This window comes from Phlebotomus argentipes, unplaced genomic scaffold (genome assembly GCF_947086385.1).
Source record: "Phlebotomus argentipes unplaced genomic scaffold, Phlebotomus argentipes genome assembly contig_5, whole genome shotgun sequence".
In the NCBI taxonomy this organism is placed as follows: Eukaryota; Metazoa; Arthropoda; class Insecta; order Diptera; family Psychodidae; genus Phlebotomus; species Phlebotomus argentipes.
The window spans coordinates 4,396,371-4,526,781 of NW_026776165.1; the positions used below are offsets into that span (position 1 = coordinate 4,396,371).

At 44.3% G+C, this 130,411-nt stretch overlaps 25 protein-coding genes, 1 long non-coding RNA gene and 1 other non-coding gene across 33 annotated transcripts in view; 16 read left to right on the forward strand and 11 right to left on the reverse strand.

Moving 5' to 3' along the window:
* Nucleotides 1-1,895: 1,895 nt before the first annotated feature.
* On the reverse strand, nt 1,896-2,967 carry LOC132255368 (uncharacterized). Its single transcript, XM_059751367.1, has 2 exons — nt 2,653-2,967; nt 1,896-2,439 (listed from the first exon to the last, which is right to left on the reverse strand). Exons 1-2 carry the CDS (start codon nt 2,906-2,908, stop codon nt 2,258-2,260), a joined length of 438 nt encoding a protein of 145 aa, XP_059607350.1. The 5' UTR covers nt 2,909-2,967; the 3' UTR covers nt 1,896-2,257.
* Nucleotides 2,968-4,281: 1,314 nt separating this feature from the next.
* Nucleotides 4,282-8,486, forward strand: LOC132266044 (neuroglobin-like). The gene is made up of 3 exons (XM_059766873.1): nt 4,282-5,310; nt 6,977-7,208; nt 7,278-8,486. The coding sequence occupies exons 1-3, from the start codon at nt 5,117-5,119 to the stop codon at nt 7,464-7,466; spliced, it is 615 nt and encodes a 204-aa protein (XP_059622856.1). The 5' UTR covers nt 4,282-5,116; the 3' UTR covers nt 7,467-8,486.
* Nucleotides 8,487-9,951: 1,465 nt separating this feature from the next.
* On the forward strand, nt 9,952-10,623 carry LOC132255848 (uncharacterized). The gene is made up of 2 exons (XM_059752018.1): nt 9,952-10,279; nt 10,361-10,623. The coding sequence occupies exons 1-2, from the start codon at nt 9,952-9,954 to the stop codon at nt 10,621-10,623; spliced, it is 591 nt and encodes a 196-aa protein (XP_059608001.1).
* A 4,324-nt stretch (nt 10,624-14,947) lies between these two features.
* LOC132255849 (serine protease 33-like) lies at nt 14,948-16,224 on the forward strand. Its single transcript, XM_059752019.1, has 4 exons — nt 14,948-14,972; nt 15,046-15,476; nt 15,549-15,828; nt 15,887-16,224. The coding sequence occupies exons 1-4, from the start codon at nt 14,948-14,950 to the stop codon at nt 16,222-16,224; spliced, it is 1,074 nt and encodes a 357-aa protein (XP_059608002.1).
* A 1,141-nt stretch (nt 16,225-17,365) lies between these two features.
* Nucleotides 17,366-19,094, forward strand: LOC132255373 (uncharacterized). Its single transcript, XM_059751374.1, has 3 exons — nt 17,366-18,183; nt 18,235-18,794; nt 18,862-19,094. The coding sequence occupies exons 1-3, from the start codon at nt 17,633-17,635 to the stop codon at nt 19,092-19,094; spliced, it is 1,344 nt and encodes a 447-aa protein (XP_059607357.1). The 5' UTR covers nt 17,366-17,632.
* LOC132255375 (protein aveugle) lies at nt 19,076-19,666 on the reverse strand. Its single transcript, XM_059751375.1, has 3 exons — nt 19,534-19,666; nt 19,370-19,474; nt 19,076-19,307 (listed from the first exon to the last, which is right to left on the reverse strand). The coding sequence occupies exons 1-3, from the start codon at nt 19,576-19,578 to the stop codon at nt 19,140-19,142; spliced, it is 318 nt and encodes a 105-aa protein (XP_059607358.1). The 5' UTR covers nt 19,579-19,666; the 3' UTR covers nt 19,076-19,139.
* Nucleotides 19,667-19,669: 3 nt separating this feature from the next.
* LOC132255372 (protein transport protein Sec31A) lies at nt 19,670-25,164 on the forward strand. Of its 3 annotated transcripts, XM_059751371.1 has the most exons (10): nt 19,670-19,766; nt 20,057-20,282; nt 20,342-20,869; nt 21,008-21,452; nt 21,516-21,863; nt 21,987-22,034; nt 22,145-23,527; nt 24,319-24,714; nt 24,780-24,851; nt 24,912-25,164. In XM_059751371.1, exons 2-10 carry the CDS (start codon nt 20,080-20,082, stop codon nt 25,098-25,100), a joined length of 3,612 nt encoding a protein of 1,203 aa, XP_059607354.1. In that variant the 5' UTR covers nt 19,670-19,766; nt 20,057-20,079; the 3' UTR covers nt 25,101-25,164. The 3 variants fall into 3 exon arrangements, with proteins under 3 accessions (XP_059607354.1, XP_059607355.1, XP_059607356.1); XM_059751372.1 differs by lacking the exon at nt 21,987-22,034; XM_059751373.1 differs by lacking the exons at nt 24,319-24,714; nt 24,780-24,851; nt 24,912-25,164 and adding an exon at nt 23,905-24,131.
* A 96-nt stretch (nt 25,165-25,260) lies between these two features.
* LOC132265967 (zinc finger protein 771) lies at nt 25,261-28,084 on the reverse strand. The gene is made up of 4 exons (XM_059766771.1): nt 27,785-28,084; nt 26,745-27,723; nt 25,604-25,994; nt 25,261-25,539 (listed from the first exon to the last, which is right to left on the reverse strand). Exons 1-4 carry the CDS (start codon nt 27,789-27,791, stop codon nt 25,462-25,464), a joined length of 1,455 nt encoding a protein of 484 aa, XP_059622754.1. The 5' UTR covers nt 27,792-28,084; the 3' UTR covers nt 25,261-25,461.
* LOC132256623 (U6atac minor spliceosomal RNA) lies at nt 26,033-26,132 on the reverse strand. The gene has a single exon (XR_009468227.1). It is a non-coding gene; the product is annotated as a U6atac minor spliceosomal RNA (small nuclear RNA).
* A 2,262-nt stretch (nt 28,085-30,346) lies between the features above and the next one.
* LOC132255850 (protein piwi-like) lies at nt 30,347-31,082 on the reverse strand. The gene is made up of 2 exons (XM_059752020.1): nt 31,072-31,082; nt 30,347-30,950 (listed from the first exon to the last, which is right to left on the reverse strand). Exons 1-2 carry the CDS (start codon nt 31,080-31,082, stop codon nt 30,347-30,349), a joined length of 615 nt encoding a protein of 204 aa, XP_059608003.1.
* A 152-nt stretch (nt 31,083-31,234) lies between these two features.
* Nucleotides 31,235-33,365, reverse strand: LOC132265968 (USP6 N-terminal-like protein). Its single transcript, XM_059766772.1, has 4 exons — nt 33,250-33,365; nt 31,857-33,180; nt 31,593-31,761; nt 31,235-31,514 (listed from the first exon to the last, which is right to left on the reverse strand). The coding sequence occupies exons 2-3, from the start codon at nt 33,145-33,147 to the stop codon at nt 31,637-31,639; spliced, it is 1,416 nt and encodes a 471-aa protein (XP_059622755.1). The 5' UTR covers nt 33,148-33,180; nt 33,250-33,365; the 3' UTR covers nt 31,235-31,514; nt 31,593-31,636.
* Nucleotides 33,366-33,488: 123 nt separating this feature from the next.
* On the forward strand, nt 33,489-34,659 carry LOC132265969 (hydroxyacylglutathione hydrolase, mitochondrial). Its single transcript, XM_059766773.1, has 3 exons — nt 33,489-33,611; nt 33,669-33,887; nt 33,950-34,659. The coding sequence occupies exons 1-3, from the start codon at nt 33,542-33,544 to the stop codon at nt 34,567-34,569; spliced, it is 909 nt and encodes a 302-aa protein (XP_059622756.1). The 5' UTR covers nt 33,489-33,541; the 3' UTR covers nt 34,570-34,659.
* Nucleotides 34,660-34,757: 98 nt separating this feature from the next.
* LOC132265970 (signal peptidase complex subunit 2) lies at nt 34,758-35,780 on the reverse strand. Its single transcript, XM_059766774.1, has 3 exons — nt 35,492-35,780; nt 35,164-35,360; nt 34,758-35,108 (listed from the first exon to the last, which is right to left on the reverse strand). Exons 1-3 carry the CDS (start codon nt 35,537-35,539, stop codon nt 34,775-34,777), a joined length of 579 nt encoding a protein of 192 aa, XP_059622757.1. The 5' UTR covers nt 35,540-35,780; the 3' UTR covers nt 34,758-34,774.
* Nucleotides 35,781-35,911: 131 nt separating this feature from the next.
* Nucleotides 35,912-50,273, forward strand: LOC132255468 (serine/threonine-protein kinase 10). 5 transcript variants are annotated; one of them, XM_059751522.1, is made up of 11 exons: nt 35,912-36,506; nt 40,894-42,119; nt 42,199-42,240; nt 42,382-42,457; nt 42,875-43,896; nt 43,964-45,057; nt 45,209-45,377; nt 45,745-45,851; nt 45,933-46,065; nt 46,842-47,447; nt 48,919-50,273. In XM_059751522.1, the coding sequence occupies exons 2-11, from the start codon at nt 41,142-41,144 to the stop codon at nt 49,063-49,065; spliced, it is 4,374 nt and encodes a 1,457-aa protein (XP_059607505.1). In that variant the 5' UTR covers nt 35,912-36,506; nt 40,894-41,141; the 3' UTR covers nt 49,066-50,273. The 5 variants fall into 5 exon arrangements, with proteins under 5 accessions (XP_059607505.1, XP_059607508.1, XP_059607507.1 ...); XM_059751523.1 differs by lacking the exon at nt 35,912-36,506 and adding an exon at nt 38,146-38,164; XM_059751525.1 differs by lacking the exon at nt 46,842-47,447.
* Nucleotides 50,274-50,843: 570 nt separating this feature from the next.
* Nucleotides 50,844-52,380, forward strand: LOC132265734 (GTP-binding protein 128up). The gene is made up of 4 exons (XM_059766502.1): nt 50,844-51,014; nt 51,080-51,376; nt 51,437-52,098; nt 52,253-52,380. Exons 1-4 carry the CDS (start codon nt 50,973-50,975, stop codon nt 52,353-52,355), a joined length of 1,104 nt encoding a protein of 367 aa, XP_059622485.1. The 5' UTR covers nt 50,844-50,972; the 3' UTR covers nt 52,356-52,380.
* Nucleotides 52,381-52,693: 313 nt separating this feature from the next.
* LOC132255377 (uncharacterized) lies at nt 52,694-54,412 on the forward strand. Its single transcript, XM_059751377.1, has 2 exons — nt 52,694-53,532; nt 53,616-54,412. The coding sequence occupies exons 1-2, from the start codon at nt 52,702-52,704 to the stop codon at nt 54,309-54,311; spliced, it is 1,527 nt and encodes a 508-aa protein (XP_059607360.1). The 5' UTR covers nt 52,694-52,701; the 3' UTR covers nt 54,312-54,412.
* Nucleotides 54,413-56,419: 2,007 nt separating this feature from the next.
* On the forward strand, nt 56,420-60,105 carry LOC132255472 (neuroendocrine convertase 1-like). The gene is made up of 5 exons (XM_059751530.1): nt 56,420-56,635; nt 57,611-57,874; nt 58,530-59,326; nt 59,388-59,892; nt 59,959-60,105. The coding sequence occupies exons 1-5, from the start codon at nt 56,474-56,476 to the stop codon at nt 60,085-60,087; spliced, it is 1,857 nt and encodes a 618-aa protein (XP_059607513.1). The 5' UTR covers nt 56,420-56,473; the 3' UTR covers nt 60,088-60,105.
* LOC132255473 (probable H/ACA ribonucleoprotein complex subunit 1) lies at nt 60,092-61,081 on the reverse strand. The gene is made up of 3 exons (XM_059751531.1): nt 60,882-61,081; nt 60,417-60,821; nt 60,092-60,359 (listed from the first exon to the last, which is right to left on the reverse strand). Exons 1-3 carry the CDS (start codon nt 60,910-60,912, stop codon nt 60,178-60,180), a joined length of 618 nt encoding a protein of 205 aa, XP_059607514.1. The 5' UTR covers nt 60,913-61,081; the 3' UTR covers nt 60,092-60,177.
* A 64-nt stretch (nt 61,082-61,145) lies between these two features.
* LOC132265890 (uncharacterized) lies at nt 61,146-62,176 on the forward strand. Its single transcript, XM_059766677.1, has 4 exons — nt 61,146-61,235; nt 61,296-61,603; nt 61,663-61,744; nt 61,807-62,176. The coding sequence occupies exons 1-4, from the start codon at nt 61,181-61,183 to the stop codon at nt 62,085-62,087; spliced, it is 726 nt and encodes a 241-aa protein (XP_059622660.1). The 5' UTR covers nt 61,146-61,180; the 3' UTR covers nt 62,088-62,176.
* Nucleotides 62,177-62,231: 55 nt separating this feature from the next.
* On the reverse strand, nt 62,232-64,389 carry LOC132265891 (uncharacterized). The gene is made up of 2 exons (XM_059766678.1): nt 63,985-64,389; nt 62,232-63,089 (listed from the first exon to the last, which is right to left on the reverse strand). The coding sequence occupies exons 1-2, from the start codon at nt 64,307-64,309 to the stop codon at nt 62,773-62,775; spliced, it is 642 nt and encodes a 213-aa protein (XP_059622661.1). The 5' UTR covers nt 64,310-64,389; the 3' UTR covers nt 62,232-62,772.
* A 786-nt stretch (nt 64,390-65,175) lies between these two features.
* LOC132266173 (uncharacterized) lies at nt 65,176-66,840 on the forward strand. The gene is made up of 2 exons (XM_059767025.1): nt 65,176-65,764; nt 65,966-66,840. The coding sequence occupies exons 1-2, from the start codon at nt 65,309-65,311 to the stop codon at nt 66,359-66,361; spliced, it is 852 nt and encodes a 283-aa protein (XP_059623008.1). The 5' UTR covers nt 65,176-65,308; the 3' UTR covers nt 66,362-66,840.
* A 7,948-nt stretch (nt 66,841-74,788) lies between these two features.
* Nucleotides 74,789-75,264, forward strand: LOC132255474 (uncharacterized). The gene is made up of 3 exons (XR_009468184.1): nt 74,789-74,902; nt 74,979-74,999; nt 75,068-75,264. It is a non-coding gene; the product is annotated as an uncharacterized LOC132255474 (long non-coding RNA).
* Nucleotides 75,265-91,166: 15,902 nt separating this feature from the next.
* LOC132255470 (calcium-activated chloride channel regulator 1-like) lies at nt 91,167-107,827 on the forward strand. The gene is made up of 4 exons (XM_059751527.1): nt 91,167-91,904; nt 103,992-105,135; nt 105,201-106,246; nt 106,314-107,827. The coding sequence occupies exons 1-4, from the start codon at nt 91,749-91,751 to the stop codon at nt 107,676-107,678; spliced, it is 3,711 nt and encodes a 1,236-aa protein (XP_059607510.1). The 5' UTR covers nt 91,167-91,748; the 3' UTR covers nt 107,679-107,827.
* Nucleotides 107,828-108,312: 485 nt separating this feature from the next.
* On the forward strand, nt 108,313-120,290 carry LOC132266024 (protein unzipped). Its single transcript, XM_059766850.1, has 6 exons — nt 108,313-108,399; nt 109,267-109,445; nt 115,598-116,077; nt 116,336-116,806; nt 116,878-117,030; nt 117,358-120,290. Exons 3-6 carry the CDS (start codon nt 115,622-115,624, stop codon nt 117,736-117,738), a joined length of 1,461 nt encoding a protein of 486 aa, XP_059622833.1. The 5' UTR covers nt 108,313-108,399; nt 109,267-109,445; nt 115,598-115,621; the 3' UTR covers nt 117,739-120,290.
* A 985-nt stretch (nt 120,291-121,275) lies between these two features.
* On the forward strand, nt 121,276-122,484 carry LOC132255851 (odorant receptor 85b-like). The gene is made up of 4 exons (XM_059752022.1): nt 121,276-121,571; nt 121,632-121,837; nt 121,896-122,371; nt 122,434-122,484. The coding sequence occupies exons 1-4, from the start codon at nt 121,276-121,278 to the stop codon at nt 122,482-122,484; spliced, it is 1,029 nt and encodes a 342-aa protein (XP_059608005.1).
* A 3,714-nt stretch (nt 122,485-126,198) lies between these two features.
* Nucleotides 126,199-129,105, reverse strand: LOC132265790 (pre-mRNA-splicing factor syf1 homolog). Its single transcript, XM_059766564.1, has 3 exons — nt 128,980-129,105; nt 127,313-128,894; nt 126,199-127,218 (listed from the first exon to the last, which is right to left on the reverse strand). The coding sequence occupies exons 1-3, from the start codon at nt 129,016-129,018 to the stop codon at nt 126,263-126,265; spliced, it is 2,577 nt and encodes an 858-aa protein (XP_059622547.1). The 5' UTR covers nt 129,019-129,105; the 3' UTR covers nt 126,199-126,262.
* A 135-nt stretch (nt 129,106-129,240) lies between these two features.
* The window catches only part of LOC132265861 (protein crooked neck), a 2,341-nt gene continuing 1,170 nt past the window's right edge, over nt 129,241-130,411 (reverse strand). The window contains exons 2-3 of the mRNA XM_059766647.1: nt 130,332-130,411; nt 129,241-130,253 (exon numbers count right to left, since the gene is read on the reverse strand). The exon at nt 130,332-130,411 is cut by the window's right edge and continues 910 nt beyond it. Of these exons, the coding sequence (XP_059622630.1) occupies nt 129,291-130,253; nt 130,332-130,411 (1,043 nt within the window). The 3' untranslated portion in view covers nt 129,241-129,290. The remainder of the gene's footprint in view (nt 130,254-130,331) is intronic.

The following is a 130,411-nucleotide window of genomic DNA, read 5'->3' on the forward strand; positions in this document are numbered from 1 at the left end:
GGGTGAGTGAGTGTGTGTGTGTGCTCGTGAGTGTGTGGCGGTGAGAAAGAGCCCAAAGAAGAAATCGTGTCATACACCACTGCCTCTTGGAACGTTCGATCTTATAAAACTCCACCTCAACCACATTTGTGCTCTCTTCATCATCGCGCTTAGCCAGTGAAAAAAAGCAACAATATTGTAGTGAAAATTATTAGATAGAGAAGGCAATAGCCGCGCGAGTTTCTTTTCTCAGGAGTCAGCACTCTGTTTTTTCGGACTTAATGCCCCATTGTTTGCACGGGGGAACTTTTGACTTCTCCCCCAACTTTTTTTTTCTGTCCTACTGGGTTCCCGCTATAAATATTTACACACACACACACACACAACATTAATTATTAATTTCTCTCTCTCTTTCCCTCTGTTGAGTGAAGAAAAAAAAACCTTGCCAAAGAGATATTAAATCATTCAAATCTTCAGTGGGCTTTCCACTGACAAAAAGAAACACCCAGGCAGAGATATAATTAGTTTTTGGGAAGAGAAAATTGCCTTCAAAACGCAATCTCTCAAGATGATGGGTCTTAGCGGATTCCAATAGATTCAGAAATACACCAGAAAAGATGTATGCACGGCATAAATGCTGGCAAAACATAGATAATTGGCGGAATTATCTCCCTTTCATCCCCATTTTGGGGCCAATTTTTTTAATCTCTGACCGAAAAAATGGTCTGTCTCAAGGGGAAACCAGTGCGAGTGTGTGGTGTACATAAGAATCATGCACTGTGACGAATGTTAATTATAAATTACTAGTATATGTTTAATTGTCGGTGGGCTTTTTTTAATTATTCAGAGTAGAAATACAACATGTAGCGAAATGTTTGATGTATTGCTATATTTAAGTGAGAAAAGTGATTGTTAAAATGCCTCTGAAGCTTAGAAAATTTAGTTTAACACTTCCAAGTGGGGAAAATACATGAATCCGAAATGATATTGTCCAGGACGTTTTAAATATTATCACTTTATAATGTATTTATAATGGGAAAGAAGATTTTCATCAAACACACACATTTAATAACATTTCAAGCGACTTCAGTGAGTTTTTTCTTATCGCTAAACCACCTCGCAATGAAACAAGTACACCACATTCCGGCACTGTCTCTCCCTTTGTGCTGTTCTGCACGGAATCGCGCTGGCGAATTGTGGAACCCTGACAAGAGAGCGCTGCTCTCTCCCTCACCAGGAAGTGGATTTGAATAAATTCTCAGTGTGTTGCACTCGCGATAAACGGCGAAAAATTGAAAGAACCAACAAGTGTTATGTACATGGGTTTGTGGTCTCGGCGAGACTCCAGCGATGCTCACTTTTGTCGAAATGGGGCTGTATCACTAAATCTCTCATTCACGCTTCACGCGGGGATGGACAGTCGCTGTCCAACGGGTGAAGTTTTGGGGGTGAGAGATGTGTAGGGGTGCAAATGGGATCACTGGCTAATCCACAGGTGTGTGAGCTGGCCACATAAATTCCACGATATACGCAACTCGACTGGCACGGCGTTTGCTCTCAACTAAGCGCACAGATCAACAATTGAGCATAAAAGAGCTGGAAGAATTCACACACACACGCCGTGGTTTCACCTTTCACGGGTGAAAATGTATGCGGAGACCATCGGCAAGACGGCAATTTCCAGTTATACATGGCTGATGGCGCTTGGGAATGCTCACACGGCGAGATGTCTTAGGGAAGGGTCCCGCAAGTGACCGTAAGATGAGCCCCAAAGGCCGATCTGCACTGTCCATTGAGTCGCTTTGCACCTCCGCCAAGAGTGCTAATAAATTTCCTTAATGAGCGCTAATCATCGGGCAAACATCGCTCATAACCGCCAAATCTTTTTGCTCTCTCGCTCGCCACGCTTTATGTACTGCCCAGAGATCGACCATGAACCGTGGGGGAAGAGACGGCGAGTAGTACTCAAGAAAACCTGTTTCAGACACCTTTAAATTACATACACAGTATCTTTTATGCCTCGTAGAGCACGCTCACACATGTGTAAATATTGACGCTCAATGAAATAATACACCTTGCATTGATCATTCGGGAATATATTCCTCCATCCGTCTGCACAATCGTCCATCACTCGCTCACGCCGCGGAGTTGTGATGAAAAAGTTCACGCCAGCGAAGTTGGGGAGAATCGCGAGAAATATTTGGATAGACGGCAATGATGATGAGTAATCCAAACAGCAACAGGTCCGGGCGGTGAAAGTGCGCGCAGCAGCAGTTTATCAGTGAGAATAGTCGTCTTCATAGATCCAGCCGTGGTTCCAGCTGTATTCCCAGCCATGGTTCCAGCCAGCATTCTCATCCATTCCGAACATGCGCATGCAGAAGAAGCTGTTGGTCCTGCAGCAACTCCGACCAGGCTTGTTCTTCTCCTTGCAGCAGAAGAAGCAGGCGCCGTACTTGTCTTGAATGAGAGAAAACAACCACAAATTAGCGGCTTGTGCATTAAATACAATTCCCTAAGGTGGTTAATGGATAATGATGAATTCAGGGAAATTTCACATTTCATTGTGAAGCAATTGAGTGGAATTCGACGACTTGAAGGAAGTCTCCGGACTTCCACGCTCAGCAGATTGATTCTGATACACTCAGTTGCTAAGATTGTCGCCAAACTTACTTAACGAGAACTCGCACAATGCAGGCTTTGACTCAGATCCAGGAGGATTTGGAGAATCTGTGGTGCTTATCAGTGGCGTAGAGGTGATTTCCAAGGTGGTTTCATCTGAAGGAGTTGCAGTGGAAGTGCAATTGTTGTAAACCAAACAATCTATTTCCTCATGATTTTGAATCGTATCGCCATTTGCACGAATTTCCACCGCCAGAAGTGCAAAAACTACCAAAAACACACCCAAGAATTTCATTTCGCCCGGCATCGCTGAGCAATGCAAATTCTTTACGCAACACAAAGTCTTAAACTGAATTTGCCCTCTGATTTGTGTGTCAATTTATAGACACTTTATCTGCTCAACATTTCCCAGAATCACTCAAAGTCGCAAATTTGATAAGCCATTAATCACAATGAAGACTATCCGCTGGAATTGTGTACGAATTTCTTGAAAAAATGAAGAGAATGCAAAAACATACAGTTCAAGACGTGACTTTATTTGAAATAGACTCAGAATTTATGTTGACAACACCAAAATTACTAATCGCATTCGAGATATTTGGTAGTAAATTTTTGTAGATGATTTTACAAGAAGATTTAATGGAAAATCCTTTCGCTATTATTATAAACGTTTAATCATCACTTTCTGGCCATCAGCCAGGGCAATAAATTTGTCAGAAATTGACAGCCAGCTGGAGCTGATAAGATAAAAAGTGTGAAATCACAACACGAGAGAAGAAAGTTCAACGTACTTATCGCAAATTAGAGTAATTATAATGACTGAATTATTCAAGACTCTTATTTTTGCATAATAAAATTGTTAAAACAATCATTTCCCAATTTAACAGTAAATTATAAATTGAATGTGAAATTAAACCATATTTTCGCTTCTCCTTATATGTAAATTGCATGAATTTCCTCTCTTCGTCATACTTCTAAATGCCATTTGCTTTTCCCAAAAGAGCTTTCATTAAGTATTTTGTCGTTACAATTAGTTTTTTTTTTGTGGGTGTATTTCAACCCTTATCAAACCACGCCTTTGCAAACGAGGCCTAATCCACAAATGTGTATGACAGGCATAATTTCAGCAGGACGTTTGCATAACAATGCTGTCCTGACTCAGTGGAAAAACCCAGAGAAAGGCATGAAAATCAATCAATTGCCCTGCAATGTATTTTCCTGGGAAATCTCTAAATAATTGGCAATTTTGCTGCACATTCTGCAACCTAATTCTATTTGTGCCAATTAGCATTTCCCCGGGCAGCTCACGTTTGATTAACATCGATAACAGAGCGATAGTGCAAATTGTGGAAATCAATTGTGCTCATGAATATCAATCAGAATGGAGGGAAATTGTTGGTTTTCCTCTGTGCAGTTCGTCCTGGGGAAACGGATCCCGGACTGTCTTGAGAGCTCCTCTTGGCCTGATTCCGCCGAGGACTCTTGCGTCGCGTGGATTGATGGGAGGCGCGACGTGCCGTTGTGCGCCGCGCTTGTACACCCCTGGGCTGCAGGTTGTAAATGGTGGGAGCGCGTGTGGGAAATTCTGGAAGGCTGAATTAATTGCTGAAATGGTGGGAACACGCGGCAAATTGTTCTATTCATCCCAAATGGCGCTCTCTCACTGGCAGCTCGTACGCCCAGAAATTCTCAGCGCATCGCATTGCGAAATTGTGGGTGAGCCAATGTTGAGCGCGAAGTAAAAACTTTATTAATATTCCATCTGGCTATTTTTACAAGAAAAATAATATCTTTCACTCTCGTGTGTCCTGTGTATAGTGTGTGGAGAAAGAGCGCGTGTGACATCTCATGTGATTGTCCGATTGTCGCGCATATCGATGTGGGCACGAGTCCCACGAAGGTGATAAACTTATCCAGAACCCCAGGAAATATTAACAAGTATATATAATTCGGGGCTACTTTGTATGTTGAACTTGCCAGTATGTTGTGAGTCGTCGCAGTCGCTGGCAGTGGCTGTACGGGCACTTTCTGCGCATAGTGAAAAATGTTTGCTGTCGGAAGGATGTTCCTTGCTGTTTTCGCGTGAATTCACCCCCTGGCAGCGTCGTGAGTGCGGCTCCCGTGGCCCAGGAGTGCGCCACCTGCAGCCACAAGTCCCCCCGCCAGCCCACCAGTGCAGCGCCTGGAGCCAGGCTCAGTGTGTGTGTGCGTGCGAGCAGTGCAGCCTCAGCTCCCGGATAGTTGCGAAGGGGTGGAGAAAAATCCCCGCCAAGGACTCGCGAGTCGCGCTGCAAGTGAATTGATAAGGGAAGTGAGTGCGATAAGAGCTCCGCCGTGAGATGCTGCGATTTCAATAAGTCGCTGCGTTCGGTGGAAAGCACACATCAGTGCGCGAATTGCGGGAAAGCCCGTGAGAGTTGATTGAGTGGCAGAGGCTCTCGTGATAAGGACACCCCCTTCAAAATATTGATCAATTCATCACAGCTCTATTTAGAGAGAGTCCTCGAGAGGCACAATGGGCTGTCAGCTCGGAAAGCTGTCCGGGGTGTCGAAGGGCGACGACGGCCAGGCTTTTGCCCCCAATGAGGCGCCCAAGCAGGCCACGGACTCGCGCCTGCCGCTCACCGCCAAGCAGAAGTACACGATGCTGGCGTCCTGGAAGGGCATCAGTCGCGCCATGGAGCAAACGGGAGTCTGCATGTTTATCAAGTAAGTTTCGTAAGCTGCCTTTCGCGCCATTCGCGCCGTAAAAATAGCCCAGCGCGGGAGAGAGAAAAAAACATTTCCCACGCTTTTATTCATTTCTCAAATTGATTGCGCCTCTAACATGATGCACCATCAAATTGATTCGCCAAATCGCACCAATTTCTGCAGTAGCGATTAATGCAGCACAGCGGAAATCACCGCCGAAGGATCTCTCAGCTGAGCATCTGTCTGACACACCGCGCCCGCTTCTGGGGGATTAAAGCATTAAAGCGATTTAGGGGCTTCACACCGCCACGTTTTGATAATAGCTCCACTCAGCGAGATGATAAATAAATAATGAAGGTGTTTGGATATGTTTCAGGGCCCCGATGAACACATTTAACTAATTGTTACGGAGGAGGGTGGAAACTAATTAAAACTTGTGGGTCTCTTTAACGAAAAAAAGAGAGAGAGAGAGAAACATTGTGTAACCAGCCAAACACGAGATGCCCGTGATGTTGCAGAACTCATAAGAATTCCCAGCGCGTCAAATTTTTGTGAGAAAAATCGAAATGAGATGTTTGAGAAGAAAAAAATACATACTGCGGCATTCGGAAAATAGTGTAGGTTTGGCAGATTGTAAAATTGCTCGCTTCGCCGTGCCATTTTCCGCCTCCTACGCAAATTAATTCATTTTCCGGGACTTATAGCGGTTTAATTGAGATTAATTGTATATGGTATTGAATGTGAATGAAGCTTGAAGCAAGAGAAGGAATAATTGATATGATAGATTTGTTAGATTTTATAATAAATCCCTCTCACGAGCCATTTGATTACAGACTAATAATAGTCAGTGTTATTAGTCAAATATCTATATAGAATAGAAACATGCAATTATGAGGATAATGGAACGAAAACAACAGCTCCGATAGATCCGATAAGATACTCTCAGGACGACATTTAAAGAACGGAATCTGCTTTTTTGGAACAAGGAGTGCTCGAATTAAAGCTGAACACAGTACAGAAACATTCCTTCTTCTGGCATTTCCCAGTGCTTTTTTCTGAACGCAACAGTACATTTCACATTACATTCTTAGAAGATGATAAAACAAAAATTTCGTTATACACTCGGTGTTTTATATCAGGCGGATTTTATCATTGAATTTTTCACATTTTTCAAGAGTGAATAGCGAATTCTTAGAAGTTTCTCCCTTATTCGCAATTAAAGCCAAGATTAAAGCCCGTATTTGTGAGCACATAAGACCGTAAATGTCCTGCAGCAGCGGTAACTCATGGCGCTGTCTCTGCAGCACCTGTGGCAAATCCTTTGGTTGCCTGGCAAAAAAGGATTCAACACTGCGTGAAAAGAGATATTAATTTCAAGGGGAAAATTCACTTGAGACTCACTCAGCACGTATTCACACAAGTCCATTCCGCCCAAAGCCTCTTTGTATGAGTTCTTGGAATTCTGCTCGTGCCTTGGCGATGTGGAAGTCTCTGTTGATGAAGTGTCTGTTGTTGTGGTGAAGAAGAACTCATTGCAATCGGGTGGAACGTCTTGATGTCTCCCCACACTGAACAGGGCGGTGATCAATATGAGAACACTTAACAACTGCATTGCGAGTCAACTTTCTGAGCAGCAAACGCAATGTGATTTGTGTGACATTTACGCGAGTCTGACTCATTGCAGATTGTTCGAAGAGCACGCGGATCTACTCAACATGTTCACCAAATTCAAGGAGATGAAGACGAAGGAGCAGCAAGCCAAGTCGGAGGAGCTGCAGGAGCACGCGAACAAGGTGATGGAGACCCTGGACGAGGGCATCCGCAGTCTTGACGACCTGGACGCGTTCTTCCAGTATCTCCACCAAGTAGGTGCTTCCCATAGGCGAATTCCCAACTTCAAGGCGGACTACTTTTGGGTGAGTTCACCCCAGATTGGCGCTCTAGATTGCGCTAGATTTCACTGTCTTTTGTCCGCCTTCTTGCAGAAAATAGAGCGGCCCTTCCTGGCGGCGGTGGAGACCACTTTAGGGGATCGGTACACACCAAATGTAGAGGGAATTTATAAGCTAACAATTAAATTTATCATAGAGACGCTAATAACAGGGTTCAATAAAAGTGCCAATTCAGCAGCACCGGTGAACAATGACAGTGTAAATGTTAACACAAAATCCTGAACAACCCCACAAGATGAGTATGAAAATAGCAAAGGTGTACTATACGTTCACTGTGTCATAATTTATATAACAAGTATATAAATGTTTATAACATCACAAGTCATTTACATTGAGCGGAGGCGTGAAATTATATTAAAAAGAAAAGATAAACAAATGAGAAAACAATTGTGAAAAATTTGTCATATTGAAGGAATAGAAAGGGAGAAAACATAAATAAATAAATCTCGCATTGAGAGTAAAAAAGTATAAATGATGTGGTGTCAACTTCTTTGTGAATCACCGTTTTTCAATTACATGATGTTAGAGATATTGTATAAAAAGAAATTGAGAAAATAAAATTCTATATATATATACAAGAAGGATTAGTTAATGAAATGTGGAACCTAAGGATATTATTTATATTAGGCAAGAGAATATATATTAAAAAAAACAACCATAGTTGTATATTCAGAGTGGATATTTATATTGACGTGACTTTTGTGCACTGGGAAAGCACATTTTTACCAAAAGAATAAAAAGAGAAAAACAACTAAATCCACAGAGGCGCCAATCACACCACATCTCGTGTAGTGGCGCCTCAACCCCTTCTCATGGGCCCAGCAAAAATATAAGAAAAAAAAAACATTTGTACAAATGAGAAAGCGCGCATAGAAACACCTTTTTGGGCAATAACTCTTTCACCAAAACACCTCACAATTGGCCATTTTCCATCGCAAGAACATTCATTGAGCAACATCAACACTGTGCCTTTTGAGATTGTGAAGTTGACAAGAATTCAATTTTCCACCCCAAGTGTGAATTTGCTGGACAATTTCATGACTCTCTCTCTTCCACCCTTAAGCAAAAGCTTCCCATCCATGAGGCACAGTGTCTTCCAATTACTCACGGGACACTGTTGTATGTAAATAGCGGAAAGACAAATACATTTGCTGGCGTGACACATCAAGAAAGCGAGAGACGTCCAATAAATTTCGGCACAGTGTATTTGTTTTTCCCGATGGCTAGAGGAAAAAAAAAGAATGGAAAAAGAACCCTAACTAGAAGTAACAAGCAGTAAAATAGTGTGTGGCAATTGTAACTCTATATAAACGGTATAATGTCACAATATTTCCATATTTTGTATTAGACATTATGACAGAGAAGATGAGATGAAAAAAAAACCTCCCCATAAATAATCTAATATGGAAAAAAAACAAAGTGTATCTGGAAATGTGAATGGAACATCAAATAGAGTTGTAGTAAAAGGAATAAAATCTGTTTTTATCTTCAAACACGGCGTTTCAGTGTACCAGAGGCGCGACAGAATTTAATTATTTTCCCACTGATGGAGGTCAAATGTGAACAAGAGCGAAGGATTTCACGATTGTCTCTCCTGCAGCGCGAGTGTGGCATCGGTGGCATCGCAACAGTTGTGCCATTTGAAAATGGCGGTGAGCGCCGCAAAGCAGGCAGAGCATCGCGGGCGGTTTGAGTTCAAAAGCGTGTGCGGGTGGGGAATTGCAAATACTCTGGACCGGAGAACTCTTTGATGGCGTGACAACAAAGAGACACCACTTTCAATTGAGCACAACTGCTCTATTGTTCTTTGATCAATGCCTGAAATTGTTCAGTGAGCCTGAGCGGAAGAGCGAGAATTATGCAAGCTTTTCTGGTGCTCGAGACGAGTTATTAATTAAAAGTTGGATGGAAATCTATTAAAGCACTCTCAAGAGGTGTTCTACACCATCTACAACTATTGTGGCGGAATTAATGTCAAGTATTCTTACTAACTTATTCAATATGGAAAGTCGCAGAACAGATTATGCCATCGATCTGAATTTTAAATTAAAATTGCAGGTATAATCAATATGTATTCATACGTGTCATGAGAAAATGAGCACACATTTAAGAAGTTTTGCAATTTGCTTCAGCACTGTTTTCAGTTCTACGGCAATCGTCAAACATTACGGAAGGATATTCACTTGAGATCGCAAAATGAAAGTTTCCAAGCAATTGGAGAAGTTCAACTGTGAAAAATCAGTGTTTGATTTCCAAATCTCTGCTTTGACGATCAACATCTTTTCCGGACCGTGGAAAAATCGTCTCTTGATTGTGATTTTTCTGTTATCCTGTTGCCTTGCATTTATCTTCACCGGGACTCATGTATTTTATTCTCTATCAATGGAATTGAACTTTAATATGATTACGACAATTATGTTTCTTATCGCGTATTTGCAAATTGCTTCGAAGTTCATTCTTGGCTTTCTTGAACGTCAGCATTTTCTTGATCTTCGCAAATGGATTGAGTCTCTCTACAACGAACAAGAAACTGATCCTGATCTTCAAGTTCTTTTGGAGAAGCATTTGATTCGATCGCTGGAGATTTGGAAATTTCTGACCAAGTGAGAAATTTCATATGAAATTTTACTTTTTCCATACGTTTGAAATTTATTTCAGATGGGGAACTCGGTTCTTCTTATTAACTAGTCTAACAGTTACAATAGTAATGACGCCGAACAGCAATATGGGATTGTTCATACAAATTCCTGTATTGGACTCAGTTTCTGACAAAGTAACTTATGCTGTTCAGATTATAACTAATACAATAAGCGCAATTTATATTATCACGATTGATTTGGGAGTTATTTTCATTGGCATTGAAATTATGGCAGTTCTAAACATTCTCAACGATTACATGAAATTGATCGACAAGAAAGCTAAGGAAATTCCTAATTATCTTAAACTTATCATAATTCGTCACAATGATATGATTGACAAAGTGAATTTGTTCAACGGTGCCATTCAGAAGACAGGATTTGTTCAGGTCACGACTAGTACTTTGCTTTTGATTTTTACATTTACATTATTACTCAAGGAAAACGATCAAATTGCAGTATATTTGTTATGTTCTGCAGGAATTTTTCAAATTTTACTTCTGTGTTTGTTCGGTGAGCTTATCAAGATGAAAACCGAGCGACTTTCGGAGACTCTTTACCTCACAAATTGGTACGAATTGAGCGTGAAGGATCAGAAGATGTTTCTTCTCGTCCTCGCGATGGCGCAGAAGGATTTCGGACTTAAAGCAGCCGGAATGTACGACGTGAACTTGAATGCTTTCGTTCAGATCATGAAATTGGCGATTTCTTATTGCGCAGCTTTGCATGCTTTGAGCAAGTGAATTTTTCGTTGAAATGATAATCGAAGAAATATTTTTTTCTATATAAATGAATTATATTTGCACAATGTGATATTTTACTTTGAATTGATCTTAATCACCCAAAGAAATCACTCTTAAATCAAAGTTCAGATGTTAATGATTTAACTGACTTTCTTAGATGTTCAGAGACACATTTGTCATACTTTAATACTATGTACTTACAGTTAATGTAATAAAAATGTGATTTCATATCTGAACTCTTTGCTTTAATTTCTACAATGCAGACAACTCAGAAATATACCCTAATTAACGTTTCACTGGAAATGCATCATGGAAAACTTTTAAATGATGATGCATTTCCATCACAGCGAGAGTTTATTTGGTAAAATAAAGGGAAAATTCTTGGAATTTCTCTCTCACAATTGCAGCATCATCGATTTCTGTCGAGATTTTTCCACGCGTACAGACAAGAAGACATCCGAGGAAAGCTGAAGAGGCATGAAAGCTCTTCAAACTTCTGCAAGTTTGCCATCGGTTTATTTCACTCTTCGCCTTTTTTGTTCCTCTTCCAAGGCATCTGAGGAACTTTCTGATTCACCGTCTGGTACGGAATGGAATTACGGCCTTTTTTCTGATTCTTCTTCTTGCGCCTCACCCTTGAACGGCGAATTTCTGGGCGGCTGCAAAAAAGCACTCTTCTTTCTATTCCCGTTCAATCTCAAATGTGCGGTTTTCGGGAATCCACCCACAGCTTGGCTCTCGCTTGATGGCAGAACAATGATGTTCTGTGGCCCATTTTTCCAATCCATCCCAATATCTTGTCATGCCGACAAAAGAAAACCATCCAATTGATTCGACAATTGTAAATTAATGTATGTGGGTTAGAATTTCTTTGCCAATTCTGTATACTGAGCATCTTTTCATGATGAGAAATGAGGACAGAATAATATGTTTGAAGAAATTCTAAACCACTAATGAGATGCAGAAAAGTTTCTGAATATTCTACATGTCGTGACCCAATTTTACCATTTGTCATGAATTAATCACAACTGTTTGGCGCTGAGTGGCAAAAACGCTTGAAAATTTCATCAGAAACACACTCACACACAGCGTAGTCGAGAGTTTTCCCTCCAAATAGGCCTGGCTTTCGACGACAGAGACGGAAAGTGCGTATGCCGAAAAAAAGAGTGAAAAACTGTCGTTTTCATTGAATGAAAGTGAGAATATTATCTTCCGCCAGACACCCGCTTTGCCTTGATTTCGATATCTCACTTTTTGCGCCTCTTTTTATTTATATTTCTCACCTCAATCTGTGCCTAGTACACAAAAAATAAAACTGCGCCGCAAAAACAACAAACACACACATGAAGTGTTGTTAAAAATATGTAATAAAAAGTGTATCGGCAATATATATATACATCTTCACACGCCCACTCTTTCAAGCTCTCTTTTTCTGTGTCGCCAATGTGTTTATTTCCAAAAAAAGGGAATTTTGACTATAAGCATTGCTAAAATGAACTACAATATTAGGCGACGGAGCGATGTGATTTATTGCCCCTATTGCTATTGGGAAATTTATGCATTTTCCAACCGATATATCCCCCTGAAAATCTCCTTACATAATCCCCATCATCCGAGTTTTCACCTTCAAGCTCTTCAGCCACTGACGAAATCGATCAACCTTCATGTGGAGAAATTGCAACAACTTTTTTAATTTCACATACAAACTCTCCTCGCTCGTGCTGAAGGGAAGTTTGATGAGAGTTCCTTGAATTTCCAGTCTATATGATAAAAAGCCATTTTTCATATTTTAGTTTCACCACCACTTTTTAGCAATAATGCAACATTCTGTCGCCTCGAGCTTTGAGCTTTCATTGCACATATCAGGCTAATTTTGCAGGTTTTCAACCAGCAAACACAAAAGGGATGAACTTTCAGTATTTCACAACATTTTATTTATTATTTACAATTCCGCAAAACCCTTGAGTTTGAATACATTAAAGGTGTGCTATTGATTCGCCTGTTGAAGCTCAAGATTAGATTATATTTCAAGTAATCTGATACTCAATTTCACACGTATTTCATTTGAATTGAGGAGAATTGAGTAGTCAATCGACATTTTAGTGCAATTCAGAGGCTATTTTCACACTTTTCACAGTAAATATGATTGATTTTCCACACATAAATTTGCCATTCCTCAATTTCCAATCGTAAACATTTATTTCAAATGTACTTTTCCATTTACATTGCAACTGCAATGGGCGATATGATGGTACAAGAGTGTCCCATATTGTAATTAATTCAATTCATGTTACATAAAGAAGTGGATGTGGTTTAGGAGGTCATTGGCAAAATGCATCGGAGCAAAGCTCGTGATTGTTGCATCAACAGTGACACTGAGTCACACACTCGTCTGATAATGCGATAATCGCGCCAGGACAATGAAGAGATTCCTCGTCAGAAATGTGACACAAGAAGCATCAGTCATTGCGAAAGTATGCGCAGGGCGAGTGTGATTAATACGCGAAAGAATGATTAACGGATCATACACGCTTCTTTGGATGATCTCTTTGACACCTTCTCTTCCCTGGGATGTGCGCGCGGGACGCACAAGAGCGCCCATTTCTCTTCGCGCCATTGTTGTGGCTTAGGAGGAAAAGAATTTCGCGCGCGCGAGCAAAAAATCGAGCAACAATTGGCAAAAGAAAACATCACCGCAAAGATTACAATTACCATTTAAAATGAAAGTAAAAACGGAAACGCCCAATGAGGTGCAAAATGCCTCGGCTTTCTTGGCTGCCCAGCAATCCCATCAGGCCCCGAAAACTTCCTCGCGCCGATCACTTCGCGGCGTGTCAACGTTTTGGGCCACAAACACTCCCACCATCCACCTTCTTGTGATTGCACATTTCGCATGTGACAAGAGCCCAGCGACAGATCAATGAGAGGTGGTTGGGCGCGAAAAAAAAGAGCTCTCAGCCGAGAGAGACGAGCAACATATTATTTGAGTCGCCGAAAAAAAATGCAGGTAAGTTGCTCGGGTGATTCAATAAAAATCCGCTCCATCGTCGAAAATGTTTCAGTTTTTTACCAACTCAAGAGACAGTAACATCGCAATTTCCTCTCAATTGTCGCATTTCCCCCATAAGCTCACCGGGAAGTTCCTTGTGCAGGAAATTGAAATTCACATCGTATACAAATCGTTTCGTCAACACTCAGAGCATTTCTTGGGATTTATCTTCACTCTGCAGAGGCGCATCGCAAGAGGAGCTTTTTCTCTGGCATAAAGGTAATATCCTCAAGTCAGGAGATCAGAGGCACAAACACACTGGCAATTAAACCGCGAATTTAACACTGTGGCGCACAATCGAAAGTGAAATGAAATTCTTCAGCGATGGGGAGAAATATTCGGCACAACGGTTTCTCAAGTGCACTCAAATCACATCACAACTCAATGCTTTTATCTTCGACGCGGTTTTTTTTCCTCCTCTCCTCTTTATTTAATCAAGACAGAGAGACTTGTGAGATAAAACGTGAACCACATTTTTGAGGGCTTCCCGGGCACTGAAGGAGAAATTTGTTGATTTGACAAGCATTTTCGATGCGAAGGAGATACGAGAATTTGTCAGTTAAAAGTGATGTGGCATATTTTTACCAGAAACATAATAAGGAAAGTGAGTTCAAGACTCGGTTCAAGAGTGAAATGAAAGATTAAAGAGAAAAAAATCCAGTCTCGGATTTGTTTTTGAATTGTGTTGTGTCTGGCTTACAAGTTTTTTTTTGGGTTTTCAACCCTTAAGATTGTGAATGGAAAATTGGGCAAATTCTGTCTAAGAGAAAAGGATAAGACTAGATTTATCCTTTGACTCTCTTTCGTCCCAGTAAAAAACAGAAAACATAAAGTGAAAACTCGATTTTTTTGCTTAAAAATCATGTTTATTTAAACATAAATTTACGTATAAATAGAACATTCGTTCCATTCAGTTTCGGATTTACAAATAAATAAATTTATTGGAAATAAATGCCAAAAATCAGGGACGAATGAATTGAATCCTGATTTCCATTGACATCGCATTATAAATTAAGCTAGAAAAATAGCCTATTGAAAACACACTCAATAATTCCACAAACATTGACTCTCAGTGCCCGGAGTAATGATGCCTGAAAGCACCCAAATCGTTTTGATAAAATCATCCTTATCAAGACAGAAAAAAATGTTCCCAATCATTTCAGTGAATATTCACCCTCAATCTAGGCGCCGAACAGCTTATCAAATCCCCCACGCTCTCACCCTAATCACATTATCAATTCTTCCCCTCCCACGAGTAAATTCACTCACCAAATTATGGCCCTCGAGAGTGAATCTTTCGGTACCTGGGCAATAAAATAGATCTCATCGCTGCCTTGGGGCTCTTAACTGAAAAATCAATCTCCCCGCCACAGGAGGCCAGGGTCATCCGGGCAGACACGCTCTCGTGGAGATGCAGATGGGCATCGCAATCTGGTGGCTGCTGCTCGTGTTCATGCGCTGCGGCGGCCTCGTGGCGGCATCGAAGAGCGGCCGAGTGGCCCGAAGTGGCGGCTTCCCCAAGTTCCCGCTAGATGCCACGCGGCGCCCCTTTGTCCTGCTCCCGGACACGCACCCGCGTGGACCCTGGACGCCCGAGAAGCCCTTCGAGTGCGGCACGCGCTTCGTGCGCTTCCAGCCGCAACGCAAGGGGCGGATCATTGGCGGCACGGTGCCGCCGTACGGCGCGTATCCCTGGCAAGTGGAGATCCAGACCTTCCACTACGACCGCACCAACTTCGAGCACCACTGCGGCGGGGCGGTGATCGGCGAGAGGCTGGTCCTCACGGCGGCGCACTGTCTGCAGGTAATTTCGCTCTGGCGCTACGCTTCGGCTGAGTAGCACCGCTATGTATTGATGCTAAGACCTTGAGTGCAGGTGCCGCAGCTGGAGTACCTCCGGGTCGTGATTGGGGATCACAGCCTGAAGGAGAGGGACCTGCACGAGCACAGCTTCCGCGTTGAGCGCATTCTCGTGCATCCGCACTTCAGGAAGAGCGGCCCGTACAGCAACGACATCGGGATCATCAAGGTGCGCGCGTCCAGCATATCGGGGATCGGCTTCAACACGCACGTCCGGCCAATCTGCGTGCCCGGCGCTGGAGAGACTCCGCCTCCGGGCTCCTGGTGCTCCGTCACCGGCTGGGGAGCCCACAAAGGTGAGTTTTGCAAATCAGACGATGAGCGCGCAAGTGTTTGAATGTGGCCACTTTGCAGCCGAGGACGTGCGCAGCGTGGCCGCGACGCTGCGAGTGGCCGCGGTGCCGCTCATGGATCTGGACACGTGTCGCAAGAGCTCCATCAACGGCGGCCGGCAGCAGCCCATCCTGGAGTCGATGCTGTGCGCCGGCTTCCTGCAGGGCGGCGTGGACTCGTGCTCGGGAGACAGCGGCGGCCCGCTGGCCTGCGAGCACAACGGCCGCTTCATGCTGGCCGGCCTGGTCTCCTGGGGCGACGGCTGCGCCAAGAAGAACCGACCCGGCGTGTACACGCGCGTGGAGTCCTTCCAGCAGTGGATCAGCGAGTCCATGGAGGCTCTTGAGAGGGACGACTAGCCGCTCTCCGGCCCACCAAGTCCTCATTGTCTTCGCGTGCCAAGTAAATCATTACCGCTGTGCTTCTGCGTCCTGTCGCGCTCCTGCGCACACGGCAAAGCCGTCGAGGGGAGTTATTGTCCTGCGCACGCATTTGCTGCAGGAATCGGAGGCCGCAGGACTTTGCTGCACGCTGCAGAGGACGCTCCTTTGTCCGCAGTCGAGGCCGAGCCGAAGGACTCTTCGCGCTCGGCTCATCTCATTCTCATTCCCATAGGAAAAATCATCAGAGCCATAATAAATTGAGTAAGGGGTGTGTTATCGAGGAGGCGAGTGACAATACTTTTCTGTCTAAGAAAATGTTGCTGACTTTTTCCGTATTCTTAAGCGAGTTTACAAAAAGTACAACCATAGTTAAATGATAATTAAGCTAGATTTATGTTTAGGCTAATGAATAGATTCTATAAGAAATTGTATTCATGTGATTTGTAGCAAATTTTATCACACATTCTTGTAAAAATTTTGTCAATTTGAAGAATTTTAAAATTATTCCAACAGAGTATTACATTTTCGTGTAGTTCTAATTAAAAATAAATAACAGAAGGCATTTGCGTTACCACTTTGTATATCTGGCAAATCTGATGTTCTTAAGCGCGTCGTTAAGTTCTTCCCACTTATTGATGTTCGTCCATACAAATTGTGTGCAATTTCCTTTTTTTAACCTTTCGTCTAAGGATTAATTAATCCATATCAGTCCTAGTTGACGTCATTTGGACAATTTCTCTCAAATTAATTGCACAAAAATGAACAAAAGAGGATTTCAAAAAATATCTTTCATGTACAATTTTGGCGGGGAAGGGAATCCCTCATTGACGAGCCCCTTTGGCGTGCTTCAGACACGAAATCGTGGTGCTAAACTTTTTCTGAACCTAAGTATAGCGCTGCAGCTTCGGCGATGGCAAGTGGTGTAAGTCCTCTTCACCCTCTCGCAAAGAGCAGGGCGCGAGTGGAAGCGAGACGAACCCTCGCTTTGCGCAGGTTTGCTGAACAATAACAATCTCGGCACTCAGAGGGGTTGAGACTTGGGTTGAGAGTAGTCAGTCGGCTGAACCTCTTCGCGCAGTGAACGTGCTTCGAGTGAGCGGCCGCCTTTGGTGTATCCAAGTCACTGTTCAGCTCTTAGCGCCAAAATCCGCCCAACCGCCGCCGCACTGGGGCCACGAGAGTGCTGAATCTGGAGATTCCGGAAAGCCGCAGCGGCGATTCTTGACCCAGAGCGAATGCGACGGATTATTGATTTCCTGTGACGTCATAAGCCTTGCACAAGAGCGCGAGTGAGCGTGCGCAAAGCTAAGGAAGGCGGAGAGCAACCCTTAAGTGAGCTCGTGCTCGCTGCGACCTGCGCGTGTCATCTCCTCTGCCCAGCGCGATGCCCAACTTCCGTCCGAAGCGCAAGAGCGAGATGTGGATGTCACACAACAGAGTGCTGATCGGCGGCAACAAGAAGAGTCACGCCAGGAATCCCAACTTCGAGACGGAGGAGACGAAGCTACTGATCTCTCTGTGGGGCGACCCGAAAGTGCAGAAGACGCTCATCACAACCCACAAGAAACATCCCGTGATTGCCAAACTGGCCGAGAGTATGCGCACGTACGGCTACTACCGCTCTCCCACGGAGATCAACACGCGCCTGAAGAACCTCAAGTGCTTCTACAACCGCATCAAGAAGGACATGGAGATGGGCGTGATCAATCAGCCCACGTGGAAGCACTACGACGCCATGGACGAGATCCTGAACAGGCCCATCTTCGGCAGCCGCCTCACGATGCAGCAGCAGCAGCGCCAGCACCAGATCCTGCACGAGGAGGCGACGAAGAACCTGCGCAGCGAGGATGTGCCGCACGTGGAGCAAGAGGAGCTCATCGTGCCCAAGGAGGAGCCGCTAGACATCGACGATTCGGACGTGAACGAGCTGGATTTGTGAGTATTCCCAACTCCTGCCCTTCCAATCTCACGAACCTTTTATTCCAGGGAAGACAGCGCTGACAGCTTTCCCAGCCAGTTGGCGGCTTATCTGCGAGTGCAGCCCAAGAATAGCAACGCACACACGTCCGACAGCCAGGATTCGGGATCCGGAGAGCCCCTGATCGCGCCGGAGGACATCAAGAAGTCTCCTCCGCCGTCTCCGCCGCCCAAGCAAGTGTCAACGAGCGCCGGTCCGAGGATAATCGCACCAAAACCCGCCAGCACGCCCACCAGCAAGATCTCCCTGGTGCCCACGAACATCCTGCTGAAGCCACAGGCGCAGAAGGTCGCCCTGAAGCCCGCGCACACGATCTACATGAAGAATCCCACCACGGGCGCGGTGTCAGCGATCCCCTCAGTGGCCAGCTCCACGTCCGGGATGCCCATGAAGGTGTTGCTGGTCAACACGATGCCCAAGTCCACGGTATCGACGCCCACAATCATATCAAAGGCCACGCCGACGATCTGCCACACACCCGCGATGACCGCCAGCCAGGAGTGTCGCCCGGCGCCCATCAACTACCGCCGGATGTCAGCCACCAGGCCGCCCAAGCCCTCCACAATCGGTGAGAAGCATGATAAGAGAGTCTCCCGCCCTCCGGATTGTCCACTAACCCGCTGTCTATCTTCCAGGCTTCCGGACGCTCCTCAGTCAGGTAATCCAGCAGCAGACGCTGAGCCTTGAAGTGGCCAGAGAGCGTCTGGCGGTGGAGAAGGAGCGCCTAGCCTTCGAGAGGGCCACAGGGGAGAAACTCCTGGAAGTCCTGCCCCTGCTACAGAGCATGGCAGACCACTTGACCGGACGCAGGACTTCGCAGAGGCTGAGGAAGCCAGCAAACTCCATCTCTCACGACAGTGACGAGTAATGTAATGACATTCCACAGAATTTGAGAATTACAGAGGTTTTCACTTCACACCACTTCCATGCGCTCCAAGTCTCTAATCTCCATTATGTCCGCCTTCAGTTTCTGCTTCAGAATCTCCCGCCAGATCGCCTCGCGATCCTTGTTGTCTTCGATGCCCATCCGGAGTAGCGCGTGATCAGTCATCCGGAGGAGAGTCAATCCCGTGATGTCATGCTGAAAACAGCCAGAAACACCTCGATTATTCAATGCAAATCGCACCATTGTACGTCAATCACCTTCTGGAATAGATCGGCATACTTGGGATTGTTACCACACCGCCGATACCACTTCTGGACGTCGGAATTTGTCCAGGAGTGCACAGGAGTTGGGCGTTTCCTGGACTGCAAGGAGAAAAATCGAGTGACACTTAAGGATTTCCATTGCAGGAGGCGAAACTCACCGTAGCCTTGGATTTCGTGGCATTTGTGGCCGCTTCTGTGACCATGGTGAGCAGGAAATGCCAGGAAAAGTCCAGGCAGAAAATCCTTGAAATTTTCGTAAACAAACCCTCCAACTGTCACTGGCGTCGGTAAAGCAGTGCGTTAGTGACGTTGTGACGTTGACGTGGCCTGGGAAGAAAAATCTCGCTTTTTCCTCATTTTCTCCCATTATTTCCCAATTATTTAGTTTTCGGTAAGTGAAAAGTGTGCCCAGGCACTCTGTGCCAGGCGAAGGTAGTGAAGATTCGATGGAAATCTGTATGATAATGGCTTAAAATCCGATGAGATTCTGACCCATGAAGTTCCCGGGAATGATTCAATCGAACTCCCAGGATTTCAAGGAGAAATTCATGAAATTCCCGGCTAGAAAGTGACAAGTGGAGTCTTAAAGGGGCTTTTAACTACTTTGTAGTGATTGCAAGAGAGAATTCTGTTGGGAAATCAACTTCCGGCCGGTTTCTGATGTCTTGCTTTGCTTCGCAGGAATTCGTGATCATCAGGACAAGATGAAGGTCAAGGAACTCCAGAAGACTGTCAACGTGGCATGGTCGCCTCTGCAGCAGAATCCCATCATGCTGGCGGCCGGAACGGCTGCCCAGCAGCTGGACACATCCTTCGGGAACACCTCAACGCTGGAGATCTACTCCGTCAATCTGTCGGATCCCGGCTATGACATGGAGTTGAAAGCCAGCCTCGCGAGTCCCTACAAGTGAGCCACAGAGTCCAGCGACCTTTAGGCTGGCGTCTAATCTCGCTTGTCTTCCGCAGATTTCACAAGCTCGTCTGGACGCCGCTGGGCTTCGGCGGCGCGCATCCAAGCGGCGTTCTCGTGGGTGGCTGCGAGGGTGGTCATCTGCAAGTGTACAGCGCCGCGAAGCTCCTGGCCGGCGAGGAGGCGCTGCTGGCGCACCAGGACAAGCACAGCGGCGCCGTGCGCACGCTGGACTTCAACCCATTCCAGACTAATCTCCTGGCGTCGGCGTCCAGCGAGTCGGAGATCCTGATTTGGGACCTGAACAACACAGCGTCGCCCATGACGCCCGGCACGAAGACGCAGCCGCCGGAGGATGTGCAGTGTGTGGCGTGGAATCGCCAGGTGCAGCACATCATGGCGTCCGTCTTCTCCTCGCGCTGCATTGTGTGGGATTTGCGCAAGAACGAGCCCATTATCAAGTTGTCGGACTCACAGTCGCGCGTCCGCTGGCGCCAGATGCAGTGGCACCCGGAGATCGCCACGCAGCTCTGGCTCGCGTCCGAGGAGGATCAGGCGCCCGTGGTGCAACTCTGGGATCTGAGGTGAGTCCAATGTGAAGAATATGCTCTGCTTCGTACCATTTTATCACTTCTATGCGCAGTTTAGAAGCGTTTTGAACCTTATCAAGGGTCAAGAGAGGGCGCAGTATCTCAATTTCCTGCCTCTTCCTCTGCTTGCAGATACGCCACGGCGCCCACGAAGTCGCTGCAGATCCACCAGAGGGGCGTTTTGGGGCTCACATGGTGTCCCAGGGACTCGGATTTGATGGTGTCGTGCGGCAAGGACAACAAGATTCTCTGCTGGAACCCCAATGCCACGCAAGCGGAGGGTGAGATCCTGTCGGAGCTCGCGTCCACGCTGCAGTGGTACTCAGATGTGCAGTGGTGCCCCAGGAATCCGGCCATCGTGGCCGCGGCGAGTCTGGATGGGAATGTGACGGTGTACTCGCTGTTTGGCGGCAGTCAGCAGCAGGTGCACACGACCAGCAAGATCGCCGACTCGTTTCCTGGCATGGAGGCGATGACGGCGCAGATGCCGACGCCACAGCCGGCCACGATGACGACGTACAGTGACCTGAAGAGGCCGCCGAAGTGGCTGCGAAGGCCGGCGGGAGCGTCCTTTGGGGTGAGGACGAAGAGAGTGAGAAGAAGAATGGCTGTGATTGGCTGACGGTTGACTATTTTGCAGTTTGGCGGGAAATTGGTGACCTTCCAGAGCTCAAATCCTCGCCAGGTGGTGATCAAGCAAGTGATCACAGAGCCTGAACTCGTGGAGAGGTCAAATCGCCTCGAGGCTGTGCTGCAGCAGGGCGATTTTGGCGAATACTGCCGACAGAAGGCTGACCAGACATCGGATCAGTTCTCGAGATATCTTTGGTATTTCCTGCGCGCGAACTTCGATGCCAATCCGCAGTCGGAGATGCTGAATCTGCTGGGATATCATCAGGAGGATGTGTCGGCGAAGTTCTTGAAGATTCTGCAATCGAAGCAGGATCCTGTGGAGCAGGTGACGGATCAGATGGCGGAACTGAGTCGGGTGAGTCGCTGAGATGCCGGGCAGATGATTCACGTGCACTTCATATATGCTTCTTTCTCTTGTGCTAATCCACGCGTCCTTTTGTTCCTATTTGATTAACCACTCACACACGCACATGATTAGAATGAATCCACTGAAACTGAGACAACTGACGAAAGTACTGATCTCTCGGTAAGAAGACTCCTCTGGCTAATCACCCATGAATCCATGATCATGTCACAGTCGCTGTGGTCTCTTTGTGTGGCTCTTCTCACACGGCGCTTCTTCCGCCTCTCTTTCAGGGCGTGGACGGGAATGCGATGTTCGACGCCATTGTGGCGGGCCAGAAGATGATCGCGGAGAATGGGCTGAAGTCTCCGCCGGGTGGATTTGTCATCAAGACGGGCGAGGATACGGAGGGATTGATCTGTCAGGCGCTGCTCACCGGCAACCTGGAGGCGGCCGTGGAGCTGTGCATGGAATCCGGGCGCACGACTGAGGGCATCATCGTGGCGATGACGGGTGGCAGTGAGTTACTGGCCAGCACGCAGTATCGCTACCTCAGGCGTCGCGACACCAGTCTCAGTCACATCATCTCGGCGTTGATCACGCAGGAGTGGACGGGCGTGGTGAACCAGTGTGCCGTGGAGAGCTGGAAGGAGGCTCTGGTGGCCATTCTCACCCACAATCGTCACCACACGGCGCCTCTGTGCGCCGCTCTGGGTGAGAGGCTGCTCCAGGAGGCGCGCACTGCTGGCAACAGTGACACGGCGCAGAATGCCATCCTCTGCTACCTGTGCGCCGGCAGTGTGGAACACCTGGTGGAGGCGTGGCAGGAGCAGAAGGTCAGCGGCGACATTCAGGATCTCGTGGAGGTTGTCATGCTGCTGCAGAAGGCGATGGAGACTCAGGGACGCGCCGTGGAGGTGAAAGGGAAGCTGGCCACTCTACTCTCGCGCTACGCGAAGATGCTGGTGGGTCAGGGTGCTCTGGATTCGGCGCTGAGCTACTTGGGAGCGACGACAGATGAGGATTTGGCTGATCTCAAGGACAGACTGTACTTTGCGCTGGGCTACAAGCAACTGCCGCGACCGGCGGCCACGCAGCGTACCAGCAGCAACACACAGTTCCAGACCATGAGAATGACGCCATCCAGAGCTTCCCTGCCCAGTCAGCCGGCGCCGCCGCAGCCAGCGTCGCTCTTCACGCCCGCCGTGCCGCAGATGCCCACAGTGCCCGCCGTGGCGCAGCAATTCCCCTTCCAGCCACCGGCGCCGGCGCCCGTGGAGGCTCTGGCGCAGCCGCCACGACCCGCGAGCGGCGGAGGACCGCAATCGGCGGTGTCCAGCGGCGGAGGACTGCTGAGTCGCAGCAAGTATCTCCTGGATCCATCAGTGCAGTCCGGAATGCCCAGCTATGGACAGAGCTACGCCACGCCGCAGACCACTTCGCCGCCGGGCGCGCAGTTCGGGCAATTCAACCAGCCGCAGCCGATGCAGCAGCCCTTCCAGCAGTCACAATTCCCGTCGTTTGTCCCCACGCCGGCACAGCAGCCGCAGATGTTCACGCCCGAGGCGCCGCCAGCGCCTCAAGTCGCCCCACCGCCCATGGCAATGGCGAAACCCGCCACCTCAGCGCCCGGCTGGAACGATCCGCCGGCGCTCAAGTCGAATAGGCCGCCGCAGGTGAGTTTCCAAAAAGTTTTGCCGGCTTCAAGGACTCTCCTTGACGTCTAGGGGAGATTTAACGAAAGAAAAGTCCAAGATTTGAACCGAAAATGCTGTGGAAATCTCTAAATTCACAGATTTATCTGTTTTTAATCAGTTTCATACTTTTCTTCAAGGAAAATGGCTAAAAAAAAAGTTAAAGCCGTGTGAAACTTCAGTATTTGATGATCACGGGTTCAAATCCTGAGAATATTTTCCTTTTTAACGATCTGAATCTAACTAAAACAGCATTTTTACGGCTCATATCTTGTGAATAGTGCAGAATATTGTCTCATGGTCTTTCTTTCTATCTTCCTGGGGCGCTCTCGTGCACTTTCTTCCCTTGCGCGATGTAGTTTCTCTGTCAAATGTCGGCTCAGCACGCTGGCACGCGGCAGTGGTGCAAAATAATAGAGTCACACAAGAGGGAAACTTGTTCAAAGGTTTGCGCGTGTTATTGTTTATGTTTTGCCTCTTTCATTTATTCTTACTCGTTAATTTTTTTTCATCTTAGAACAGAGAGAAAATGTTAACTTTTTCATCAATTTACCTCTTGTTTCTCTAGACTTAGCAAAGTGATTTAAAGAGACAAAAACAGAAAAAAACAGGGAAGCGACCCTTAATTTTGAGTGCTGAAGTTTGTGGAATGTGCGCTCCTTTAGGCTTCTTTGTTATTATTGAGATTTTCTTGCATTCTTCTGGCTCTTCTTCTCGAGACACACTTTGATGAATTGCTGTGGAAGATTGATTGGGTGTGATTTTGCTTACAGGCTCCGCCGCCGGCCACTTCAGCGTACAATCCTATCATGCATCCTCTGTTCCCGGCGGATCAGAGTGCGGCCGCGCAGCCGCCGAACGGTTATCAGCAGCCGGATGGGAGCTTCTTGGGGCAGAGCGCGGGAATGGTGCCTCAGATGGCACAGCAGAGCTTCAACTATGGCGCTGGCGGACAGTTTGCGCCGCCTCAGCAGCAATTCACCGGCCAGATGGGTTTCCAGCAGGTGCCGGCGCCGACTCCGGGCCTCCAGCCGGCCGCCACGCCGCCCCAGAAGGCGCCCACGCCTGAGCCGCCGAAGCCCAAGGCGCCGATTCCCGAGGAGCACATCTACATGCAGACAGTATTGAATGAGCTGCGCAATCAGTGCGTGAATGCGGCGGCGAATCCGGTGAGTTTGTAGTGAAATCTCTCGAGGGATTCTTATCACTCACGCCACTGTTTTCTCTTGTGCAGCAAGTGAAGCGGAAGCTGGAGGACGTCGCGCGTCGTCTCGAGAGTCTCTATGATCTGCTGAGGGAATACAGAGTAAGTTTTTGTGTGTAATTTCACCGGCTGACGAGCCCTAATTCTCTCGCTGTCTCACAGCTCGGCGCAAACACTCTGGCGGCGCTGAATCAACTCGTGCAATTTGTGCAGATCGGCGACTACGCCAGCGGCCTGGCGCTGCACACGCAGATGTGCTCAGGCGCGGACTTCGCGCAGATCGCCGTGTTTATGCCGGGCATCAAGGTGCTGCTGCAGACGGCTATGCAGCTGCAGGTGTACTTGCGATGAGCCGCAATGTCGTTTTATTACGTCTCGCAAGAGGATGTTTACATTATAGAGCATTTAAAATACACTCGATTGTCTTTTGGAGTCATTTGAGAGGCAGAAAAAACCTCCGTTTTTTTTTCTTTAAAGGAGTGAATTCATTCATTTTGCCATCTGTTAAACCTTTCCAAGCCCTGGTGAGGGTTAAAAGTTTCACTTTCGGCTCTCATGAGTTCAAATCTCACGCAAGTTTGTGATTTTCTTTAGCGCTGAAAATTCACAATTGAATGCTCAAAAGCGAAGAATTGGAACATAACACATATCTTTTTATTGCCCATTACGAGGGAAGCTACAGAATGTCTCAATGGAAATATACAAATTAAAGTCAGTCGATCCACTCGGCTTCGGCCACGAGCACCTCGTCGTCCGCCTCAGACCCCAGTGCGATGCTCGTCGCGACGATCTGCAAGAGGGAAAGAGAGTGCATTTGAGCTGAGGCTATGAGTGCGCGTGGCATTTGAGCTCACCTTGGCGTCCTCGAGCGTCTCCACGGCCAGCTCGGCGGCACGATCGATCTCGGTGAAGAGCTCTGTCTCCTCCATGAGCGGATCATCGCCGTGCGCCTCCTTGATGTGGTCCTTCACGGAGGAGTTGCGCGCGTACGTGGCGCCGCAGATGTCACACTTGTAGCGCAGTCCGTTGGCTGGCTTGCGGTGCATCTCCATGTGCGCCCGCACGGAGTACAGCGACGCGAAGGGCCGATTGCACTCCGTGCAGCTGAAGGGCTTCGTGTGGCTGTTCTTGTGCCCGGACAGCTGAACGGCCGTCTTGAAGGCCTTGGGACAGAATGGGCACTTATAGTTGCGCTCATCGCCGTGCGTCTTCATGTGATGGTTGTACACGGCGTGTGCCTTGAAGCTGCAAGAGAGCGAGAGCGCATCAGTGGGTGGGTGAGGAAAAAAATGGGTGCCCGGAGACTCTGGTGCCACCTCCGGGTCGTGTGTATTTCCATCCTTGTCTAGGGGAGTGCTAACTGGCTCTCCTTTCAAATGACAAATACACAAGAAAGCATGTTTCAGTCCAGCGCCTTTGCGCTGGATTGCGCGAAAAACATCCCAGCCGAAGCATAGACCAGTGAAATGGGAAGGTCAGAACCATCTGTCGTTCAGCGCTTTCACTAATATTCAGAATTAAAAGGATTTAACGACAAATAAATAAGTTGAATTGATCTAAATTAAACCTCATTCAATTGGAATTGTTGACTGCAAATTGTCGAATTTTGTTTTGCAAAAGGATATTGGAAAGCAATTTTTCTTTCCATGCGATTTATCGGTTTTAAACGATTTTGAAGCTTGCAAAAGGCTTTAGAGATTCGTGAAGTATTAAAAAAACTAGAAAACTAATGAGTATTAGTAGATAATAATGAGCTTTTTTTAGCCAGATTCTGCTTATGTCCTTGCTTAAATCTCTCTTTAAAGTGGCCTTTTTCGATCATCAATATGAAAGAATGTGGAAAGGTGCAAGCTTGCTTGGATCTTATTTGCGTCTGTGAGAAGAGACGCGAACACCCCGAAAGTGGGAATGAATGGCTAAGACAACGTCCTTTCGACTCTCCTTCCGCTCGGCAAAGTCAGAGGAGGTCGCGAGGGCGTTGGAAGGCAGACTCACCGGCGGCCGCAGAGCGAGCAGACGTAGGGCCGCACCATGGTGTGCGTGCGCATGTGGAGCGTGAGGCAGTAGGCCACGCGGAACGTCTTGCCGCACACTTCGCACGCGTGAGGCTTCTCGCCAGTGTGGATGCGCTCGTGCTTCACCTTCTCGTGCGGCCGGATGAAGGCCTTGTCGCAGTATTGGCATGCGTAGGGGCGCGGCGCGTCCTTCCTGCGGCTCTCCTTGGCGTACGTGGCGCGCTCCTGGTGCACGTTAGAGTGCATCCTGAAGCTCTCCTCCGACTCGAACTTCTTGTTGCAGATCGTGCAGTGGAAGCTGGGCTCGTCGCTGTGCATGCGCATGTGCATCTCCATAAACGCCTCGTCGTAGTCCTTGCCACACTTGTCGCAGTGGAAGGTGTTCTTCTGCTCGGGGCGCCCCCGCACGCCGCGCATGTCGCTCTGGATGGCCTCCTCGATGGTGCGCTGGTGGATCGGCTTGTGCATCTTCACGTGAAGGCGCAGCGACTTGTTGTTGGGGAACACCGTGCCGCACTCGCCGCACTTGTACACGTCTAGCGGATCGGGATCATCTGGTAGATGCCGCCGGCTGGGCCGCGGCGACGGCTCGCGCTCTGTGGGCAGCGGCGCTGGCGCTTCCCAGAATCGCTCCACCTTCACGTGGCGACTCTTCATCGGCATATCCACCTTCTCGGGCCGCCGCGGCTCCGCCTCATCCTCCCGCTCCACCTTCATCACCTCCGTCGGCTCATCCGTGATGTACTCGATCGTGTACTCCTGGTCCTCCTCCTCCGCCACTGCCTCGGGCTCCTCCAGCGCCTCCTCGGCCACTTCGCGTGGCTCCTCGTCCATCTCCAGCACCACATTCTGGCCGCCGTGGTAGCGCCGGACGTGATCCATCACGTCCGGGAAGTACATTTGGCAGCTGCTGCACTCGTACATCTCCTTCGCCTCCTCCTGCGCCTCCTCCTCTAGCCCTGCAACACGCCCAGAACTCAGCACCCCGCAAAACTCTCCTCCTGTTCACTGCTCGCTCACCTGACATGCTCCCGGATGACTTTTCAAACGATGCGCTGCTAAATTCACCCAAATTTGCCCACCACTCAAAATGTCACGCCACGAACTTCACACCAAAGTCGCGACAAACTCGCACTTTCTCTCCGGCACTGCTAAGCACTGCCAGCCAAAAGTCCCCTCTTTCAGGATTGCACAGCAGTGTGCACGTATTTAAGGGAGATTAGCAGAGAAAATAGGAAGGAAAAGTGATGAAAAGTGCCACTTTTCTGTCTGTTTGTGCCAGATAAATGGGAAATATCATCAGGCAACCCGCGCAACCCAGCAGACGGATGCAGTGCTGAAGAAGCCGAAACAAGCCGACGAAACAAGCATTTGCTGCATGTTTCGAAACATTACGCAATTTTGAATAAAACAACGGTTATTTTTAGAATTATTCATCGCTTCTTTTCTCTAAATTGGCGTATGGCGTAAAGCCCGTGCTATAGTAAATCATTCATTTATTCTTTTCTCTAAGTGTCATATTCCACTATAGCTTTAAAGTTATCGACAATGAATTTTCAGCAAGTTGGAACGCAATTTTATGCGAAAAATTGTTAAAATCGACAAATAAATGACTAATTAATCCACATCAATTCTATTTTGCCTCTAAAATTGAGTCTGTTCATGTCGTACTGTCATAACTTCCTTACAAATAAATTTTGAGGTATTCAAGTAAAATTGATTGCAGTACAAAAAAATTACGCAAAAATTTGTTGCTCAACAATTTTTTTATTATGCAATTTTACATTTTGATAGCAATTTCACAAAAATTGTATTTTTGGAGGCTTTGGAAGTCATTCACATTGGCATGGACTTAGAATTTCAGGCAAGAAAGCGCGAATTCTCTGTGGATCTTGAAGAACGGAAAGAATTTCAAGTATTGCATTCAGAAGAAGTTTAGTAGTTTGACCCAGGTCTGAGGTTACAACAACACCAACATTTCCAAGATTAGCTAGAACTTGATTGAGAGCAGTTATCGTAGAGGTTATAACAGTGTCTGGACTCGGGAATTTCCCGGGTAGCAATTGACGATGTCATGAAAGAAGAACAGAAAATAGAAGAAAAGCAATTAATTGAGTTTTCGGGACAATCTAGACAATTGTAAATTCGATGAAATACTTTGAAATGAACTTGGAAATAAAGAAATGAATCCCTAATTATAAACTAATCTCTTATTATTTATAACGTATCTCACTTATATTTTCTTCTGAAGATAGAGGTCCTGTGTCAACACCGTTTATTGCAGATTGAAGTGCTTTTAATATAGGCCCTAAAGTCCCAGCTAAAATTCCTGAGAAGCAAAAGTAGACAATACTGTAAGTTGAAAAACAACAGAGAAAAGAGACAAAAATTGACAAAATTTGATTAGGAAAAAATCGACGGTTTCACAGTTTTTATGACGCCAATCGAAATAGAAATGCTAAGAGAAAAAAATAATTCAGAACTTATTTTGCTTAGCTTAACTGAAAGAGCTGATCCCACGCAGATTTGGAGGCATTCTTACCTTCAAAATTTTCAACACTAGCAGAAATTGGATTAATCACGTCCGCAAGGGAATCCAAGATTTGAGCTTCAGCAGAACAAACGCAGAAAAGACAGAAGATAATGTGAATATTCAAAGTAAAACTCCAAAATGCTAAAGATGGGAAAAAAGGAATTAGATTTCTTCTCACCTTCTGACTCCTTCACCAGCACAAAGAGCACGGCAACGGCCAAAGTCACGAGGAAGAAACGCATGTTGATTGATTGATTCACATCAACACTTTACTGAAGTCTTCCGAGACGCGCAGCTCAATTTATATCATCCCGAGAAGATGGTTTCATTGTCTTCTCTTCAAGTCACATGATGACGAAGAAGCGCGTTAAACATTTCGCATCTGTCGCAAAAACAATGTTTGAAAATTAGAGCGAAACCCTTCATCTGTAATTAAAAATTCCACCGTGAAAATTTACTCTTATTTGATCAGATGATTGAAATATTAGAATGTAATTAGAGAATATTTGCGTTTGATACGCGTTTCTAAACTCTGTTGAATTTATGTGGCCTCTAATTAAGAATCGATTGTTTTACCTTTGCCTTGCTTTTCCGGTTCTATCTCGACTTCATGTGTATATATCCGAATACAGGGTTCTTTTGAAGTCTTAACAGAGCCTTAACGTGACTAAAAATTAGTAATGAAATATATCTAGAATATTTTGTTACGCTTCGAATGTTAAAGTCGATTTTTCCAGTCAATTGCAACTGAACAATCAATTCTTAATTAGAAGCCAGACAAATTCAACAGAGTTTAGAAACGCGTGGAAAATGCCAACAATCTCTAATTACATTAATATTTCGCTCATCTGATCAAATAAGAGCAAATATTCGCGGTTGTTGGTAATTGGTACAATAACCCGCAATTTGTACAATAACTGAAAAAAGTTATTTATTAGCAAACACCTTCTGCATCTGTCGGATTATATTACAAAAGTGAATGAGAGTATTAAAATGCATTGAATGTGTGCAGTGGTAAGTTGAGAGTGGCGAGGAAGTCAGCTGGGCACTCAGAGGAAGTAAAGTTGTGTCTCCAGGAGATTACTCGGATCCTGATGAATGTACTGCCCGACGAGCAGCGCCAGCTTCTGAGCGTACTGGCAAACGGCCGGAACCTTGACATTCCCGCTCCAGTTGTAGTACAGATGCGTCATCTTGTACGTCCATATCTGGATCCTATCTGGAGACAGACCTGACTCGTCGAAGATCACGTTGTAGCTGGCTGGAGAAATGGTTCCTGAGCGGGTGCTCTGGGATACCAAGAAGAAGTCGTAGCGCTCCGGCAGCGTGATCATGTCGTCCACAACGGTTCCGCTCGGTGGATTCTGGACGCCACTTCTGGGGTTCTTCCTGAAGAAGCGCGTATTGATTTGCTTAGAGACGACGATGAAGGTCAGCTTCGGCGGTTTCGGGCCGTACATCCTCTTGAGATCGGATGCAAGCTTCTTCACTTCGAAATCCATCACATGCGAGATGTCACCGTCGCCAACGCCGTCGCGGTAGAAGAAGATGAAGTAAGGTGGAAAATCTCTCGGTCTGCAGCGCTCTGTTGTCCATCTCGGGTTGAGCTGCGCGGGCGTCGGGTCGGCAGATGTGCTTCTCTTGGATGTGTACCTGATGACCGGCAAGGCCTCCCGGTTAATCGAGCTGTTTCGGCGACTCTTACACTCTCTCCGCTTATCTATTTAGTTAAAAGTGCATGTGTGTCCTTTTTCGAAGACATAATTTCTCTTACATGGTGGACATGTTGTTTGATGTTTTCTAAAAGTTGCCTCCATAAATACAGATTCCGTTGAACTTGCAAATTCTGTCGAAAAACTCCTCTAAAATAAATATAAAGATTTTTTAGGACCTTTAGACTTTTCGTTGAGATTCCACTGAAATTTCGTGCATTTCTTCACGTTCCTTTATTTATCATATAAATTCAGTGTTTTGTGAAAAATCTAATATATGCGATTCGAGAGTACAAAAGATAAGAATGTGTGTGGATACAATTCCTTATGGTCTACGGACACTTGGCGCGCCTGTCCTCCTCTTCGGGGATGCTCGCGTTGAGGCTGCACGAGTCGTCCATGGGATTGCTGCAGCTGCCCGAGAAGAGGCTCAGGTCCGCCGTGGACGAGAAGGACGCCTCGAAGGACACTTCGCGCGCCGATCGCCTGGACAGATCTAGATCATCTGCAATAGACACGACCAATAAATCACCAGAAATCACCACAAGATCCGCTGATGGAGAGAAAGAAGTGCAAAATTTACCTTTAGCAAAACAAAAAAAGAACTGAAACTGAGTATTGCTGCGCCTACAACTTCGTCACGCAATCCGTCGAGCTGGCCAGCGAACTGTTGCTCGAGGCCACGGACGTACAGAGGCTGTTCACGCTCCTGTACGACACGATTGCCGACGAGTTTGCGCCCAGGCCAGGATCTGAACCAAAAGAACAGAAATCATAAGAAATAAAACCGCAGCGTAACGAGGGCAAAACCAAGAGGAAAACCAAGAATCTGGGATAAGAGACTCACCGAAGAACTCATCGGGAAGGTCATCAGAGATGTGGGATTGCGACAGATCCACGGATTCCAGCTGCTCGCGTCGACTAATCACCACATTGTGCACATTGAGCTCCGTTTCCGTGAACACCGAGCGCCGGCGGCCGATCTTCTTCTCCAGCGGCGCCTCTACGAGCTCACCAAAGGCGCACTTGGGGCGCTCGTTGGCCGGCGGCGGCGGCGGAAGGTCCATCTTGACGCGCCTGAGATCCGACATGATCTGGCCGAGTGTGCGAATGACGAAGTCATCGTCGAAGCCAAACTCCGCGTGCAGCTTCACTTGCAGGAACTCGATGATCAGATCCATGTCGCGCAGCCGCATCAGCCGATTCTTGTGCATCTTGAGAATCGTGTACGCCATGGCGGTCATCACGCGCTCGCCCTCGAGCAGATAGACGTCCCAGACGCGCAGCGCCAGACTGAAGGGCACGCGCTCCACGAACACAACGAAGAACCACTTGAGCGAGTACAGCACCGAGTCCACGTGGTGCTTGTCCAGGTGCCGTTTGAGGCGCGGCATGAAGCGCTCCAGCAGGCGATCGTGGTGGCTGAGGAAGCGCGTGAGCTTCGGGAAGCCCTCGATGAAGAGCCCGTGCATGGCGTACTTGTCGTCCGTGAAGAGCACATTGAGCGCCCAGAACGCCTCCTCCTCGTCCATGTACATCAGCAGCAGCCCGGCCACGCTAGACATGCCCTGGCAATAGCCCACCTCCGAATTGTACATGCTGTACGCGGCCAGCACGTTGAACAGACTCTGCTGCTTCACGCTGTAGCGCTCGCGGTAGTGCAGGTGCTCGCGAAACTGCCTGTTCACGTCCGAATCGATCTGGCGCACCTCCGTGGACAGCAATCTCGCCCTCCGCAGCATCTCGCGATACACTGTGGGCCAACTCTTCATCACCTCCTCCACGTTGAGCAGTCGCAGCCACGCCTGCGGACGCAGCTTGTTGGGGATGCCCTTGAAGATCCTCCCGCGCAGCTTCTCCTGCGTGTCCTTGCGCTGCCATCGTTTCAGCATCTTCAGCCACTTCTTCTCGCGCTCCAATTCCACCTCCCTGCGTCGCGTCGTGCTCGCGTCCAGCCGCGCCGGCAGCGTGTGCTTGTGTATGAAGCCATAGCGGTCGGTGTGTTTGTACAGGGAGAAGTCGGGGTCTTCCCAGGGATCAATTTCAGCGCCGTCTTCCCTTCCACGCTCGTACTTCTGGAAGATCTTCTCGCGCTCCACCTGCGCGCGCTGCAGCAGAGCCTCCTCTTCATCCTCCATGTCGACTGGTCACGGTGATTATCTGGGCAGCATCTGTGGGGGGCGAAAAGAGGCCACGAAAGTGTAATTTATCCATCAAAATACGCCCTTTAACTGCCTAACCTCACTTCGGCCCACCGTAAATTCGTCAATAGATCGCGGGAAATCGCTAAAATCACTGGTTCACAGTCTTGTAGTTTCTAGGAATGATGACAGGAGGGATCTTCAGGGGATCTAAGCACTAGAAAGTTGGGAAAAGGGCATTTTATAGCTTCAAAAGCAAGTAAAAAAACATCCCAGAACAGCTGAGATTTCCTGACACAGCACACTTGCAGTTCCCAGTCACCAGAGGCGCTGCAGTGAGCGAAACAAAACAAGGCAAGCAACATCGAAATATTCATCGGGCGGATCATAAATGTCTTCTTATTTACTGAAACACCTGCCTAACAGAGTTACTCAGGGCCTAATCCAGTCCTACTTCACAGGTGAGGATCCTGGTTGCTGACAGTGTGCACATAATGAGCTGTCTTGCGGTATTTCAGTCCAAACTTGGCGATCTGTCGGCTTCCGGGGAACTCACAGCTCTGCAGACTTTGCCAGGCTCAAAACCATGGATGTGAAGATTCTGCCCGCTCTCCAGGACAACTACATGTACCTGATAGTGGACAAGGCCACCAGGGATGCGGCTATTGTGGATCCGGTGGATCCGGGCGCGGTGATATCGGCTGTTGAGGAGGAGAAGGTCAACTTGGTGAAAGTGTGTAAGTGTGGAATGAGATAAGAAGCCCCTCCAGAACGCCAGTAAATCACGCCTTATCTGCAGTGACAACGCACCATCACTGGGATCACGCTGGCGGGAATGAGAAGCTGGTGAAGGACTTCAAGAAGAGCGCACTGGAAGTGCTCGGCGGCGATGATCGCATCGGCGCCCTGACCAGGAAGGTTTCCGACGGTGACACCTTCAAGATTGGCAATCTGAACGTTCGCTGCCTCTTCACGCCCTGCCACACCACTGGCCACATCTGCTACTACGTCCAGGCGGAGGACGAGGGCGCGGTCTTCACGGGAGACACACTCTTCAGCGCTGGCTGTGGGAGATTTTTCGAAGGCACGCCCGAGCAGATGTTCACGGCGCTGGTGGAGAAGCTCTCGGCCCTGCCGGATGACACGAAGGTCTTCTGTGGGCACGAGTACACGGCGGCGAACCTCAAGTACGCCCTGCACGTGGAGCCGGACAATCCGGCGGTGCAGCAGAGAATCCAGTGGACGAAAGAGCGACGCGATGCGAAGCTTCCCTCAGTTCCCTCCTCAATTGGCGAGGAGAAGACCTTCAATCCCTTCATGCGGGTCAACGAGAAGAGCGTGCAGGAGCACGCCAAGGCGTCCGATGGCGTCGCCACGATGGGCTTTTTGAGGCGCGAGAAGGATTCATTCAAGGCCTGAATTCAACAGTGGTGAGGGTGTTTTTGCCATTTTCGATCCTTGTTTGACAGAGAATACCCAAATCATGAATAAATTAAGGGGATATTTTTATGTGTGACGTATATCGGCCGGAGGGAAAGAGTCCAGGTGCTTTTCACTCAAGAGACGCTTTATTTGTCTCTGCGCGGATCGAAAAGGGGAGAAAGAGATGCTGGACACAGTGACTCTATTTGTCTTTCTTCTCGGCGTTCAGGGAGTTGTACAGCCGGCCCAGTTCATTGGCCACGAGATCATTGAGAACTACGCCGTTGGTGTCGATGTAGTTGGCGCAGGACTTCACGATGGACGCCTCGCGGACGCCGCGGGAGTCCTTTACTGTGAGACTCAGGTGATACTTGTCATCATATTTCTTCATCTCCGAGCTCGCCTGCCACACCTTTGTGCTCTTGCCGTCCTTCTGCACCGCCACGGCGAAGATGCCCTTCTCATAGAAAGTCGTGTAGAGAGTCAGGATGCCCATTAGGACGAAGTACGACGCCACACAGACGATCAGCACGGGCCTGCAAAGGAGCAGAGATCAATAGGAGTCGCCAAGGAGTGTCTGGGACGTCCTACTTTGATTGTGGGAAGGGGTATTGGTGATCCCAGGCCAGAGCCACCAAGGCAATGATAACAGCTAAACTGCAGATGAACAGCCGTCCGTCCACCAGTCCGAAGTGCTCATCGCAGTTCTTCTCTAGCAGAGCGGTCTTCACAGAGTCATCGATGGCATGCTTCACGGCTGAACCGTCCCATTTGTTGATTTTAACAACCTGCAAGGGCGGCAAAGACCCAAAAATTCAAAGCACACAATAAATGAAAACAATGGCGTGTGCAATGACGTGTCCCTAAAACACACACTTTTCGCAGTCTTCCCTTTAGCCAACTGATCTGCTGAACTCACCTCATCTTCCTTCGATGCCTTATCACTCTTTTTAGCGCTTTTTGACATGATTTTCTGTAGAATTTATAGAGAAATATGCTTCGGAATGATGCTCCGTATATAATCACATATGCACCGCAAAAACAATTCCCGGAACAATGGCGCTGCGAGCGCTGTCAAAGCAATTGAGACCGCGCCAGGTAAGAAATATCGCCGAGAATTACATGTAATTTTCCGCGAATCAAAATACAAAATTTCACAAATAAATTGAATTTATGAGGAGATTTCCCAATTCAATCAATTGGTCGATTGCGAAAAATCTTATTCGCGAAAATTGGCAACGTCGCTTCCATGGAAAGCGGCCGATTGCACCGGTAGAGGGCCGAACATCGCACCGACGATTGCCGACCGCGCGCGCGCCCTCTGTGGAAAGTGTGTGGGATGTGTGTCAGCCAACATCGCGATTTGGGAGTGCTGCAATTTCAATCACTAAAAACTATCTTTTCCACGTTATTTCGCCACGCAAGTGCGTGCATCGTGATCACGAGACTGTGAGCATTCGCGTGCGTGCTGGAAATTGAGTGAGTGAGTGCGTGAAATGTGGAAAAACATCTTGGAAAGCTGAATTTGTTGCCCACGGCAAACTGTGAGTTTTGGTGTGAAAAATAAAAATGGCTCTGTTATTTTGACATCGAGTTTAAAGTGGAGTATTTTCTTCGTTGCTGTGCATTTTCCATGCTTTGGGGCGACTTTGGGGCCTTGCAGAGTGACTCTGAGTGAGTCACAGTGCCAAACGAGAGAGTGAAAATAGCATTATTCTTTTCGAGTTGTGTGGAATATTCATGTGCCTTTTGCCCCATATTCGACTGTCGTCGTTAAGTGGATAGATTTTGCACAGAATTGGCTGTTTAGCGGGTGATTTTGGGGTGTGCCAGTGCTGCTGAAGTGCCCACGAAGCTGTCCGCGGTGTCATTGGGTCGGCAATCCCGGAAAATCGGCAGGAAATCGGAGAAAAATGCCGATTACGTAAAGCCAAGTAAGTGCCTGCGAAGCTCTCGACACAGAAAACTATGTCCATTTGCCAATGCTGCGGAATTTCTCACTCTTAACATATTCTGCTTATCACATCAATAAATGGTGTGCAAGAAGGCACACTTGTGAAATTTGCTAAATTAAATGTGCGTGACGAATGGGTGGACTTTTTGATGGACTTGCTTGGGGAATGAGCTGCAAAAATTTCATTATAAATATTAAAGTCACCCACTAAAAGGGGCCGAATAAGGTGGTAAACAACCCAAACAATCCCTTGAGGAGCGCCTGCGGGTCGCCACATAACCCCAAAAGCCGAGAGAGTTGAGCAAGTGCTTGGAAAACAAGTGAATTCTTACGCAGACAAACAGGTTTTCCTGCCAAGAATTTGACCAATCATTCGGTCGCACCCAGTTAACTACCAGCAGCACATAGTCGGGCTTTACCACGCCATGGGGGCTCCTCCGGGGGCGCCGCAGGCGCAGGAGAAGTCCTGAAGAACGCCCAGTGCGTCTGGAGGGTGTTCCTGGGCGGAAGTGTCCGCTTGATGGCACATTTATTGCACTTATTTAACGCTCTTGTGCTACTTGATGAATGGAAGACGACGAGGGCTTAGGTGGAAGGCAGTTGCACTCGGTGGGAGGCTCGCAGGTGGCTTAACTGAAAGCATAGTGATTTATTAGTTATGGAATTCTGCCAAACATGCCTACTAAATCAAGTGAGACACGAAAGGTTGTGCTTGCTTCGCATTACCACGTTAATATTTCAATAGACCTACACTACATAGATAATGTTTGACCTTCAGCTTAAGCACCACCCATTAATAATGAAGGATCACGCCTCTTCCTAATGATAAATTCACTTTTTCATATGATGACCAACTTTCCCTGCTTTTTGAGTCTGGCTGAGGCCACGAAAATGAATCTACTTAATTAGCAATAGTAAGCAAAGAGGCTACTGGGCGGGGCTTTTGTGTGGGCGGGGCACCTGAGAATTTTCCTACTTAAGAGCTAAACTATTGGGTTTTTGTATAAAGATTAAAATCAATTACAACTATTAATATTTCATTTGACAACTCTTCCTTATCCGATATTGATTTCCATTTTGCGATAGTTGCTGGATTAATGATAAGTGCCAAAACTTAGTGCTCTTCAGGTCAGGGTTAATCTTATTGGCAAAGGAGATTCGAGTTGGATTTATTGATCTAAATGCAGGTCCTTGAACTCATATATAGAGAGTAACAATGCAAATTCCGTCGAAACGGATGTTCATGATGTAGAATTTGCTATTAGTTTTGATTTAATTTCGACCTAGACATTCCGCTTCTCTTCTCATCATCGCGGCATTTGATGACTTGCGTTGCTAAACCCATGAATCACTGGCAATGGCGAGATTGATGTGTGTGGCGAGAGAAGACGCGAGAATGTGCGCAATTCAACCTGTTTGTAATGTTGGGAGTAATTCACAAAAATCCAATTGCAAAGAATTGCTCATCTCTGTCGTTCCTCCGTGTCTCGCGTCAGGTTCTATTGAGAATCCACCCATTTTCAAAATCATTTTCGTGCCTGTGTCGTGACGCCAAATTGCCGGTAGTCTGTGCGGGTTTGCTGTGCGAAATGGCTGAGGAGGGAAGACTTTAATTGGTTGAATAACACAAGCGACACGGTGATTCAATATTTGGCGGTAGTGTGTGGATTGAGTGAAAAAAAAAGAGCAAATCGAGAGGAAAATGTCTGAAAAGTCTGTAATTTGTTGATTGGTGTGCGGTGGAAAAGAAACGTGAATCACTCATTTAGACATTCCCCCCAACACACGTCAAAATGTATGGAAACACTAATCTCTTATGCATGTACAAAATCAAGTTTCATGGTGTTGTTCGTTGATAATCTCCATTGGTTTACTTTTCATTACATTGTACAACAATTATGTGAGTTAATTTTGCTGCAAAGGAAAGAGTATTGATGATTATTTCTTTTCAACCACATTTTTTTTTGGTTAGTCTGTTTAAGAATGTGTAGGCTTCAAACTAAGATTGAGATTATCTTTTCTGTTTTTTTTTTTTCTTATGACACCTGTTGATAAAATGCGAAATGAAGAATGTAAAAATTTTCCCGTCTGTCGGCAGTTATCAGTTTATAAGGATTAGAGATTAATTTAAGCTTAAATCTACACACTTTTGTTCACTTCTTTTCTATCTCTCTATAAAATCGATAAAGCAAGAAGTGTATTATATCTGTAACTGAGTGATTTCATAAGGTGAAAACACAGATAAACCGCGTGTTCTTATCAGACATTTGTGTGTGGTTGATTTTTAGAGAAAAATGAGAAGTAAAAAAAAACACAGTCTTTGGTGAAGTACATTTTTCTCATTTTCTCCAGAATAAATATTGGTGAAAGGGTGGAAAATGGAAATAAATGGAGTGAAAGATGGAGAGAAAGATTACTGGTCAAGTGAATCTATAGGGGAGAGTCTTGAAGAGTGTTGAATATATAAAATCTCTCCTCAAATGGCTTTTGATTTGCTTTCCGTATCATGCTCATTTCCATCCATTGCGCCTTCTTCCTCTATGACTATATGGCTTTCAATTATCTCTGTGTGTTGTGTGTGGAGAAGAAGACGTGGGGAGAGTGAGTGAGAGGGGAATGGATGTGTGATGAAGAGAAGAGGCAAGTAAAAATGTGCGCGCACAAAGTGCAGCGAATCCTCTGCAGTGACGATCTTATGGATCCAATGAGAGACTCTGTGTATGTGGTTGTTCCACTTGACGGACCATTCCGCGTATAGATTTAGATGATGACCCCCAAAGACTCACCACAACTCCGTTATTGCTTCTTTTACATCGTCTGATTCTTTTTTTTCTCTTCTTACTCTTGTTGTAATTTTTATTTTGTCGAGAGGAAGAGAGGAGAAGAGGAAGAGAGAGAGACTTTTTCTTATGGCTGTTTTTCACTCTTTTAATTATTGCTCACTAATTTAGCAAGTCTCTTTCCTCAACTACTCGCTGGGCTGATGCTGCAGATCGTAAACAGATCATAGAAAGAGAGAGAGAGAGATGTGCAAGACAATTGTGTGCGCGATGGTCAGTTTTCATTAATTAAACACTTGGCTTCGTTGAGGCACCAGCGAAGCCACATTTACTAGGAAAAAAAAGAAGGTGTACAATTAGCAAATTCCACAATCGATGGAATTCAATCCAATTCTACAGTGTTGCATAACATTTGAACACTTTTTACACTACAACATTTCATTGATTTTTTATCATGTATTATGTAAAATTGGCAAAGCGTGGAGAAAAACGACACGAGAGTTGTAATAATTCATAAGGAAGAGACCAGCATAATCGCAGAATGATAATGATATTATGAGGTCAACAAGAAAAAAATCAATCAAAATAGCGTTCTTGGGAGTTTATGAACTCTTGTTTTTTCTATATGTGGATGTCATTTTCCGTGGGTGATTTTATGGTGTGGAATATCTTTGAAAGTTCAATGAATTCATTTTAATAAATTCACACTCTGAAATGTTGCTCCAGATCGGCAAGACTAAAATGGGAAAATATATGAAAATGTCTAAGAAATCAGATTTTTGAGAATTTGCGGTAAAGAAAGAGGTATTAAATTCGAGAGGGGCGGAGCTTCGAGGAGGGAGTGGTCATGATTCATTAGCATCCTAGAAAAATCTTAAGGCAGAATTGGACTTTTCAATCACGTGAAAGGCAGTCTTGAAATATTTTTTGTGTATTTCTGATTTGTTTGTTCTGGCAAAGCTACTTGTCGCCTTCCTTATTGTAATCACTGAGATAATAGCGTTATCACGAGAGAATTAACTTCTCATGGTGGAGAATATTTTGCAGGGTATTATAAAAGAAAAATTTCCTTTACTCTTGATGGAAAAGCAGTGAATGTTATTGTACAGATTACTATCAAATGATGCATCACGATATCATTTACTTAATGAGATTCATCTGAATATCGCTATCATTCCTCAAGATGTCTCTATTTACTTGGTCAAACATGATTTCTATGGTTTTTATACTATGAACATGAAGTGCAGAGGGAAAAGACACTATGGCTAATGAGAGAAATTAGTGTGGGTGTGATTGCGTGTGTGTGTGTTGAGTGTTAATTGGTTTTTGCGAGAGAATTCCAATGGAATGCCATCGTGATAAATGCGTAAACTTTGAATGATTTCCCCGTTTTGTATCTTATCATTGACACAGTAACAACAGCCATGAAATAATTGTTATCGGCGGTGAAAGAAGAGTCACTTTTCATGTAATTTATAGAGATGATCACATTTTGATTAAAGAAAGAGCATAAAATTTCAAAAGCAATCACTAATTTGTCTCCTTTCTCTCTTTCTCCTTCACTCGGCGCTCTTGTCTCCGTGATAGATGATGCTGTGGAGGGAATCGATGTGAAGAAAGGATGCTCGAGACAGTAAATTGCCAGTATTTGTGGCGCCTCAACTGTTCATGTGATTATCAGCGAGCGGAAGAATCGATACGACTCGTGGTCCATTAATGCATGCTGGAGAGAATCACAGGCGGACAAAATCAACTCACGCAGAGATTAATCAATCGTGGCATATCAATTGTGATAGGGAGACATTGTGTGACGTTGTGTGAGAGAGTCGGACGAGATGTCGTTCCTCAACAATCTGAAGAAGGTGTTCCACCTGGGCGGTGGCGAGGCGAAGAAGAAGCGCCTGTACAACAACATCCGCATGGACACGGATCCCACGGACTACTGGGAGATGGTGGGCGAGCTGGGTGACGGGGCGTTTGGCAAGGTGTACAAGGCGCAGCACAAGGAGACGGGCAGATTTGCGGCGGCGAAGATGTGCACGCTGGAGGATGAGGAGAACATTAGTGATCATATGGTGGAGATTGACATTCTGTCGGAGATCAAGCATCTCAATATTGTTGAGCTGTACGAGGCTTTCTCGCTCGATGACAAGCTGTGGATGCTGATTGAGTACTGCGACGGCGGGGCGCTGGATAGTATCATGGTGGAGCTGGAGAAGCCACTGACTGAGCCACAAATCGCGTATGTGTGCAAACACATGACGGCTGGACTGAATTTCCTGCACAAGAACAAGATCATCCACAGGGATTTGAAGGCGGGCAATGTGCTGTTGACAATGGACGGCGGCGTGAAGGTGGCGGACTTTGGCGTGAGTGCGAAGAATAAGCACACGCTGCAGAAGCACGACACGTTCATTGGCACGCCGTACTGGATGGCGCCCGAATTGGTGCTGTGCGAGACATTCCGTGAGAATCCGTATGACTTCAAGGTGGACATCTGGTCGCTGGGCATCACATTGATTGAGTTCGCCCAAATGGAGCCGCCCAATTCGGAGATGTCTCCCATGCGAGTGCTGCTGAAGATCCAGAAGAGTGATCCGCCGAAGCTCGATCAGCCGTCCAAGTGGTCGAAGGAGTTCAATGACTTCATAGCGCGCGCACTGGTGAAGGATCCACAGAATCGACCGACGACAGACACTCTCCTCAATTTGCCCTTCATCAGTGGCCACCTGGACAGCAAGCCCATCAAGGATCTGCTGCTGGAGTACAAGGCGGAAGTGGTGGAGGAGGAGGTGCTGGACGAGGAGACGGAGGTAAGAAAGGCACTTGTGTGTGCGCACTGTATTTGGGTGATTGTTGTAACTTGTTTCTGACTCACCTGGACGCCGCCAGAAAGCGAAGAGGCAGGCAAAGAGACGATCCATGTATCAGAGGGTTGGTAAGTTGTCAGACTGGATATTGGTTGACGGTCTGACATAAACCAATTAACCTTTCAAAGACAATTTAGCCATCATATGTGTGTGATAAGAGTGGAATAGTCTCAATATCTTTTCCGTTGTTTTGACACTGTTTCAGGAACCCCGCAATTCGGCGTTGCCGCTCGATCTGGACGATGATTCTTCATCTGTACAGAGTCAAGAAACTGAAAAAGGTGAGTTCTTCTGCTCATTATTGACTTATCGGGATGTATTTAATTAAGAAAATAGTTTTGTACATGTGAGAAAAGTTTGTCATATTATAGAAGACACTGGAATGTCGTCAATTAGCAACTTGAGAGACATTTTGGCAGTAATTTTGATGGAATATTTCACAAGTTCTCTAGAGTGTTTGATGTAATGGAATATGATATGAGAGTAAAATTGTAATGAATTTCCACATTTCACACTTGCGAGTGACTCGTGCATGTCGTGTAATTAATTACTCATTCATTGTAATTAGTATTTTATGCCATATGGTATTTATGAGTTAGTCAAGATTCGATGTGTAAATCATGTTCTAATCTAATTTCGGGGGTGTTTTGTGACGTTGAGAGGGAATTTCTGTGACTAAACATGACTTATTTTGGTAGTTTCAGAACCATCATTGCCAACGAAAACGCCCAAAGACTCCAAAGAGTCCACACCTGTGCCCGATGAGGAGGAGAAGAGGCCCGAGGAGGCCAAGAGAGATGCTGCGGAGGAGAAGAAGGCGGTGGTGAAGAAGGAAAAGGGTCCGGCTCCGCGTCCTCCGGCCGTTGTCACGCCGACAGAAGTGAAGCAAGAGCCGCCGTTGACGGCAGATCATCCGGACAATTTGGGTGAGACGAGAAAGAAGGATGTGGCGCCAAGTCCGCCTGTTCTGAAGTATGCGAAGGAGCAGAGAAAGTCCACGGAGTTGGAGGAGATCGTCGAGTTGCCGGCGGAGGTGATTGAGGCGGAGGAGAAGGAGGACAAGACTGGTGGTGGTGTCTTTGTGAGTTCCAGTGATGACAGGGGAACACCTTCGCCGTCATTCTCCAATTCCATTGCTGTGGGCAATACAAACACTTCCACTGTGACAATTAACTCTGAACTGCCGGATCCGTCCAACAGTCTAGCGAGTAATGTGAGTCAAGTGACGGTTGTCACGAGCCATCCGCCCGTGATCATTGACAATTCCATTCCTTATGTGCCGCCGCCGGAGGTGCAGAATGAGGTGGTGATTGTAAGCAATGAGCTGAATAAGACGCATGTGAATGAGAACTCCACGGACGATGACTATCCGTCGCTGGACAGTCTCGAGAGTACGCCTAAGAAGGCGGCCGGCGGCACAATTGTCATCCCCGACAGATCAGAGGGGAGAAAGAAGGGCGGCAAGACGGCGAGGAAGTTGGATGAGAGTGAAGTGTTGATTGTCGGCTCGAGCTTTGCGGAGGAGGAAGAGGATTCTGCTCTGGACACGACGCATGTCTCCGTTGTGACGGTGGGAGAGGAGCAAGTGAAGGTGAAGGACTCGTCGAATGTGCCGAAACAGCCAAAATATGAGTCAACGAGTGATTTGTCCAATGTGTCCGTGACTCACAGTGAATCCAGTGAAGAGGTGAAGCCGAAGCCATCGAGGGTGAATGGACAGGTGAGCGAAGATCTTGATTGATTGACTGACTGATGATGATTTACAGGAAAATCGCTCTCATTTCCAGGTGCGAAGTCGCGATGATGTGAATGTGATTGTGAACAAGGAGAAGAAGAAGCCGGACAAGAGGAATTCTCCGGATAGTTCGGTGGGCAGCATGGACAGCCGGACACAGAGTGAGTCTGGATCGATGCGATCGGCCAAGGTGGCGAATAATCATCACAAGGATCGGAGTGATGCTGAGAGTATTGCCACAACAGCTAGTCATGACAGTCGTGAACCGGAGGAGGAGCCCAGCAATGCGGTGATTGTTCGTCGGCAGCGCACGGAGCAGACCAAGGAGGAGATTCACTTGAGGAATTTGCAGAAGAAGACGCGCAAGCGCACGCGAAAGTTCACAATTGATGGGGTTCAGGTGACAACGACCACCAGCAAGGTGATCTATGGGGACAATGAGAATGGGAAGGTGTACGATGATCACTTCTTGCGCAAGCAAGAGCTCAGGGAGCTGAAGTTGCTGCAGAAGATCGAGAAGAAGCAATTTCAGGATGTGCAGATCAAGGAGCAGCTGGCGAAGGAGCAGCAAGAGAGGCGCTTTGAGCAGGAGCACATTGCGTTGCAGAGGACTTATGAGGCGGACATGGATGGCCTGACGCGTCAGCATCGACAGCTGATTGATAAGACTGAGCAGCAGCAGGAGAATGATTTGCGTGCCACGTCCAAGAAGATCCGCGGCGAGCAGGAGCGCGATCTGAAGTTGTTCCGCGATGGACTGAAGCAGGAGATCAAGCTGCTGAAGCAGGAGATTGACTTGCTGCCGAAGGAGAGGCGAAAGCTGGAGTTCCCGAAGCGCAAGGCGGCCATGGAGGCGGAGCATGATGAGAAGGAGAGGGCATTCCTGTCGTCGCTCAGCGAGAGCCACGAGATCGCCCTGAGGCGACTCAGTGAGAAGCACCGCGATCGACTGGCGACCATTGACAAGAACTACTTGCAGCAGAAGCAGACGGCGATGAGGACGCGCGAGGCGATGCTGTGGGAGCTGGAGGAGAAGCAGATCCACGAGAAGCACCAGCTGGCGAAGCGGAGTGTGAAGGATTTGTGCTTTATGCAGCGCCACCAGATGATTGTGCGTCATGAGAAGGAGTTGGACCAAATAAAACGGTAAGTGGATCACCTGGAAATGATGTTTTCAGTGCGGAGATTCTGAAAATATGCTCAAATTTATCAAATTAATTGCCGTCTATTCATAGCATTTGAGTTGTTGTTGAGTTTGAAAACAAAAATGAATATTTTCTGTGTGTTTTGCCAACAGAATGCTACAACGAAAGGAGGAGGACCTCCTGAAGAGGCAGACCATTGAGAGACGCGCTCTGCCCAAGCGAATACAGAAGGAGCGCAAAGTGAGGGATGCAATGTACAGAGAATCACTGAGAATATCCACACACTTGGATCCGGAAGCGGAGAGAGAGAAGCTGAAGAAGGTAGGAAAAAAAGTGGAATGTGACTATTTTTTACACACTCTTTCTCTCTCTCTCTCTCTGATTTTTTTTGATTATGAGAGCGGAAAACTGACCAGTCAAAAGAGAGAAAAAGAGATTTCTTTGCTTAGCCGATATTTAATGTAGACATTCTGTCTCGTTTATCATTTTTTTTTCTGAAGAGTAGTTAATTTTAGAGACACTTTAATGGCTTTCTCTGCGCGTCGTGAAGCATCACACGCACAAATGTCATTTTGCACGAAGTGTAGATTAATTTATTATGATGTATTTTATGTGAAATTGATGTGTGAGCATATAAGTTTAATTCTATCAACTTAACAATCCTTATTTTTTATGTATTTTTGGGCAGTTCCAAGAGCAGGAGAAGAAGCGCTACAATCAGGAGCAGCAGCGCTTTGAGACGAAGCATTTGAGGCAATTGGAAGAGTTGCGAGCGACAGCTGAAGGAACAATAAGGTAATGGGGAAATGTCCTGGAAGTGATGCAGAAGAAGGGAAAAGTGAGAAAAATGATTCTTATCACACCTTTTCATTGCAGAGAATTGGAGCAATTGCAGAATGAGAAGCGCAAAGCCTTGCTGGAGCATGAGACAGCAAAGCTTCGTGAGTGCGATGAGGCTCTACAGCGTGACATGCGTGAGTGGAAGGCACAATTGCTGCCACGCAAACAGGTATGTTACACACAATTGCATCGCAATGTCGTCTTGGCGGTAAACATTCTCTGTTATCAATTTTCTCTATTGGCTTCTGCATCCTTTGCGACCTCCAAGAAATACTAATACACGAAACACAGATTTTTCCTCCCTTATTCTTAGCTGAAAAACCTTTTATACACAATCTTTGGTTCAATTTGTAGAGATAGATTTGAAAAAGAGAAAAGTAATTTTCAAATTGAGAGAATCAAAGGGGAGAATTTCCGTGCAAAAATGTTGCTTTTTAGTTCTCGAAATGATGATATTTTGGCTTTTGGTATTTGGCAGAAATGTTTGATTATTACTAAATTTGATGGATTCTAACTTTCTAACAATTCAACAAAGGTGTTTGAGAAAAAGAAGACATTTTTAGTGCATTTTCCATAATAAATTGTTGTTTGCTTTAAGTAAAATGCTGATAAGATTCAAATAAAGGTGAATTAAGAAGTGATTTTTTGAGGAATTCAACTTTAAATAGCTCAAAATCAATGCCAATTACCTGAAACTCTGAAAATACTAAGGAAATTGATTGATTGCTTTGCTGTTGTGCAGAATTGCTCCCGTTTATTTTATTTATTTCTTTTGTAGCATGACACACAGAATTCGTTTGCCTTTGATTTAGACAGAGTGTATTTCACAATTCTATAGTATTGAAATTTTGTAATTTAAGAGAATAGTTGTACAACTGCTTTAATATTTCCAAAATGCTCTTTTCTCTCTATATTCTTAACCAAATAACCACCGCCATTTTCCAGAAATGTATTAACTCCCTCTCTGCCATGATTGATGAGTATGAGAAGAAGCACAATGTGCAAACAGATCGAAAAGAGTTTGATGGTGATATTGTGGTGCCGCCACACTTGCGTCACAACACCATGTTCAATTCACGCCCGATGCGCCTCCATGGAGGACTGTTGGGCAGCCTAACACGCTCCAGGACACTCTTATCCCTGTCACACTCCGCGCGGGACTCAATGCACGGCTCTGTGCCGGATTTGAGTCGCAGTGTGCCGAACACGCCACAGATCAGTCAGAAGCTCACGCTGGCCAACTCGGTGGACTCTGTGCTGGAGGAGTCCTCCACGGACACGATCAATGGCAGCCAGACGCTGCCGGTGAAGAAGAAGCCGCCACTTGCGCCGTCCACGTCCAAGTACGTGTTCACGAGCGACGGCGTGCAGCTGCGACGGACGTCGAGTGAGGAGCAGCCGAAGAGGATTCCGGGCGCGAAGAACCTGAGTCAGCAAATTGGGCGCTCGATTGCTTCACTGCCGCCAATCCATCATCACCATCATCATCATCCGGCGAGGAACAGTGTGGACGGACTGAGTAGATACTCGAGCAGTGACAGGCGAATGCCGGTAAAGAAACCCAGTAATTTAATGGAAGCTATGACAAATCGCTCAAAAATGCACCAAAGCTCATCGGCAACGAATGTGACGGCGGCACAGAGAGTGTCTGTGGTGTCCAGGGAGAAGATCTCTGTGGCGATCGATGGTGATGGCGGCTTTAGTAAGTGGGGAAATGTGCGTGGCACCAATAGTTTCTCAGGTCATGACTCCCCGGTCGCCACCAGCACTCCGCGGTACTCCATTCCGCGTGTCTCACTCGGGGGCACCCAGAGTGAGGCGGCGGCGCCGGCGGACCGGGAAACATCTACGAGAGTCATACTGAAGAGGGTGGATTCGCGCCCACACTGGCAGCATGGCGACAGTGTCGATGATTCGGCAGCTTGAACAAATGATACCGACAATCCTTCACTCTCTCTCTCTCTCTCTCTCTCCTTTCTTCTCTTCTCTCTCTCTCTCTCTGTCCACTTTATGTTGTGTGCCATTATTATTATATTGCTGTGCAAAATTGGAGCAGGGATCATCAATTATTATTAAATACTCCATGTTTCTACTACACAAATTCTTTCGTTTCGTCACACAACCGAACATGTTTTGTTGTTTCCTATGTTTGTTGTACAGGTTCTTCTTCCCGTTTTCTTTTTTTTTTGTTTATGTACACTTAGGTTTCGGTTTATGTTAAGTGCATGTTTATTTTGTTTAATCCGGAAATTTGACATGATTTTCAGGCTCAAAGTGATGGAAAACTTTGCAAAAAAATGACTAAATTTCTTTTCTCTAATTGAGATTTGAACCTGCGATGTTGAAGATTGAGGCAAAAGTCAAGAAACACAGGTTCAAATCTGAGTACATGTTTTATATTGCTCATTTTGCAGAGTTTTTATTCATAAAATTGAGAGTGAACATGTTCAAATTGCCTGCTTTCCTAACCTTACCATTCCTCATCCTGCAAAACTAACTCAACTTGTGGAAACTAAACAAAGCCATCCTAAAAGCATGTGCAACTGTATCAATATAATTCACATGCAAGAAAAAAGAGTGTGGAGAATGAGACTTTTGATGGTGATTGGGATATTAGAAGAGAGCTTTGGGACCGATTAGAACAAATCACAAAAAGGTTGGTTTTCTTTCAAATCTCTATCCTTTAAGATTAACACTTGATGGTTTAATTCTAATTGATCAACTGTGATGCAAAGAACTTGTTCACATGTTTTGTGATGTGCTTTATTTAGAGGCAGTTAATTGATTGAATTTGTACAGAATGTGAAAGTGTTTTGTAAATGAGTTTTTTTTTGTGGGGTGGGAAAGAGAGAAATTGTACAGAAGATAAACACAAATACACTGTGAATAAGATCTTTCATTGCAGAAGAGAATTAATATATATATATGTTAAATCTTGTCAAGGATGACTCTTGAGTATCTTTCTGGCACACTCTTGAACTGTATGTTGAGACTTAATTGTTGCATTTGTGTCTCTTTGCAGCGCCTTGAGGAGACTTTTGCTCAACAATTGGAAGAAATGGAAGCTCTTTATGGTGGAAATCTAATAGTTCCTCTTCCAACTGACTCATCACCGCGTGATTTAACTGGATCCACGAGGAGCAGCTTATCGTCGTATTCGGAGGGTTGAGCAGACGAAGAAGAGTTTTTTTTTGTCGGGGAGAAATAACAATAATACAATAATATTTATAAGATAAACTGCTAGAGAGATTTTCCTCTCTTCTCACGTCCAGAACATGTGGTTTGTATTTCAATTGAGGATGTGGAGGAAAGAGGAAAATTTAGAAACAGATTGAGTAAGAGGATGAAAGAAAGTAAGAAAGGAAAAAACCTATGAAATTATTTGCAAATACTTAACCAAACTAATCGAACTAATTGTAAATTATTCTAAGTTAGCGCGTTAAGAATGAACCCTTAATTTCCTATTACATTTGCAATCCCAGAATTGTTGTAAATACACAGAAAAAAATGAATAATTATTTTAAATATAAATTCTTAGTGTAATTCTGTTCAATATTGTATGTAGAGATTAAAGAAGAAAAAGGATGTGTAGTTTTTTCAATGTTGATCCTTTTGTTGCAGCAAAACAACATTTTTCATTTCTTTTTTACTATCTGTTACTAAATGTTTATTCCTAAGTTTCATCATTGTTTTATGCATCAAACAGCATTCCAAATGGTTGGAAGACTTTTTTTTATCAACAATTTTTGGTGTTAGTCTTTTGTAATTTGTTTGTTTGAAGAAAATAACAGAAGAGAAATCAATGTGAAAAGGCTGTTGAGCTATACTTGTGATGATATACAATTTGTATTTTATTACATTATTTAGATGAAAAGCGCGGCGCAAGGACAGAAAATAATAATACATACAATGAATGAAGAAAAAGTTGAAGTGCTGAGAAATGATATCAAATAATTGTAATGAATCTTCCGCAAAAAATAATAAAAAAAAATTGCCAATTTACAAATATAATGGATGAAAAGAAGGAGAGAACGGAGAAAGAGGAAGAGTAGATAAATCATGCTATATAGAATAGGCGCAATGAGACATGAAAGAAAGATGATCAAGAGTAGGTTAGCTTAGGAAAAAATGTTAAATTTGCAAATTCATCTTTTATACAGGAGAGAAAAGAAGCAAAAAATGCAAAAGAGAGTATAAAAAAAATGTGAGTAATAAAGTAGATTTTTGCGAGGAAATTTTTGCATAGTCTTTTGGCACGTATTTTTTGAATAAAAGCGAAACCTTTTAGATAGACCGTCAATGGAAGCAATAATCTTATACTAACCACAAGATAACCTTAATTCTTGGAATGTGTCTGAATGAAAGCACTGAGAAAAATTGATGAGAAAAAGACAAGAATATCCTTATTCTTCTCCTTCGTTTTATTCTCACTCCTAAAAACCCTAAAATCTAATTGTAAATATGATTTTGCATGAAAAGGATAACAAGAAAAATAATTATCAGTTCTAAATGAGTGTTTAACAACCAAAATCATCGATATTGAGAAGGGAAATTATATATATATACCTACTAAAAAATAATAATAATGGATACTTTTCGATGCTTCGTGCTTCTCCTTAACTCTTTGTAAATATACATATTTGTACTTGAAACTTTGCCATTTTTGCATTATCACACTGAGAGAGAAGATAAAAGAAATTTATGATGAAAAGAGAGATGAATAAATTTATTTATACTGTATTGTATTAAAGTATCGATTTATTTTTATTTTAGTAATATATTAATATGCAAATAAAACATATTTTATTATTAATAACATCAGCATTGTCAATTAACCAAGCAACCAAGAGAATAATTGATGGGTTAATCCCAAATTTTCGTTTCGAATTCAAAAAGCTAGATAACGGCGGAAATTCTTGGATAGTCGATATATCGATATATCGCCGGCTGTCAAATCAAATTGCAAACCTCACCACGCGCTATGTTGGCAAATCTGTGAGGAAAATGTGAGATTTTCCTCAATTTCCGAGTTGATTTGTGTGTTTAGATCCCTGTTGAGTTGCTGCACGAGTCGCAATGAGTACGATTGTGGAGAAAATCGCCGCCATCGAGGCGGAGGTGAGTGGAAAAGCGCTGAGAGTGCGTGGGAAGGTTAGGGACTTATGGTATGTTTTCCTCTGCAGATGGCCAGGACGCAGAAGAACAAGGCCACGGCGGGGCACTTGGGCTTGCTGAAGGCTCGCCTGGCCAAGCTGCGTCGGGAACTGATCACGCCAAAGGGCGGCGGCGGCGCTGGCGAGCAGGGCTTCGAGGTGGCCAAGACTGGAGATTCTCGGGTGGGATTTGTGGGCTTCCCGTCCGTCGGGAAGTCCACTTTGCTGTCCAACCTGGCCGGCGTGTACTCCGAGGTGGCGGCCTATGAGTTCACGACGCTCACCACTGTGCCGGGATGCATAAAATACAAGGGCGCCAAAATTCAGGTCAGTCCGGAAAGACTATTCGCGATTTCCAGATTGCTAAAGTGAGTGCTTTCGTGGCAGCTGCTCGATCTCCCGGGGATCATCGAGGGTGCCAAGGATGGCAAGGGTCGCGGTCGCCAGGTGATCGCCGTGGCGCGGACGTGCAACCTCATCTTCATGGTGCTGGACGTGCTGAAGCCGCTGCACCACAAGAAGCTGCTCGAGCACGAGTTGGAGGGCTTTGGCATCCGGCTGAACAAGCAGCCGCCCAACATCCACTTCCGCAAGAAGGACAAGGGCGGCATCAACCTCAACGCCACCGTGGCGCAGTCGGAACTCGATCTGGACACCGTGAAGACCATCCTGTCGGAGTACAAGATCCACAACGCCGACATCACGCTGCGCTACGACGCCACGAGTGACGACCTGATCGACGTGATCGAGGGCAACCGCATCTACATCCCGTGCATCTACCTGCTGAACAAGATCGACCAGATCAGCATCGAGGAGCTGGACGTGATCTACAAGATCCCGCACTGCGTGCCCATTTCCGCGCACCACCGCTGGAACTTCGACGATCTGCTGGAGCTCATGTGGGAGTACCTGAAGCTCATCAGGATCTACACGAAGCCCAAGGGACAGCTGCCGGACTACAGCTCGCCCGTGGTGCTGCACTCCGAGCGCACGTCCGTCGAGGACTTCTGCAACAAACTCCACCGCTCGATCGCCAAGGAGTTCAAGTAGTAAGTTCATTTCACAGGCCTCTTGTTTGGTCATCTCGCTCCAGGTCAAAAGCAGCACTTTTTTTTTAAATTCGATCCCAACCCTTTTGGCCAAAAGTGAAAGTCACATAATTGAATTTCGGCGACAATTTCACAAACTTTTCCCTCTTTGCAGTGCTCTCGTGTGGGGATCTTCGGTGAAGCATCAGCCGCAGAAGGTGGGCATTGACCACATTCTGAACGATGAGGATGTCGTGCAGATTGTCAAGAAGATCTAACAATAAAGGCAAAAGAATCAATTGAGATGTGAGACTTTATCGTGCGTGGAGGAAATGCCGAATTTTGGCAAAAGGCAACTGAGCATTTTCACTCTCAATGAAACCACTCATTGAGCAATGTGGTCACACACACGGGACTTTGTCGGTTGTTAAAGTCGTGAAACTCAGTGCGGGGCATCCGGGAGGCGAGGCCAGGTATAAGAGAGCAGCGGCAGGGCCAGCGGACGCCTAGTCCGTTTGCTGCTCTCGAGAGATGAAGTGTTGGGTGATTGTGGTGATTGTGGGGCTCTTCGGCGCTTGCCGAGCCGCCGAGTACATGGACATGTGTCCGTGTCTGCCTGTGAACATGTGCAAGGGCGTCTTCCGGGTGTCGCCCGAGGATCAGATGTACTTCTCACGCGTGCTGCGCTGTCCCGACGAAACGCACGAGCGCTGTTGCACATTTCAAGTGACTGTGAGCGCGGAGAGGAGCACGAAGAGCGCTTTGGCGGAAGCTGAAGTGACCACGGATGCGGTGACAACAGAGAGTGCCACTGAGGATGTCACGACGGACACTGAGGACGCAAGATTTGACTTCACAACGGAGATTCCAACGACCACAGAAGGCGTTCTTGTGATTTATCCTACGGAAGAGTCGAAGAATTCCTCGGATCGCCGCATGCGCGCCTTTCAGGGCGATCAGCCAGAAGATGACCTGATTCTTGTCTTTCCCGTGGAATCTCCTCGAGAAACACGCGCCACACTATCAAACGAGAGTCCAAATCTAACGACTCAAGACGCATTGAAGGCAACTAAGAAGTTCAGATACAACAATGTGAACAGAAAGCGATTCATGCCCATTCTGAAGATTAATGAAACGCAGCTTGAGACTCCGGTTGAGGGGAAGCCGGTGTTTAAGGTGGCGAACAGTGAGAATAGGAAGTTCCTTGAGGAATTGTACAGGAACAGGACGAGATTCGGCACTCCGGCATCTCAGATTACCAGCACAACGCCGAGAGAGCTTCTGACGCGCCTTGAGATGCAGCGGATTGAAGATGTGCCTGAAGACGTCAAGAGGACAACGCAGAGGCCAAGAGCTCCCAAGCGCAATCTCTACTACGATCCGACCAAGAGGAAGGGCTTCGTGAGGAAGAACGCCACGAGAGAGGGCGATGAAAGTCCACCAAAACCAATAGCTGTGAGTATTTTAATTTAATATCTCTCTAACTGTCCACGCTTTCCATCAATAAAAAAATAAAATAAAAATTGCTCTGCACGCAGGTGGACAGCAATCATCGTGACATGATTGAGGAGGTGTTGAGTGAACTGAAGCGCGAGAGCAATTCACTGGTGATGCCCAGCGAGATGTCCATGAATCCCGCAATGGCGGCCAAGTTTAGCAACATGCAGAAGCGCCTCATTGATAGGATTGTGGATAGGATTTCGACGCGGATGGAGCGTCGAGAGGACTTTGATATCACTGCAAGCACAAAGCGCGAACAGAGTCGTCCTTTTCGCGGATCTATGCGCTATGCGGACACCGTGAAGAGCACCAAGGGCGAATCCTCCGCCAGAGAGAATCCCAGTGAGTCGGAACGGCGAAAGGGGAAGAAGCAGCAGCCTGAGGAGATGAAGGAGTTCAGCAGAGAAACTCCGCTGCCCGCTGACTTTCGGCCATCGCCTCTGTGGACGCTGCAGCGCGGCGAGGATCCCTTCCCCATTCCACAAGTGCCTCTGACGGCGTCCAGAGAATCCAGAGATGTCGTGCCGGAGAATCACGCGTGGCGCCAGCGTGGATTCGTGCCCATTCCGCAGATACCGCGAAACACACCCATCCAGATCATCGGTCCCATTCCCAAGAGCCTCAGGCGCGACTCCTCCAAGCACTTCGCACCCGCGCCCAGCGATTTGCCCAGCGAGAGCGCGCCCCCGCACTTCCGCAGGCTCACGGGCGAGGAAGCAGGCGCTGCCCAGTAACTGTGAATATACTGTAGAGACGTAGAAGAATGCATGGTATTTATAAAGCAGAGTGAATGTGTTGGTCGCAATAAAAGAAAGCAAAAATGTTGGAATTGAAATGGAGAAATTGAACATGACTATATTTAATTTGTGTGAACAAGGCAAACGTGAGTCCTATTCAAGTGCGGTTGCTTTGCCTGCATTCCGTGCAAAGGAGAGGAGCCTTATTGCAATTAGAGAGTTTATTAGAAAGGACAGAGCTGCTTATTCACTCGGTGCATCCTTTGAAGTGATTAAATTGCATTAATGGAATTTAATAGCAATTTAATTGGCTCACTTTGCAATTAGTGAGTTTGCTCAATTATGTATTCCAAAACTACATAGAATTTGAGTATATATTCTGATGGTTAATTTCGCATGAATAACTTAAGCTGCAGTAATGCTTTTGATGTGTGCTATTTGACCTGTGAATTACACAGAGAGCCTCAATAAGCAAGTGTGTGCAAGAGGGTTGAGAAGGGGTTGTTTGAGCTCGAAGCGCTAGAAGTTTTAAGCTGAAATTCTATGCATTTTACCAACAATACCTACCTAAATTCCCTAAATTAAACAATAGATCATCAATTTCGGTATGCAGACTTTCTCAAACATTCAAAATTTGCATCTATTCAGCAACTCTGAACAAAACCATGACAACTAGAATTGTTTTCAGCGTTTCCAGATTGAACAGAGTGCCAAGAAATTTCTTTATCAGCATAAGTAGAATGATTGAGTTGATTTCAATTGTACTGAAATGATGTGGAGAAATTATTTTCAATGTGTTGATTGAGAGGAAATAAAATGAAAAGAATTTTCGTTGATTTTCCCTACAAATTCTTTGTTAATATCTGCATTAAATACCATTAATTTAAAGACATTTTTACCTTTTATCTATTCTTCTTCTCCGTCCGTTCTATTTCCTTGGATATTCCAGCTTGTGCATTTTTCAGTCACTTGATGCAATTGCTCTCAAGGCATTCATCCACAATTCTATTCAATTAGTAGAACTCTTGCATCATTTTCTAATAGTTCTTTTTTCTTTAATCGTCAGTTGAATTTTCCAGCGCGTGAATTTCCAGGTACTTGCTTCAATCGCCCCAAGCTCTTATTTACAACCTTTCTCCAATATTCCATCGTGGTGCATTAGCTTAAGAACTTACCAAGGTGAAATTCAGCCCATGTATTGTTGTCCGTAACTGAATAGTGCGCTTTCCCAGTGCACAACAAAAGCTAAAAGAAGACAGCAGCTTTAGCTAAAATGCCTGAGCTCAAATTTTAGCAGTCCTCGAACAAAAAATGCTAAGCAAAAACATCGAAATGGAACCGATCAGCGATTGCTGCGGTCGATAGAGGAAACTCAACTGGGTTAGCGTCATTTTTCGCTAGCTGTCAAATGATCGACAATGAATTTGAAGCAAGTTTTAACACAATTTTAGGGGAAAAATAGTTTAAATCTACAATTTAAGTATTCATTAGTCAATATTTGTTCACATCAGTCCCATTTTTACCCTAGAATTGTGTTAAAAAAGGAAATTTCAGGTATTTTGTATCGATATTCATTGATATTTCAACGCAGTGTCAAGCAAATTTGTACGCTTCATTTAGCTAATTTCGATCAATTTTCTTAATATTTTGCTTAATATACTGCTCTTTTCTGATCAGGTTTCAGCTAATAAACAGGTGGTTTAATTTGCATGCACTTCCCTTTGTCCGATTTTCCATGCCATATAAAAATGAGTGTGTGGCCTGAGAGAGAAGAGAGAGAGAGAGAGAGTAAATCTCTGGCTTTCGAGAGGATTTGCTGGGTTTTGCATTTAGCTGCAATTTAAAAATACCCCTTCCTGTGAATTTCATCTGCTGTTCTTGAGGATTACACAGGATTGAATTAATCACAGGATTGGATGCTTCTCACACAAATAGAAGATGCCAAAGAACATGGCCAATGTTTTCGATGCATTTTCCCCCCCAAACGTTCCCCAGCTTTCCAAGCAAACGCACGGAGATTCTGCTGATAAAACGAGGTGCTGAGGGACGTGTGGGCGACCGTCGCGGTGCGAGCTTGCTGCGCTGCGACAGCGCCAATCACTTCCCAACGGTCTCTCGGCGGAGGCCAACGGTGAGATAGTTCGCGCGAGTGTCTCGAGATGCGATCCTTCGCCCTCGTGCTGCTCTGCCTCACTGCCACCACGGCAGTCTATCGGCACTTGCTGCCCAATCGCTTCTGGGTGGTTCGCCTGCGGGAGGGCCTGAGTGATGTGGACGCGGCCCAGCTGGCCCAAGTCACGGGCTACAAGCTGTACAGGAAGGTGAGGGTGTGCATTTGCGCAATTTCGCAAATTAAACAATATACAAGACTCTCGCAAATCCGCGGTTTCGCCGTCAGCACACAATCAATCCAGCAAACAAGCGTGTGTCTATCGGTGCGAGACGAACTCAATATCGGCCGGATTATCTGCCCATCACCCTTCCCGCCAGGCACCCTTATCAACTGCGCCGCCCATTCATCATTCCAGCTCACGCTGGAGCTTGTTTCACGCCACCTGTTGCAAATTGAGCGCCTATATTGAATTCATTAGTGACGCGATGCCAATTACTGGACGCGTCCGCATTGGAAATACGCGGAAGTGATAAGACCATAATCACATAATGCCGAATAGTGTGAATCTCTACAACATATTCTACATCACAGATAGAAATCTCCAGTGCGTGTGAATATTTTTCGCTCAGACTCACTATATGGATGGGGTTTAAATGCTGTCACAAAGCAAATATTCTCTTTTGATCTCCCACTCAAATAAGAATGATTCCTTCTGCATCAACAAACAATCCTTGAAATATATTCAATGAGACATGTCAAGTGCACTTCTTCATAACTTCAATATTACTCTGAGAATCCAAAGCAATACTTTTCCAACAACAATTAGTTGGATATTGAAATAAGGCTTGCAGAATCCCTAACAATGTGCAATTACATCTGCACGGTGAAAAATTTATCTCTGTTCTTTTGATGAAATGGAACTCTTCTGCGAATCCCAAAGTAATTTGCATTACGGCAAAAAGCACCCACGCCGATGTCCTGATTGACACTTTGCCCCGAACTTGTTGTTCGATGTGTTATTTGATTTAAATTGATGACTCGTCCCGTGAGAGGGATTTGCAAAGGACGAGAAATCCCTGGGCGGAGCAGTCTCACAAAAGCGCTCGACTATTTTTACACCCTTTGTGCGTTTGAGGGTCAAGGTGACTTGTGCCTGTAATTTGAGCGCACTCTCCATCCGCAGGTCACAGGCTTCCCCAACATCTTTGTCTTCGAGAGCGCGCTTGGCTCCGGAAGGGGCCTCAAGAGGTCCGAAACGACGGTCAAGGACCTGCATGAGAACAGTGACGTCATGTGGGCGGCGCAGCAGAAGAAGCTTACCCGCGACAAGAGGAGCATTTGGAAGTACTTTGACATCATGGACAACAGTGTGATGCTGGACGAGGACTATTATCAGCCGCCAGATCAGGAATTCAACGACGAACTATGGCAAAATGAGTGGTATTTGGTGAGTTCTGGGAAATTGTTTCCACTGCAATTCTGGGAATTGGAATTGAAATTTGATGCTCTGCATTGCGAAACCTTCACTATTTTTTTTTTGTGAAAACTCATTTTCAAAGCCTTCAAAAGCAAATATTTATAGTCTGTTGCTGAAATTAATTAAATATAAAAGCCAGCGTTGAGCGCATTATATTTTAACTCCTGTGCGTTATATTATATACTTGGTTGCATCAAGCTCAGTATTAATTAACGAAATTCTGGAAAATTCAGGCATTAAAAGTTTAACTAACTTATTGCATCAGCCTCGTTTTTTTTTAACTTTAACACTGTACGGTCCCAATTGGAAAGATTATCGATTTTCGAAATATCCGTAAAAGCAAACATTGATGTTTCAATTAATTTTTCTCGTACAATTAACTCAATTTCTTATCCATTATTTCGAGTCTCTTCTCCGCCAAAAGCCGTAAGGTGGCGCTTTTGTCAAATCTCATCTAGCAAAAGCCTGTAAATTATCTACAAACGCCGCCATATTGGATAATTTCCATTAATTCTCATTACAACTCTAATGTTTTGGGTGTTTTTAATTTCCTTCGAAGTAAATTAATTATATTTTAAGTAAATTTGAGCCATATTGAGGGTCTGAAAGCTGTGGAACCTTGCAGAAGGACACCAGGAACCAGCCTGGCCTCCCGAAGCTCGACCTCAACGTCCTGCCGGTGTACGAGAGAGGCATCACGGGACGAGGTGTGCGCGTGGCGGTGTTGGACGACGGCGTCGAGTACACGCACGACGATCTGGCGGCCAATTTCGACCCCGAGATCAGCTGGGACTGCAATCACGACAGCCCGGATCCCAGGCCTAACTTCCAGGACCTCGTGAACAGCCACGGCACACGCTGCGCCGGCGAGATCGCCATGGTGGCCAACAACCACAAGTGCGGCGTGGGCGTCGCCTTCGGCGCCAGGATTGGCGGCATCAAACTGCTGGGCGGCCATGTGTACGATCTGATCGAGGGCATGGCGCTGGGATTCGCGTACGACAAGGTGGACATCTACAGCTCTTCGTGGGGCCCCACGGATGACGGTAAGACGGTGGAGAGGCCGGGTCTTCTGGCCAGAGAGGCTATTGCGCGCGGCGTGAGACGCGGCCGCGGCGGGAAGGGCGTAATCTATGTATGGGCGAGCGGCAACGGCGGTCGCAAGAGCGACAATTGCAACTGTGACGGATACGCGGGCAGCATCTACACCATCACCGTGGGCAGCGCGAGTCAGCACGGCACGAAGCCGTGGTACGGAGAGATTTGCTCCTCCATCCTGACCGTGACCTACTCTTCAGGCGCCTACAATGACCAGATGATCACGACCACGGATGTGGGGAACAAGTGCACGGTGAAGCACACCGGAACCAGTGCATCCGCTCCGCTGGCGGCCGGTATTATCGCCCTGGGACTGGAAGCGAAGTAAGTGTTTAGTGACTGAGAAAATCACTTGATGATCTCTGTGAATTTCCCTCTTCTCCAGTCCTAACATCACATGGCGCGATGTGCAGCATATCATCGTGAACACAGCTGAGTATGTTCCTCTGCAGATCAACATGGGATGGTTCATGAACGGTGCTGGCTTCCTGTACAACATCCGCTTCGGGTTTGGCCTCATGAATGCCGATGAGTTCGTCAAGACTGCGGCTCAGTGGCAAAGTGTGCCGGAGAAGAGTATTGAAGTCATTCCAAAGGCCCACCTTTTGCCGCGAAATCTCTCCACGGGTATCGGGATGATCTCTGAGGAATTCATGAGTGAGGGCAGAATTGCGTATCTGGAGCATGTGGAAGTGCAGATGGATTTGGAGTACAGCGAGAGGGGAGTTTTGGAGATTTTCCTCACGTCACCGCGCGGAACGGAGATTCAGTTGCTGACCAGGAGGAGGAGAGACAAATCCAAGGACGGCTTCAGGCCCTGGACATTCATGTCAGTGGCCACATGGTCGGAAAACCCCACAGGATTGTGGAAACTTAATATTATCGACACGGTGAAATGCAATATTGCAACATTTCTGAGTTTTTTTTATAGAAAATATCCTTTTCTTGCTTTCCAGAGCGCCCTGGGCATCTTCAACTCCGGCATTCTCTGGGATTGTAAGTTGATCCTGCACGGAACGGAGGAAATGCCAGCAATTCTCGCGAATGGACCACGCGTCTACAACAACTACGTGAGACGAGCTTAAGAGCTTCTTCATGGGGTTTTAGATCAATTTTATTGTAACAGATTTGATGTCCGTATTGAAAGAATGATAAGAAATAGAGGTCATTCACCGTTACCATCTCTTGGCATTGCCTCGTCCTCCGCCTCCGCGCCCGCCGAAGCCACCGCGTCCGCCTCCCCCTCGGCCCCCAAAGCCTCCACCGCCACCTCCTCTGCCGCCAAAACCACCGCCGCGGCCTCCTCCGCCCCGTCCTCGACCGCCGAAGCCGCCTCTACCGCCGCCGCCGCGACCGCCTGCGAAAGACACACATTAGAGAGAGACTATCACCAGAAATCCACCAGTATTCCCACCTCTGCCGCCTCCGGGTTTCCCAACACCGCCGCGCTTCTGTCCAGGAGGAGCCGGCAAGAATCTAGCCAGTGGTAGGAGTTTATTGGGATCAATGTAGAGCGTCTGTTTCTTCTTGAAGCTCGCCGCATTCATGCTGTCACCCAGCTTCACCGTGATAAGGTAGTCCCTTATGTTGCCAAAGATCTCATCCACCTTCCCCACTTGCTCCTTGTTCTCCAGGAAGATGGGGGCGTTGAAGTAGGGCACATTCTCAATCGATGCCTTGCAGACCAGATCATTTTCGCACGAATATTGGAATTCTCCGAAAGGAACAACATGCTCAGGTGGTCCTTGGTCAAAATTCCTTCCACCACCACCTCCGCCCCTTCCGCCGCGGCCGAAGCCCCCGCGACCGCCGCCAAAACCTGCCGGAAAAAAGCATTATCCTGAGATCCGGAAATGTTTGTAAACAAATGCAACCTAACCTCTCCCACCGCCTCTGCCTCTGAAGCTCATTTTCGCAAGAGATTCACTATTTTACTCGCTATCCACCACTTCCAGGGTCTGCTTTTTACAATTCACTGTTGAAAAATTGTGGAAAAACAGTATTTTCCAAGGAAATACAGCGTGAAATTCTGGCAAACGCGGCGCGATTGTTTTGCTCTCACGTGGAGGCGATGTCAAAGATGTCGCTGCGATGACGACAGATACGCAGCCGTTTTCTATATTTACATTCGATGTCTATAAATTCAAAAACACGAAAAGAGGAAGTGGCTGGAAAATCATGGAAAATCTGCACAATTACTACAATGCTAATAAATATCAAATTCAGGGGAGAAGTGAGTATCATTAGTGGTCAAGAGTGGTGTAAAAATTAAACGCATTTGTTTATTCTTCAGACACTTCAGTGATTCATCCGCAGCAGAGACTCATGAAAATCCCGGGAAAGCCTGAGAAAATCACTGAACAGCATTCTACTGTTCCCAGGAGCTTCTATTCAGACATGACCATAAACCCATCGACGTCTAAGGACTGTGGACAGCAGCAAATGTGTGGAATCAAGAGACAATTCCCAGAGCGAATTTCAGAGGAAAAGAAGCTCTTAAAAACCAACAACAAGCTTCCGATGAAGAGATGGAAAGTCACCGTCCGGGAAACTGGCGAGAGAAGATACCAAGAGCCGAAAAGGGCAGCAATGCCTTCAATGGTGAGTGCAGATGTTTTTGGCGGAAACACACGCTGAACAGTGAGAGAGTTTTCTTGCAGCAAATTATCACAGGAAGCATTGCACAGATAACTGCGATTTCCAAGCAAATGCAGGAGCAGAATTTCACCTACGAATTCTATGGTGAGAAATTATACAAAAAATCTCTATTCATGATTGAAACTTCTCGCTGTCTTAATTTCCAGCCAAAGTCGTGTGCATCAAAGATGGAAAGTATGCGTGTGAGAAGTTGATTCTGCTGAGAAACGAGAGTGGCCCTTTTCTGCAGGCCATCTTCTATGCGGTGGACCACAAATTGCCCGCCAACGTGCAAGAAGGGCAAATCGTGCGATGCGTGGGACGCTTTAATCACAAGAGCCGCTTCGTCATCTTCAAAATCTCACCCACAAACGCACAATTCGTCGATGTCACGAGTCGCCTTCATGCGCTCTGTCACTTCACCATCAACAAGGACAAGAAAAACTAGCTTTTCGTCCTTCAATTCCACCCGATTCCGCTGAATTTTCAGAATAATTGTGAAATAGAAGAGACAATTTGAATAGAAAATATGTATTTTGCAGCTGATGCATAAAACCAGTGAATATTTCAATTTGTTTACTCACCTGTTGAGCAGCTCTGGCGCTTGTTTGCATTTCTGCACACAAAACAGTGAATCATTCTTTAAGGCGAAGTACATAAATCTATTGTTTGGCTGAAGCTGAAAAGTCAATCTGCTTGTCTTATGACAATATGATTATATAACGCAAAAATTGCTTCGAACAGCATTTTGACTTCTGAGATATTCAATTCCAAATCCAAAAAAATGGTCACAAAATAATGCTTTTATTAATTTAAGGTCGTTTAAGTGATTCATTTGATATTTTAATTGCACAAAGTGATGCTTTCTATTCCATTTTCACGCCAATCTAATCAACATGCAGTGTTATAAATTCATTTCACTGCTTTTAGAGGCATTCAAAAACATCTATTATGCCGTGGGAATATCTTACATTAAGATGGGAAAAATAAATTAGAAATGAGCAAAATAAATAACTGGAATTACTTCTAATCCTAAACCAGAGATAAACATTACTGCATTGACTCTAAATGTACCCGATGATGAGACAGCAAAGTAGTCTCCTTGAGTTGATTGGGCTTCACAGGTGGGAATTTCACAGATGTGGACTGATTAGAGTGACTGAGAATGCCAGCAGACCGGCGATGACACTCGTTTTGTACGCCAGTGGCCAGGAGGATCTCTGCCAGAGTCTGGGCATCGGCGGATCGACGCCTGGGATTCTGCTGTCGAAGTAGACGATGAACCACGCGAAGAGGAAGACTGCCAGTCCGCAGAGCAAAGGACACACGAGGAACTGCCCCCGGAAGCCCTCAGCCCAGGCGAAGGCCACAAACTGCCGCCCACTGACCGGATCCGTCCACATGCTCCTCACCAGCTGCCGCCACTGGAGTGCAGACTGAACAGACGACTCTGCAAGTATAAACATTCGGCTGTACTTGAGGCCGCGTGACGTGTGCGCCAGAGAGTGCTATTTTCAATAATTTCCAACGCGATGACTTCATTCTGCATGAGATAAAAATTTACACGCAATTCTTTATCATCCACACCTGCACAGGAATTTGGGAGGATTTACGAGATTTCGAGCGGAATTTGGGTTGGAAGATGAATTGATTGTTTTCATTCCACCGGATATTTCCAAGGCATTTGCAGATGAGAGAGAAATATTTGGGGTATAAAAATAGAGCAGATGATGCATAAACAGTGACTTTTGATTACAGCGTATGGTATTTATTCCGGGAGTGCGGTAGAAAAACAGTGATTGAATGAAATTTAATGTTTTCATTAGCCGCATTCATCAATTCAAGTTTATGCTATTGGATGTTTTCACAATATTCCATCATCACATAATCTTATCTAATCATGATCGATATTGTGCATTACGTCACGTGCGTTTTTATGCCCAAACGAGTGCTTGTCGAGAGCACATTTAGCACTTGCCCTCTTGCATTTCAATTCCCTCGACAGTCATCAAGGCGGCTTGCAGCAAATCACGATGTTCCCCCTTGCTTTTTGACCATAGAAAGAAGGAAAAAAGACCACAGTGAACTTTCACTTTCCGCACTCTTTCTTACTGCAGCGTGTTTGCCGCACAAAATCGATTTGTTTGTATTCTCTGAGACTTTCGCTCAACACAAAATGAATTTGTGAATATAATCGCCATGGAAAATGCGGTGAAGTTCGCGGAAATTGTAACTCAATGAAGAGTGAATGAGTTGTGGAATTGGATTTTTCGCGCTGCTGTTCACCTCCTTTTTGGACAAGTGCGCCGCGATAAAAATAGCTGGGGCTTTTTCGGTGTACTCACTTAACATGAAGGTCAATTTCACGATGAGAATCAATACGGTGATGAGGAAGAGAACGCTCGCCAGGCTGCGTTCTGTGATGCGCGGCTTGAGGAAGGGCTCCTCCGTGAAGCTGCCCACGATCCTCGCACTGCTCCCATGATATCCGTTGCTCCTGTGCCTCTTCCCGTTCGCCGCACTTAATCCATTTGCGCTGCCCATCTTTGACCACGACAGGCAATCCGATCCGCTGTCACACTGCGACTGCACGCCTGGGAAGCTTTCCGCTCCGCTGTGGTGCCTCAGAGTCGACCCACTCCCGCTCCACACCAAGTCGACCCAAGTCATACAAACCGTACAAACGCGGTGACGAAATCAAGATGAGTGGACCGCGCGCGCATTTGGGGCAAAGGAGACCCAAACACTGACTGTCCAGCTCTTCGCGCTGCCAGGAGCGAACTGGCCACTGAGATCATCAAGTGCTGGAGAGGTGCAGAAGGTAAGTGCATTCACGGGACTCCCAGTTCAGCCCTGGGCGACTTTTATTGAATTACAGATGATGGGATATGCACGAACTACGAAGAGGGCAAAGCATTTTGAGAATCTGCAACCGTTTTGGCTCAATTCCGCTCAAATATTACGGTTTTATCACACTACATTTACTAAGGATGAACTGAGTATTTCGATCTGAGCACAGATTTTCCTACTCTTATTTCCACTTAAATTGTGGCGTTAGAATGAATCAAATCGAAAGGTCATGACTTAAAGTGTTGACGAATGGGCTCTAATATGACTTGCAAGAGCACAAAAATTTCCATTAGTTGCTCAAAAATTGGCAGTTTTTCTTCTGCTGCTTCTGCACGCATTTTACTCAACTGAGCAAATTGAGCCACAATGATCATATCAATGATTAGCAATTTCAAACAAGAATAGGAAAACGAAATGCTGCATATTGACTCTAAGCACCACATGAACTGAGTGAATGTGCATTTTTCTTGGGATGACGAGCCTCTTGCCGAAAAGAGTCGTAGGTGGAATGTTATTAAATATCCCATTGCGCAAGCCAAAAGAGAGAGTGAAACAGAAAGAATACACAAGAGAGTGAATGTTTGGGAGACAGCCAGAAATATTGCCGGCATTTAGGCGATAACGCGAACATCGTTCTGTTCGGCGGCACAATTGTATTCAAAGGAGAGTTTAGAGCCCACAGAGAGAGAGAAGGGAGGTTGTGAGAGTGAGAGCAAGAGCACTTTAGGCACAGATCCTTGAGAGAGACGGACAGTGAGTGACGTTTCTGGTGCAACGCGTGCTTTATTGATTACACTTCTGGCTCCCAAAATAAGAAAAATGTGGGCCCATCGAAAGGTGATACTCATCAGTCTGATTCTCATCCTGAGTCTCGTGTCGATTTGCTTGCGGAAGCGGAAACTGAAGACAGCGGCGGAAGAGCCGAGTGTGGTGAAGAGGACGAGGAATGTGCTGCAGGACAGCTTCTGGCTGGACATGGAGATCAACAAAACGAATTTGCTGTACATTTTCTCACTACGCAGAGCTCCGTTCTGGGATTGCGATTCCAGCGGCGCGGATTCAATTAGCGCACAGGGCAATAAAGTCCTCTCGATTGGCGATAAGAATGGAAATATCCAAAGTGGCAGAAACACCTTGGGCGAGAGGCGGAAGGTCAAGAGTGGTGAAGATGTAAACAACGCCAATTCAGCTAATCCTGTGATCATTTCTTGCATCTTGTGGCTTCTACTCTCGCTGGGGAAGGCGTGCTTTGAAATGACAAACGACCTGAAAGAGGTGAGAGACGGACTTGAGAATGGGGAGTGTTTTTCGAGCATTAAAAAACCATTAAAACTCTGCCCATTTCACCTCTTGAGGTGTCCTAATGACTTGTCAAAATATTAACCACACGAGTGGCAGTGATTTTCCACCGGTCAATAGCCTTATGAAGTGCGAAATATCTGCATAAATTCTCACTCATACCAATGTCTTTTCCAGAGAAAGAGATCATTAGCACAGCAAGATGCATCGCGGCGATTCTCACTGCAGAACTTCTCCTTCGCGCGCAATGAGAGGAAGTCCTTGGCGTCTGCCAAGTTCTGCCGACGCTCCACAATTGAATCCTTCCAGCCAGCCACATCCTTCGCCACAAACTACGAACTTATGAGAGCCAATGAGGCTCTGAGGATACTCAATATGACCAACACTTCACCTGTTCTCGGACGAAGATGCTCAGTTCCTTTCAATTCGGTGAGACAACTGCCTCGACAGTCCAGTCTGGGATGCCAGAGTGTCCTGCAGAGGCAGATGTCAGGAGAGAGCGGATCGCCAGGAGGAGGAGTGGACAGGAGCCCCGAGGGAAAGCGCCGGATGAGGCTGCTCTACAGGCACTAAATCGCATCAAATATCTCTTAATGTGGCATCCACAATCTCAATGTGATCCAGAATTACATCAATCTAGCCTTTTTCGTCCCTTTTACACACTCCAAGAAAGTGTTGTAAGATCTTACCTTGAATTTTACGTAATATAAACGATCTTATGGGAAAAATTCCATCGAAATTGCATGGAAATGAGATGAAGGGATAATTCTTATGGACTGAAAAGATTGAATGGGTATTTTTGAAATTATAAGATATATATTTCTATATAAAGTTTATTATCAATAAATTCACTTTACTGATGTTTGCATAAAGAAATTTGTCTGACAATCAATAAAATAAAATCTTGATGGCTTTATCTAATAACGCGTTATCAGAGGAACTCTGATGGAGAACAATCAATTAAATATGCGCTGTCCAAAGTAGCAATTAATCTTTTGTGTGTGTGTGTGTGTTTGTCTGTTTTGATGAATATCCAAAAATATATTATTAGACAGATAAGAGAAAGAGTGTGTTTTGCTCTCATTTTTTCGCCACACAACAGCCTTCAATGTCATCTTCACAGCAGAAGCCAGTCTGAACACCTAATTTATCAATGCACGAAAGCCCATCGCAGATCGACAAAAACACTACAGAAAATTAGATTTAATAAATCATCGAAAAAGCCAATTTCACACCCGCTTAAATTTATCGCTCCTTATTCTTGTCTTGGCCTTTTTCTTCATTATCACATACCATCAATATTACCATACATACACTCTCATTTGCCCAGCTTTTCTGTGTTCCATTGCTCCCTCGGCGAGACGAAATGCCACAAAAAAGGCCCCAGCGAGAATTGAATAGGGAACCTGATAGGTTTCACCCGATGTCTATTCACTATTTGAAATCGAGCAAGGTGATTTCCCAGCAAGGCGAAACCACTCGCGCCGCGGTGTACGCGCGGCCAAGACAATGCGATTGGTGATGCATGGAAGTTGCGTGGAAAATCCAGACAAATTTCTTCGCGAATCCCATTAAGTGTGCAGCCACGCATAAAGAGTTAATCCATTGCGCGGAGAGTTTTCGATAGAAATTGTGTCAATTGGAGAGAAAAGCGCACCGTCACGCGTTGACCCTTTGATTTTCACGGTGGAATTGGCTAAAATTGTGTCATCTTTGTGCCCAAAATTTCCAACACATCGTGATTTACCACCAGAGAGAATTGAAAGATAGTCAATGGGATTTCCCAACAGCTCTTGAGAACACTTTTGGAAAAGATGCACAGAAACATTCTGCCACCGGCGAGATTTGTTTGTGTGAAAGCGAATTACGCAAGGTGCACCAACCTTGGCAGTTCCCAATAGTCTCCGGGTGCGTGCTGGTGCGAGAGATGAGGAGTTGAAGAAGAAAAAACAGGGCATTCGTCTTGTGGACTCCTCGAGGCACGTTGAAATTGAGGAATTTATCTGCCCGCGCTCCTGGTACTCGCCTGTGTACGCATTTTCGGAGTGAAAGATATCGTGCCGTGTGGACTGATTATTATTATAATTTTATTTTATACCCCATCACACAGGGCAAAAAAAAGCTTGAGTTCTTGTACTACGGAGTCGTGTGCGCTCCTTGCCCCGCCCGCGAACCCACTTCTCATGTGAGCCACTCCGCGAGTCAATGTCAAGAAATTGGTCAGGCACAGCGTGTCGGCTGGTATTGGAGTCAGGCGAGAGAGAGCGAGAGGAATCATCATGCAAAGCCTCTCCGCGGGGTGGAAGAACACGCCGGCAATCATTGAGAGTCTCCCAGAGACAGGCTCTCAAACTGGGAAGATGATGGTGGATGTGCACAAAGGCCTCTTGGAGATGGCACACAGGAGGGATTCTTCTCTCACTCTCGATGCCCATGTCCACACCGGCATGGGGATATTCGGCATAAAAATGCCATTTACAGCCACAGAACATCCACAGAAATGGGAAGATAAAAATATTGTTCCTAATGAAAAATTCAGAATTACTAAATTGTTATGTGACATTGAAGACATCGATGAAATTGCCTTCGATTGCCCCCCTGCTTTCACGGTTCCGTCCAGAAACCACTTCAACAATGGCTGTGACATAAATTATATATGAGAGTCTGTCAACAACTGACCATTAAAGTTTGCATATATTTTCCACCGTGGCTCGCGGCCATTGAAGGGACATTTTTCGGTGTGGCGCGCGAAGAAGTGGTCATAAAAAATTAATACATTAATTATGTGGATATATGAAATATGAATTAGACACTCAGGCTCACACTAGGATAGATCTTTTAATTGGATCTCCAGGCGAAAACGCATCTTCTCCTCCGTGTCGTCGAAGTCCAAACTACGATATCCGCCCACAAAAGTGTTTATTTTGTGATTTTACAACTCGTATAAATACATAAAAGCAATATGTGTTCTTGTACGATGCTTCTTTTCTTCTCCATCTCATCGCCCATGAGATTCAAGCTCAGGGAAAATGAGTGAAATTCTGTGATGCGGACCAAGAGGAAAGAGCAATAGAGTGGGAGAGTCATTTAATTTAAATAATACAAAGGCTAGAAGATATAAAAACAAAACTCATATTGCTAGAATCAATATTTACACCGTGAGAAATGGTTTGAAATGAGCTTGGATTGGAAATTTTTGCTAATCATCTCTAAACTGATTGTGTGATATTTTCCATCAATCAGTTAAAGTAATTCAATTGCGATACTTTGAGGAAATTCTTGCGAAAAGTGCCGCTCAGAGCTTACCTTGGTATATTTGTGGTGCTCGAAAACATCTCTTCTCGCCGCTCCTTGAGGTCTTTCGAAGTATCCAACCATTGGCAACTGTGCTAGAATATAAGAGTGTAATTCTCATGTGATGCCTTCCGCACCCACCGTGGAGGTATTTAATAGCGCACAAGAATAAGAAGAAACAAGCAACAGAGCATCGTGTGTTTGCTTTAAATGCACCATTAGGTAATGGACCTTAAATGTTGACACGACCAAACTGACAATTTACATCACAAAAAAGGAGAGAAAAGCCCGCGATGCTGGGGCGAGGAGAGAACGAGCTCGGCTCTAAAATTGAGAGTCTTTGCATGTGTTCCTCAATTGATTCCCGGGGCCATTAATTCAAATCTGAATATTATGCACTGGCACACAGGGTGTGAGGAAGAGTGCCTGCATATGCGGAGCGCGATTCTGCAATTGTGGATGCGGTGTTGACTATTTGGTTTGGTGAATAAATCTAAATATTTTTGAGCGTGCGGAGCCTTGGCTTTTCATCCATATTCACAGCCACGTGAGACCATCTTCTTTTCGCGCCTTGCGCTGCGTCGCAAGATATCTCTGGTCTGTGCTGGAGAGGTCGAGAAATGCTCGATAAGAATGCCACAACATAAGCACGAAAGGTAAAATAAAAGGCACGTTTTGTCACATACTAAACTGTGATTTGCATTTTCTCCGCGTTGTCTTCATTCCAATGAGGCTCTATGATGGCATGGAGGCACCATTGAATTGATGATTAAAGGGAGTGGGAAATTGTTTGGTGTGTGATTCAAAGAAACTCCCGGATTTCAGATTTATCGCCATTCTCTCTCTATCTCTCTGTCTTGAAGGCACACAAGAGAGCGGCTTAGCAGAAGATGAGACCGAACAGATCCACCTTGACTCAATCCGATTGACGTTCGATCGTCATCAAATCTGTGCAGATTGGGAAGAGAAGAAAAACCTTCACAATATATTGAATTGCTTCTATTTATCTCGGAGGAAGCACGCTATATATGTAGATAGTTAAGGTGTGGAAGAACATGAATATGGGAATTAAATATTAAAAACATTCATTTATCACTCTTGCGCGGCACACAAATACACAAAACAACCGATTCAACTTTAATTCGTTCTTCACGCTGACTCAAAAGGCTAAATTTTATGTTCGCGGCTATTGAGCTGTTGATACTCTTAACAGAGCTAGAGAGAGAGAGAGAGAGAGGGAAGGGAGGCGATTTATTTCCACGTATGTACACATACTCATCCGATGTGCGGCTTAGGAGGCAAACAACCCGGCCGGGTCAGAGAGTATGGTCGCCAGACACAGTTCCATGCGAATGGAGGTATATCGGTGAATTGAACAGGTATTTTATTAAATTCCATCTGCTGATGTTTCAAGGAGAAATTAGCCAAATCGCCGCGCTTCAAGTGTTGCTGACACACTCGAGAGGCGACATAAGAGATCACGGGGTGAAGTTTGCAGATTTATTAGCTGAACATCGCGCGCACAGTGAGGAGAATTGGCATTCACCATGGGCACGAAGACTGTTCAGTTGAATTCACTGTGTCTTTTTCTCAATTCTCTGTACGTTTCTGGTGGGAAGAAATTGCCTCTTTTCCCCCAAAAAATTACTCGAACACATGCATCCTAAGCAGTTCTCTAATGAACTCAATGGAGGTCTTGTTTCACACATTGAGCGCACATTTTTCTCTCTTTCCAGTCACGTTCACCAAAAATTGAACAACAATGAACAATAATATGGGTTTTCTAAGAAGAATTCCGAATGCAAAGTGTCTCTCGATGGGTCACCCACGAAATGCAAATTCGCCCATAACTTCCTGCACTCTTCTTCAAGAGCCTCGTCAGTTGTGAATCAGTGCTGAATGAGGTGGGAAATGTTGGAAAATGAGCGGATTTTGATTTCCCCCCAAATGACACATCTTTTTACTGCTCTTCTCTCACCTTCTGGGCGCATTGCTGCGGGAGATTTGTGAAGATGTGTCAGCTTCTGGATGGGCAGAGCCATAAAGAAGCTCGTTAAACCTTCTGAAAAAGGGTGTATGGCAACATGGTTCTAATGCTTAATTCAAGCATCGCAGCCAAAAGAGAGAGAATCTCGCCCACACGCGAGAGATTAGAGAGCCACTCCTGTGCATTAAAGCTGAGATGAATCTGTGGAGATTCTCCATCTTTCTTCCCATTTCACAAACACTTTTCTCTCTATATTATTGTTCGGGAGATTTCATTGTCAATTGACTACGTTGCCACCATTTAGCTCCGGTATGACCATCAAAAGCGTATTTGTTGTTTCATCGTCCAGCAGCACACGCATGTGTGGCTTATTATACTGGAAGTTTTTGGCCATTTCGGCGTTTTTATGCTCACACACTGCGCGTTGTCCCATGGAGAATGTCAATGCACAAGAATGAGCCAGAGTCCAAGAAGGACCACAGCTGAGAATTAATTTGTATGGAACGAAGAGAGACAGCTCAGAGAGTCATTCAGTGGTCCTCCAGGCCAATCATTTTGCCATTTTGCACAACCCGCAGCGCGTTGTTGGCGCATTAGGTGGTCGATGTGCCATCAAAATAGAGACACCAACGATTATATTCTAGGAAAAATTGTGGTGACACACACTGTCGATGTCTTTTCTTCCTTTGCCCATCGAGCATTCTTAAGGAAATGATGCCCGGCAGATGTTGAGGCGCATCATGAGCAAAAAAAAGCACACCCAATATGAAGTAATCATTTCACTTCCCTTCCCGAAAATGTTTCCAGGTAAGTGACGACGCTGGAGGAATATATTGAAAGATCATCGTCAAGTCGGATAATATAATTACAGAGACCCCGAAGGTACTTTTGTCCACACTGTGAAGACTCAAATAAACATTGGGATGTTGTGGCAAAAAAAGGGAGACTCCTTGATGATTTTCCCTAATGCCTGAAAGACAGTTGATGGCAAGAGAGAGACTGCAGCACTTCCTTGAGTTCCTCCATCGCCTCTGAGTGTCTATTTTGGACGCTCAAGTGTGTAATTTTGACGGATAATGGATACATTTCTAGAACCAATTTAGTCATCTTCAGTTTATTGGACTCTCACGACTAATTAGACCATCAGGCAGAAAATCATCCCTTCGACGGACATCTGATAAGGAAGGGAGCACAAAAAAGGGATCGTCTACTGAAAAACTGCACTCAAGAAGCAAGAAAAACCAATAAATGCTGATTTTTTCCATGCAGTATTTAATGCGGAAAGTCGTGTGAAAAATTACCTCTTAAAGTAAATATCGATTTCAGTTTCTTCTCAGCATTTAGAGCGTTTGGCTCTTTTGATGTTTCCTATTAATATTTCCACCATCATGAAGCCGATAATAAAGGCCAAAAACCTGCAGCGCAAGAAGCTCTCTAAAACGTCTTTAAACCATTTTTTGATACTGTCACATCACTCGATAACAACATCAAAAGACATCCTGAGGATGAAAGGAATTTTTCTGTCAAGGTATTTCAATGAAATCGTAACACATTTCTTGCGTTTATGTCAATCTCCAGTGATTCCAGGTAAAGTGAGAATGAATGATTGGAAGGAAGGTGAAAAAAAATGAGGACGTTTCACAACATTTTTGAAATACTTCTCCTGGTTTTATTTCACACCATTTGATGATTCTACCCTGAAACTCAACAAAAGAAGATCAACCATTTGGTGTGGATGATAAATGACATGTCACGAATCTCTTGCAACTGTGAAAAGCTATCAGAGAAATTTATAGACCATCGGGAAATGAGGGTGAGATGGTCTATTAAATGACAATAAAGCCAAAAATATTTCACAAATTGCAAAGCTATCGTGAGCTTCAATACTGGGGAACTATTCTTCGGCATCTCCTTAATTGAATTCGCAATAGAGAGATTTTTATGCACAGCCGTAAATTCATGCTTCTCATTGATCTCCTGAATGCATTTCGTATTAAAATTCCTTCGTACAATCTTAGTCAAGGTTAGCGTGGATTTAGATAGAGTGAATAAATGCATCTTGACGACGATATTGTCTGTGCAATGACATCATGAGAAAACCTACTTTACTGCCAATCATCGTGTGAGAGAATGTTATTGGATTTGGAGTTGCATCGCGAACACGTAAGTGATTAAGAGTTGATTTATTTTGGATTAATTCCCTCCAAGGAAATCCACTTGTGAGACAATATCGATGGTGTTGTGAAGACAAAAACGGCGATAGATGATATTGTTTCTGTCGATTGAGCATACGAGAATTGATAATAGATGTAAGATTTTTCAATTAGCATGCATTCATTGTCTCATTTTATCAATTTATCCTGCACCAATTTGCTTATTAAATTTGTCGGCCAAGGTCTGTTCAGCGGCACACGAAGCATATCTAATTTACTTCAACCGATCGATTGCATCTTTCGCTGGTAAATGTGCATTATTTGCGTACCGAAGGGAGTCGATTGCATCACACTTGGTAAATAACACACCGCGGCATTAATGACACCTGTGCATCGACTGTTATATACGAACACGGACCACAATTTATGAACATCTTTCTTGCCCTTGAAGCAATTTTTCAATTACATGTCCACTAATTCCCTATTTTCACGATTATGAAAATGCCTCCTTTGGTCTTCACCGGCGGCCAACAATGCGCCGTCTCTTCCTGGATCTCTTTTTCTGGCGGTCCATGAGAGACACATAGGGAAGATTACCTCTCGAAACATCCGACGCCGCGATATTATGAGGAATTAGAAATTTATCATGGTACTTTTCTCCTCTTCGGAATCATCCAATTCACTCCGCAGAGAAGTCGAAAATTTCCAAGTATTGGAACATTTAACAAGTGAGACCAATTGGCTTTCGGAAAAATTCACAGTCCCCCATTTATGATAATTGCCAATTTCGTGGTGGCGATTATGTGCTATGTAGTGTAATTATTTGGAGTTGGAAAAAGAGAGGAAAAAGTGATGGAAAAAATAACCCGTTTGCAGCGTGCTAATCGCAAGTTCACCACGAAATTTCTGCGCTCAACTCATGGACTTGCGGATGGCAAAGGTGCAATTTTCAGCCGCCGAAAAATGCGTTCTCCCCCAGACAAATATTTGGTCTTGATTGCTACACTTTTAGCCCCGATTACCCAAAATTGTGGTCCGCGGCGCGGGTGATTAGGAGAAATGCGAGAGACAATGTGGAAGACAAATAAGACTTTCGGCACCGATATTATTTCTCAGTTAATCAAACTGCTTTGTAATTTATATTGGCTCTCACAAGTGCACATTGAGCACAAACATTCTATTCTCCATGAACACTTGCGTGGGTGAGAATTGTTCCACTTGAATTTGGATAAATCTCAAAGTACAAAGTGAGATAGAACAGATTTTAAGTTAAGATTTTAACCTTTCACGTTAGTAATTTCATTTGACGATAAGTGATAATTTGTTATTACACACACATTTCTTCACATTGAAAACAATTGTTATTTGAAAAAAAACGAACACACAATAAATATTCGTCTAATTTGATATCTTTCATTCAATCAATGTTCAAATTTCCTTTGATAATGGCTTTTTTCTGCAAGAAAAATCAAACGTGATTGTTCTTAATTATACACTTCATTGATCTTTTATCAAATCATTAATTGCGCTTTTTCACCTATAAATAAATTCGCAAACTGGAACAATTAATCACATTCTCGCCAAAGTGTTGCAGTGAAAACATCAATTGATATTTCCTTGTAAAATTTTTGAAAATGAAATTTATATTCACAATTGTGTGCTTCTTTCTGATAATGGCAGGTAAAAAATCGCATTTTTCTTCTCTTATTCTTTAATACAAGTGATTTTTTAAATAATAATTTTGAAAACATTTCAGGAATTCAAGCAATTCCCTATAGTAAGTGATTTAGAGCTAGTTTTTCATTAAACGAGTTATGAAAAACTCTATAAAACTATTTTCTGCAGATCCGCTCGAGAGCTTGGAAGACAGGAGCATGGATTTAAGAAACAGGTTCATGGATGATTTAGAAAACAGGCGCACGCCACGACGAGCGTCCTGTTGTGGAGATATTGAATTTTGTAGCTGTTGACACACCCAAAATGTCCTCTTGAATTTCAAGTCAAGTGCTTTTGCTGTTTGACAAGAAAACACAATAAATATAAGTGCTAAAAATGTATTAATACCTTATTCTCTACGCCTATTTGAAGTCGTTTTAAATCAATAGTTACGTCCTGCGTCTGCTAATGTTTAATCAATCTATAGCTCAATTTTCCGGTAAACTAATAATAATATACCTTATAATGAAAATAATATGTTATCGCCCACAATTACACACTTCAATGATCTCTTATCAAAATTATTATTGTGGATTTACATATAAAAACACACGGAGTCTGTGAAAAAATATTCACTTTCTTGCAAAAGTATTGTAGTGAAAACATCAACTGAAATCTTTCAAAATGAAATTTCTTCTTGCAATTGTAAGCTTCTTTCTCTTCGCGGCAGGTAAAAAATCTATTTTCTGTTTCTTAATTCCTTGTCGATTCAATTTTTTAAATTCCTTTTTCTGTATTTTTTTCTCAGGGATTCTAGCCGACCCACTAGGTGAGCGATTTGGAAACTATTTCCTGTTTTTATAAAAAAAAAAAACTCTCATTTATCTTTTGTAGGTCCGCGTGTAAGTTTAGGAGAATCGAAGGACATACACGTTGGCTGATGACAGACTTTCTCTGTCAATTTCAAATCAACAGTTTTGTTACATATTTCAGTTCCAACAGGCATGTAATACTGGAAAATGTCTTTAAGCATTTTTTTGTATTATTTTGTAATGTGTGCTTGTTTTAAATGCAAGTAGATTTCAATAGTTAGTGATCTGAAGACACATTTCTTTATTTGTGCTCTCATATAACCTACTAAACTGTCGTTATTCAATTACAGATTTGCGATTGAGTCAGCAAGCTGCCAGACTTTCGCGCTGACAAACTATAAACTTCTCTGAAATGTGTTAATAAAATAATTCTGTTTTTTTGAAAAATAAATCACAAAAAATGTTCTTCTAATCTGACGATTTTTTTATTACATCCTTTATGTCGTACTTTTTATTTCCACAGTTCGGATTATTTAGCTTTTACTTAGACTGATCATTATTCTTGTATTTACTTAATCGCATGCTGTATTTTCTCTTGTTTTCCAAAAGTTACATTAGGCGAGAACATGCACTGAAGCCACAAGTAGCCTTTTACTTCCAATTCAACATCTTTCTCCCCATCGTGGATCTCTCGCTGAAGTCCTCTTTGGCTTCTGAGCCTCTCGTGGCGCAATAAACCGCGTGTGGAGTGTACTCGACATTGGACGCCACTCTTGACTTCATATTTCTCTCGCCATTGAAGAGGGCAGCAAAAAAGAGCACCATCACAAGTGGATAAAGTTGAAATTGTATACAAAAATCAAGTCACGATTTGACGAATAGTGGATATGGCTCGCGGCGCGGGTGACTCGGTCAGAGTGTTGCTGAAGAATTCCAAGAAGATCGTTTGAATGCTCCGCGGGACGGTGCGAAGGCATTAAATTTGAAACTTCTTTCACTCTGCCTCATATTCTAATTTATATCACTTTGGGCCGAAGTGTGGAAAGGGAGAGAAATGTAATCGATTTCATTATGGACGCTCTCCTCATCTTCGCACTCTGGATTCTCCACCATTTGGGAACACATACATCATGCTTTTCTTTCGAGGACGTCTTGAAAAATTACCATATACGCTCATCCGCTGCGAGAGTGAGAGACAAAAGGATGGTGAGAATGGGCAGAGGAGGAAAAAAAGCACGCGAGTCTCAGCGTTAAATTGTGTTAAAGGTGCATCTTCCATCCGTATACAATTTTAGACTCTGAATGTCACGATTCACGTTGTCTATGTCACGAATTTATTGTACATTTCCCCTGTCTTTTTCGTTATAATCATCTTCGTCTCTTTCTCCCTTTTTCCGCCCCGCGGAGGAAAGAATATTCTGGATTCTTAAATTGTCGGCGGAGCATCGCCACGTGAGAAGTGAACATTTACCGACCGCGAGGCGAGCAAGAGAGGTAAAATAATAAAAGACAGGTAAATGTTTGACACGAACGTGTTCGGCGATATCGGTCTGAAAATCTACTTATTTTCTGCCTCCAACAATACATATGAACTCATCCATTATTTTCCCTCGGCGCGCGAAGCCCCAAAAGTCGAGAGAGCCGAGAGATGAATAAGATTTTTTGGGAACGGTTGATTTTCTCGAGACGTCTTCCTAATACGGTCACACCTTCGAGTGCGCAAAGCATTGAATGTCAATTGATTTGGTGAAAGAATGTTACCATCCGCTCATACAATTGCTCACATACATACTTATTATGCAAATTCTATTCATGTGTTCCAATTGATTGTGTGCCACACAATTATTCACTCACGCGGACCTTTTTTTCCAGGGAAAAATTTCTCTTTAATTCGCTCAATCAACTGTCGCCCATTTGTTGTGCAAGAACGTGCAGCATTGCTGTCACCGCATTTCCCCCGCGCTCATCTTCTTTTGCACTGGCAAAGAGAAAATTTTCACCTAAGTGCCTTGATATTTCATGATTCCGCCGATGATTGTGATCAGAGAGACAAATGAGGAAGACCCAGAAAATATAGTCACTCCGCCAGCGTCCCATGGGAAAGAGCGAGATGTGCTTTCGCAAAGGCCTCGCGAACATTATTTAGTGGGGCATTGAATATTGGAAAACGAATAAAGTTCAACTCGCGAGATGGCAGAGATTTGGAGAATTGCTTTATTGAATTGCAGATCGAAACATAGACTCTGCTTTGTATCCAAAAACCTCACGCGAAGCTCCTTATATTTGTAGAATTTAAATCATATTGTCGCTGAAAGTGTAGTTCGATTTTGCAATATCAATCGGCAAATATTAACCCGCTCAAAGACTTCAATTGGAAGCTTTCTAGACAATAAAATCATCTTTAATGAGTTGCCAGTAAACTCAAAATTGTAAATTCAGAGTTAAAATCATGCAGAAAGTGGTTAAAATAAAGATTTTCCAAGTCAACAACACTCTTTTTGAGGTTATGTTCGACTTCAACACAATTTACAGTGATTTTTGGCATCTTGGCGTTATTATTTACAAAATCTGTTCTTGATTCATTACAAAACCTAGAAAAATCATTGTTTCTTCGTACAATTCAGAAGAAATCCTAAGAATCTGGATGATTAATCAGTCAAAGAAGCACGCAGAAAAGGAATATTGTAAGTTTATCACTTCTGCTGAGCTTCTAACTCCCCTTTGATACTTCTTTAGCTTCAAGACTTACTTGAGAGAAGCAACGAGGAGTGCTTAGGATGATTACCAAGTAGGGTAATTGAATCCCTCGGTGAGAATTTACTATGCAGGAAGCTTAGTTGCGAAACTAATCTCGTGCTCTGTGGCCTTGCAATTTGCGCAAAACACTCGCAATCTTTAGCGGAAGAGCTGTGAATAATGCAAGAACTTTCCGACCACAGCGCTGCGACCAGAGGAACTCCCCCGCGCTGTATTTTCCCCATCTCTCCGGCCGACATTGCATGTGCATTTTCTCATATGCAAGTGATATGAGATGCGCTTGAAAAATTGATTAGGAGACGAGAAGATGGAATTCTCTATTATGATTCCGAGAAGGCAATTTGAGGGCCCCCTTTTCGGGCTGAAAGGCTCAGGATTCGCTTCTTCCATCATCATTATCACAATCTTTTATACCTCTAAACCATTTATTGCTGTAAAACTTCCCTCCGCGCGCCATAATACACCACGGAGGATTACACATTATGATAATCGCATTTTAATGCCACTCCGTGACCACAAGACAGTATTACACACTGGCGGAGATGCAGACATGGCGGATGATTATTTATTTATTTGATTTTTACGCTCTGACGAGTGATTTACCTCTTTTGCTCCTCTCTGCCTGTGCCCAATATTCGTCTTCACTGGATCGAATTATCGGTTTAACCACAAAACACTTTACCTGCGTTGGATGTGGAGCGAAAATCACCCAACAAATAGTCCTCAAATTGGGAGCACATATGATCTGTGTGTGTGTGTTGTACTACCAAAAATTTCTCCACGGAAATGCCCTAATGAAACCCCATCCCGACTGTCTCACTGCCTCACCACGTCCTCAAGATGTGCCAGGGCAATTTTTCAATCCACCGTGAACTCTTTCACCGCAAACAATCATCTTTTTCGGGGCTTAAGATTGCATGCATGGCGCATCATGACGAAGGTATTTCGGTGGGTTATTTTGGCGTCCGGAGAAAATTGGACTCAGAGGAATTTTGTTAGAAGAAAAATATTCATAATGTTGTTTCCTCTGTCGATGTAAGAATTCTCTTTCTTTCTCTCTCTCAAAAATTGATGAGCTCTCTTGATATAAAGTTCTCTGAAATATGTTTTGCTGGTTGAAAATTCTGCTGTGCTTTTCCACGTCAATATTGAATTTGGCCAACCTTGAAAATCACATTTGTGCGGAAAATATATTGGCGACATATAAAATTCAGTTGCAAGAGTGTTTCGCCCATAAATTCGCCACAATATACATGTCTGCAATTCTATCTGGATTTCCTCTGGTTTTATTTCCATTTGATTTTTTCATAAAGTCCTCATTAATTATGTAGACGTGTAGCCTTGTCGGGGTCCCCAATTCACTTTCCCTTTCCGCCACATGTTTCCAATCTCACTGTCTTCCTGGCAAATCCCAGAAACCTGCGAGGGATGCTGAGGCGCGTCGTAAAAAGCACCAACAATCCCAACAGTGCGTGCTCGCAACACCACGAGCAGTCGGCATGTGTGGTCTGGAGTGTTTAAGAATGCGCACAGCGCGTATCACTTGATAACGATGCGCGGTGTCGCGTTAATTTGCGTGGTGTGAATGGGAAAATGCGCTGATGGTATCAAAGTGATGGCATCGACTGTGCAGAAGTTGAGGCCTGAGGAATTCATATGACACTCCTGCGTTTGTCACGGCGACGGAATGATGGGAAAAAACGATAAAAGATACTTCCATGTGGGCTGAGTGGCGGGAAAGTGCAGGGGTGAGAAGGAGGCACACTGTTTGTCCTCTCTTGAATGCAATATGAGCCCCGTGATACGCGAGCAAGTGCACGCCATGGGCAAAAAGAGACGATACTGTGCCCAAGGGCTGCGAATGGATGATAAAAATGGTTCTGGGAGACGAAACATTTTGTCATGAAATCCGAGACGATCTCTTGTGCGGCGCATTTCAAGGAAATTCAGCAAACATGTGCACATTTGGTGAGGATGAAGAGGAAGTGTTTTGAGACTCTTGTGTGTCACTTTGGTCGTCATTAGAGCATCCCCAAATCATATTTCACTGCTGGAGATTTGGACACGGTTTCCTTGACATTCATCGTCCACATTTTGTCCTTAAATGTGTGGAGAAAATTGTTCGAATGTAGGATAATTACCAGTCAAGGCATTGTATGTAAATCTCGAATGCTGCTCTCGAATGTGTGTTTTGAGAGTAATCATATGTCGTGTAATATGTGGAAAAACGCTGTTGCTTCTGTCCAGCTGAAGTGCCTGTTTTGACGAGGGTTGAGAAATACACCCATATTCTTTATTCAATTCCCTCTCAAGTGGGTGGAAACATCTTCGGGCGAAACAAAGACAATTTCCTCTCCAGGCGCACATCCTGAGCAAATTCATCTGGTGAAACTTAAGTGCCCCTTATTTTACATAGAGATGAAATTTTTCTACCTCTGAATGGACGCGATGGGAGTGAAATCAACCCTTATTCAGGGACTCCCTCTCGGCATTGACACAGCTCTATAATTTTCTCAGCAATATACTCTTTTCTCTGTGTAGCGAATTCAAAAGATATCCGAAACATATACAGCACATAATGCCATCTCCGCCCTCATGCTCCTAATCCAATTTCCTCTTCTCCCATGCTTCACAGCATCTCCGCTATTGAAGTGCATTCAATTCCTAAAAGGAGCGCTTTTTTGTGTCATTTTATTCAAGGATTGCGCGCCACGAATAAACGTATGGATTGAGGAAATATGACCTGTGTGTGAGTCTGCTATCATATGGAGCGACTGAGAGTTTCTCGGAATATTGAGTGCGAGACATTGTGACTATTTCAGAACACAGCATCGCATGCATAACCCGAGGACTTCCCGAGGATAATCTCATCTTTTATTTCCTCCGCTCGATTCACTCAATTCTCTCCCCCGAATTCTATTAAGCACATCTTTGCAAAGACAACCCATTGATATTGGATTCTATTGACGACTTATAGGTGGAAACGTCGATGAAGGATTAATTGCGCGCGGGAGATGAAATTGATCGTACAATGAGAGAAGAGACTGTAAAATCCCTGCCTATGCCGATGATGAGGCACAGAGAGCCTCACCCATCGTACATCTATTCATATTGGAAGCTGGGACAAAAAAGCGGTACAAAACGGAGGTGTTTCTTCTGTTCTTCAGCGTGAAATATGCTCTCAAACTCACAACTTGCATGACAATGGCACAAAAAGGTGCGCGAGATCTCTTTCTCGAAGGAGGTGCTTATTAACTATATTAGAGAATGATTTACAAGAAGTGTGCTGAGGCTGTTAAAGAAATACCCATGTCTTGCTGCCTACACGCAATCCGATATTATTAGATTTTTCGGTGTGCCGAAAAAGACCTTACAAAATATCGCGCAATACAGAGTTCCAATATATGTGAGACAGAATCACGTTATTTGAGGCAATTCCTTCCATGTGATTTCTCATCTCATTTAATCGACAAATTGTCTCTGTACGAAAGAAGTCTAATTTGATTTGGAGAACCTTAATCCGACGACCGATTAATCGTGGATGTGAAACATGACAGTTTTTCAACCACTCTTCGTCCAAGACTCTCTGGAAGCTTACACAAAATCTTGTACGAAATCTCCAGGCACGTCCCCGAAAACTCCGAGAGATTAGTTTCATTTTCAACAATTCTGGGGATTTCACTTAATTTCATTGAAGCGCGTAAATTAATTGGTATCGTGCGTCCCTAATTTGATTTCAAATCCAATGTTTGGGCATCTCGTGAAAAGCCAAGACAGCAATTTTTGGGTGAAAACAATTTCCAACTTGCTGGAGATTTTTTCCATCTTTCACTCTTTCTATCTCACTGATCATGAACGACGAAATGGAATGATTGGACGCACTCGAGAATTTAAATGATTAACCTATTTTCTCCTCCCATTGTTGTCGCCATCTCGAGTGATCTCGTTACAGATCTTCATTCGGAGTGGCGATGAAAAAGTGACTCTTAAAGACCCGAATTTCTTGTCATGATCACACTTGTGCCACACTGTTGGGTCAGCCGAGGGGACTGTGCAGTGATAAAACCTCCAGATTTGCAACTATCTCTGCAGCATTGCAACTCTATCTACCCTCAGTTCAATGTCCTCTGGAGCCTTTGATAGGGTTTCTGGGTCTTGTTTCCGAAGTAATTCATTAAAAGCAGGTACAAAAGTCATCCCAACTGTCGACATTCACCCCTCGAATCGTCAAACAGAAGCACTTTGGGTACTTCTTGTGAGGTGACACAAAAGAAATGAATCGAGTGGAGAGAATCACCTAATGCCAGTGGACTACAGTGACTGTGCAACTCTGAGGAATCTAATTAAGGTTGATGGAGACAGAAGATGCGAATTAACCAATCAGTCATGCCTCTAATGCGGTCCCCTTTTTTGGCGGGATCAATAGATGAGAAAATGAATGGGGTGAACACCCCTTTTCTCGCTGGTGCTCATAGTGCATGTGTCAAAGCATGGTTTTAAATAATTCATTCGATGATGCTTCATTCACAACCCCATTGACGCTCTGCGTTGCTGAGCAAATCTCTGGCTGAGGAGATCCGAGAGAGAACATGCACGATGTGAGCCGAGGGGAGATGAGTGCAAGGAGATATAATTTTGATGAGAAATTATTGTAAACAAAACACGAACTGATAGAGGGGATAAAGTCAGGAAGAGGGAGATGTACAGGACAAACAGCAAAAATAATTGGATGTCCTTCGCGCTCTTTCACAACCCAACCGAGGGCATGCATTGCGAGTTAGGGTGGAATTGCCTGTTCAGCGTGGGATTCTAAGCGGATCATGCATAGAAACACGGCACAAGAGTGTGCACATTAACCCTTAACGACAATTGAGCCACCGGCGAATTATAGAACAAGGATGAGAGATCATTATCATCCTGAAAGCGTTAAACCGCGCGATGTACCATCAGTACTTCAAGAATTTCAAGAGAATTTAAAGTGTTTAGATTGTTTCCACATTTATTCCCAAATTATAATATGTCTCTTAAGTTTCTGTCCGATATTTCTACAATAATTCATATAAGATCGTTTTTTTTGATGCCTTTTCCGACTATAACCTAAAAATACCACAAAGAAATCTTCAAAAACTCCGTTTGGAAGCTTTTTAGATAATAAAATCATCATTTTTCAAGTCCATATGAGTAGTTTTGAGGTTATGTTCGGCTTCAATACAATTTGCAGTGTTTTTCGGTATCAAACTAATGATTTTTTCGACTTGAGCATGAGAATTGATGGACTAGAATGCGATTTACTCAGTAAAACTGTCCGTGATTTGTTACATGACATAGAAAAAGACTTTTGTGATTGATTCTGCGTGAAAATCGAAGGAAATCCAAAAACTGGGGATAATCTGTCAGTAAAATAAGCACTCAGGAAGGTAAGATCGTGTGTATTTGAACACTTTCACTTCTTAAGTACTTTTGCTGAGCTGTACACCACTTCTGACTATATTATCTCCCCCTTGCGATGTACTTGGACGGAATTTTCGTCTGAAGTTCGATTAGATCAGTCTTCATAACTTTCTCGGGCAAATCCTTCACTTTCTCCCCATTCCTCACGGCAGGATTTACTGCAATGTTGCATGTAACATGTTTTATACAACATAAAGCACCGGCGAGAGAGAGGCAGTGGTTCAAAAGGCAGCCCAATGCAAACATCGAGCCAAGGGTTGTGTATTTGAAGAGGGGATGAAAATTGGCAATAATAGTTACATTTAAAATTCTATTATTTTTTGCCGCCGACATTCACCCCTCATGCATGCTGAAGCATTTTTCACTGTTGGCCAAACAAGCGCCTGTTCGTGAGTGGAAATTTGAAATCATGTTAATGTTCAGCGAATATCCCTCGCGCTGATGTAATGAAGATGAATTCACGGGGTGTGTGAAGGAACAAATTCGGCTCCATTGAGAGGCATGAGGTGTGAAAATGAGGGCTGCTGTGTAGAGTCAACTGTTGCGGTGCGCTTTGTCCTGGTTCTCGTGATTCATTTGGGTGGTAAAATTCAACAGGAGCCTGAACCAACAAACCATTAAAAATTGCATATCCTCCAATTCGTGCCTTATCTTGCACTCTCACTCAGCTCTCTTCCTCTCCCTCTCCCACTCCAGTATTCCCTTCCGAAATTTATTAACTCTCAACTCCACTGACAACCCATTTCCTTCCCATTCGCGCTGAGCAATTCCCTAATGAATTATCCGCATTCGTGGTATAAATTGAAATATTAACATGGACACACAATGGACTCACTCGCTCTTTTTTGTGACAATGGCTCCAATATTTTTAACAGTGGCCATTTCACTGTCACCCTCCGTGAAATCACATTTCGCTGGCGTGATGTTAATATTTATATGGCATACTTCCTCAAATCCCGACCACAATTTTACAATCATATCGAGCTCCGGTCTGAGCATTTGAGTGTTTGAAATAATTGCACAATAATTACATTATAGTATCTGACTTCCCGATGGCAGAGAAAAAAAATCACACCGAGTCTCTTGTTACGAATGCAAACCGCAACAATGGCTCAGATGCCCAAGTTCAAGCCCAGCAAAAAACCACTCAAGAGCCTGGCTTTTTGCTGAATATTTAATTAATTTAAATAAAACATGATGGCAAGAGGCAGAAGCTGTGGGTTTTCAAGTAGCATTTCGCTTTGGAATTCTCAAGTGGTTTCGGTGGCTCAAGTGGACCAAGGCGGATTAGCAGATTATCCCTCTGATGTGTTTGGTTTTGAAAGGGTTGACGAATGTCCCAATTTTTTTGCTTCGACTTAACATAAATTCCAAAGAAGGACAAATTTGAAATGAATGCAGAAGTAGAGTTGATGTATTGGAAGAAGGGTAGATCGAGATCCAATTTTTATCCATAACATCTCCCCCTTAATAAGTGATTTTGCAGGAAGAAAATGACGTTATAATTTCATTAAAATCTCTTTCAACTCCTCTGCGATGCTAATTGTGCTATTGCTGTGCCGAAAGACTCGCTAACACGGCTTCACAATCACTGATGAATCTCCACGATGGATAACAATGACGATTGTGGAGGAAAAGTGTCACAGAGGAATAGTGAAAAATCTTTATCAGCATACAAATATTGACGGTGAGAGGCGAAAAAGGCCATTGTTCGGCCGAGAGACCGAAGCGAAGGTGTGCAGCCGGTCGTTCTGTATCAGTTCCGGGAACAATGGAGGAAGTTTGTAGTGTTGGAAGAGTGATTTTCACAATGTGTACACATCGAGTTATGGATTTTCGAGGGAGATATGGTTCCGTGACATTTCCGCTCCGCAGCACTGGCAATTCTGTGGCATCTCCGCAAAAGAGAGTGCGATATCTAATTATTTGCGACATGCTGCCAGCGGTCTTTATGGATATTATGGAGTTATTAAACTGTTCCCTCATCCTCACATGCAGTGGCAATAAAATTACTATATGGGACTTTTTTTTCCTGCGCCCGCGATGGCACAAAAAGGGGAGTAATTTCTCATCTTGGCGGAAGACTGTCATGATTTGTTTTTGTGAATCCATGAACGGAGATCATTGCATGAATGTTGCCATTGACAAATATTGACAAGAGCAGAACTGGCGCGGAGGATGGCAAGAAGATGCCGATGTCTTCGTCTAATTAAAAGAGAGAAATGTGTTTTCCGAGAAAGAGCCATCGCTGCACATTCAGAGGCGTCCCGTGAGGAGACGAAACGAAGGGAATAAGGAAGAATTTTGATGAGATTTATGCGCTTCAGTAAAAATTGTGCGTGTGTAAAGCCATCTGGATCTTATTTTTACTCTTAAAAATGATAAAGTAACAGAAAACAGTGTCTCCCATTGAGGGAAGAACAACTCCGTCTTTGTGTGTGCCTCGATCTCTCCGCTTTTTTTCATCTTCTTCTCCATCCCGCAAACTCCCAAAGATGGTGAAAAGAGAAAAGTTCTCGCTACAAAAGACGATCTGCTGAAACGCTACATTCATCTCTTCAGACTCTTCTGATGCGGAGACAAAAATCTGCCTTCCTACAGTTTTAACAGAATTTTTATTTATTTCAGTGCGAACGCAAGTGTGTATAAACTGTTAATAAATTAGTAAATATTTACATGAATCTCTTCTTATTTTTCTGTGGGAAATTTTTATGAGCCCCACAATATGGGAATTGTGGAGAAATTATGAGATCATTTTTTCTTCCAACTCAACTCAATTTATTATGTCTCATTAATTGATTTTTCCACTACACAATCACATAACTCGCCGAGTTCTTGAGCAACACGCATTTATTGTTCACAATCTCGCTTGCTCTAATGCCATCGTTGGAAAGTACGTGAGGAAAGGAGGGCATTTTTTAGTCGCTAATGCGATAGAATATTTTCATCGTGTTTACTTTGATAGACAAAGGGTGTGATGTGCATAAGAGATGCTTTGGTGTTCCAGATTTACTTGCAGAATTGCTTCTTTCCCATGCAAATCACCCGCAAGGAGTTTTGTGGAAAAGCGCTGAGAAGACACTGCGACGTGATATTTTGGCTAAAATTCCTCAAGTGTGATTTTCTCTTCTCCGAAATCTCAGATAGAGAGAGAGAGGATGTGAGCTTGACCATACTTATTATGAGTGAGCACGTCTGGCAAGGCTTTGGATTTTTGTTCCTGTGCTGCAGAATTCAAAGAAAACATTTTCCTTTGAGTCATAAAATTGTCAGGCTTGCGGAGGTGCATTCGAGGGAAGAAATATGGTAAAGGGATTGCTCATGAATAAGAATGGTAGAAAACTTTGTTGTCTGTTCACGTTTTAGGACTTTTTTCTCTACCATCGCCTTCATCACACTTGTACGCATTAAAATACAATTCGCTTTGTTGGCTGAAAAAGTGCATTTTATTAACACTAAACCAGGCCTGGTGAGATGACTGTGCTCACCCAGCATTTCCCCATTTGCACGTCGGGAAACAAGAGGATCACACTTGGTGAGAGAAGACAGTTGGTGTGCAGCAAAATATAAATCGGAAATTTGTATTAACATCACGTGTGAAAATGTCTTTTTGTTCTTGTTGCTCTTGTGCTTACGCCAAAGAGATGAGCGACAAGAGGCAATGAGACATCCTCCGCGATTGGGAGAATTCTAATGATGGTGTCGACAGGAAGAGCGCATCCTCACGACTCCTGTCACGCAGCAATGCCCTCAATTAATTCATGATGAATTTTTGGAAATCCATCCACTGATACGATCGCCGAGTCATTGAGAAAAATTGCCACGCACTGGAAGTCACGGGGTAAATCCCAAATGAAGAGGGTTGTTCTGGCGCTACGGCGACGACAGAACGTCCAGATTGGGCCATGGCGAAAGGAATTTTTACGGCTCTATTGGCCCGTAGGTCAACACTGTCAAACAGACTCATTGCATGTTGGGTCGTTTTGTCGCAAGAAGGCGAGGAATTCCAAGGATTTGGCGAAGGCAAAAGGCAGAGGAAATGCCAAGGAGTCTTTTTTCCCAAAAGCAGCAAAGTAAACACAAGATATTTTGGCAGTTAGGAGAATAAACATGACTCATTGTCAGTAGAGTCAACAAACATTTGATAGCAAATGCAGAGAATTGAATTGAAAGTAAACATGAGATGGTGAAAAAAGACCCAGAGCAGAAGAGAGATAAGAACTGATACAGATTTTCTTTTGCATCTCGCATTCATTGAGAAGCAAGGGAGAAATTCAATTGTGATTTTAAACCAATTATTTTGTGATTATTAATATTTCGATTATTTTCTCCACAAATTGCCGCTAGAGTTGTTCTAGAGTTGTTCTAGAGTTGTTCTAGAGTTGTATATTCAATTTTTGATTATTTTGCCATTTTACCCCGAAAATAAGCATTTTTTGGTTATTTTTTAATATAAATTTCGATTATTTGATTCTCCTTATTCCCAGGAAATTTCCCAGCGAGCAGTCAGCAATTTCCTACGCCTCCGTTTCACCCCTTTTCGCGCTCTGTTGCTGGGCATTTGATGACTCCACGAAAACTGCCATTAAGACCGTGAAATCGGAGTGGATTGAAAAAAGCCGCGCGCATCGAGAGATTATCATTCTAGAATATTTGAAATTTTATTTCTTCCACTCAATCGTCTGACTTCAGATCTGAGCTCCCTTTTTTTCTCCCCTGCAATATATAATCTGACAAAGAGAAGCATCCGTGGCATTACTTCCAGAGAAGCATGAAAATAGATGAGAGCGAGCAAAAAATGGTAAAGATTTTTGTCGTCGTCTTGTGTAGATTTATTGTCTGTACGGAGGAAATTGTTATCAGTCTTCGAAATCACACTCGATTTGTTTTCATTTTTTTTGGCTTCTCCTCCAAAAACTTGTACCCAAAATACTTTATCCGTGTTTGTGATCTTTATAACTCTATTTTGTCAGGGCAAAAAGTCCGAGGCGGAAAGAAATTTTGACAATGTTGAGCAATATATCCAAACATTCTGTCCAAAAAAAAGTGAAAAGAGACTTTTGAGATGCGAAGGCAAAAAGGAAATAATTGGCTAGATTTTTGCCGAGAGGTAAAAACAACACGTCTAACATTGAAACTCCTCGTCTTGTGCAGCATTGAAGTCTTTCTCACAAGCGCGCGTCTCGCGCTCTTCCATCGTCCATTGATTTATTGTTCTCGACTTACAGAGATTCGGGCTTAAAACACCTCAGAGTGTGAAAAGTTGTACACATGATCGTACAAGCAGGTAATTGTCTTAAGTATTCACGGTGAAGTATCAAAAAATTCACATCAATCAATTACTTGTAATTTATTAATGAGCCTTGAACATTTTTCACCAATAAATTTGAAATCACTTTCAAAGCTCGTGTGAGAATCTGAGCAAGAAATTCACTTAAAAGCAGACAAATTTGTCTAAAATCAAATTCATTTTCACGTCTAACGCCAAAGTTCACGCGGAAAGATGTTTGATTTGCCAACAGACTCAAAAAAGGTGGGGAGAAAAAATTAATAGCATTGCTATTAGTCAGATATTTTATCAAATATTTTCCTACGTTTCCATTGAGCACACACAAAAGTCAAATTGGCGATTGTCGATAGAGTGAAAAAATCAATTGTAACATATTATTGCCGACAGGGTGTCTCAGAACAGCGACAATTCCGCCAGCAAAGTGCGTCGCTGAAGGACGAATTGAGTGGTGTTTCCACGTGAAATTAGAAATAATTTTCGAGCCTTGGAATTTTTGTCGTTCTTGCAGTTCTCTTCGGTGGCCATGTGATTGCTTTGGCAGCCAATTCACGCCACCCTGTGCAGTGAGTGGCTCTGCGCCGTTGGCTGAAGAGGAGAGTGTCAATGACGATGTTCGGCTTTGGATGGGGAAAAGCGGGACGCCGAGATACTGACTTCTTCGGCTCCGATGCTCATGATGGGAATTTTGTAATTCACCACAATTCAATTGAGTGATGTTGTGAATGCAATAAGCCAAATGGAATGCCCGCGAGAACCTACATCGGTGCAGGTATTGCGCAAGACACTAGATGAATATCATTGACTCTCGCGGCGGCTCGTCGAAAATGTAGGTAAAAGGTTGAGAAGCTAACATAGACTTAATTGATATGCACATCCATTGAGGTGGAAAAACTCCTCATGCAGCATCGCCACATGGGTGCATATCACACATACTAAAAGTGTCACCCACAGATAAACCACGGACAAGCAAGAGAAAATATTCAAACACAAAATTCATTATCAGAGTCTTCTGCCCTCTTCCAATGCCCAAATGCCCGTGCGCCGTGTTTACGGCGGGAGATTTGGCTCTTCGTGAATTTACATAAATAAGGAATACTTTATAGCGCGACATGAATGTGAATTTACTGGTTTCTTGATGCCAGGGCTCGCCAACGTGAGCACAGCAGCTAACGCTACGGGAAGTGCAGGAAATTGATGTGTTCCCCATACCTGACAGACTACACTCGGGCATTGGTGGTGCGAGTGGCACAACTCACTAATTGCGAACATTGCTCGCTGACCTCGAAGACAGGATATTTTTTGGACGAGGTTTACCCGAAGTATGTAAAGGTGAAATCATCCACAAGTGATTTTTCGTTATATCGAGGGATAATCCGCGTTTTATCGCTCAACCAGCACTCGTGTGGATCATCCGTAGGTCTGTAATCGCTTTAAATTCTAGCTTTACCTAGGTAAGAAATGGAATTCTAGCCTAGCATTCTGCTAACACTGTAATTAGCCATTTTGATTGTCGCTTAGACTTAAAGAGCATAAAGAGCTATTTATCCATTGAATAGGGATTTTTAACAACCACAATTGAGAATCTATGGTTTCCAGAGTGAGTTTTTCTCTTCAACTCGGAAATTCCTCCTGAATCTATGGTAATCGCGCAGCCATGCTAATCCTTTCAAGGCTCCAAATCGTCTTAACTCTGCCTGCAATGCAACTTTTGAGTGGAAATAAGGGATTTCCCTTGAAATTCGTGCTCCGCTTCCGATGAATTCTGTCCTTACCGTTGCACATGTGCGGTACAGTGACTTCACCAACGACCACATCCACACTCCACCCGCGCCTCTTGAACCCGGAGAAGAGCTCTGTGGAAAAAACGAAGCGCTCTTCCAAGTCGTGACTCCAGCGCACACACTCGCAGCGCGAGCCGGCGAGGCAGCGAGGCTTCGTTGTGGCTCACTGTCGACTCATTCGGTTCCGTTCCGTGGACACGGCAAGTCGCATCGAACGCCGCAGCGCCAAGACTTTCTCGTCTCAGGATTTCAGAGTCCAGCGCGACAATCGCAGTCGATTTCCCAGCTCAAGTGATCTCACAAGATAGAGTGAGACGATCCAGTTGTGCGCGGAGTGTTGTGGTTTAGCAGCCAAATAAGGGTTCTCGTCAGTGCACATTTCCGATATTTTACACCTGTCCACCTTTTTGTGCGCGCCTCGTAGTTGGAAAAGTTTAAAGAGCGGAAGGTGGCTATTGGTGCGTGACACTGTATTCAGAGTTTTCACAAAAATAACCGACAAAAGTAACAATAAAAGTGCTCAAATGTTTGTTGAATCAATAATTTCTTGTCGTGCCACATAATGTGAATTGGCCAGATACGCTTTTCCGAAAAACCCTCTCTTGTGTTGTTGTTCACGACCCGATCGCCATGGTGACGCTGAGGAACTGAAAGGCGAGAGGAGCGAGAAAAAAAGAGGTGTATTGGCAAATTAGAAAACTCGAGACACACTGTGGCGTTTTGCAGTTAGAAAATAATCTTCAAGTGCGTATTTGGAAAGGCTTGACTTGAGTTGCAAAATGGCAAGAGCAGCATTGATAGTACTTCTCGCAGTGATAAACACTTGGCCGTGTCTCGCTGTGACCATCACCAAGTCGGCCTATCGAGATGTTGTGGTGGAGATTGAGGACTCCGTTCCTCGCGAGCAGTGCGTCACAATTCTCACGGAATTGGAGGTAAAGTTGTGACCCTTTGACCATATCTGGGCTCTTTCTTTATTGAGTGAAATTATCGACTTGCAGTCAGTGTATGATTGGCAACTTTCGCGGTTGAACTCTTCCCCATCAAATATTCAATCCGTCTGCTCTATATTTGAGCGATTCTCTCGGCAAATAATGCCTGGCAATTGACCTAAAAAAAGCACCCACTAAATTTCGGCTAACTACAAGAGTATTTGCTGCTCTTTTCACCATTAAAGTGAAAAATTGTGCCTTTCTGCCCAAGAGACGCTAATCTAGCTGAAGATAAATGTTGGTTTTACAGTTTGGAATGTGCGTAGAATTTGTTAATGCTGAAGATTTTTGGCTCTGAAATGAATTTTGATTTTGTCTTTTTATCTTCTCCTTCTCTAAATAAATGAAAACAATTAGCAGCATTGTTAATTTATTCACCGTAGTTGTGCACAAGCAGAAAGTCTGTAATTTAGTAATTACAGCCGTGATTTTGCTCGTTATTCCCGGCTAAATTGCATAACTGCGGCTGGATAAAATGTCATGGGGAGAGAATCCTCGAATGCGCCTTGCATGTCGCTGTCAATTAAATTGTATTTGCCAGAGTGGCACTGACACCAAAAATCCATCAATTCACTCCAGTTCTTTTAATTTCCACCTCAGTCAGTGATTTTTCCGGAAATTGTCCAAAGTACGAATTATTAGCAATTGCACAGCAAAAGAAATTAATGCTCCATTTGCGATGTCGTGGGCTGTTTTTCGGCCCATTCATATGTAACTTACGTACAAAAGCATTGAAGATAAAAACGCCGGGGCTCTGAATTGGCTGTTTGTGTTGTTTTTGCCATTGTTCATAGTTCAAGGTACAATTGTTGGGTGAAAAAGGCCGTGTTTGCTCGAAAGAACTATAATTTACATTTCTATGCTTCAGTACCACATTGTTCTTGTCGGAGTTTAAAAGATCGTCTCTCTATCAAAGTTTGTCGCTGTGGCGAACAGTTAATATTTTGAGCATCAGTGAATTGTGGCGGAATCAAGACTTGATCGCGCGATATGCTCTAGTAATGATTGGAAACTCCTCTCTTGTCGTGTTCGCCCTCAAAATGCCATCCGCCAGAGAGACTCTGCGCGACTCTATCGATGGCAATTTGCCTCTGAGAGACTCTTCCTCCATGCCTAATAGCCATAACAAAATAATATTTACTACTCACTGCGCGGCAATGCCACATAATTAAGTTAACGCAAGATCCCGCGCAATCTGCCAGTCACTCCAGCGAGAATAGCCAGTTTTATGGAAAAGTGATTTTCATATTTGGAAAACAAAACAGCTTTTTAGCTCTTTGCCTCGTTAGAGATCATCTTTTGCGCCACACGAGAAGAGGTGACCATCGAAACTTTCACTGCAGAGATGCCATCTAATTGGCTAAATTGACTATTAGTTACAAAGTCTCTGGACTGTTGTGAAATGACTTTCAATTGAATGCGGTGGATTAATTGGTGCTCAAAACTGCACAAACGCTAATCTCCAGACAATCAGGAAGTCCAGCAGAAGGCACTCATCTTCTTAAATGAACTGAGAGTGCAATTTGATGGAATTAGCATAATTTAGATTGTTTTCACTGTGTTTGCCGGATAAATAGTGCCAAATTACTATAGAAGATTTAACTATAGAAACAATTGAAAGTCTTTTCCATATCACAGTGAATTTCGTCAAATTTCACGACTCTCTTGCACAACTTCCTCTCCTTCTTTCACAATCACATGCTTTTCCAACTCTTCTCCGGCACACCGAGATGTTTTGACAATGCATTGGCGTTATGGGTGTAAATTGATCACTTCTTGCCTTTGGCGCGTACTTCCAAAGCACTCCACTTCTTAAGATGCTTTGCGTTAGATAAGAGTCAATTGATGATTTCTGTGTGTGGAATGCTAAAATGAAGCAATTAACTCGAATAGGCCGGGCTTTTGTCTAAATTTTCCATCTCTATGAGAAAATCAATTTAACATAATTTGACGAGAGATGGGCGCCAGAGAGATCCACCTGAGAGTGGATCTCTCGGAAGAGGTTCAAATTTCAATAATGGATATGCATTGATTGCACGGAGATGTGTTCATGAGTAGGAGAGGAGGAAGATGGGCTCAAATTGAGGCCTAAAACCTTTGGCAGAGAGTGCGAGAGATGCTTAGAATTATTCACGATGATATTGATGATTTGACATGAAATTGCTGGAAAAGAGCGCATGAGACATGGCAGCGCCATATGAGGCCATGCTCATCTTCTTCCTCAGCATCTTTCCCGCCACTCTCTGTCACATCATCCGGCAGTGAGTGGTGGATGTGTGTGCATTTTGCAATCATTGGATTCTAATACCATCGCGCACACCATTATCTGTCCATAAATAAAGTGCAAGAGATCAACTTTCACATAACTGAATGCATCAAGCTTTGTCATAGGCGAGCAGGCACTTTTTGTTGGCCGTTTTAGCGTCTCGCGGCATCATGATCCACCGTCCCTCATCCTCGGCATCGTGAGAATTGAGCGAGTGGCTATAAATTCAAGCAACAAAACACGCGGGAATCGATGTAATTTAATAATTTAAAGTGACGTTCTATTTCACCATCAAATCACTATTAAAAACCTTTTTATTCTCCACTCGCTGGACTCTATTTCTATTCTCAACTTCATGATGATGAGTGCGCGACTGGGTGACGGCGCAACACCACCAGAAGAATACGATGCATATTAGTCGGTCGTAAAAAAGACAGCGCGCCATCAAAATCTTATTTCGGGGAGACAATTTTTATCAGGAAACAATTCCCGCGAGGAGATTATATAATTAGTTCTCTGAATGATCGTAAAAGTGGCCGATCGGGAGTGAAAGGCTGATGTGGAGTGAAAGATGCTCTTAATGTTTAGGGCGCAACTTTATCAAAATTAACCTCACGAAATTGCCAATAGAGAGACCAATAAATGTCCGCTGAATTGACCGTTTTAATTTATTTGCCATCATTCTAAAGCACTTTATTTTTGGGTGCTGGAATCAAGATGAAAATATCCTAACGAAAGAGCGATAAAATTCGCTGTTGTGCCATTGAGAGTTGTCACGAGAGAGAGACTCGCGCTAATCAGCATAGAAATTCCATGCCCGCGAGATATTTAATCAGGCGGTATTTTGCGGAGTAAAATTGAATTTTCAATCAATTGAAGGGTTTCTAATCGACAAGCCTAATTGAACATCCGTGTGCGTTGATAATGCGTATCTGATTTATCATTTAAGCATAATCAGAGGCATAATTGATTTAAATACTGCTGACAAAGGCCGATGCAAGCGATTCGATGTGGCAAATGCAATGGAAGAGTATTTAACAATGAAGTGGCCTTTGATGATGTGGGATTCGTCAATCAGTGTTATTGAAGATTAATTTTGGGGTGATTTATTAGACACAAATGCACTCCCATGGACAGTTAATGGTCCCATTGAAATGTCCAATAATTCCTCCATATATCCTGAGGAGAGTGTGAGAGAGAGTGGGAGAGGGAGAGCCCTCGTCTCACGTTCAACATCAAAAGAACTTGTATGTCTTCCACCAATATGAAAATGCCACAGTGTCATGCAGAGCCAGCATAATCGTCTGAAAGTGTTCCTGCTGATTTTCGTATGAGTTTCCATACCGTTCTTCGCCCTCTTCGGCCCATTCACCTTCCACTCCTCTCGCAGCCATCATATTGGCTTTATACAGTGAAGAATCACTTCTGTAAATATATCTATACATCGCGCATTTGTGCCTCCAAATGAACGCCAAGCATACACACCAAGGGGAAGATAATATGCCTCAAATCTGCAAACTACAATTCCTCTGCAGAATCTCCAACACTTCAGACACTTCTAAACGTATTTGAAGACAAATTTTAGACTCCTTTAACTGTTCGGGCTCTTCAAATGCTTAAATTTCGCATCATTATCAAATTGTGAGGTTATGAATCCGGATTGAAAAATCCTTCTTGAAGTAATTTGAGCCATTTTACACCAGGAAATTAATTAATATGGCGAATATGTCCCTTTTAAGCACAAAACCGAGGAAATAACTCAGAAAAGAGACATTCTTCTACACTGAAATGATGTTTTTGAGGTTATGATTGACTTTTATACTGTTTCTTACCTAATATGAACTTATTTAGAACAAAGAGCTCAAATTTGGCAATAAGAGATAAAATATTGCCAGATTAAACACAATTTTCATGATTTTGAGGATTATTCAATAACCAGAATCTGTTTTAAATCAATCACATAACCTAGAAAAAGCAATAAAATTGATTTTTAGTAACAGAATGATGTAGAAAATGGCGCAATTTGTTGAAATAGAAGGTTTTAGAATATCTCTTCCACTTCCATGAAGTTGTACACCACTTTCAAGCATAATATCTGCCCCTTGCACACACACAAGTCTCAGTCCACAAGCACAATATATGAAATTGAGCTTGGATTGTTATAGAAACGTGACTAAATATCACGAAGGGAAAAAGTAATAATCTCGTGTGGTGCACTTCAGAATGGAAGGCAAGACTTTTCGCCTGTATTATGCAGTCTCACATTTTATTCACGGTGCCATCTTCTTATTGCCAGCGACAGCCTTTTGTCTATTCGCAAATACTCAGAAACTCTAGCATTAGGTCAAATCCAAATGTGTCAGTTTTCTCCTCTGCTTCCTCAGCCGGCGTCCAAGACGCTATAATTCCCACTGCGACCGAAGGTGAGGCGCTAAACCGCAAAAGGGGAATTGTTTCCAGAGACTTTTCAGAACATCACGATTCTATAGACGATTGATTTGCTGTATTTATATTTACACGAATGATTTTTATTGGTTCCCAACCAATGAATCATGCTGAAGAGATTGGAATCTCTTGCCATATTCATTTTCTCTGGCCAAAATGTTGAGACAAGGACTAATTTCAGGCATTGTTCGTGCGAATTAATGGAAGATGGCTTTTTTGTGCTGGGAAATCATCCCCGAAATGGAGTCAGTTTTAGACCTCTAAGAATCCTAATTTGGCACGGTTGAATGTGGAAATCAAGGTGGAAATAGGCGTACAATTACAAGTGTTGTGCATTCTTCATTAATTTCGCAATCTCCAACTATAACATCTCTATAGGATGTGTGAAACTCATAGAAAAGCCATTGAATGGTGTGTGTTTGCCTGAAAAGGCATTTCTCTGCGGCAAAAGAACGCCTGAATAGTCTTAAAAGTGGCTGAATGTGAGTTGATGAGTGAATTCTTCATTGTCAAAGAAACGACAATGAAGAATGCCATTTCATTGCACTTTTCATAGGATGCTCATCTTTTACCATCCTCATCTCTTAATAAGTAATTTGCATTTTAATGCATTTCTAAAGGCGAATACATGACAAAAGTCCAATGATTTCCACATAATAAGGCATCACTCATTAATCACTGATCCCTCATTGGCACCGGATCGCCTTCATGATGGCTTTCGTTGGGGATTATGCTATTTGCCACGGATTGAATTATGACAAAAACGCGGCAGATGGACAGTGTTTTGTGCCACGAGAGTGACTATGAATCCAGTTATACTTAAAATATGAATGTAGTCACGACATTTCGCGGGACGATTGATTGAATATTGAAATATAGGGGCATTAGATTTGCATAAAGCTTGAGCTTCTGGCTGATGGTTTGTGAAGCCCCACAATCTCTTGACATAATATTTAATTCATTTGCCATGATTGAAATGTTACCCAGTTTTATATGCTGTTGAGACACACACTGAGAGATATGTGCAATCTCATATCGCCATCACGCGCGACAGTGAGAGATTTCACTTTCCACCATCCCAAGATCATCTTTCGTGAGGTGTTTTTTTTTTGCTTTTGAATGCAAATTCCATCCCATTTTGGCATGGCAGAGCGACAGAAAAATTGAAAAGAAGTGCTCTTAGCGTGAAGCAAAACCACATCGCATTGGTACTAATGCTCAGACTTGAAATGCGGGATTAAATAATGAACACAGCGCGATGGTGGAGTAATTTTTTCGGCCACGGCACACCGTTTTCGGTACCCTGAGGCGACTCAGAAAATGTTCCGACCGCATCATGAGAGATCTTTTCCCATCACGACGCTTTTTGCCCACAAGCCTTTGTTGAGGACGAAAGAGTTGGGGATTTTATGAAAACTATTGATCAAAATTGCTGCCATGAAGCATAGTTTATTCACTTACAATCACTTGTTCCCCTATTTCTCCATCTCTGACGCTCACCGTTGAGATTTTGTGGCCGTGAGGGCTTTTGTTAGATGCACGGAGACACAATATAAAACAATTATCTGCGGCATTTTGACTAATTAAATTCTCTTGCAGTGTGAGTACCCCTTTTTGTACATTGCAATGTGACGCTTGTAACTATTCAATTTTATCATCATCAGCAGCCACAATATCGCCAAATTGTTTATCAACCCTTGCTGGGGGGTTTGGGGATCACTTCACTGACCTCTGGATGAAACTACTGCTGCAGACAAGGCAGGACATGAATAGGGAAATAGTTTGCAACGTTTCCAACTCATGAATGCCTGTAAATTTTGCACTGTCTATGAAATTTCTAAGCTTCCTGGCTCAATTCGCATATATTTCGACTCACACCCACTTTTTGAAAACTAATTTGAAATTCACCATTGAGTTCTTGCGGAATCCGAGGGTTCCTTCAGGCGCTTATTGTTCGCTTAGAATATTCAATACAGTATATAACATTGCCATCCCATGATTGATTGAATGGTGCATGATTTGCAAGTATTGTTGTCAAGTTGATTGGAAACTGAATACGGTGACAAATGCAGATTTTACTCAAAGAATGGCAAGCAATTTGGGGTGGAATTAATTTCACAGTGTATGTGTCTGTCTCAGGAAATTGAATAGTCTTATCCGGGGATTTAGCGCAACATAAAGTGCGGGTGAATTTTGCCAAAGCGAAAGGGAAATTTTCAATTTACCTTGCGCGATAAATTTATGATGGCATTTTAGGCAAAAGAGGAGAATCTCTTCATTCTTCTCCTCTTCCTCCACAATGGAGGCATAATTGAAATTAATTTAACCTCTCATCTTATAATCATTATCCATCCACTTTTGGTCTTCGATGTGTGTTGAATATGAGATTCCATTTCAAATATTTAGTTTTTCTCCATCTCATCCGCATGCATTTGAGGTGATTGAGGAATAAGGTGGTAGAAAAAAGGCCTCTTTCCAGTTGCCATTATCGTGAAATTGTTGTCTGATTATTATTGTGTAATATCTTGTGCGGCGCAATGATGATGGATTAAATGAAAGATTCAAATTTATATTTAAATACCCGCCGGACTGTATTATTTTGATGTTGGTTTCTCCGTACCATTTGTGGTTTATTATTATTAAATATATTGATGAAATTTTCATCCGCCAAGACATTGCACAACAACAACTGTATTGCGCGCCCCCCTAAACATGTACTTTATGTAATGACCATCATGCAGGCATTGTTTAGCAATGTTGTGAATTAAATGTCTGAGTTGTTTTATGGGCCGCGGAAAAAACAGCCATCCTAAACGATCTGCCACGGTGTTTGATTTATGAGTGGAAGAAGAGGGTTAAAACCCAGCTTAACCATTTCATTAGGCCTTCGTTCCTGAATCTCTTTCAGGAGGGGAGATAAATCACGGGGACTCTCAATGCATGGCCTCGTCATTCGATGAATTCTTCATTAGACTCCACCAATAAATTATCTATCGACGCTCTTCTCTGGATTACCACCGAAAAGACTGGACATTTAACATCGGCCGGAATCTTGAAATTTTGTATAATTTTTAATGACTGCCTTTTGAATCTTCCCCTCCAGACTCATCGATAAATCCATCAAAATTAAGATGGCAAATTGACGTGCGCGCCAAGAAGAGCACTTAGAGCTTCTGAGGATTAATGGGTTAAAGGAATCCCTCCCATGATTTTGCCCTCTTCTCAAGGACAGCTTCCCCTTCTGAAACTGTTGGTTTTTTTAGAGGGCTAAATTAAATTTCTATCTTCCCGCTGTGAATGTATTCTACCTGTCAAAACAACTTCTTCACACAGAAGCACTGCGTAATTGATTTTTCCCTGGGCGTCCTTCCTTCTGGGGTGGATTGAGATGCCGCCTAATTAGCCGTTAGGGATGATAATTGAATTTCCATAGAAACACCCGCTCGACAACTCTGCAGTGTCTGACGTTGGCTAATTGGATGAAAAATATCACAGCAAATTGATCATTTTTGCAAATGAGCGCGGAAAGTTGACATTATCAGCGCGAAAGAGTGTGATAAATTGACCAATCTCGCGAGTGGATCGAATGGCGAATGGAGGAGGATAATCCGCTAAATACCCTTTCACTCTCACCCAAAACCATCAGCCTGGAGAACCATCAATTGCCGTACAATCTGAAATCCCATTGTTCAGCTCTAACTAAATGATTGAGTAGGATTGGAAATTGCAATTTGTAATCCACTGTGCACGTGCATAATTTGACACGAGCGATATTTTATGAATACGCACAGAGACGCCATTATCGGGAAAACGTGTAGCACACGAGGAGGAGAGCTTAGAGACGGTAAAGAGGGAAGCCCTCTCGTGCCTATAGGGAGACCTCAACAGTTTCCAATCCGTCTACCAGGAGTGTTGGTGTGATAAATGTGGTGCTTTTGATGTGAGAAAATTGCAATTTCCCGTCCACCCCACGAGAAAGGTTACCATCACAACGAGACTCCTTCATCTGCTCCTGTCGCTCCTTGTCCTCTTGAGAATTAATGCCCAGTGCCTAGGTGCATTTATTATGTATCAATTACAGTGAAATTAATTTCATTTCAACGCATGGATAAATGCGCCATCCGCCATATGGTGCCTCTGGCGATCGAAGAGCGAAATTACATTAGCTGACATTGATGCCATTGTTGCTACTGTTGAGCCCCTCTTGCAAACCCTTCGCGCCGTGGAATGGGAGAGACTTTGCAGCAACTCAATCATCATCCATTTTTCAAGGGATGAAGCAAGGCTGCGACGGTCGGATGTGGTGTACAGAGATGTCTTGAGGTTGTAGGTGGAGAAAGTTGCTCAAAAGAGCGATTTTAGAGAAATTTTGCAAATATATTGATTAAAAGCTTCAACAAATCTCCTACAAGATTGTACATCACGCTCACGATATCTGCTCACCTTGTCCAAATCACGCTGTTGCGAAAAAATCACCCTCATTGTTGCAACATAAGAAAACACTGAGGGTATTTTTGGGGTGTTTTTCTTCACGTTGCTTTCTCAATAATTCAAATCTCCTTAAAATTGTGCTACCAGAATATTCGGGCGTTGCAAGGATTAACAGCCCCTTTGGCGTCCTGGAGGAGCACACAAAGGGAAATTAGACACATTCGCTTTGCGCTCAAATTCAATTATTCCGACCTGAGCTGAGAAGGAGGAGAAATTCACTGTTGAATGCCTCACATCGCCCTCCTTGGCATCTAATCCCGTAAGAAGATTAGAGAAGTACTCAGGGAAGAAAAAATACTGACAGGATCTTCTGATGCAAGACGATTCATGGCGCATTTCTAGCCTCGCCGACTAAAGAAACACTATCCATCGTTTCCCTTTTGATCCGTTTTGGCCGGTAAAAAATGTATTGGGAAGAGCTCAAAATTCAATGGACGACGCGATGTTGGGAAAAAGGTCGAAATCCGAAGGTTTTCTCACCGAGAATACGGCATTGCATCATGTGTACGGCTTTTTCCTTATTTATGACTGTCATTCGGGGTTGGAAAGACATCTGTGTCCCTTTTTGATTTACACTCACTTCACACTGCATCAGCCACATTAATTTGATTTTATTCCATCACCCATCACAATATGTTTCATCTCTGAGGCCAATGCTGTGGATTTATTGGATTTTCATCCATTAAATTTATTGTATTATTGCTGGGGAATAAGTTAAGTGACAATTTGTGTTGATTATATGGAAGAGAACTTTAATTGAGAAGTTCTTAGAAAAGTTTTCATACAGCAAACGATGGATAAAATTCAAATTGGATCTTTTCCACGCGTGCAGATAAACCTTTGAATAAGATCTCTTTGACAATGTTGGCGAAAACATAGTCAAAGCATTTGATCCTCTTATTTGCCTCTGACTTGAGACTTATTTAAATTACCTTTGACTTGGTCTTAACATACTTCTTTGACAGTCAATAATCCCAGTGAAGGGCTTGCTGACAACATCTCTGTCTCGCTCAGCTCCAACTGACCACCTTTGAGCTCACAAGAAGCACTCTTTTTGCTCGCAAGATCCGTGAATTGAGCTCGCACGTGCTGTTCACCGCGGAGTGTAATTTGAGATCGCGCCCAAATTGCCATTTTGCAGCCCCCGAGGACGCGCTTCTCCGCGGTATCTGATGACATATTTTGGGATGGAATCTTGCGCCTTATATCGTCCGCTCCAATTAGTTTTATTCACCTCTCCGGAGTGGAGATCTGACGAGGCGGCACGGGAATTGTGACAAGTGTTATCGCCGCGGCGAGGCATCAATTTGATTCCACTCCGCGCCCATTAAGTGACTTTTCTGTTCAGCGATAGAGATAGTGTGGTTGGAGGATCTTCTTGTCGTCACAGAGAGTCACCCTTCGAATTTATTATGCGCCTCTCCCAAATCGATGTGCAAGAGGAAGTTTGGGCGCTCGAGGAAGTGCATTTTCAAGCGGAAAGACTTGAATTTCTCATAATAATATATGAAATTTGAGATGTGACGGCAGACAAAATGTGCACCTTTTGCCACACCAGATGTCTGGTGAAGACATCTCTCTTTCACTTGCCAGCCGATGAGGTGTCGTCGTTGAGTAACTCTATCCACATATCCTTCTTATATGCAGATCACTCACGTATAATGGAAAATCATTTAGCAAGAATCAATTCCGCCTGAGTGCGTGGCTAAATGTTGGTGAAGATTGACTGAGCACTTCCAATTCACCTTCTGTTGCAACAGACAAGCGTCTCAACAATGAATCTTTCGCAGCTTGTCCTGCGAAATACAATCACTCAACAGACTTTCGCCACCTTTTTGCGCCACTTCCTCTTGGAATCTTGGAATCTGTGGTCAGGTCTTGAGCGAGAAGTCGAATATACCAGACTCTCATCGTGTTTCTCCACCCGAAATTTGCATGACTATCTAAACAGCTCGGCTGGCGCTATTAATATTAGATTTTTGCATAACATTTACGCGCCTTGCCTTCCAGCCATTAACACGCGAGAAGATAGGCGTTCGGCGGCGATTAATGCCGAATTGACTGACTTGGGACAAAACTGTGTGGGGATTGGCGATAAGACTGACCCGTCGTTTGAAGCCTTTCGCGCCTTCTTCCTGCCACGATAACACTGCTCTGTATTTGGCAATTGGGAAACTCAATATTTCTTCATTGGCACAAACAAAGAACCAGTATATCAAATATCTTATTTGCATTTCAAAGATATCTGTGAATACTTCCGAATTTGCTGAGGACGCCTCTTCTGGGCATTCCTCCACAGATTTGACGCGAACACTGCGTTATTTCACACAATAGCGAAGTGTGGACTGAATAAGGAATGGCTATAGATAAGCGATAGTCAAAACGAAAGACTTCAATGACTGATATTTAATACAATCGCAATCTGAGCAATATAAAACCATGCGTAATATTCCTCTCCCTCCCAACAAAACGAAGGCGTCAACTTTATTGCTGCCATCAATCACTGGGCATCAAAATCCCAAAGTGTCGTCTTACCATTTTCTTCGTGTGTATTTTTCTCGGTCACTCGCAATTCCGCCGCATCATCAATTCGCGCACAAGAATTGCTTTGGACAAAACAATTCTCATGTTTTGCACTTCGCGCCGAAGCCATGAGTATGTTTTTTTGTGCCAATGCAAAAGCTTCAATTTATGAGCCTCTTCGCACTTTCATCTTTTGCGCCTGGACGTGACTTTTACACTCTTTTCGCTGCGACGCGGCGACCTTTTAATTGCCAATAAGTGGGTGCGCAGAGTTTCTAACAGCTTTTTTTCTCCCTCTCTTGCAGGCTTCCTTGGCGTCTGCGTCACAGTTTCTCTTCTCGGCACTCGATGGACGAGCATATTTCGGCGATATCACCGTCATGATCCCCAGCACGTGGCCAGACGTCTGCCTCCCGCCAAATCGCACCACGGCGCCCTCCAGCGGCGAGCGCAGCGACATCACCGTCACGTCGATCCATCCGATACACAGCGAAGCAGTCTGGACACTCCAGTCCGGCGGATGCGGCGAAGCGGGAGAGCAAATCTTCATGAGCTACACCGGACTCAATCGCGAGTCCTTTGGGAAGGAGTTCGTGCGTGAGTGGGCAAAGTTCCGCTACGGTGTGTTCGATGAGAGGGGCTTTGCCAGAGATCCCGTCTACCCCAAATGTTTCATGACGGACAAACGCCATGTCACCGGATGCTCAGACTCACCGATTGATCCTGAAGGCATCTGCGAGGACAATCTCACCAACTACAACACAACCACTGCTGTCGATCCCAGTGCACGCACGAGTCTAATGTATGCCGCCGAAGCGCCAAGCGTCGTGATGTTCTGCGATGAAGGAAACCACAACCGATTCGCTCCGACCAAGCACAATCATCTCTGCGGTCGCCAGAGCACTCTCGAGGTCATCCTCAAGCATGCTGACTTCACGGGAAGCAACATTGTGTCCGTCACGTCTCCCTCCTCAATCGTCAACACTCATCCCACCTTCAATTACAAGAAGCGCACAACAACGCGCTACGTCATCGTGATCGACGAGACGCAGGATATGCAGATCAGAGAGTCCTGGAGTTTCCTCAGGAACGCCATCCGCAAGTGGGTTGTTTACGATCTACCACGCAATACCGAGGTTGGTGTGGTTTTGGCGAACGACACTGCTGCTGATAAGGTCCTGCCCATCTCGTCCCTGATGGTGCCTAAGACTAGAGATCTAGTTGCCTCCTTCATTCCCTACTCGCCTAACGATTCGCGGCAGCCGGCTTGTGTTAACTGCGCCGTGAGGGACGCCATCAGGATGCTGAGGGAGAGGAGTCGCCTGATAGGACCGGCCAGCAATGTTGTCCTCATCATTGCTCCTGGAATGGACTACAATACTGATCATCACACGATTTCCCTCGAAGCGAATTCAGCCAAAGTCCGGATCGTCACGATCAACTATCCAGGTAAATAATCACAGAACAAACAACGTAAAGGAATTCTAGCTAATCTGTCTTTCCTTCCTCACCAGGTGTGATCAGACGACAACCTCTGGACATCTTGTCTGCGAAGACTGATGGCTCATCCTTCACGATCATGGAGAACAAGTACAATGGCGAGAAGACCTTCTTGTCCACTTACTTCGAACTCACCAATGTCCTCTTCCACATCGCTACTCAGTACTATGAGGGCAATCCTGCTGATCTCCCGGTTGAGATCCACCGCAAAGAGCTCGTGGATATTGTTGAGGATGCCAATTCTGCCAAGAGAATTAGCCGTCTCATAACAGGAAGCTTCATGCTAGACAACTCAATGGGAGTGCCATCGTCCTTCTTCGTCTACACGCACAACGTCGAACTGCCCTTAATACAGGGCTTGAAGCTTATCAGCCCAAATGGTGTAGTTTATTCCACAAAGAGTGACTCTCGATTGTCCGTGAAGCAGCTGATGATTCCCGCCACGATAAACGAGACAGGAACCTGGACCTACACAATCGAGAGGTTCAACGGCAATCCTCAACCGCACTATGTTCAAGTCATGGTGACTCCCAGGAATGGACAGGCGCCTGTGATCAGAGCCAGAACTTGGATCAGGCGAAGTCCAGGAGGAGGACCAATTCGTCTGTTTGCCGAGGTGAAGAAAGGACTCTTGCCAGTCCTGTCAGCCTCCGTAGAGGTCAGAATCACCCGGCTCAGCGCTCAGTGCAATGCCTCTGTGGATTGCTTCAAGAGCTTCAAGCTGCTGGACACCGGCAGTGGCGATCCTGACGTCACCCGCGGTGATGGCATCTACTCACGCTACTTCAGCAGCACTGAAATGGGCATTGGCACTTACAAGATGGAAGTCACGGTCACTGATAACGGCAACACGGCCTACTCACTGGCCGATGAGGCCTTCGCGAGGAACATGGATGGAAAGGGTCAACCTTGCTGCGGCAGTGTTATTCCAGTTCCATCCAAGCAACCGCTGCCGCCGTTCCAGCGAGTTCTGCCCGCCATCACAGTCTTCGTCACCAAAGAACAGTCCGATCTCGAGAGCAAGGAGATTTATGGGAAGATTGGAGATCTGAGAGCTGAGGTAAGAGATGAAGTTCAATTTAATGATGTGCATAAAAAGTCTAAACACACTTTCTTATCTTTGCCAGGTTCTCGAGGGCATGAAAGTCCGACTGAGCTGGACTTCGCCGGATCTCGGAGGTCTCAATGTGGCTCGATATGAGGTGAAGTACGCCACATCCATTGATGATATTGTGAGCAACTACGAAACGGCGGCTATTATGTGGACACACGATCAGCCATTTGCCTTTTCGATCGGAGATGAGACGTCGTTCATCCTCAACATGACCACAGAACCTGAACTTATTGGCCAGCCGCTGTATTTTGCGATCCGCGCTTACGCACAACTCTCCAAAGATGCCCTCGCCAGTCAAGTGTCCAACTATGTCCGTGTGTTCGTCTCGCGACCGAGTCTTCCATCCACCGCTCCGCCTAACTACGCCACAGATGGAATCTACTCGTCCTGGCCATTCGGGAATGACAGCGAGAACTCGGACAATTTCATCCCACGCATCGCCCAAAGCATGAACATTGGTCTGGAACTGATTATCCCCATCATCGGTGGGATCATCCTGCTGATTGTGCTCATCTTCATCTACTGCTACTGCTCAGTGGCCAAGAGGAGATCCGGAGGGGCTGAGAAGAAGAAGACGATGAAGCAGATGAAGAACGAGAGCAACCTGGTGAATGTGATTGTGCCGTCGCCGGTGCACCAGAATCACCAGAACAATCTGCACACGGAGAAGCCTCTGGACAACTCCATGATGCAGACCTACGAGGCGCTGCACGATGTGCCGGATCTGCACACTGTGGGAGTGCCCATCTACAGTCTGGACGATGATCTCAGGGCCAAGAATCGCTACTCGTTGGTTCACCATCAGGAGCAGCAGTTGATTGAGGAGCTGAAGCAGACGCATCATATGCAGCGCGAGATCCCAGTGACCCTGACAGGCACCTACGGACCGCCAGGACTCAGCATTATCTCCACTGGCAATACACTCGGCCGCAACGGACGCACTCTCAGTCCCTACGAGTCTTGGACCGCTTCCCAGCTCCTCACTGAGCACGAGCGTCGCCACAGTCCGACTGATGATCTCCTCCTGGCCAATGCAAACGGCATGGATGGTCACGTGGATCACATGCCGCCAAATGACCAGATGCTGCTGCTCAACAATCACCACAACCGGTCAGACTGTGTCTCCCTGTCCGGCAGTCACATGGCGCCCCCGGTGCCGCCGCTCCCCTACAGCACCGGCGACTACCAAACGCAGACCAACTACGTGATCTACGGCCGAGGACAGAACCAGCCGCCGCCAATGTATTCAGTAGTGAATCGTGGCAATTCCTCGCCCGGAGCGGCGCCGCCGCAATTCGGCGTCAACTCCTCGCTGCAAGGCTCTCTCAACTCTGTCAACTCCAGCGAGAAGAAGCGACGCAATGTGACCATGGTGTAGGCTCCGCGAGCGCCACGAACCAATGTGACTAGTCAGCAAATCCCTAATCGATAGGCATTAATGTGTACTCAGATCCTATGTGTATCTCATAATTTTACTATGTGTATGTCGTAAGTTTCGAGGTAATAAATAGATATTAAACAGAATGAAGAGGACAGAGTTTTATGGGCTTCTGTGGCAGTTTTCTGGGCACATTTTTCTTGGCCAAAGATTCGGTTAAATGTCTCTATCAATGCTTTGAGGACTTTGAGTTTCAGTTGCACCCGCGAAAACTGCTTTATCGACTCTCTTATTGGTTCCGCGCCTTTGACTTGAATTTGGTTGTGATCTCCAGTTAGTATAATTCACTCAACAAAGTTGTGTAAAGCTATAGTTTAAAGATGCAGACAGGCAGTGTAGATTCATTATCAGGTCTATTAACAGAATTTCATTGAATTTCCTTCAACATCGCAAAAAATGCATCTGAATCGCATTAACAATTTCCACAGGAAAGTGCTGAAAGCTCCGAAGCGCACAAATGCTTGCGAATTTAACCCATGCGCGTCATGGGTATGACTCACAGTGGTCTGTGACCAGCATAAGCTGTTGTGAGCCTCTCCAGCGGAGTATCGACCACAAATTTCTCTCAGCGAGTCAGTTAGTTGACGACTGTTGAGAGGCTTGGTCGCGTTTCGTTTCGTGCGCCGGAGAATCTGTATTTTAGAAGTGTTTTATACCAAGAGTAATTGTCGCTATTCTTTCCATTACATCATCCTGCACACTCTCACTCTGTGCTTCTGGTGACATGAAAATAAACCCGCTCTGGCCAAGTGCAATTCAATATCTGGACTATTTCTCTCCCTGCTATTCTTGTTTATTTTATGCTTGTGTGATTTTCGACGATGACGTCATGTTGCCCGAAAAACCAAACACCCTGTCCGAAGGAGATTCACTGGGAGCACATCGCGGAGTGTTTGAAGGCTCGTCACGGGGTTTATGCTTAGATTAAAAGGCACTTTATTGACCTGTTCGCCACTTTATCGCGCCTCTCTCGAAATGGCGTGTCTCTCTTTTGGCGGGGACGACCGGGTGAAAAGTGCGGGATATATAAACATTCGAGGGCATGCCAGTTTTCCGGGGGTAGTTTTTCCTGATGTGTGAGACGCGCACAAACGCATAGGAAAAATCGATATGACGTCGAAAAGGAAAACTTGGCAGGAAATGTTACTGCTTCTTCTCCCCCCAAAATCTTTTCGTTAATTTCTACCCACTGAATTCCAATCGACCGATTGCATACAATTTCGCCCTTTGCAATTCGCATTCCCTCTCTTTAATCCACAAATGAACCACAGCATTCTCCACTCTCTCTCTCTCTCTCGCTCTGTCTCAATTCCAATCAATTGTGCTCTAGTCATGTGACTATCTTTTCATCCCATTTCACATCTCTGTAAATGGGACGCGCATCCCAGCCTGGATCTCAGCCTCATGACCTTGATGCTCTACATACAAATCATAGAAGTTTTTAGAGCATACTTCACCACCAAGCCGAGCATTATCGATTGTCACAGTGGAATAAATCCAACTTATGCAGTGCTTTTTCTCCATGTAGATTTAATCTGTGCCAGCGAAATATTCAAACGTGATCTCCAAGTGGAATTATTGGTGTTGCGTATGCTGGAATAATAGAACTGTAATAAGTGGTTAATTGCAAGTGCGAAGCTGAGTTGCAGTCGAGGGAATTTTTTGCCAGTCGTTTTGGAGGATAGTAAAAAAGCACACACAAACAGTGTAAGTTATGCATTTCAGCAGTAAAATGTGAATTGTGAGTGACATTTAATTAAACTGCGCCGAGATATGCGTGTGTCAGAGGTTGCAAAGTAGCACTAAAAGAATTCTCCAAGTGCTTCCCTGAGAGAGATGTTTTAAATGTACAGCCTGGTTTTGTGGGTATTTAAACGCCAAGTTGCTCTCCCCTCGCGCTTTTCCGCGAGAACAGCGTGCAAGCGACACAAATTGCTGAAATTACTCTAAAATACCACCGTGATTTATCAGAAAGTCTCTGTCAACTCCAAATGCGCGATTATTGAAATACTTTATTGCAGTTTCATGTTTCCACCAGTCATACCATCGCATACATGATCTGCTATTGATTTTCCCACCCCTCCTCTGACTCTATGGAAATGAGTTGGATGGAGAGCTTTTACGAAAAAAAAATCCCATCAAACGACCGTGAATTTCTGCAAAAGGAATTTTATTTGACCTAGAAATAGATTTTATTTCACTTTTTCCTCTGCTCACATTTCATGATAACGCCTCTGATAGACTGTTGTTGGTGTGTTTGGTGTGTTTGAGATGCCATTCAAGGGTCCTGTTTATGGGATTTTAACGAGAATTCAATTTCTGCAACATGATATGACAGTTGCGGGAGTCTTTATTGATTTTTAATGCGACACTCCGCTTGCCAATGAGATGGATTTAATATAAAAGTACAATTTATGGAGTGCAATTATTCAGCGCAAAATAATGAAGTGACAGCATTTCCGTTGCATACAGTTGCCGTTTAGGGTATTTTCGCATCTAATAAATTAACATTTATGGCGTCATCCGCCATAAATGGCCAAATCAACTGTGTGTATATTTGTTTATATAACGAGCAGATGAATACAATATCTTCTGCACGCATCTTTTTTCGGCTGACCTTGCGGCGATAGTTTGTCGTGGCATTTTCGGGTTCGCCGCTTATGTCCGAAAAAAAGTGATCCTGGCGACCCGTGGATCATGTTCGAAATAATGCTAATCATCAGAATTTATTGAAAAGGTGTTGAACACGTTTTTTTTTGCTCTTCCGTTGGAAACATATTTTTTCTTTCATTCATATCAACTCATATGTTTCCCATTGTATGTAAATGTCACACTTTCTGCAGGTGGTCGAGACTTTTCGACTGAGAGAGAGAGATACGCCAAAATGGGTTTCTCGACATCGCGCGCGCACGAGATGGAAAAAGGAGGAAGAAAAGTGTCGACAATGGTGTTGTATAATCGCGACCTTCGCAATATCCAAGACACAATCTATAATTAGGTTCTTCTCATTATAAAACTTTTGCTCATTCTCGCGCGAACCCTCCAAAAAAGCACCGCGAAGCTCTCTGCGTGTAGGAAAAATTCTAAAACAGCAATCAAGGTCGATTTGTTGGTGGGCTTCGATGGGGTTTTTGTACATTGCGCGCGCGGACACCAAACAATAATTAAAATCTCAATATTTTATAGATTAGGAAGACATGCCGAAAGAGCGGAGAAGTAGGAGAGTGAGAGAGAAAAAAAAGAACTGGATTCGCTGAGAAACGAGAAAAGCCGCCAGCTGTTCGATAGAGAACAAGAGTGGAATTATTTCTCGCGATGGCCTCATTACTTGGCCAAAATTTGAATAACATCGCCTCATGGCTCATTTTCTCCCACAACGCGGCGGACTTTCAATTAGATGTCAATTAAAATGAATTGTTTTATTGTCTCTCGAATTGACTTGAGGAACAGCAAATGTGTGGAGATCATGAAGAAGTGATAATTAGAAAATTGCGAGAAGCACCATTGAAGTTTTCACTCACCAGTGGAATTGGCGCTTAAATTGTGTGAAATTCAATAGCTAATTTGGACAAAATACTGGGAAATTCGATACTTTTCTTGTAATTCAATACAGACATTATTGAAAATTGGGTGAAGCTCACACTCAAAATGTGTTGATTTTCTCAGGAAAAAAAAAACACTTTTGCTCGTAATGGGTTAATTTATTCGACATTCTTATTTAAACAGATTCGAAAGCGAGTTAAAAATCAGTTCCAGTTTAAATTCTTCCCACTGCATTTGAAGAATTTAATAGCATGAAGAGTGTCGCGCATTTATCTTATCTCTCATCTGCCATGTTCTTAAGTTTGGTGTGAGAAATGCTCAAAGAGCGCCTTTATCTTGATGCTCTTGCCCATTCATTAGCCAATTGGCCAAGTCAAGAGCAGTCTTTCCTCCCATTTCTTGTTTCACATCTTGTAATTCCCTTAAGATTTTCCCATTTCAAATTGCAATTGACTTTATCACGAAATCCCATCCATCGGCAAACTGTTGAATGCGCAAAGAGTTGGCATGAATAATTGAAATATTTAAAACTGTAACTGTGACTCTCAGTATAATATGCAAATAATCCCATAAACTCGGATATTAATTGAATTTTTGCCTCGTTGCCGAAGAGTGGCAATTTTGATCTGCAGAAGCGTCATGAGTTCAGAGAACCGAAAAGTGTAAACAAAGCACTTTTTGGCGCTAGGGAAGAAGAAAAAATACAAACTGTAAATGATGTCTTCTTCCTGGAAAGTCCAATAAATTTATAATAGCTACAGTGACGACATTTTAAATAAGACACTTGAGTTGAATTCTTGCTACTGAGATCAGCGCATTGTTTTTGAACCTCTTTGGACTAATTCAAATCCTTTTTAAACCTGAAAAGAGAATTTCTACTGAATAATAAAATACAAACCATGGAAATAATTAAGCAAAAAGACATTTTCTGCAATAAAACAATATTTTTAAGGTTATGTTTGACCTTAAAGCTGTTTTTGACTTCCGAAATTAAATCAATTTGAAGTTTTTACAGCACAAATGCTCAACTGTGTCAAACTTAAACACAAATTTGATGATTTTGAGGGTTTTTTGAACGCCACAAATTCTTTTCAAATCAATCACATAACCTAGAAAAGCAGTAAAATTGACATTTCTAATCAAACTGACTTATAAAATGCCGCAATTTGTTCAAACAGAAACTTTTGCAATGCAAATATTCTAAATATTTCATCACTTTCAATTACTAATACGTACTTTAAAGCTGTTCACCACTTCCAACCATAATATCTGCCTCTTGAACTGTCCTTACTTAAAATATCGTCGCTGTATTCCGACTGTGTTTCTTTCCCAAGTCATCAGCGGAAATGAGGAGTCAGAGGATTGTTCTAGTTGGTCACACCAGACGCAATTTGCATGCGCGTCCGTTTCCGATTGTGTGTGTGGCGAAATCACCTTTTTTGCAGATGACATCTGGACGAAGAGTGATGTCCAAATATTGACGCGTCTGTTTGTTTTACTCGGTAATTTCCACGCAGCTTGTTTGATCGATTCCCCAAGTGCCCTCAACTGCCGGTGACAGAATGGTGAAATGCGGTGATGCCATCGAGTTTAGGTCATCGTTCTCCAGCATATTTCATATGTGTTGTAAAATGCTGCGCGGCTGCTTGGAAAAAAAGGCAGACTGTAAAGATCTAACTGTATCTATGCTCGCGGCTTCGTTCCTCCGCTCGCATGTTCTGCCCTGAGTTCAACTCTCCAGACAATAAGAATGGGTGGAATTAGGTACTCACTAGCGTTTAAAATTGAGATCTCTGGTGGCGAGAATGTACTCCGGCCATGGCGAAGACGTGGTGGAAGAGGGATAGAGGAAAATGAAACACCTCCATGAGAACCGGTTTAAACAATGCACGAAGTCAGAGGAGAGAGAAAAAAATCATACACTCACAATTCTTATGACTATTCAAGAATGGATGCTCTTTGAGCATTATGGAGGTGATGCGAATTCTGGAAGACGCTCTGCTACTGCCTTCTGGAAATTGAAATCATTAACACAAACACACCTTTGATGCCAGTCACGCGGGAAAAGTTATGTAAAGCTGCAGCGCTCGTGGCTCAATTCATCACTCAGCAAGCTCAGCAATGATGAAGCCTCACAAATTGATTACGAGTGAGCGCAAAAGTTAAGTAGAGTTCGGATAAGAGAGTTCAAGAAATCAAACGTTTCATGTTATATAAGACTTTGCCAAGAAGTCGCAGCAAGATTGTATCAAAACTTTTGCACTTCACCTGAAGTGTCGCATTTAAATTGCGTCGCATGTGATCTTGTATCAACTAGTTTAACTTCTCTCTTGCTCTTCGTGCGCTTTTCTCCATGGGGAAGAATGGAAAGTGATCTGCAGACGATCATGAGCATCCGGAAGTGGCGCTGGATGTTATGAAATGGGTTTAATTTTTAAATTGACACCAATTATCCTACAACCAGTTTGGACACATAAACTACAATACTTCCTCATTATTATTACATAAATTCATCTTGAGCTTCTGGATTGCATTCATATGCAAGTGAGGATCAACAGCTCCTCTCGCTTTTTAAGAACGGAGTGAAAAGAAAATATCCCGTGATAAATGGCTCTTTAATGACAAACTGACAAGATAATCACGTTAAGTCTTCATGGCTGAGGTTCTTGTCTCTTTTTTTTACATCATTGCATGAATTGAATAATAATATGCAGATCGCAATTAAAAGCATATGAAAAAGAGAGAATCGTCACTTGTTAATGAGCTTACATAGAATGAATGAGTTATAAATTTCCTTATTGTGTGTGACTTTCGGCCAGATTACGTGCATGTTCTTCATTTTCAAATTCCTCGTCGCGGTTAAATGTTCTTAAGAAAAAAAAATCTTTACTTCCTGACCAACACGACATTGTGCCACTTTCATGGGAGAGTGAGAGAGAGAAGGTGTTCCATGGGAGGAATTATGAAATTTTTTCATGCCTGAAAAGTCAATTTAGTCTCGGATGTGATTAATGAAGTGTTGCAACTTCCAGATGGCTCTCGTCCAAGACATATTCCGCAACAAAGCAGCGCGTGAATCATAACAATTGCAGAAATATCGGGACAATAATTCCGCATAAGAGACACTTTGCCAATGCTAAACTCGATTGCAGTGAGACAAATTGAATTTAAAGCGAGTTTATCGGCATGTTTGAGCTTTAATCATCTTGTTGAATCACTTAACATTGATTACTTCACGCATATTTTCATTGCAGCAAATCGCACACGTATAATTAAGAGCGTGAATAATATGAGCGGAGAAGCATTTATGATAGAAATGAAGTATGTTTTCAATAGACTCTCCTATTTGGAGAATTATGTAAGTCACATTGCGCCAAAGACTCTCGACACTTCTCGAGTTAGCATCTCGTCAATTAGAAGGAAATGGGAGAATAATATTATTTTAGATGATTCTGCAAATATTCTTGCTGAAACAATCATCGAATCCGCTGACCTCGACTTGAGTCAATTTCCCTCGAATTGAGCATCTTGTGTCTGTCTTGAGGCGCTTGACTGAAACTATCCCCGAATTACTTCTTTTAGGCCACCCAACCCAAAAATATTCCATTAAAATGTCTCGGATCAACCATGGCAGCCATTAGAGACCCTCTTGAATAATTAATCAACCGATTAAGCTGGCAGGAAAGAGTTTGGACAGATTATAATGTACACTAAAGCCTCTCGATGGACACCTCAGGATGCCGCCCAAATCGACACTGGCAATGATTCACGCTGGGATCCACTCGCTTTTGGGCTGACATCCGAGAAACTAACGATAATATGAGCCAATTTGAGCTGAATAATGACGTGACGAGAGCAGGGCGTGTCTCAGGACCTGCCCCAAGCACGCACTCTTGCCAAAGTGGGATCTCCAAACCTCTCAATTGCACGGACACTGCGTGGAAGCTTACTCATTAGTATGAAGATTGAGTGTTGCCAGTGAATTTCAACATCTCAATGTGATTTCAATATTTTCACGCAGTTTTTGCTCTCACAAGAGATAATTTAGTACAATCAGACTTTGCAGTTTCCAGCCTCTGAAACCTCTGAGGTTTTATTGACGGCTTCAATAAAACCTTCAAGATCACATCTTTGCACAAATGCGTCCCCAAATCTCAGATTTTATGACAATTCTTGTCTCTGGATTAGTTTCCAATCGTCTCTGTTACATTTCGATTCATCATAAAATGTTCAACTCGAAAGTGCGTCAAGGGATTTGTTTAGGGACAGAATAAAGGGTAAGTGTTCGCTAATGAATATCCTGTTTCTCTTTCCAGAGCTCTTCAGGCTCTTCATAAAGGATGAGAGGGCTCATGTGCGCAGTGTGGATACTGGGAGTGGTGATTGCCACCCTTATGTTGCCCACCCTCGCCACGACCAAGAGCGTGCTGACATTCAAGTTCATCAGCGGCCATGTGAGTCAACTCGTGACGTCCAGCACGCTGGTGTGGGAGTCCTTCACGGGCGATGCGCGACAGATTGAGTTCGCCGTGAAGGGCGGCACGTACGTGCGAGAGGACGAGTCGTATCCCATCTACGTCTGTCGCGCGCTCATCGACGGCCTGTACACCAGCGGACACACAATCAAGCACCAGGACAGAATCGTGTGCACGGTGTCTCAGGCCACGACCGTGAAGACACACCACGCCTTCGACATCCTCGTGAACAAGGGCCACGGCGGAAAGCTCACGTGGCGGCCGTGGAGCAAGTACAGCAGCGGAACGCCTCCGGGAGCTGTCAGTGCCACCGGCGGACACGTAAGTCTCTTGTGGTTTATATTTATTGCCTAAAACGCCGCAGCGCGAGATGAATCGCGAGATTTGTGAGTCAGGCCTCGGGGAGAACTCATTGGAGCGTGATTCAACGCAGCATCGCGATGAGTTATCGAATTTATGGCCTCAATTGGACACTTCCTCAGTGGCTGGGAATGGGAAGTCTTGCGATTTTGAGCGTGCGGTCGGAAGAAATGGTATCCCATTGGGCTTCTTTACATCTTATTTGCATGCGTGTTTCAGACTGAGGATCCGTACGTGGCTCGCCATCGATCGAAAGCCCACATGGAGGCGGGAGATGGACATGAGCATCATCATGTGATCATGGGTCCTGACTTCGATCTGGGCCGTTTCGATCCGAAGGAGCGCCTCGGGAAGGTGTTTGTGGCTCAAGGGGATCACGAGGTGGAGTACAGTGACGGTGAGATCCTCGTGGAGACGGAACCGGTGCGCTACGAGCTGCGCCAGATCAAGATGGACAAGTGGCGGAAGCAGGTGAAGAGGAACACCACGGAGCTCGCCTCAACTGTCCTGGCCAACCTGGAGGCCATGTCGAACCTCGTGGAGACAGTCATCACGTACGACTATGATCGCGTGGAGTACTGGGGCACACACGACGGCGTGGCCAGAGGACTGGAGACGTCGGTCTACGAGACCGGAAAGTTCCCCAGCGAGATTAACTGGGGCCTGAAAGTCACCGAGAAAGTAATCGAGGTGGGAAGAATTTATAGCTCATCCCTTATTTATTGACCCGCCCTAATCACACACTGCGGCTTGTCTTGCAGACGAAAACAGTGAGCACGATTTTAATGCCCGGAACAGCCCTGAACGTGACAGTGCGGGGAAATTACACGAAAATCGAGGGGCCCTACACAGCCACCCTCGTGGCGTATTATGCAGATAACGACAATGCAGTGTCTCGAACAATTAGGGCAGTGGTAAGTGCTCATGAATATTTCCTGCTCCTTCCCATGCATGCACTTCCGAGAGTGTGCAGAAGCATTCTTATGCTGTTTCGCTGATGTGAATATAAATTAGAAGAGGAGGATTCAATGTATGCGCCAGACTGCCTTTCGTCGCCCTCGCAATTTCTCACAATATCCAAAGGGGTTGTTGTTGCACCAAAGAGACACTTGAAAGAAATGCTATGTGTTTTTTATGGGAAAAAAAAACAGTAAAAATGATAGGGGAGAATGGGGCGAATTTTGACGTTGAAGAAAAGGCAGTTTTTTTTTATTTATACCGCCTATTTTCTTACCTTGCAGCTGCAAAAGGCTGAGATGCAGGATGTTAAGGTCGAATTTAGTCCTGTTTACTGGATCCACAATCAAACTCTCGTCCCCACAACTACGACGACCACAACTACCACCACCACTACGCCCTCCACAACCACCACGACCACGCCAGAAGCCACGACAACATCCGCCAAGATCGTGCCGCGGCTCGGCGCCGATGAGCTGGATAACGAGATCGCCGCCGCGGACGAGAGTCGCGACGCTCAGAGCGAAGTGCTGCAGATGAGCAAGATCGAGGACAGCACGCGAGGACGACAGAGCACCTCAAGCACAAGCCAGGTAGATTCCGAAGCGACTGTGATTGTACTCCTGCCACTGCTGATTGTGGCTCTAACACTCTCTGACGATTAATCCTCAAGCCGATGCGCAGCTAAATTACTCTCAAACACACACAAAACTCTACTCAGCCTTTTACGTTAGGATTATCGAATTTTACCGACCCCCTTTTCCAATTTGGCGCTTTCCCTAATTCCACAATATGAATACATCGAGAAATATTGGTCTGAATTTCCCAATTGTATCATTATTATATTTGATTTTCTAAATTGCTTCTTATTTTATCAACTTAGAAAGTTAAGGAGCGCGATTCATTGATTTTGTGCATTATAATCTTGTGCATGGTACCTAAATATTAAGAATAAAACCAAAATGAATCTCTGCGTACGTTTGCAAATACTATACCATTGAAGCATTCATAGTTAGGCGTATAAGGATAAATAGAATTAGTATGTATAGTGATTGTAAAATATGTATATTGATGAATTTTTAAAGGGGGAATTTGCCGCAATTCTCTCATAAATTTCTTTGGTACAAAAAGAATATAAATAACTGACAAATTATTTATTTGAATTAAACAGCCTGATCAAATGAGCCTGTTTGGAGTTTGATTAATGTGCATTTTGAAATTGGAAGAAAAAAATCGGCGCTTTGGTGAGAAAATTTTCGGAAATTAATGCAATGAAGTGGAGAAATTGATAAATTAACATGGGAATATAGAGTGTATTTATTAGCCTCTGTCGTAAGCATTCCATATTATTGGGGTTTCTCAAGACAAACTGTGGAGCAAAGAAAACAATTAGGAGGGTCGAGCCCATCTATTATTCTTGCTATATTAATTTACAGACAAATAATGAAGACCCCCTTAGAATATCGCCTTGTGTGTGTGTTATCCAACATGACAGCATTTCTTCACGTTATCTCAGCAACTTTCTCTCGCACCGCCGAGAGGAAGTCAGTTTCTTTTCCTCCCAAAAAAAACCTCACGCTCATCTCACACATTTTTCGCCCATCAACGCGATTTAGTATTTAAATTTATTCATTGAAAAATGCGCCGAAAGACATTCCGTGGAGTCTCTGAATTTGATAATAAAAGTAATTTAAATTGTAGGATTTAATTTTTCCAAACATTTAATTTCCATTTAGTGTAAGTCATCGAAAATGAATGCAAATCAAATTTAATGACTACCCTTAGATAAAATGGGTGTAGAGATAAAAGTCCAAGAGATATTTTTGTTAGTCGACAGTGACAGAAGAGCGAGATGGAGAGAGAGAGAGAAGGATTTTATTGGATGCAATTGTGAGATGATGAAAAACTTCTGGACAAACTAGTACAAAGTAGAGCAAAAATGTAGTGACAACAACAAAAGTATTTGAGAAAGAAAGAAACATTGTGAGAAACCGAGAGCTGTGCTTGTAGAAGAACATCACTTTTACAAATTTTTCCGTAGATGAAGAAGTAAAGAAGAAAAAAAGAGGGAATCAGAGGAAATTATATTTATAGAAAGTGTGTCACAGAATGGCAAATTTTTAATCATGAGGGCAAGAAGATAAATCAAAGAGCATTAAATTTCACTTTCAATTGTGTCGCAAAATGATTGAATTTGGCAAGAGCTTAATACTTACTTCTTTTGCGATGAACATTGACATTTTAAGAGCTTCTTAGTAGATTAGACATAATAGCAGAGGGCATAAAAGAAACATCCAAAATGAATCCGGAGGGGCTGCAAATTGTGTTATCAAATGGCAGCATATCTTAGTGAATAATGTTTCTTTGAGAGCAAAAATAGATCGGTTTCCGTTCTAAATCAATAACCGTCTTATACTCACTTGTATTGTAATAATTAATAATGCCACTATATTTTGTACACACAGTGTTATACAGCCTGAAAACCTATAAAGACACCAAAAGTCATATATGCATATTCAATATGGATAGCGTGGAACATACATTTGCTTTCAGAACGATGGAAAATATGTACTCAGCAGTGTGAGCGATGTGAAGAATTGCCTTTGGAGAAAGAAGTAATTAAGTGAATATGCAAAATAAATGCGGGAATTGTAGTGGCGGGAGAATTAAATGTGCTTGCAACGATGGATCATAAAGTCTTGTGCGTCTCAAGTGAAGAAATTGTTTGTAAATATTCTGCAAAGTTAATATTGCTATAGGAATCATGTAAATATTGAATGCAACAATATTATGACTCTTAAATTTGCTATTCATTGATTCGATATGTGAATGATCTTAATTTCGGATAATGTGAAGACAGATGAAGAAGAGGATATTTGTAAGAGAGATTTTAGTGGATGAGAAAAAAGGAGAAATTTATTTTTATAAGGAATTTTTCAAGCCCTACTTTTACCCTCCTCAAAATCATAATTGAATAAGTAAATTCTTTCAACAGCATAAAGTGTAGTGTGTGTAGAAAAAAAGGGTGTAAAATTTCCTCACAACACATTTCTCCTTTTCTTTTTTTGTTGTTTTTGAAAACAGAAAAAATACAGAAATTCTTTCCACTTTATAATGATTTTGTAACAAATAATATGATAATTGTAAATATATTTCAATGTCAAGATGAAAAACCCAAGATGCAGAAATATATTAAAAGAGATAAATTATAAAACATGCCATCAGTTGTCTCAATCGTGGCCTCCTTATCTCTCTCCTTCTTGGATACACCAACAGAGATTTTCCGTCATCTTTCCCCACATTCCCGCCCATATTAAGGTCAATTTGTTGGCACAATGGCTCGTCTGTGTCTGATGAAGTGCGAACGATATTTTTGTCACTTGTGATATAAAACATTTCCAGCTCGTCGCCCTATCGCAATATTTTAATTAAGTGCCAAGAGAGACACTCAGAATGCAGATGGACAAATTGGTGGCTTTTTTGGAGCAACAAATCATATTCTGGGCGATGAATGACAATTGAAGGACTGCATAAAATTCACTTACATCATTTTATGCAGGACATTAGACGAATCCCTGTCTTGTGGCATCGTTAATGATAGTCAAGAATCTCTTTAACAATTTTTTCAACACGTCTTCTTTCGTCGAACTTCTAATCTAGATTGGTCTGGACATAATCATCTTCTATTTAATTGGTGTTTTCAGTTTCTTAAAGCAGCATTTTAAATACCAACACTTTAAATCTTTTATCAACTTTCTATTAAATAAACAATGATTACCAATCAACACCTCGTCGCGTGTCATTGAGAGCTATTAAGGAGGTAATTAAAGATACCTTTCTATTCATCTGACTATATTCTTTATTACTATTTAAACTCCACTTATCACTCAAGAGATTGAAGCAGTTTTCTGGATCTTCATCACTCCTATAATTGAACACAAATTAACATTTCTTCACTCAATTGTGTGGAAATTTGACTGAATAATTCAAAAAAGAATTTAACCTTCACTATCAGCTAAATAAAAGAGCTTTCTTGGCTTAATAAGGGCATTTCTAGGGCAGTTTTCGGATACTCAAGTGCAGAAATGACAAGCTTGGAGAGGAAATATAAGAGTCTAAGATTCATCCTCAACTTTTGCGTGACTTGGATGACGTACGCAATTTATTCGGAGAGCAAATTGATTAAATTCGTAGTGATAAGCATGGCTGTGTATCTGCATTTGTGGTTCATTTCGACTGTTTACTTTGGATTCACGGAGTTGAGCATGGATTGGAGCAAAGGTGAGGTTTTCCTCACACTTTTGTACTTCATGACGGCCGTTGGAATTGTCCAGATGCTGATAAAATCCTACATTTCGACCTACTTGCACGAGCACTACATGAAGCTCATCGCGTGGATGAAGAGTCAGTACACTGAAGTCAAAGTGCAAGGTTTGATGAGAGAAATAGTCGAAAGAAATCTTCATGCAGCCTTCAAGCAATCTAGAATGATTATTTTGTGAGAAAAAACCGCGCTTTTGCCAACTTCAGTGAGGCTTGAAGGCTTTTCTGTTTTCAGGATGTACATTGGAGTGTTCGGAATGGCTCCGCTGGGCTACATGGCGACTGTCATATTGCGACAAGGATTGCATGCAGTCATCATTATTCCCTTCATATCCTACGATCATCCAAGCGCGAAACTGATTTACTACTCAGTCGAATTTCCTTACACACTCTTGGCAGGAATCTTGAGCGGAGTTGGAGATTCTACAACAATAATTGCAGGTTAGATGCGCAGTCAAAGGTGGGAAAATCGTGGTTCATCACTGGATTTCCCCTACAGGAATTCACATCATGAAAGCCGTTGACACTATCAATGATCTGATTAGACTGTTGGATGACAAAGACAAGGCGAATCAGTGTCCGAATATCCTCATCGTGATCTACAAGAAGCACTCGGAGATCATAAAGATGCTCTCCACTCTCAATGAGATCATGTATCTCATATCTCTGATTCAACTCTTCACGAGCACCTTCATGTTCCTGGTTTTGTTCACGTCCGCACGCACGCAGCCCATGGAAATGGTGTTTTATCTCTTTCAGCTCTGCGTGATTTCCCAACTCTTCCTCCTGTGCGCCTTCGGGGAAGTGATTTTCTCGAAAACTCAGGTGATTTTCACACAACTCTATCTCACGAAGTGGTACGACATGAGCCTGAGCAATCAGAAAGCCATCCTCATGATGATGCGAATGTCCGAGGCGCCGTACGGACTCAAGGCTGGCGGAATGTTTGACATCAATATGTACACGTTTATTCAGGTGAGCAGAAGTGTTGCTGACAAGTGGAGAAAATTAATAAGAATTTCCTCTAACACTTGCAGATTGTTAAAATGGCAATTTCCTACTGTGCCATCATAATTACGCTGGCGTAAAATCAAAATTTCCATGTTTTTCCCTTTCTTTCATCCTTGTTACAATTTTTATGCACTTTCTGAGCATGAATACTGCACACTGTGTAAAATATCTAATATTGTTTGTTCATGTGTTCAATAAAGAGTTTGAGCGTAAAAAAACTGTGAACTTTTCTACATGTTTCCCTGTGTTCCCAAAGGAAAGCGATAGAGAACAATAAAAACCGACTATCTTCTACAAATTTTTAACCCTGTAATTTGCTTACTAGACTAGAAAATATCACATGTTTTCGAGAGACAATTTTGTCCATTTTCAAAGTACTTTCAAACCGTCTCTTTTACGCATGAAGTAATTCGCCGTTAATAAATCTCTGATGTGAAGCGAAAAAAAAACACCGAGACAGAGAAAACATATCACTCGTGAACTCTGCAACCTCTAAACTTTTTTAATAACAATTTGACTCATTTCTCCCGATAGCATCTGACCTCTCAACTGACTTTTTTCCACCAGCCACGCAATTGAATCATCGACCATTTTCCACAATGTAAACAAAACCCCGAACGTGAGTCAGCTCATAATCTGTAGATTTTACAACATCGAGAGCGCAATTTAATAACTCTGCGGTGTCACTTTGTCGAGAGATGGAGACTTTATTAAAAACTCTGTGATAATATTTGCAAAGAGTGTGAGATTATGTTGTCCTGCGCCAACGAGGTGACAAACTTTGAGCGCCCCGCATCGATGCAGATAATGTGCAGTGGTGAAATGCATGTTTTTGCATAATAATCTCGCGATGCGTCGGAAAAAGTTTGCTCTCTAAAGCTATGAAATATGCAAATGGCGCTGAAGGGAATTTGCATAAATCAGAGGAAAATGATTGAAATATGCACGCAAGTCATCGTGATAATCCTCGCGCGCGCGATGGTCGTGTCCTTTATGTCAATCTGCCGCGGCATTCAATGCGCGCAAAACAAGCATAAATTTTATTCGAACACTTTGATAGAGAAGCTCTGCGGTCTTGTCACGCCGCAGAGACAGAATAATTCCTCAAGTTGATGGAATTATTTCATCAAGTCTCGCACCAGATTAGATATCTCAATGAGCATGTTGGCGAAGAATGCCACTGAGAATGTTGCTGGAGAAAAAGATGTGTGTACTTTATCGCGATGTCCAATATGGGAACGGAGTGGAGATGAACTTATGAGGATATGGACTGAAGCGACCACGAGACGCCACACTCAATCGATATGTCTATGAAATTATCATGAGACTTTTCCGAGAAGTCGCTCCGCAATGAAAATTGAATTGCGAACTGGCGTGAAAGAGTTCCATCGTTGGCCGAATTAGAATGCTCTTCCGGCCATGTTTCGGCTCTGATTGACGCGAAATGCCGGACTATTAATCACTTGAGTGCTCTATCGAACCGAATTTACCTGCTTAATTTGCCTCTCTTAATTGCCACTTTAATTGAATACTCAATTTAGGGCACTGACGCCTCTTATGGTTACGATAGCGCTACTTATTCCATTAAATTAGTGAGACAATTCAAGTAATTGAAAATGCCTTTTTAATGCGTTCCGAAATGTGTTGAAGATTCTGCAGACGAATAGTGGAAGTGTCAGGAAGTGATTTACAGATTTTTACCGATTTCGCTCAGATTATTAGTAAAGTGATAAAGTCTGAATTAAAGAAAAAATCTATCTTTCAGTTAAAAGTGTAAACTGTCCACAAAGTGCACCACTACCCTACACACATTCCCCTAAAGCGTTTTGCAATTAAGTATTTATCGTAAAGATATTAGCTATTGTTTATCAGATATTGAGTAATTTATTTCCATAAGCTTTATTAGAATATATGCGTCAATATGATGTAAATTAACTTTCTGAAATGTAACAGCAGAGCAAATTGAGAAAGTATACTTTTCCTTTCACGACTTTCTTCTCTCATTCCTTCCACCAGAACAGCAAGCAGAACAGGAGGTTTAATCATATAATGCTGGATATAAAAGAGTGGAGAATGAGGTCATTTTCCAGCATGGAATGAAAATCTCATCTCTCTCTCGCGCATTGTGTGCTTTCCTCCGTGCAGAAATGCCGCTGCGACGAGAAAGTGATGAATTGCGAGGCAGGAAGTTCTATTAAATGATGTAGGTCTAGGACACGAGAGTCTGCCATCGTCGGCAAAATGGGCCAGAAGAGCACATGGTTTGCGTGGGGGAGGAATTTGGCGTGCAAATTCTCATATATGATGTGCAAAGTTCATTATAAAGTTCTGCGCGCCAATGCGAAACTGGGGCGCAATCATGCGAGAATTCTCTAGCATTCGAGGCACATCTTCACTTTAGACGCAGATTATAATCAGGATCACTTGGAATCATAAATCATTCTTGGCCTCATGAGCATGCTAATGATTTGTTGGATAATTATGCATACATGAAAACTGCGTGTGTTTCTCGCTTTGTGCAAAGAGAAAAGAGAAAAAAGGGGGAAAAGATGATCTATTGGGGGACATTTTCTGGCCTGTGGAATTTTTCTGGGGAAGTTGTTCACTGTTCAAAGGGAATGGCCTCATTAGAAAGGCAAATAGAGGTCGCCAAAAGTGTATCTTTCTGGCTGTTCAACACAATGTCGGAGCGTGCAATAGAGCAGCGGATTGGCCGAATGGCAGAGAGAAAGATCATCATCAAGTGATCTGACTCTATAAATTGGTATGATGAGCGGCCAGTGGAGAGCAAATGAGCCGGAAATAATAAATATCCGACGTTCTCAATCCGCAATCATAGAATTTATTCTGTCCAGTTTAACAAGTACAATTGTAAATTGCACTTGATTGCGTAAGAATGAAATTATTAATATTTGTTTTAAGATCACTTGCGCGCAACAAGAGAGGAAAATGAATGAAAAAACCCCTGAAGACTCTCAGTGTGTTTACCCAAATCACGCTTTTCCAATTAGATCATCTCACTCGGTGAGGCGATGCGCATTTTTTGGGTCAAGCAAACTCACATTGTCAGAGTGAATCTCTCGCCCAGGATCTCCGCATTCCTTATCTTCACTCCAAACCACTCTTTCGCAGTTCCATTGTTGCGCCATGGCGACGAATGGAATTCTGCGCGTGTTCCATTAGACTAATTTGGAAATTGAAAAAGGAAGTAAGTCCGAAAATTGACGGTAATCCACTTCATGAAGTTCATTGTGTCAATTCGGCGCGAGAGTCAAGATCAGTGTGTCAAGGTTGGCCACAGTTGGTGTTTGCATGTTGCGTCGACACTAATCTCAAATGGTTGAACCTTTTGTGCTCCGCAAGAATTGCTCAGGTTGTCAAAGCAATTTGCATAAATCTCACCGCTTAATTTATGATTTGTTTACAGCGGCAGCTCTTGTGCTTCTCTCTTTCTTCTCAAAGCTCTCAAGCTCAGCTCTTACGAGCTATTTTCTTCTCTTATATATGTAAATAATTGGCTAGAGAAGCATATTATGCAGTGAAATTCAATTGATGCTAAAGTAGAAAAACTTTTCCACAAGAAATCCTCCAGAACGCCAACAATTGGGATCAATTTCAATCGTTTCAATGAATTTCTACTCACTTTATCTTCACAAAAGCTCACTTCATTTTCAAATATTGCACACAATGCTAAAAAGTAAATAATTGCTTGAGGAAAATCCACATGAATTGAATTAATTATTATCTTGAATTGACAATCGAGTGGCGAGATGAAAGGAGAGAGAAAAGCAGTCATCAATTGGCAATGTTAAACCTTCTAGAAAATCATTTTTATTGAATTCACTCCGTGTGCAATCAATTGTCCTCCTCCTCGTCGTCCTTCCGCAGTCCGCCGAACACTTTGGCCGGAATGGATTTCTGCTGAATGGGAATATTCGCCTCCTCCTCCTCGTCCTCCTCCTCCTCCCCCTCGCTCTCCTCCCCAATGTCTATCTCATCCGGATTGACCACCTTCTCGCCCTGCCCGGGCAACCCTTGCGTCTCCCCGCGCACGAACATGATATTGCTGGCGACAGGTGGCTGCATTCCGTTGCTTTTCGCCCCCTCAGCATTCATCTCAATGGCCTTCGCCTCCAGCATGCGCATCCCATCCTTCGCGCCCGGCGCCAGGTCCGCCACCGTGCCGCCCGCCACACTCGAGCTCGTCATCTGCGCGGCCATCATGTTCACCTGCGTGTTGTACGTGGCCTGCACGGATCGCCGGATGCGCAGCATCTCCCGCATCGTGTCCTCATTCCCATGGCGCACCTCGAACTCCTTCCACGCGCCCCAGAAGTCCACCGTGACCCTGGGATCGCACATCTGGCTGCAGTGGGCGTAGATGGCGCGCGCCCTGTCCACCTCGCCCAGCTTCGTCTCCATCTCCGCGAATCGCATGCACATCTCGCGCGCACTCTCCTCCGGCAGCATCTCGATGGCCTTCTCGTAGATCTGCCTCGTCCTGGGCAGCCCGTAGATCTCCGCCGCCTTCTTGATGTAGATGTTGAACATCGCCGCCTGCTCGCCGGCCTCCACGCCGCCCGTGCCGCGCTCATACACCGCCATGGCATTCCTGGCCAGGCCGTGCTCCTCCTCCAGCTTCGCGTACAGCAGATAGAAGCACTTGGCATACTCCGGCGGACAGAACTCCAGGCATTGCTCGAACAAATCCCGCGCGCGCTCCAGCTTGCTCCCGTCGTAGCGCTGCAGGAACTTGGTCAAGTACGTGTTCCAGATGTCATACACGTACGGCCACTTGAACAGAGCAATTCCTGCAAAGGCAGAGAAGAGAGAAAGTCAAGCATCGTGATTAATTGAACTGCGAAAAGAGTCTAATTGAGTGATCAACCTCAATCCGCTTCTTACCTTTCTCATACGCCCTGAAGGCCTCTTCGAAGTAGTTGTGCTCCTCCAGGAACATGCCGAAGTTGATGATGATTTGCGGTGTGCAGATGCGCAGATCGATGATCCTGTCGTACACCGCCTTGCAGGACTTGTACGTGCCGAAGGACTCCTCCAGGTCGGCGTACATCGACCAGACTTTCAGGGATTTGTACACACGCATCTGCACGGGCTCCTTCTCATCGTAATACGCCGCCCTCTTCTTCGGCATCGCCGTGGCGCGATGCATGATGCCCAGGGCATCGCTGAAGTTCTCCTGGCGGATCTCCATCTCCGCCCATTCGCACCACACCGACGCCAGATCGTCCACCTTCACGTAGTCCACCTGCGTGGCCTTCTCCATCACCACGCGCGCGTCCTGCAGCTGTCCGTTGGCCTCGTAGAACTTGGCAAACTCCACCCAGAGCGTGTGGATTTTGCCCACGGCGAGTCGTGGCTGGACCGTCTGCACGGCCTCCGTGAACGTCTTGATGATCTCCGCGGGCTTCCCCTCGAACAGCTTCACGCGCTTGTGCCACTCGGGCACGTTGTGCGGATTCTGGCGCAGCAGGACGCTGTTCAGCAGCAGCAGACGCCTCTCCATGAGGTACTCAAAGCGTGCGAAGCGAATCTCGATGTTGACATCCGTGTCCTCGTCGCCAGTTGAGCTTCCGGACACCTTGTCCATCCACTTCTTGAGATTGAGCTCCTCGAACTGCGCGTAGGCGTCGAAGACTTGAGAGAAGTCCCTCACAGTGGTCACAGTCTGGATGGCCTCCTCGTAGATGTCCCTGGCGCGCTCGAACAACCCACTGCGCACGTAGTAGTCCGCCAGGGAGTTCCACAGATGCCCCAGCTGATCGGTGTACCGTCTCAAGCCGCCCCGAATGATGGCGTCCACATTCAGCGAATGCACCTTGTCCGGATTCTTGCTTATGAGCTCGCACAGTTCATTCCACAGCTGATGATTGGACTTGCCGTGCTTCGACACGAAGTGCTCCTGATCCACCACACTCGCCAATTGCTGCGCCGCCTCGTCCAGTCTGTCCACACTCGTGAGATACTCAATGTACTCCTCGGCATTTTCCGGGAACAGCTTCAGATAGCGCCTGTACACCCGAAGCGCCGTCTCGGGAATGTGGAAGCTCTGCAGGAAGTCCAGATACAGCGGCCAGATGCGGTGGTGTTGCGTTATGGGCAGCGCCCGCAGAGCTCTGTCGAAGATTTGTCTCGTGCGCGTGATTTTGCACTGCATCGTCATGAAAGAGCAGTAATCCATCCAGATTCTCGGCATTTTGTGCATAAACACGAGAGATCGCTCGAAGGCATTGTTCACCTCCTCGAACATAAGGTCCGTGATGCACTTTCCCTTCATCTGCTTCCGGCGCGTCTTCAGATAGTTGTACCAGATCTTGTACGATCCCGGCAACTCCTTCAGCGCTCTCTCGTACACAATATTCACCCCATATTGGGGCGCTTTCTTCTTGTGATCGATGTACCGCAGCCAGTGCTTCACGGAGTACGCATTCCGCAGGATTTCCTCCTCGAAAGGAACGTCTTCCTCGTCCTGAAAGCCAACAGGTAGAAGGTTATGTATGAAAACTCACTGAAATACCAATAAAACTACAAGTTTCGCAGCAATCTATACTCACAACATCTAACTCGATATTTAAAGAGTCGATTTGAGTCATTTTGCAATGGTAAGTACTGCTTAAACTCGTTGAAAGTACTATAAAAACGTTTTTCCACAGATGTAAACACACAACACCGCCATCAATGTTTTGGGATATTTTTCGCCGTCCGAGAAATGTCAAACTGACATTGGCAATTTTTTCGCCGCAAACTGGGCAAACTTCGTTTTGGCGCTCGTTTTAAATAAAAATCCAGATTTTTCCTGACAAAAACGACAAAAACTATTTCTCTCGCAAATATATTTATTCCTCACACAATTGAAGAGTACTTATTAGCTGTCTTTGTTCTTCTTCCAACTCTTCGCCGCCGACAGGAGTTTGCTGTTGGGCCGGTAGTTGTCGTCCTCGGGGAATATGTAGTTGAAGGCTTCCTGCCATCTCTCATGGCCCGCCTCGGAGACGATCTTCTGCCTCACCTTCACGCAGCGCGGCATCTTCTCCATGATACTCGCTTGAGACTCTTCCGAGCCGTGTTCCTTCTCAAAGTCCCGCCACGCTTCCAGCAGCAGAACTCTGGAGTCATTGTCAGCCGCACTCCTGAGCGATGAGTTGGCCCTGTCGAAGATCTTTCTCACGTTCCCGGGATCATTACCGATCTTGATGAGGAACTTGGCATACGAAATCCACACCTTGAAGTGAACGGTTTTCTCCAGGAGACGCTCGTACAGCGTCTTCACAGCCTCCTCCTCGCCCTGCGTGATCTCAAAGTCAATGTACGCCTTCCACAGCAACTCCGGCATGTCCAGTCGCGGCTGCTGGAGCGCCAGCTCGAAGATGGCGCGCACACGCTCAAAATCGCCTAGCAGAGTCTCCAGTTCGGCGAACTTGATCCACGTCGTGCAGTTCTCCGGGCTGTTCTCGAGGAATTTCTGATAAATCATGCGACACCGATCGAAGTCGCGCAGCTGGATCTCCAGCTCGATGTACTGGCGGAAGATCTTGTCCCTGGGACACATGCCGATGGCCATGCCGAGGAACTTCCTGGCCGTCTTGAGGTTCTTGCAGCGGATCTCGAACTGCGCGTAGAGAATCCACATCTTGCTGAAGGTGAACTTCTTGTGCGGAATCACCTGAAGGCACGTCGTGTAGATCTCTCTGGTCCGCTCCTCGTCGTGCGCCTTCATCTCCTCGTACAGAGCGTAGTTGATCCAGAGATAGATGTAGCGCCGCCAGAAGCTCTTCTCTTGCGTGGGCGGAATGTTGGCGATGGCTCTCTCGTAAGTCTCCCGGATTGTCTGCAAATAGAATAAAAAAAAATCACACTCACGAACTCACTCGTCTCTTTGCCAGTGATTTTTCCTTATTCTCTTTACCTTCTCGTCCTCGTTGTTCTCCAGCAGGCGGATGTAGTCGAACCAGATATCGTAGTTGGTGGGATTCTCGCTCAGTTCCT

Excerpts from the sequence above, each read along its gene's own strand:
- LOC132255368 (XM_059751367.1), bottom strand. The coding sequence starts at position 2,908 with ATGCCGGGCGAAATGAAATTCTTGGGTGTGTTTTTGGTAGTTTTTGCA. Across the intron at positions 2,440-2,652 it reads ATTGTGCGAGTTCTCGTTAA|ACAAGTACGGCGCCTGCTTC; the intron begins GTAAGTTTGGCG and ends CTCTCATTCAAG.
- LOC132265969 (XM_059766773.1), top strand. The coding sequence starts at position 33,542 with ATGTCTTCTTATTTACTGAAACACCTGCCTAACAGAGTTACTCAGGGC. Across the intron at positions 33,612-33,668 it reads AATCCAGTCCTACTTCACAG|TCCAAACTTGGCGATCTGTC; the intron begins GTGAGGATCCTG and ends GCGGTATTTCAG. Across the intron at positions 33,888-33,949 it reads GGTCAACTTGGTGAAAGTGT|TGACAACGCACCATCACTGG; the intron begins GTAAGTGTGGAA and ends CCTTATCTGCAG.
- LOC132266024 (XM_059766850.1), top strand. The coding sequence starts at position 115,622 with ATGAGAGGGCTCATGTGCGCAGTGTGGATACTGGGAGTGGTGATTGCC. Across the intron at positions 116,078-116,335 it reads TCAGTGCCACCGGCGGACAC|ACTGAGGATCCGTACGTGGC; the intron begins GTAAGTCTCTTG and ends TGCGTGTTTCAG. Across the intron at positions 117,031-117,357 it reads CTCGAACAATTAGGGCAGTG|CTGCAAAAGGCTGAGATGCA; the intron begins GTAAGTGCTCAT and ends CTTACCTTGCAG.
- LOC132265967 (XM_059766771.1), bottom strand. Across the intron at positions 25,995-26,744 it reads TGCTCGCTCTGCGGCCGCCG|CTTCAAGGCACACGCCGTGT; the intron begins GTGAGTCTGCCT and ends GCTCTCTTGCAG. Across the intron at positions 25,540-25,603 it reads AGACGCTCGAGGACGCCAAG|ATCGTCGCGACGAGCATCGC; the intron begins GTGAGCTCAAAT and ends TCCCTCTTGCAG.
- LOC132255375 (XM_059751375.1), bottom strand. The coding sequence starts at position 19,578 with ATGGTCACAGAAGCGGCCACAAATGCCACGAAATCCAAGGCTACG. Across the intron at positions 19,475-19,533 it reads CCACGAAATCCAAGGCTACG|TCCAGGAAACGCCCAACTCC; the intron begins GTGAGTTTCGCC and ends TTCTCCTTGCAG. Across the intron at positions 19,308-19,369 it reads ATGCCGATCTATTCCAGAAG|CATGACATCACGGGATTGAC; the intron begins GTGATTGACGTA and ends GGCTGTTTTCAG.
- LOC132266173 (XM_059767025.1), top strand. The coding sequence starts at position 65,309 with ATGTGGGCCCATCGAAAGGTGATACTCATCAGTCTGATTCTCATCCTG. Across the intron at positions 65,765-65,965 it reads TGACAAACGACCTGAAAGAG|AGAAAGAGATCATTAGCACA; the intron begins GTGAGAGACGGA and ends TGTCTTTTCCAG.
- LOC132255851 (XM_059752022.1), top strand. The coding sequence starts at position 121,276 with ATGGCTGTGTATCTGCATTTGTGGTTCATTTCGACTGTTTACTTTGGA. Across the intron at positions 121,838-121,895 it reads TTCTACAACAATAATTGCAG|GAATTCACATCATGAAAGCC; the intron begins GTTAGATGCGCA and ends TTTCCCCTACAG. Across the intron at positions 122,372-122,433 it reads ATATGTACACGTTTATTCAG|ATTGTTAAAATGGCAATTTC; the intron begins GTGAGCAGAAGT and ends TAACACTTGCAG.
- LOC132265891 (XM_059766678.1), bottom strand. The coding sequence starts at position 64,309 with ATGACTTGGGTCGACTTGGTGTGGAGCGGGAGTGGGTCGACTCTGAGG. Across the intron at positions 63,090-63,984 it reads GAAATTGACCTTCATGTTAA|AGTCGTCTGTTCAGTCTGCA; the intron begins GTGAGTACACCG and ends TTATACTTGCAG.
- LOC132255473 (XM_059751531.1), bottom strand. The coding sequence starts at position 60,912 with ATGAGCTTCAGAGGCAGAGGCGGTGGGAGAG. Across the intron at positions 60,822-60,881 it reads AGGCAGAGGCGGTGGGAGAG|GTTTTGGCGGCGGTCGCGGG; the intron begins GTTAGGTTGCAT and ends TTTTTCCGGCAG. Across the intron at positions 60,360-60,416 it reads GAAACCCGGAGGCGGCAGAG|GCGGTCGCGGCGGCGGCGGT; the intron begins GTGGGAATACTG and ends TGTCTTTCGCAG.
- LOC132255849 (XM_059752019.1), top strand. The coding sequence starts at position 14,948 with ATGGCCCTCGAGAGTGAATCTTTCG. Across the intron at positions 15,477-15,548 it reads CGGCGGCGCACTGTCTGCAG|GTGCCGCAGCTGGAGTACCT; the intron begins GTAATTTCGCTC and ends CCTTGAGTGCAG. Across the intron at positions 15,829-15,886 it reads CGGCTGGGGAGCCCACAAAG|CCGAGGACGTGCGCAGCGTG; the intron begins GTGAGTTTTGCA and ends GCCACTTTGCAG.
- LOC132255377 (XM_059751377.1), top strand. The coding sequence starts at position 52,702 with ATGTGCAAGGGCGTCTTCCGGGTGTCGCCCGAGGATCAGATGTACTTC. Across the intron at positions 53,533-53,615 it reads GTCCACCAAAACCAATAGCT|GTGGACAGCAATCATCGTGA; the intron begins GTGAGTATTTTA and ends CTCTGCACGCAG.
- LOC132255373 (XM_059751374.1), top strand. The coding sequence starts at position 17,633 with ATGCCCAACTTCCGTCCGAAGCGCAAGAGCGAGATGTGGATGTCACAC. Across the intron at positions 18,184-18,234 it reads GACGTGAACGAGCTGGATTT|GGAAGACAGCGCTGACAGCT; the intron begins GTGAGTATTCCC and ends CTTTTATTCCAG. Across the intron at positions 18,795-18,861 it reads GCCCAAGCCCTCCACAATCG|GCTTCCGGACGCTCCTCAGT; the intron begins GTGAGAAGCATG and ends TCTATCTTCCAG.
- LOC132265734 (XM_059766502.1), top strand. The coding sequence starts at position 50,973 with ATGAGTACGATTGTGGAGAAAATCGCCGCCATCGAGGCGGAG. Across the intron at positions 51,015-51,079 it reads TCGCCGCCATCGAGGCGGAG|ATGGCCAGGACGCAGAAGAA; the intron begins GTGAGTGGAAAA and ends TTTCCTCTGCAG. Across the intron at positions 51,377-51,436 it reads ACAAGGGCGCCAAAATTCAG|CTGCTCGATCTCCCGGGGAT; the intron begins GTCAGTCCGGAA and ends CTTTCGTGGCAG.
- LOC132265890 (XM_059766677.1), top strand. The coding sequence starts at position 61,181 with ATGGAAAATCTGCACAATTACTACAATGCTAATAAATATCAAATTCAG. Across the intron at positions 61,236-61,295 it reads ATATCAAATTCAGGGGAGAA|ACACTTCAGTGATTCATCCG; the intron begins GTGAGTATCATT and ends TTTATTCTTCAG. Across the intron at positions 61,604-61,662 it reads GGGCAGCAATGCCTTCAATG|CAAATTATCACAGGAAGCAT; the intron begins GTGAGTGCAGAT and ends GTTTTCTTGCAG.
- LOC132255372 (XM_059751371.1), top strand. The coding sequence starts at position 20,080 with ATGAAGGTCAAGGAACTCCAGAAGACTGTCAACGTGGCATGGTCGCCT. Across the intron at positions 20,870-21,007 it reads GTGCAACTCTGGGATCTGAG|ATACGCCACGGCGCCCACGA; the intron begins GTGAGTCCAATG and ends CTCTGCTTGCAG. Across the intron at positions 24,715-24,779 it reads TGAATGCGGCGGCGAATCCG|CAAGTGAAGCGGAAGCTGGA; the intron begins GTGAGTTTGTAG and ends TCTCTTGTGCAG.
- LOC132255472 (XM_059751530.1), top strand. The coding sequence starts at position 56,474 with ATGCGATCCTTCGCCCTCGTGCTGCTCTGCCTCACTGCCACCACGGCA. Across the intron at positions 57,875-58,529 it reads GGCAAAATGAGTGGTATTTG|AAGGACACCAGGAACCAGCC; the intron begins GTGAGTTCTGGG and ends GGAACCTTGCAG. Across the intron at positions 59,893-59,958 it reads AACTTAATATTATCGACACG|AGCGCCCTGGGCATCTTCAA; the intron begins GTGAAATGCAAT and ends CTTGCTTTCCAG.
- LOC132265970 (XM_059766774.1), bottom strand. The coding sequence starts at position 35,539 with ATGTCAAAAAGCGCTAAAAAGAGTGATAAGGCATCGAAGGAAGATGAG. Across the intron at positions 35,361-35,491 it reads AGGCATCGAAGGAAGATGAG|GTTGTTAAAATCAACAAATG; the intron begins GTGAGTTCAGCA and ends CCGCCCTTGCAG. Across the intron at positions 35,109-35,163 it reads TACCCCTTCCCACAATCAAA|GCCCGTGCTGATCGTCTGTG; the intron begins GTAGGACGTCCC and ends GCTCCTTTGCAG.
- LOC132255470 (XM_059751527.1), top strand. The coding sequence starts at position 91,749 with ATGGCAAGAGCAGCATTGATAGTACTTCTCGCAGTGATAAACACTTGG. Across the intron at positions 105,136-105,200 it reads CGTCACGATCAACTATCCAG|GTGTGATCAGACGACAACCT; the intron begins GTAAATAATCAC and ends CTTCCTCACCAG. Across the intron at positions 106,247-106,313 it reads TTGGAGATCTGAGAGCTGAG|GTTCTCGAGGGCATGAAAGT; the intron begins GTAAGAGATGAA and ends TATCTTTGCCAG.
- LOC132266044 (XM_059766873.1), top strand. The coding sequence starts at position 5,117 with ATGGGCTGTCAGCTCGGAAAGCTGTCCGGGGTGTCGAAGGGCGACGAC. Across the intron at positions 5,311-6,976 it reads GGAGTCTGCATGTTTATCAA|ATTGTTCGAAGAGCACGCGG; the intron begins GTAAGTTTCGTA and ends GACTCATTGCAG. Across the intron at positions 7,209-7,277 it reads TCAAGGCGGACTACTTTTGG|AAAATAGAGCGGCCCTTCCT; the intron begins GTGAGTTCACCC and ends GCCTTCTTGCAG.
- LOC132265790 (XM_059766564.1), bottom strand. The coding sequence starts at position 129,018 with ATGACTCAAATCGACTCTTTAAATATCGAGTTAGATGTT. Across the intron at positions 128,895-128,979 it reads TAAATATCGAGTTAGATGTT|GACGAGGAAGACGTTCCTTT; the intron begins GTGAGTATAGAT and ends GTTGGCTTTCAG. Across the intron at positions 127,219-127,312 it reads CTTCAGGGCGTATGAGAAAG|GAATTGCTCTGTTCAAGTGG; the intron begins GTAAGAAGCGGA and ends CTGCCTTTGCAG.
- LOC132265968 (XM_059766772.1), bottom strand. The coding sequence starts at position 33,147 with ATGGAGGATGAAGAGGAGGCTCTGCTGCAGCGCGCGCAGGTGGAGCGC. Across the intron at positions 31,762-31,856 it reads CCTTCCCGATGAGTTCTTCG|ATCCTGGCCTGGGCGCAAAC; the intron begins GTGAGTCTCTTA and ends CTTTTGGTTCAG.
- LOC132255468 (XM_059751522.1), top strand. The coding sequence starts at position 41,142 with ATGTCGTTCCTCAACAATCTGAAGAAGGTGTTCCACCTGGGCGGTGGC. Across the intron at positions 45,058-45,208 it reads GAGTTGGACCAAATAAAACG|AATGCTACAACGAAAGGAGG; the intron begins GTAAGTGGATCA and ends TTTTGCCAACAG. Across the intron at positions 45,852-45,932 it reads ACAGCTGAAGGAACAATAAG|AGAATTGGAGCAATTGCAGA; the intron begins GTAATGGGGAAA and ends TTTTCATTGCAG.
- LOC132255848 (XM_059752018.1), top strand. The coding sequence starts at position 9,952 with ATGACGCCGAACAGCAATATGGGATTGTTCATACAAATTCCTGTATTG. Across the intron at positions 10,280-10,360 it reads ATTTGTTCAGGTCACGACTA|GAATTTTTCAAATTTTACTT; the intron begins GTACTTTGCTTT and ends TATGTTCTGCAG.